The 144,179-nt window shown below is 31.3% G+C and overlaps 6 protein-coding genes, 2 long non-coding RNA genes and 1 pseudogene across 12 annotated transcripts; 5 read left to right on the forward strand and 4 right to left on the reverse strand.

The window, feature by feature from the left end:
• The first annotated feature begins 17,251 nt into the window (after nucleotides 1–17,251).
• LOC118034765 (serine carboxypeptidase-like 48) lies at nucleotides 17,252–18,767 on the forward strand (annotated as a pseudogene).
• Nucleotides 18,768–24,044: 5,277 nt separating this feature from the next.
• LOC118034771 (uncharacterized) lies at nucleotides 24,045–28,742 on the forward strand. Of its 2 annotated transcripts, none has more exons than XM_035040160.2 (9): nucleotides 24,045–24,134; nucleotides 24,282–24,348; nucleotides 24,892–24,957; nucleotides 25,720–25,813; nucleotides 25,971–26,087; nucleotides 26,324–26,424; nucleotides 27,201–27,275; nucleotides 27,369–27,461; nucleotides 27,867–28,742. In XM_035040160.2, exons 1-9 carry the CDS (start codon nucleotides 24,121–24,123, stop codon nucleotides 28,182–28,184), a joined length of 945 nt encoding a protein of 314 aa, XP_034896051.1. In that variant the 5' UTR covers nucleotides 24,045–24,120; the 3' UTR covers nucleotides 28,185–28,742. The 2 variants fall into 2 exon arrangements, with proteins under 2 accessions (XP_034896051.1, XP_034896052.1); XM_035040161.2 differs by having other exon boundaries at nucleotides 24,077–24,134; nucleotides 24,868–24,957.
• Nucleotides 28,743–29,492: 750 nt separating this feature from the next.
• Nucleotides 29,493–32,390, reverse strand: LOC118034769 (alpha-L-fucosidase 1). Its single transcript, XM_035040159.2, has 3 exons — nucleotides 31,773–32,390; nucleotides 31,294–31,530; nucleotides 29,493–30,362 (listed from the first exon to the last, which is right to left on the reverse strand). Exons 1-3 carry the CDS (start codon nucleotides 32,297–32,299, stop codon nucleotides 29,597–29,599), a joined length of 1,530 nt encoding a protein of 509 aa, XP_034896050.1. The 5' UTR covers nucleotides 32,300–32,390; the 3' UTR covers nucleotides 29,493–29,596.
• A 21,709-nt stretch (nucleotides 32,391–54,099) lies between these two features.
• LOC118034768 (uncharacterized) lies at nucleotides 54,100–56,127 on the forward strand. The gene is made up of 3 exons (XM_035040158.2): nucleotides 54,100–54,383; nucleotides 54,476–54,605; nucleotides 55,036–56,127. Exons 1-3 carry the CDS (start codon nucleotides 54,248–54,250, stop codon nucleotides 55,784–55,786), a joined length of 1,017 nt encoding a protein of 338 aa, XP_034896049.1. The 5' UTR covers nucleotides 54,100–54,247; the 3' UTR covers nucleotides 55,787–56,127.
• An 8,096-nt stretch (nucleotides 56,128–64,223) lies between these two features.
• Nucleotides 64,224–69,957, reverse strand: LOC118034767 (lactoylglutathione lyase). Of its 3 annotated transcripts, none has more exons than XM_035040157.2 (9): nucleotides 69,933–69,957; nucleotides 69,566–69,685; nucleotides 69,425–69,486; nucleotides 68,635–68,695; nucleotides 68,378–68,457; nucleotides 68,178–68,245; nucleotides 66,966–67,055; nucleotides 65,534–65,640; nucleotides 64,224–64,458 (listed from the first exon to the last, which is right to left on the reverse strand). In XM_035040157.2, the coding sequence occupies exons 2-8, from the start codon at nucleotides 69,656–69,658 to the stop codon at nucleotides 65,540–65,542; spliced, it is 555 nt and encodes a 184-aa protein (XP_034896048.1). In that variant the 5' UTR covers nucleotides 69,659–69,685; nucleotides 69,933–69,957; the 3' UTR covers nucleotides 64,224–64,458; nucleotides 65,534–65,539. The 3 variants fall into 3 exon arrangements, with proteins under 3 accessions (XP_034896048.1, XP_034896047.1, XP_073267606.1); XM_035040156.2 differs by lacking the exon at nucleotides 69,933–69,957 and adding an exon at nucleotides 69,790–69,926; XM_073411505.1 differs by lacking the exons at nucleotides 64,224–64,458; nucleotides 69,933–69,957 and adding exons at nucleotides 64,483–64,874; nucleotides 69,790–69,926.
• Nucleotides 69,958–81,910: 11,953 nt separating this feature from the next.
• LOC140955941 (uncharacterized) lies at nucleotides 81,911–86,063 on the reverse strand. Its single transcript, XR_012170723.1, has 2 exons — nucleotides 85,058–86,063; nucleotides 81,911–82,867 (listed from the first exon to the last, which is right to left on the reverse strand). It is a non-coding gene; the product is annotated as an uncharacterized lncRNA (long non-coding RNA).
• A 34,936-nt stretch (nucleotides 86,064–120,999) lies between these two features.
• Nucleotides 121,000–122,963, forward strand: LOC118034766 (heavy metal-associated isoprenylated plant protein 3). 2 transcript variants are annotated; one of them, XM_035040154.2, is made up of 5 exons: nucleotides 121,000–121,149; nucleotides 121,264–121,444; nucleotides 121,633–121,862; nucleotides 122,006–122,093; nucleotides 122,213–122,963. In XM_035040154.2, the coding sequence occupies exons 1-5, from the start codon at nucleotides 121,141–121,143 to the stop codon at nucleotides 122,743–122,745; spliced, it is 1,041 nt and encodes a 346-aa protein (XP_034896045.1). In that variant the 5' UTR covers nucleotides 121,000–121,140; the 3' UTR covers nucleotides 122,746–122,963. The 2 variants fall into 2 exon arrangements, with proteins under 2 accessions (XP_034896045.1, XP_073267358.1); XM_073411257.1 differs by having other exon boundaries at nucleotides 121,063–121,175.
• An 8,061-nt stretch (nucleotides 122,964–131,024) lies between these two features.
• LOC140955942 (uncharacterized) lies at nucleotides 131,025–133,962 on the reverse strand. Its single transcript, XR_012170724.1, has 2 exons — nucleotides 133,530–133,962; nucleotides 131,025–131,428 (listed from the first exon to the last, which is right to left on the reverse strand). It is a non-coding gene; the product is annotated as an uncharacterized lncRNA (long non-coding RNA).
• A 1,423-nt stretch (nucleotides 133,963–135,385) lies between these two features.
• On the forward strand, nucleotides 135,386–140,155 carry LOC118034791 (ABC transporter F family member 1). Its single transcript, XM_035040197.2, has 5 exons — nucleotides 135,386–135,708; nucleotides 136,497–136,570; nucleotides 136,675–136,885; nucleotides 137,000–137,234; nucleotides 138,719–140,155. The coding sequence occupies exons 1-5, from the start codon at nucleotides 135,487–135,489 to the stop codon at nucleotides 139,774–139,776; spliced, it is 1,800 nt and encodes a 599-aa protein (XP_034896088.1). The 5' UTR covers nucleotides 135,386–135,486; the 3' UTR covers nucleotides 139,777–140,155.
• The last annotated feature ends 4,024 nt before the right edge of the window (nucleotides 140,156–144,179 follow it).

Here is a 144,179-nt window from a genome sequence, read left to right on the forward strand (position 1 = left end):
TTTCTGCTCAACTGTCTGTCTGTCCTTGATGTTATAATAATTTAATCTTCTTACTACATGCGGCAATTCTTACAAGACTTCAACTTGTTTTTGCTCTCTCTCTATGTTTTTTTTCTCGACATAAAATCCAGCTGATGTTTTGTTGAAATGGTTGAACAACAGCATGTTTGGAACTATCTATAACTGCTATTAAAGTGTGACAATTGATAAAAGAAAACACTATTGACCACCTTTTTTTAGACATTTGACCACGTACTGAAGTTGCAGACAAGAGGAGACATAAATAACCGTGGAGAATTTCTTGGAGCAAGCCCACTAAAAAGTTGCTTAAAGCAGGGGACTTGCTGAATTTTTTGCTTGGTGATCAGCAACAAAGATTTGCTTAGAAACGATCGAAAACGAAGAAAGAAGTACAAATTAACTAGAAACATGCGCGCGGAAAACTGGTCATTTATGATTAAGAAGTATAATCCCTAATGTTTAAAGACACATGATTTGATATGTAGGAACATTTTCATATGATAATATATTAGACGCGAATTTCGGTTCGAACAGCACAATTTGGACTAGTTTGTAATGAGCTCTTTTCATTTTGTTTGATTTGATTCAGTTTGGTTAATTTGGTTTCGTTCAATTCACTACGAGTTTTAAAAGTTTTATTGATAAATTTTTTTATCAGTATTTACACTCACAATTTATCAGTATATATTTTACTGATGGGCTCACAGATAGAAACAATCCATTGGAAAAGGTGTCATTGGTAATTTCTAGCATGCCAGGAATAAATTTACCAATGGATTTATAGATGGACAAAGTGCGTTTTAAAAAAATATCTGTTTTATTCCATTGGTATTTCCCTTGGAAAGTTTACCATATAACCGACAAAATACCATATGTGATTCGATTGATGTTTTTATTTGTCCGTCAGTATATCCATCAATAAATATAATATATCATCATTGGAAGACTATTTGTAATTTCATCGGAGAGTTAACAATAGCAATGACATTTGCAGTAATTCCTTTTTCAACTCTCTGGAATAAAATGATGGATGTGGTCCGTTAGTAACATTATCATTAATATTTTAAAATATTTTTCTAAAAAAATTTATTGAAATAATTAAAACAAAGGTGGCGCTAAAGAAGGAGGAGGCTGGTCGTCATTGAGACCATGGGGCCAATAAGGATGAGCACATAAACCATCCATGTGTGATCTCATCTCCATTACCACTCGCAGAGTTCTTCATAATCTGCAGTGAGTTGTTTATATTTTTCATTGACATGGGTCATCCAATCCTGTACTCGTTGGTCTAGCATCACCTCAAATTTGGGAGTTTAAGCCATCAGAACTGATGGTGAGCATCCAATGGTTAAAACACTACGGATCATCCATAAGTTCTCAGTCGTAGTGTTAGAGAGTCCGTAAATAGGATTTCTATCGGGTCCACCGGACGATCCTGCCTTCAACCATATATTCAGATCGAGATCTAAATGGGTCAAAGGATTGTTCCTGTATCTCTCATTCAGGTAACTGTTATATATATCCTAGAAAGAAAAAAACAAATTCATCAAATTGAAGGAAATTATAACAACATAAAAAAATTAGTTGTAAACCAACATACCATAAAGTGCTAAGCTTAGCTATCCATGAACTACTGCACCCTTTTATAGCGGTCATCACTTTAAACATGCGTTTCAACAAAAAGTTTTATCGAGATTGGCTTGAGTCCAAGAACCGTAGTCTACAAGATAAAAATATTTCGAGTTAAATATATTTACAAAAAATAACAAATAAAAAAATGGATAATACAAAAAATCTGACTATTCGCTTCACTTATGAAATAAATAGAACGTAACATTGAATACATTGGTGTTGATTCTCCATACCAGACTGTAACAGTCAAGTGAAACATGTGAACATCATGTGTTGAATGTAGCCCGCCTATACAGCCTGATGCGGATCAACCCAACACTAAGCGTAATTATGCCAACGATCCATTGAAGGTGCTAATTGGGTCAATCACAAGAGCTAGGGCAAAGAAGCAAAAAGAAGCATTGACTAGCTTGTTCAGAATTTATGAAGCAAGATGGACCTAGAAGGGTTTGGGACATTTAAAAAGCATGAAGGACAACCTTTAATTCATCTAGTTCAGGTCCAAGAAGAGCCTAATTTGTGTGGAACAAGGGGTTGATATGTCTGGTCCAATACCAGCCTTGTTAGGCTTGTTTTTTTTTTTTTCCTAATGCTACAATGATAAAAAGCCAGCAATTTATTCTCCTAATTAAGTAAGGAAGTTGGCCATATCTTATTCCTAAATATGAGAGGACTATTTAATGCTTTTCCTAACATATAAATGAAAGTAATTAAATCAGCAACAAAGGAGAAAATTTGTTTTCTTATTTGTCCAAGTTAAATAGGAAATCTAAGCTAATCAAGGACATTAAAGGAAAGGGGGCAGCAACACAAATTTGATTCTAGCATATTTAGGATGATAATTTTTGGATTTTTATTATTTTATTATTAGTTTTTGGGTTATTATTACTTATTTGGGTCAATTGTAAATGAGCTTTATATAAGTCCACCTAAGGGGGGTCCATTAGGGTTTCTTTAAGTTTGGAGTTAGTATAAATAAAGGCATAACCAAACATGTAAGGTTACGCAATTTTCAGATCAATAAACTTCTTTGCCACACTTGTTGTGTGTTGGTGGGATAATCTCCCTTCCTTGATTCTCTTAAGAACTGAAAATGACTTATCGAAGAACAACTGACTTTATGACATCATCCTTATACTTCTCATTTGCTAATCAATATTCATTGGGTGGGGGTTTACGTTTCCAATAGTGCTGGTGCCTAGGTACAAGTTATCTTTGTGTCACACTTCTATCATACCTGATTTACTTGGCTTTCCAGGAATTGGTGTCTTTGCGTGTGGGTTGCGTGACCACGTGATCACGAGGTTTGCATCATTTGGTATCAGAGCTTGGCTCCATTAATCAGGTTATATCCTTCTGAAATTTTCATTTCTTGTTGTTTCCGCAAAAAAATTCCTTAGTATCCAATTTCTTCTTCTCTTGATTTGGCAACATATCAGAAAAAAAAAAGTTATTTCGTTTGGTTCTTGACCAAAATATATCTGTGGCATAAAAAGAAAAGAAAAGAAAAGAAAAGAAAAGAAAAAAGTCGTTCAAAAAGGCATTTATTTGTTTCTGCCTCAGAAAACTAAACGAAGAAAAATTTGACCAAATCAACTTGGAATGAGCTCAACTTTGATTCTATTATTACTGGGACCCTAATCGCACCACATATTAATTTTGGGGTCAATTGGATATCGTTTGCTTTGGGTTTCAAATTCGGGTCTAATCAGGTCTAATTCATATTGTTTTTGCGTCAGTATATCAAACCTTCTCGGAAATTGTTCAAATTTCATATTTTGTCTATTTGGGTTGGTAAAGCACTATATCTGAAATTTTAGCTCAATTGGACATCAATGACTTTAGGTTCCAGATTCAGACTTAACTCATCGTAAACGAGTCTGTTTTGTGCCAACTTTTGAAATTCGCTTTCTTTCTGTTGTTTTCATTTCTTGCAGTTTATTTTCATCATTTCCAACATATTTAGGTGTTGTTTCATCGTTTTTCATATTTTGTTTCTGTTTTTTTTTATTCGAGTCTTCAGTTTCGTTCATATTTCGGATAAACTCACTTGCTACTCGCGAGACTATCATCACAATTTCATTTTGCTTGTTTTATGGTTTTTATTGCTTCTTGAGTCACACACAGATATATATATATATATATATATATATATATATATATATATATATATATATATATATATATATATATATAACTAGAGTTGAGACTTGGGTGAGGATTGTCCAAGGCTTTACGAAACAGTGCTAGGATGACACAATGGGACAGTGGAGAATTCGACAGCACTGATGAGATCGGCAGTGTTGATGAAATTCAGCAGCGTCGACAAAATCAGCAGCTGGGGCTGACAATAACTTGGATAGCGGACGGTCCAAAGCATGCGAGGCAGATACGCTGGCAGCATGTGTGTTGGCAGTGGGTAGTTGGCTTGTGGGAGAACATGCCGATGCAGTTGCAGCAGTTCTGGGAGCAGTTATCAACAGTTGCGGTAGTTTCTTATATAGGGAAGAAGTGGCCAGAACATGGGATAATGGGTGCTCCAGCTGTGCAGGAAGTTAAAGACAGTTTCAACTTGTAACTTCCATTATCTTGTAAATAGATAGGTTGTAAAATGTGTAGCATGCAGAACGGAAATGAGCATAGCACACAAGAAAGACTTTGTGTAATCCTTCAATTGAGTTAATGATAAGGTTGGGACTTGTTCCTGTAATCTGCTGTGTTGTTTATTCTATTCATATTCATTAGTGTTATTTTGCTTGCTTGGAACATTGAAAGAGTGTGGGGATCACTTGGGTTTGTGGGACAAACTAGTTGTATGCAAAACACGAGTGAATCGGTGAGGAAAAGGCCGAGTCTAGCGAGACTAGACTGCCGCGCGAGGTTTGTTTTCGAGAGCGAAAAAATTGACCCCGTGACAGCTACCGTATTATGTAATCCAAAGGCCTATTGATTCTCAATATGAAGAAAAATGTTATTATTTGAGTATGTATGTTTATGATTTTTTTAAGTTAAAAGCAGAAAAATAATATAAACCAAATTGCAAATAAATATCCATAACAAATGCAGCCTTAAACTATTTTTCGGTTACTTCATTTATTTATCATCTCTGGTTTTACTTTTCTTCAACTATATCATTGTTTATGGTTCCCTAAATGGTCAAAAAAAGAATATTGAGTTACTAATTACATACAATAAAAAAAGCTGCTTTCATTTAGATTTGAATTTAACTAAGATAAGCCACCAAATATACAATTAATATTTAGCCATATCGTTCAATATACAGTACTTTGAATGGGTTTTATTTCTTTAAAAAAATCCTTTCTGTGCTTGATTTCCGGCTGAAGTCATGTGACTTCCTGCCATGGATGGAAGCAATGTTTTTTTTTTAGGTAATCATAGGTGTTCAAAATTAGTTTATGTATATTTTAACTAATTTTTTAAAATTTTAAAATTAATAATTATGTAAATCTATAATAATATGAGATTTGTAAAAATTAAACTATTAATTTCTAAAACATAAATTTAAAATCTAAATAATTGAGCTATACTTTTCAAAATAAAATTAAGATGAAAGCAATGTTTTTCTGGCATTGGTGAGAGTTAGAAGACAAGCAGGGTGTATCATCAATTCAATATTCGAATCAAATTTGTTAGGCTATAACTTTCAAAGCCATATTTTTCATCGCGCTCGCATGAGCCTCTTTCAGAGACCGCCCAATGGAAATTAGACAGAAGGGTCTATTGTTTCGCTCGGCCGCCATTGGCCTACTGATTGAAGAAGGCGTGGGCCTTGTTGGCCGACAGATCGAAGGGTTGATTATGGATTGTACCTCCTTGTATCCTTGCAAGCCAATGAAATTCATGACATCCATCAAGTTCACGATTACCACAAGTTTATTTCATCCTTCCACGTTACCTTTTTTTATTATAGTTTTCTAGATATAGAAACCTCACAATATCAAGAAAGAATTATAGTGCTTAATTAATTATTTAATTAGATAAAATAAAATAAAATAAAATCTTATTGATATAAAATAATTAAATATTAAGATATCAAAATCAAAACTAAAATAATACCATGATTCAAAGACAATAGGTAAAAGCAACTTGACTAGCATGTTCAACATACACGCTAGTTAACGTGAGTTATTCTAGTTATTCATGATTTTATTCACCTATTTTTTTTTTTTGGATTATTCTGGTCTTATGATCTGGATTGTAGATTTGACGGTTAAAACAGATTGACTTGGATCTTAAAAAATAATAATAAAAAAACAAATTAAATAATTCTTTGGTCCCTTCCTTTAATATTTGGTTGGTCTATGAATTGGACTTCATGATATTTTTTTTTTGTTTTGCCTTTTATTTAGCTATCTTGTTCACATCATTCGGGTTGCAAGGCTGGGTGATCTTACCCAGATTTGTTGGTTTTTTATTTTATCTTTCTACATTAAATTTGTTCAGAATTGAATTTCATAATTTTTTTAGGTTATATTGGCCTCCCAACCCATAACTTGGGCTAACTAGGAATTAAGTTTTTTTTTTTTTTTTTGCTTTCTAAAGGGTTGTTATATTTTTATGACCTGAATCATGTGTTTAATGTTTAAAATGCAATTTAATTAGGTCTTTTTTTTGTCCATCTTTTAAGATTTGATATTTTGTTTTTTGAGTTTTGACCTTAAGCATTTTTATTTTAATTTGCTTTTATTTTTTTTTTAATTCTTAGATGAATTAGAAATGTATTGTATATCTTTTCAGGATCATGGTAATGAGATGTGTTATCATAACATTAGCAAGTATTTTTTTTTAGATATTTTTTACATTGATTTTTTTTCTAATTTTGTCTTGAGTTAGTTTGGGAATTATACTACATAATTTTTTTTATTTTGCTTTATATTAGATTATTACATTCACATTTTTTTGGGTCGCGGGGTTTGATGGGCTTACCTCTAGGTTTGTTAACATTTTTTGTGTTCTTTTTGTTCTTTTGTCATTTTCTATTGAATTTATTGAGAATTGAATTTTATATTTTTTTCAATTTTTTTCATGATGTTATCCATATTTTACGAATCGGATTTATAAGTTTGACATATTAATTCAGGTTGACTAAGGTTTTTTTTGTAATTTTATTTAATTTCATCATTTATCATTAGGTTAACTAGGAATTGAGCTTTGTTTTTTTTGTTTTTTTGCAAGTGTTCTTTTTCTGCATGCCATTGTTATTATTTTTTTTTATTTGATCAATTTATCATCATCACCTTTTTTGATATATAATTAAATAAAATCAACTTATTAGATCCGGTCAGTTTTATTACTCAAGATGCGAATAGGTTTTTTTTACTATTTTAAAACACGCCTGCGCACCTGGAATTTTTTATTTATTATTTTAACATTGAATGAATTTTTTTGGCACGAACAATCTAGTAAATCTCTTATGGTGAGTTCAATTTAACATGTAGTATATGGTGACGAGCTCAAGAGCTTCAAATCATAGCTCAGAATTCAAATTTTCTTCTGGATGTGGATAACCTCCACCGTCTGTGCTGTTTGATGCTTATAGCATCGGCTCCATGAAGCACTACTTTAATCTCAATTTGCCTTTAACTATTAAGTGTGACCTTTGATCGTGATGAAGATGAGCAAAGGAACTGAAAAGCAAAAAGAAAAAAAAAAAAACACGAGTGGCTTATCTGCCAACCCTCACACTTGATGATAAGATATGTGATCTTTGAAATTTGAATTATTGATCATGCTTTAAAAATTTAAATTTCTAATCAAAACATTTATAAATTCTATGTCAATCAAGATGTCAGGAGGCAATGACGAGATTAGAGATGCTATCCTCCCCCAAATCATCAATCCAATCATTTATTTTTAATTAATAATTAATTTATGCGTAGGTTGATGGATATAGATAAGAACAGATAAAGAAAATTACGTAGAAATATTTCTTCATCAAAGAAAAAGCAGTATTTCACAATAAAATCTTAAAGTTTTAAAACCTTGTGAAGGCTAACCCGTTTGGTAATGTGGTTGAACTTGTTTTTTGAAATTTTTTTTTTTACTAAAATTGAGTGCGGTTTATATTTTTTGGATCATTTTAATGTGCTGATATTAAAAATGATTTTTAAAAAATAAAAAAAATATTATTGGCATGCTTTTTGGCACGAAAAACTATTTGAAAAGTAATCGCTACCACAATCCCAAACACTCTTAAATTTACACCATTAGATTCTACTGTCGAATCCAAAACATCTTTAGAGGGTTGATTCTTTCCCTACTTTTGTTTTGAATTAACTAATAGATTGGTGCGTTAAGAGCTCAAGAGTAGAGATTAAAAAGAATCCATATAAAACATCAATCGCAGGCCAAGGAAATCACAAGATTTTCCAAGGATTCAATCTCAAATGTCTAATTGATTATTAGCTAAATTAAAAGAACACTAGCTAAGAGGTAGAAAAAAGAAAAAGAAAAAGTGGAATCGGAAGAGGGAGATGGAATTCCTTGGGTATGATAACAAAATTCAAAGAATTATATTTTTTTACATTTAATGTGATAAAAATCTTTTTTTTTTTAAAATTATTATTAATATGGTATCTGAGTTACCTTGCATGTAACTCGACTAACCCCACAGATCATGAAGTTAATAATCATGTAAATTTTTAATAATTATCGTATTTGTAATCACAAAACTCGAATATAAAACTATAAAATAATCAAATCACTTAATGGAATATTTATTAGATAGTTGTACAATAAGAATCTTAAACTTACTCTAGGCAGTTATCGGTTTTATTTCCATGAACGTTTAAACAGGGGAGTGTTGAAAAGCCATGTGTTAGAGGGAGCAATTTGCACAACAATTTCTCATGGTTTGAATTTTCATACCTTCAAATTAATGAAAACTCTAAATTTTTAATCACTTTCTTATCAATTCGACAGGAAAAAATAATATCAATTCCTGTTCCTGGATAGCTTTTTAAATCTTTTTAGTCGTAAAGCAAGAATAATTCTCAGCTTTTTTCTTTTCTTGCTATTCTAATTTCTGACAAAATTAATAATCATGTCTGTTCAAAGTCTTGTGTGTTGAATTAATGATGCTTTGATCACTTTAATTGAAAATTTGAAATTAGTATTTGTGTTTTATTTCTATTTTTTCAAAGAATAATTAAAATATTCACTTACTGCTAATTAAACAAGGAAAAATATTAATTAATAGGGAGTCATTAAATAAATATCATAAAACCTCTCATAACGTATGTAACTATGCTTGTAAGAATTCGTTGCTTCTTAATGATAATTGCTGCCCCGTAGACATTGCTTTCACGTTATCTTTTGTGAAGATTGTATGATCAACGGTCGTATAGTATATATTATATGACATGACTCGAATCTGTATGAACAAATCACCTTATTGAAGATCATTTACATGATATAATAAGATATGGTTGCTTGCTAACTTGGGCATAAATTCATGCCTGAGAGAGAGTTAATTATATATCTTGTCATTACCAATGATCTTGCTCTTTAAATTTAATTACCTTAGGAAAATTAATTAACTCAGCATGTATACTTGTTTGAACTTTGAAGCGGAGGAGAGTACAAAAGAAAAGGGACAGGAAATCGACCGGCAAGTGCCTAGATGTCAAACACAAGAGATTTTCAATAGTTGCAGTTATACGTTACTTTTAAAAAATTTTAAATTTTACTTCAAATTATTATATTTTTTAATATTTTCATATCATTTTAATATATTAATACCAAAATTAATTTTTTAAAATAAAAAAAATATTATTTTAATATATTTTTAAATAAATTTCATTTTAAAAACAATCAAAATCAAAGTTTCCTTCACCTTTTGAATCAAGACTTTATAGATGGCTGCCGACACACTGATGGTGCCCCGCGAGAAGCTATCCGAATATCTAGAAAACTTTGAATTTGGAAGTCCTTTCCTTAATGTCCATTCTTGATTTGTTTAGGCATATGTCGTCATTTATTGCTTAAAATTGTCACTAGTGGTGTCCTTTTTACTACAAAACATGCATACATGTGAAAGGGCAGGTGATTGGTTTGAAATTAAAATTCAAAAAACTTTGAATTTGGATTTAGTTTTGTGGTTCCACATTATTATATATAATTAGGGCATTTCATCATAAAGTAGAGTTCCCGACATTGGATCGTTTACCGAGTTTCCTTTGTTTTTTTTCAGCTTTCATGAATAGTAAAATGACCTCTCATTGCTCAAACAAACTATATAGAACAATTTATAGCCTTTAAATTAAAGAATAAATAACTATATAGACATTAATAATGATGATATTATCATGAAAATAATATATTATTGTGATTGCTTACGTGCACTTTGTAGTTATAAGTATACTTGGTAAGGTGCTGTATCATCACGAGAGCAGAGACTGTAGCTAGCACAATGCCAAGCAGCTAATCAGCTGATGATTCCTTCAAGTCAAATAAGTTTATGTATAAATGTGATGGTAAAAATAATAGCCTAAATTACCAAAGATACGACTGTACATGTGTTATTTATCTACTCTTTTATCAGTAATCACTTTTTTTAAAAAACATATTTGTTTATCTACAATATTACTTTTTTTACGGAAGGTTATCTTTAATTACTATATGTTTTCTTCTAAATATATCTTTTTGATTGTTATATATTATCCTAATTATTTTTAATCTTTTATTTATTTATTTTTATTTTTATTTCTAATTACTTTTTCAAAACATTGACTTCGGCTTTGAGACAAGTGAAAAAAATGACACTGGTTTTATAAATGAAAGAATCATTAAAGATGTTGACATTGATTTTTTTTTTTTAAATTCATCGAAATTAATGTCATTTGTAGAGATGTATGAAAAAGGAGGGATAAATAAAAATATTAGTAATCTTTATTTGATTTTAAAATTTGAACATCAATTTTTTTTTTTTAAAACAAATATATAAACAATAATATTTATCCTAAAAAAAAAAAGGTTTCATCGATGACAATGGTGGAACCAAATGAATAATAAAAATGGGTGTTGAAACCAAATAAATAATAAGAATTGGGCTTGAATCCTATAAGTGGTAAAACTGAGCTTTGGCCTTTTTATCATTATTTATTTATTTTGCAAAGAGATATTGTTTTTTGATTTTTTTTGGCACGTAGGCCTGATAAATCATTTTATTTGAATTAATTTTTTTAATAGACTTTGATAAACTTATTATCTAGCCCCAAAAAAAATTCATGCAAATAATATATATATATATATATATATATTATATATATATTTTTTTTTACAATGCTGAAACACATGCAAAAATAGTTTTTTTATGCTAAACATAATATTTAACAATAGCGAAATTCAACTATGCATAAGATAAATTTTCTTATGGTTTTTTTTTAAAATATTTAACCATATACAAAATTTTACATTTATTTATTTTTATCCTTTTATTTTAATAATTTATTTAAAATATGCTAAAAAAAAATACAAACTCACACACACACACACCTCCTTCGCTAGGTTACAGTTTACACATACACTCTACAAACACATATTTACAATTATCACCATCCAATAACAATCATAATTCGTAACACATAAAAATTTGCAGGAGACCTTCCGAAAGATGCTGGACAAGATTTGGATGGTCAGAGGAGCTGTTGGAAGTGAACGAGAAGTGCAAGATCAATGGCGGCCAGTCGTCGGTGAGAAAAGAAAACTGACGGATCGGGATCAGAGTCAACCCATCTTTCTTCTTTGACTGACAGTGAGATTCAACGCTACCTGCAAAACCCAAAAAATCACACAAACAAAACAGCCGGTTTTATTTCAATTTCAAGAGGAAGATAGGGGCTGTTGGTTTAGGGTGTGGCAGATCACGATGTTGTCCTGGGGCGTGGTGCTCGTGGTTTTTGCTGGTGTGGGAGTAATGTTGTTGTCGATTTGAGTATGGCTAGGCTAGGTTTTTGTTCGGGAGATTGGGGAATAAGAAAAAGGTTAGAATGGTGGTGTAAGGCTGTAAGGGTTGAGCAAGAGGTTCTGTTCTTGATGTTCTTGGCCGTGCAAAATGAGAAGCTCTCTGGTTCTTCTCATGTTGATCTTTTTTTTCTGTCTTGTTTGTGCTAGTGTTTCATTGGAGAGGACCAATCAATTGAAGGCAAGATTTTGGGAATTGTTGCTGGAAATTTTGTGATTTGCAGGACATTGCTGATTTCATGGAACTGGGAGATTGATATCTGGACTTTGTTGTTTGGGATTGTAATCGAAAACTTGAAATTAATTGCGGGATTTTGAGGTTGAATTGCTTGATTAACTTGGACTAAAATGAATCAATTAAAGATAATTGGACTGAAACGGAATTGATTGGGCTGAGTTGATTGGAATGAAACAAACAGGACAGAAACGGAATTAAGCAAAAAGTCCAAATGGTCCTCTAACTACTTAATAATTTTCATTACAGTCCTTTTCTTTTTAATGTTTTACTTTCACTCAATTAAGATGTTTAATTTTGAAGTTTCCTTTAATTTAAACCCTAAATTAAATTAATTTATCTTTCTAATTTCAATTTAGCACTAAGTTTCTGAATCTCATTCTTTTTAATTGTGCTTCTAATTAAATATTGAATTAAATTATTTTTTTTATATTTAATTATTTATTACAAATTCATTCTTGGTTCTCCCAATCTTTGTTTTTTAACCCAAATTAACTTCCAATTTCAAATTATATTTTCAATTAAACCCTCCACTGATTTTTAACTTGACTATTTGTTTCAAAATCATCCTTGAATCTCAAGTTTTTTTTTTTTCTAGCCAAATTAAATCAATTTAAGCTTTTTTTATTTTTATTAATTTTCTCTTCAGTTTAAAACCTTCAATTGGAACCCAAAAATTCTCAAACTTCATTTTTTTTTTCACGTGATGCTTAATTATTGACCAGTTTCAACCCTAACTATTTTTTATTTTTGTGTTTTTAATAATTTTTGTATTTTTTAATGATTTTTCATGATTTTAAAAAATTAAATAAAAAACAATGAAATGATTGGAATTAAACTAGACTTAATGAAAATATTACATTACAACAATATCAATGAGATTTTCAATGGTAAAACATTAATGAAATGAACTAGTAAAATAAATAGGAATACAATGAGAAAATTATATTATTATAATTATGTTTAAAGAGCCAATTATTTGTTACAATAGTTCTAGCTTGGTCTTTTATATTGATATATTGTGATTAGCGTTTCATTAATTAATATGGAATAATTAAGCACAACAAATTATATTTTATTTAATATTTTTTTTTGTTATAAAATATGTAGAGTTAAGGGGGTTATTCATAGGGCGGAGGCATGGGGTGGCTGGCAATGGGCCGGCCCCAGCAAAAACTGTATCTTTCCCCTCCCTCCCTCTTTGGATAATTTTAAATTGTGGTCTTAAAGTTAGTAAATTTTAACTTTTGGCCCCTATTAAATAATTTGATACATTCTTAGTACATACTGAGAAAACAATATGATGGTCAAAATAGGGCAAAAAACAATAAATCTAATTTATAATTTTATAACTTTAATATGGTATGTCTTTCTAATAAGTTTATAATTTCTTGAATAAGTTCAAAAACCAACCAAAACAAACAAGAAATATAAAAAAAGAAAAATTAATAAAATCATAAACAAACCAAGATAAAAAAAAAAAACAATCTCAATATTTGATTTCTTTCGGAAAAAAAAACACCTAAAAAAATATTTTTCTCAACTAAATAGAAAATAATAACAACTAAGAAAAATAATTTTTCCCTAAAACTTCTTCAGGATTAGTCTTTATAGGTTGGAGAGAACTCATTCTCGAGTTTTGGTTATCATATCGCCGCTGTTGTTGACCACTTAAAATAGTGTTAGAGCTCTTGCGCTCCCTTAACTTGTTCTACATTGACTCAGATAAGGTAGGTCAAAAATTAATTTTTTTTAACACATTTAATCTTTACAGAACCATTACTAAGACATCTTCCACATTATACCCTTATTCACATTATTCAGGTTCTTTACCTTCTTTTCCTTCTTCATCATTTTGAATAAAAATAACATATTTTTATTCTTGCTTACAACAATCATCTACTCTTTATTAGACGCCAATATTATATGCTTCACTCTTATACCGAGGATATATGTATGATATTGGCCATCATGTAAGACAAGTCTTATCATATTGACATGAATTGTCCAATAGTATATGACACACATATATAAATACCACATTACATAAAATATATCAAAATATTTCTTATCTATAGAAAACAAAATGAGACAATGACTACTCACAATTTATCTCAGTATGGTTATCATTCTTTTTTATTATTGCATCCTTTTACCTAAAAATTTATTGCTAACAGCCCTAGCAGCCTGTTGTTTCTTAAATGTCAAAGCCATTTGATATGCCTCTGAAACTCTCTACAAAGACCAGAAGCATAACATGTCCTGGATGTATCATTGTAAACTACTCAAATATCTCATCACTAGCTGCTTTTCCATTTCTGTCAAGTCATTTTTGGACATTAATTAATATAACTCATTACTTTAATTATTGATAGATTTATTTTATCCAATACGAATTGATGCAGAGCTATGATATCAATTGAAACATATGAAAGCATAAGAAATAGAATAATAGCAGGAGAAAATATATTAATGATCAAAATAGGATAAAACATAAGAACTATAATTTTAAAAGGATTACATGAATGATTTGGTGAATAACTTAATATTATTGCATTACAATAGTGTCTATATATAATACAAAACTTTTGACTATGTAAGGAATGCTAATGAAGGAATATATAATCATAAACACGGTTGCAGCTATTTAGGAAATATAATAAAATCAGAGATGCTATACATAGAAGCAGATCACTAATAAGCTGAAGTTATGATGATTTCCTTATACAACCCCTCAAAATGAAACTTCCATCAACAACGTGGATTTTATCACGTAATAGAGTGAAACGAGACCGAGCGAGTGGGTTTGTTAGTAAATCCGCAATCTGGTCATCAGTGTGAACATGGCAACACGTAGTTTGCCACGATGAATAAAGTCGCGAACAAAGTGAAGGTTAATAACGATATGCTTCATTCTGGAATGGAGAACGAGATTGAGGCTAGGTGATGTGCCGTGAATGATTCAAAATCGGCAATAATGATTCTAATGAAAATGGATGAAGGATGGGTCTGGTTGTGTTGTCTTTCTTTTGGTATTTAGGCTGGATTGTAGTGATTTAAAAGTAAATAAAATGGAGGATAGACTAGAATGATACTTTGATAAGTCGATCTGGACGCCACAAAGATCAGTCTAGGATTTCGACGCCACACTCTTTGTGATTGAAGAGTGATAAGTCAGGTAGGGTTCTTCACAAAAACGAATTTGGAAGAACAACTCTTAATTCTCTGAATTAAGTTTTTCAATTTTGGCCAAAAGTGTTTATTTCATATTCTGATACATATTTATCTTTGGAACATCCCTCCAAAGTTAGGTGAATTCAACATGACAGAAGTCAAGCCTAAAAACTAGACTTTAATAAAGCAAGTAGACAAATTTAACTAACACACGTTTTTTGTTGACATTTCTAAAAACATATGCAGACGAAAATTTAAAAACAGCCCATAACTTTTGACACAAAAGTCCAATGCACTCATGGTTGGACAATATAGAAAGATCACGTTCTGAACTTGAATTTTACCTACATAAATCTTGTTTTCACATGCATTGGATGACTTCAAATTCGGGTTCAAATCCATCTACTGTTCTGACCATAAACAGCATCAATTCCTTCACTTGCATTATCAATCCAACTACAAGTAGCCCAGCATGAAAAGAACCATTAAGGGCTTTTCCCATCTCCAAGTTTCAATTATAGGCAAATAAGCACCCTTGAACCAATTTCAAACTGATTGCTAATTTTTAACTCCGACGCAGCTTCAATCATTGCAATTTGATTCGTCAAGGCCCGTTGTAGTTGTTTCGCTCTCGCTCTTGTCATTGGACCATCTGAATCCTCTTGCATATTAGATTCAGCTTTACGAGATGGATTATAATTTCCATGATGCACATCACTAAGTTGAGTGGCACCAACATTATCACAAAGAAGAAGATGGGGTTCACGTAGCGTGAGTCCAAGTTCATCAAGAAGAGACTTTATCCATGCAATATCAGAAGCCGCAGTAGCAAGTGCCCTATACTCAACTTTCGTAGAGAAACGAGCCACATCCTTTTGTTTTCTAGTGCACCAACTGATAGGATTATCACCCAGGAAAATGATATAAGCCGTGGTGGACTTGTGAGCATCAAGATCACCACCCCAGTCAGCATCAAAGAACCCCCGAAGTACAAGGTTGGATTGACAACGTAGCAAGAGACCAAAATGAATTGTCTATTTGACATAACGCAAGAGACATTTAACATGTTGCCAATGCGTTACTATTGGTTCATGCATGAACTGAGCAAGACGATTGACTACAAAACCCAAGTTTGAACGAGTGAGCGAGAGATATTAGAGAAAGCCAATGGTGCGTCTGTACTTAATGGCATCACAATTAGCTGAACCATTGTCAAGCATAAGCTTAGCAGACACAGACACAAGTGTGTGAACTTAGCACCAGCCATATATTCAAACCTGGGCAAGGAGATCATGAATATAACAATTCTGCGAAAGAAACAAACCTTGCTAAATTGGAATAACCTCTACCCTGAGAAAATAATGCAAGTCACCAAGTTCTTTCAAGGAAAATATTTCACCTAAAGAGGTGACAACATGCTGCAGAAAAGGATTGTTATTGCCTAAGAGCAATTGGCTAGAGGTGTTGATAGTGATGAGAGGTAGTGGAGAAGCAGAGTTAGAGCTAGCAAACTCTGAGAGAGAAGTAGGGTTGCCACAAGTTGACATGGAGCTAAAGAATGTTTCTAACCTTGTGAGAGAAAGAGGCTCTGATACCATAAAAGGATTACATGAATGATTTGGTGAATAACTTAATATTGTTGCATTACAACAGTGTCTTTATATAATACAAAATCTGTGACTATGTAATGAATGCTAATGAAGGAATATATAATCATAAACACGGCTGCATCTATTTAGGAAATATAATAAAATCAAAATGCTATAAATTGGAAGCAGATCACTGATGAGCTGAAATTATTGGTTGATTTTCCTTATAAATTCATAGTTTTATTACTAAAGAAAAGAATATGTTATAGTATGTCTCTTTTAATAGATTATATAATTCTTTAAATAAGTAAAAAACTAATCTAAACGAAACCGAAAAATTAAAAAACAAAAGTAATAATATAAAAAAAATATTTTCTCTAACTAAAATTAAATAGGAAATAATAATAACTAAGAAAATAATTTTTCTTTAAAAATTCTCCTCTATCAGTATCTCATAAAAATCTAATAATGATCCTTCAAAAGAGAAAAGAAAAAAAAAAATAGAAAAGGAGTTGGCATGCCAACTATACAAGATTCAGTTATAACTCGAGACATTAATTATTTTTCTGATCACTTGCAGCAATATAAATCTCCAAAGGCAAGACCCTAATTCATTCATCTTGCATCAACATATTCTTTCATGTTTTTTTCTTTGTTTGTTTTTGTCTCCAGTACTTCGCAAGTCTCACATGCGCAAGACATCCGAAGACCCAACTTGACTTGTGTGCCGACGTGGCAAGTTTCCAAGCAGAAAGGCTGATAAGATCTTTCAACCTGTCCCCTAAGCAAGCCGTCAACATAGATGCCTTTTAATGATCTTCAAGCTTTGAACAGTTGTGCACCAAAAATAGTTGAGAAACAATTCCAATTCCATGTCTTGGTACTGTTCAAGAGTTTGGTCATTATCGCCTTCCGCATACTACAGGTGCAAGGTAATTAAGTCAGAAATGTATTGAATATGCACATAGATTTTCAGCCAGCTAATTGTAATTAATGCTGTTAAGTGTCCGCTGCTTGTTATTTGCTGGATGTCCTACTTCTTCTTCGAATTGTTGGGTAACAAGAGTAGTGATCCTGTTGTTATATGGTTGACAGGAGGGCCAGGATGGTAGTCCTTTGGCCTTGTTTCATGAAAATGGTCCTTTACAATCTGTCTCTTTCATGGAATCACTACGGTTGGGACACGGTATCTATTATTGCAGTGCTATAACATTTCTGATAATTGTTCTCTATAAATTTCAAATTCCCTCTGCTATATCATAAGCAAGTTTTTTGTACCCTTTGATTTGGGAATGTTATTGTTCTTTGGCAGGCATCGAATATTATATTCGTTGACCAGCTTACTGGAACTGGCTTTAGTTGTACAACAGATCCGAGCGACATTCGCAACGACGAAAATGGTGTCAGCAATGACTTCTTGCAGGTGAGTTTTCTTTCATTTTACATTACGAGTTTGCTCGCATTTTGACAACATAAGAAATTTTCCTTAATTGATATACATACATGCATACATACATACATATATATCTTCATGATCTCTCCCCGTGATTCTATAGGCAGTTTTTCAAAGAGCATCCTAAGTTGGTGAAAAATGAGTTTTGACATAACTGGAGAATCTTATGCTGGGAACTAAATCCCTACCATGGCTTCCCGGGTTCACAAAGGAAACAAAAACAAAGAAGGAATTCATATAAACCTAAGGTATGCACCCGTTGCGCTCAAATATTGCTTCTTTTACAGCTGTTTCACCATTGCTTAATTTGATTTCTAGTTTTTCTAACAACTAGAGCTTTTGTTCAATAGGGTTTTTCCATTGGCAATGGTCTAACTCAGCCTGATATCCAGTTCAAAGCATACACTGATTTTGCTTTGGAAAACAAGTTGATACAAAAATCTGATTATGATTCCATTAACGAGTTGATCCCAGTCTGTGAACAGGCAATTAAAGATTGCGGTACTTGTTCTTACTTTGGTTTCATTTTCACCGAGTACAAAGCATGTACTGAACCAGTACTTGGTTTTACTCTCTCCTTGGTTGATTATATATTAAACTGAAAACTCTCTTGCCAGGGACTGATGGCGTATATACATGCGAAAATGCAATGGTGGCGTTGTTTATGACGCGATGGTAAGGGACTGGATGAGAAACCCTGCATTAGGAATTCCTGCTCTCCTTGAAGAGGTACCAGGTTGCTTATTTATGCTGGAGAGGAGGATCTGATCATATGCAACTGGCTTGGTAAATCTATATGGTATAACAACCTAATTAATCTTGTATTTATCAGTGATTGCATTCTTGATGTGCTTGCTTTTTTCAAGGAAATTCAAGGTGGGTTAATGCATTGGCATGGTCTGGTAAGAAGAAAGCCACCGGAGAAGCTCCCACAGTTCCATTCGTTGTTGAAGGCAAAAAAGCAGGAAAGCTAAAAGGTCTTGGTTTCCTAAAGGTGATTCTCTACCCGTTGTTTTTCTCTATTGCTTTTGTGTGTGCCTTGACGATATTTACTTCTTTCTCGAACAACTCTGATGTTCTATAACTACCAGGTTCACAATGGTTTAAGGCTGTAGTAACTCCTGATACACAACCAATTTACCACCAGCTCCAGACGGCGATGAGCAATGGTTTAGAATATGTATGTCCAGATGTAAATCAGTGCTTTTGATTTCTCTAGTGTGGTGAACGAATTCAGCAGCAAAACAAATGATCACTTTAAACCATATATCCAACCCACAAGACCTCCTTGCTAACGAACACAAGATCTATGGAATGTTTCCTGCAAAATAGATAGCTTTGTCATTCGAAAGATGGATGGATAAAAGAATTAAGAAGCTGCTGGTTTTACCCCCTCCTTCAGTGATTCAATTGCAAGCCTGAAACCAGACCTCAAAGGCGCAGCAGCGACGGCTTGCAAGTGTCATGCATAACCATTTGATGCGGCAAATGTTTTTTTGGAATCAATTCTTTACTATGATTGAATTTGAATATAATATTCGATTTGAATTCAAATTGTTAATATGTTGAATTCACGTACTTGTAAAAGATAAAATTCAATTCATTTTGTTTTCTATATTACTTTCCTTACCTTCATCTTATTTTTTTCAAAAATCTTTTCAAAAAAGTAGATATATATAGATTGATATTATAAGAAAAACTAGTTTTAACATTAAATTTCTCATCTTCAGAATTGTAAATTAAAGAGGTTAACCTCTTATTTATTTTTGTATAATTTTTAGAAAATTGAATTTCATTTCAATCATTGACATTCAAATTGGTTTCAAACATGAGATTTCATTAAGCTCTCTGAAGTGAATTCAATTTAGAGGGTTTCAAACATGTTTGGAGGGTAAGAACCCTATAAACTATAATCAAGATCGAATTCTAACCCGAGAAAGCTAAAGTTAGATTTGATGAAATTGACCCAGTAATTACTTAAACCAAAGAACCAAAGTTATAAAGATTAAACACCATAAAGAATGAATCTTTGATAACTTTTGAAATGTTCAATGAACAACCAATAGCAAGAGAAATCCTCTTCAACATTATTTCTAAAAATCAATGAGTTCTCGTAACTAACAAATCAGATAAAATATTTATAGTTCAACAAAATAAACCCTATTGGAATATTAAGCTGAAATTAAAACCTAAATATATAATAGTTTAAGAGTATTTTAAAATAAAATAACAAAACCCAAGTTTTAATAAAAAAGCCCAGCTTGTATAGTAATTTTGGCCATATATATATATATATGATCATTGTGAAGTTTTAACTTAGGCTCCGTTTGTTTGCAGGAAAGTGAATTCCTTTTGGAAAGTGAATTCCGGGGAAAGTGAATTCCTGGAAAGTGAATTCCGGAAAATTATTTTCCGATGTTTGGTAGTGTTATGGAAAATGAACTGGAAAACACTTTCCAGTGTTTGGTTGTATTATGGAAAATGAACTGGAAAATAATTTATTAATGAATTAATTTTTTTTTTCAAATTTATCTAATATATATATAAAATATTTAATCACTTACAATAAAAAAAATGAAATCTAAAATGTATAATGATGATTTTTTTTATTATATTCTATATTCATACATAGATTATTTTATAAAATATAACTATATATATCATATCATATTATAGAGAAATAAGCTTGTGAAATTTTTTTTACTATTCCATGAAACTATTTATAATTCCATTACGTACGAAATACATCTGACAAAACCTATAGTTTTAATAATATTTTTAGCATGTAATAAAATTGGATAAAATATTAAGGTATAAAATTTACTCTAAACTATTTTTTTTAAATATTAAAAAAATAGCACACTGTAAAAAAAAAAAAATCTCACATGCAAGTGAACAGTGCAAGAAAACTGCATTGTTCACTATTTTTCAATGAATAGTATACGTAATACACTGTTCATGTTAATTGCACTATTCATTGAACAGTGCAATTAACATGAACAGTTGCTTTTCATCTCTGGCCACTGTCGGAAAGTGTTTTCCTTTCTTTAACGAAAGGAAAACACTTTCCTTTCTCAATGTTATTAATTTTAAGTTGACCGGAAACCACTTTCCTTTGACCACTTTCCTTTGTTGCTGCCAAACACAGGAAAAGCAGGAAAGTGAATTCCGGGAATTCACTTTCCTGCAATCAAACAGAGCCTTAATAAGAAACAGGGGCTTTAAAGTTATGAAAATTTTTTAGCTCGATTCAACTATTAAAGTAAAAGGATTGAGATGGACTTATAGAAAAGCCTTTAAAGTCATGAAAAAATTTCATAGAAGTATGATTTTTACATGGAAAGAATTGTGTTTTTAGGTTATGTTGTCAGTGCAAAAAGGATTGAGATGGACAAGGCAGAGATCAAGGTCATTAAAAAATGACCTATACTTAAGATGTAAATGTGGTAAGAAGTTTTAATAGTTTAACTAGTTTTTCCATAAGATTTGTCAAAGATTTTAGTATGCTAGTTGTACCATTGATTGAAATTGTAAAGAAAATAGTAGGATTTAAATTAGATGATGATCAAGAAAAGACTTTTAACTTGTTAAAAGAAAGGTTGATTTTGGCCTCATTGATTGCTTTACTTGACTTTACAAAAACTATTGAAATTAAATGATACCATGGGTATAAGTATTGGAGCAATTTTAATGCAAGAAAAATGACCCATAACCTATTTTTATGAGAAGCTTAAAAAAGCAACTTTTAATTATCCAACATATGATAACAAGTTGTATGTATTAATGAGAACTTTGAAAACTTGATAATATTATCTTTAGCCTAAAAAGTTTGTTATTACATAAGGACCATTAATCTTTAAAACACTTAAGAGTGAAGGTAAGTTGAATAGACGACATGCCAAGTATATTGAATTTGTTAAGACATTCCTATATGTTATTAAGTACAAGCAATGTAAGGAAAATATTGTTGTGGATGCATTATCTTGAATGTATATTCTTTTTAATACCTTGAACAATAAACTTTTAGGATTTGAATATGTGAAAAAAATTATATGTGGATGATGATGATTTTGGTTAAGTTTATGGAAAATATGAGCATTCATTTGATAATTATTTTATGTATGATGAATTTTTATTTAAAGATAAGAGATTGGATGTGCCTAAATGTTCATTATGTGAATTTCTTATGAGGGAAGCTCATAAGGGCAATTTAATGGAATATTTTGGGGTAGCTAAGACTTTGGTATGTTATATGAACATTTTTATTGGCTTAACATGAAAATGGATGTTCAAAGAGTATGTGATAGATGTATAATATGTTAACAAGTCAAGTCGAAAATCATGCCTCACAGTTTGTATACACCTTTAGTAGTATCTAAAAAACCTTGGATTGTTATATTCATGGATTTTATTTTAGGGTTACCTAGATCTAAAAAGAATAGAGATTCAATATTTGTTGTTGTAGATAGGCTTTATAAAATGATGTATTTCATATAATGTTATAAAATTGATGATGCAACAAATATAGCAGATTTTTTCTTAAGGAAATAGTTCAGTTACATGGTGTTTTAAGGAGCATTGTGATTGATAGAGATGTTAAATTTCTAAGCTATTTTTGAAAAGTTTTATGGAGTGAATTAGGAACAAAATTGTTATTTTCTACTATTTATCATCTATAGGCAAGTGACTCAACAAATGTGGAACATAAAAATTTAACTTAATTGTTGAGAACTATTAACCAAAAAAATCTTAAAAATTAAAAAGATTGTTTGTCATTTGTTGAGTTTGCATATAATAGGAGTATATATTCTACAACAAAGTTTTTTTCTTTTAAAATTATATATGGTTATAATCCTTTAACTTCATTGGATTTATTGTTTTTATATGTTGATAAAAGAGTTAGTTTTGATAAGAATAGAAAAATACACATTATGAAAGATTTGCATACCAAGATATAAGTTTTACTAAAAATTATAAGTGGTTTTTTGTAACTTTTTTCTAATTTACAATTTGACTACTAAAGTCTTATTAATTTTTTTTTAAAAAGTCCCAGCAAACAGCTACTTTGCAAAATTGAGACATTGCTTTGGAGAGCAAAAACGACGTCGTTTGGCCAAAGGTATAGTATGGTTTAACAACTTTTGCTTGATTTTCTCTATGATTTCATATGTTTTATCTCTTACATAATGATCAAGGAAAGTGAGAGAGAAAGAAAATAATGACAAGGTCTCGTCTATCAATCCTAAACATGTAAAAATTGTTACATAGATTTATTTTACTACAAGATCAACATTTACAAGTCATGTAAATAAACTATAATGATATAACTTTTGATGATGTATGTATTTCATATGATTTTATCTACTTGTTTTATATTTATTTGTTTAATTTATAGATAATATGGTGGACTACGCCTATCTAATAATTTCACAAAATATATGGATCTAATTTATTTTATTTTTTGTAATTTTTTTTCTTTTCTATGTTTTGTTGTTGGCCAATGTTTCTTTTAAAATCTTGAAATTTTTTAATTTTTCCTTAAGACAATCTTATAAAATTATTCAAGGAATGATTATTTTTTTTATTGAAAATAGTTTTTAAAATTATGCGAGTCATGATACGCCCCTCTTTTAAAATTGACCACTAGTCAATGAAACCAAACCAATATATGATTTACACGTGTCTATTCTAATAACAGTGATAATTTTAAATTAAATATTCTCATCTATTAATTTTAATTTTTGTTGACGAAAAAGGTCAGGCTTGCTTCAAAGGAAGTTGCTTTATTATACAATACATGCAGTTTAGACAGAAAACATTATCTAGCACACACCAAGGATTCAATCGAGGAACGCCTAATAGTTTTATGGTCCAATTAAAAATATTAATAAATTGAGGACCTATCTGTGAATCAGAAATAGATGGAGGCTTAATCTGAGGTTTTCCCTAAACTCAACCGAAAAACCCATCATTATATTTTTGTTGCTCAGCCTCCAGCAGTAATAGATTTCGATTTTCTTCCAAAAAATTCAATGGAGCCTGATAGGTATTTAAAATGGTGTTTTGGGCTTTCAAAATGCTTAAGTTGGCTCTCAGTAGGGTGCCCTTTTGTCTACAATCCGTTCCCTTTAGTTTTTCTATTGAATTTTTATATATTTATATGTATACAAGGTTTTATTTGTTTTTTTGCCAGGTTAAATTATCCAAGCACCTCTGCTATTAAATTTGAAGTTTTGGGCCATCAACTGCAGTTCTCTCAAGTATGTTTTTTTATTGTTCTTTTCCCATATTGCAAAGGTTGTTATTGTTTCTTGTAGTTTGTAGTGGTTGCTATAAATTTGGAAATTTAGTGTGAGTTGTACACTTTTTGGACAATGTTTAACCACTCACAACTGGAAAAGGTGACCTGTCTGCATGTTGTCTTGGTTATGTAATAGCTACTGTGATGTTGGGGAAGGACATCAAATTCTGGATCAAAGTGAAATAGTCTGTTTTTTTATTTTTTAAAAAATAAAAAAAGGATATTTCTTGATATTTTGAATAAAAATATAGTCTTTTCAATGGAAAGTGATGTGCAGCAACAAAGTTTAGGTGGCCTGTATAAATATGAAATAATCATGAAAGAAAATTTTGTTGCGTCTTCGATTAATTGCCTGTTTGTAATTCCTCCATCCTACAAGTTTGGTTGCTGTTAATTTTCGGTATCACAGCATCATTTCCTGTTGCAAATTTTTCACATGTTATGTTGCATTTAGTATCTCGTGATGTTTATCTAACAGGTGAATTTCTGGTCATGGTGATAGGATCCAAATTCGAAGCATTTAGGAACCACTGTTTGGGATGCATCAATGGTGTTGGTTAAATTTCTGGTAAGTTTAAATTTGTATTTCTTCATGTACTTGAAACTGTAGAGCACGCTCTCCCTGGTGGTATTGTTTGATTCTTGGATGCTGGACTCAGGATTCAGGGTCTGTTTCACCATGATGTGCTCAATAGTCAAACAGCTTTTAGCGAACTTTAAAGAGTAGGTTGTTTCTGTAAAGAGTTTGCTTCTAAGAAAATTCATCATTTCATTGCAGTAAAGCAGCTAAAAATCTTATCATGCAGAAAGCATTTTCCTCCCCTGCTTTTCAGTGCTATGCTTCTTATTTAGGCATTTCTTGTTACTGGGATAAATCTTTTTCAAGTTCAGTTGTATTTTGCGTGGATTCTTTCTGAAGATCCCTGATGGGTTGTTTGAGGGATTTGATCATCTTGATTTTTTATCTCATTTTGTTCTGCACAAAGAGAAGAAAACGAGAGATGATGGTTAGTACCAGCAAAACTGTGGAACAAATCTTCCCACTATCTTCCAATTTATTTCTATAAATTTAAAGATGGATCTAATGTCATTGGAAAACTGCAAGATAAGAACAAGATGTGTGTGTGTGCGTGTGAGAGAGAGAGTTCACTAAAGATAGTGGCTGGCTCTTTAACTTATGAATATGTTAATGAACACTTGATTGAAAGCTCACCTCACTAGAACATTATGCTTTTCAGATTTGAAAGGCCACTCATACATTACCTGTAACATAGATTAATAAATATTTTAGATCTAAAGACATGAATCTATCCTTCATTGGTTATTTCAGGAAAGGAATTGCAGAAGGGGAAGGTTTTGTCCATCCAAACTGAAAGGAAAACGGGTTATTGAACTTGGAGCAGGATGTGGAGTAGCTGGATTTGGTGGGTTTCTTTTCTTTCCCACTTTTTTATTTTTAGCTATTGAAATAGTGTTTCGTACATGTCATTTTACTTGGCTCGTCAATTCGAAATAGATCCAGTTTTATCTAACTCTAAAAGGTCTTTTGCCTCATAGTTTGATTTAAGCTGCTCTTTCCAGGGATGGCACTGCTGGGATGTGATGTAATTGCAACTGACCAAATAGAGGTTTTGCCACTGCTAATGAGAAATGCTGAACGCAATACTTCAAGAATAATGCAGAAAGATTCCAGTTCAGGTGTGCTTGGATACATTTTGACTGGTGGTCATACACTTTTATTCTTCTTATTTTTATTAAAAAGATTTTTTTTTACTGAATAGCCAACTGCATTTTAAAATATTTTTCTGCGTGCAAGTGAATTTGATGGGAAAATGCCTAATTAGCATGGTGTTTCTTTAACTATCAGATAGAGGGTGTGCTTGGACCTCCATTACATGTAGTGTGTACCTTACATGTCTTTATGCTCGTTGCAGATTCATTTGGATCTATCCAGGTTGCAGAATTGGACTGGGGGAATGAAGATCATATAAGGGCTGTTGATCCACCATTTGACTACATCATTGGCACTGATGTTGTAAGTTTGTTTGGTGATTACATTTTGCTGAACCCATAATGGGAAACAATATATTGCTCATTATCTTTACTTTCATAGTTTTATCTCTTCCTGGAAACCACACTTAATTTCTCATGATCACCCCATTCGACTTTCTGATTTATGGCTTCAAGAGTCTGACCTCAGGCCAACATTTCAAAGAAATTGGAAAATTCATGAGCAAGCTTGACCCCATGATTTTGGTGCTATGTTAATTTCAGTTTTATTTGTTTCCAAATGCTTCAAGCCATTTACTTGAAATAGTCTTTTAGTTTCATGATGTATAATGGACTCCTAGGAGGGTTGTCACTGTTTCCTCTAACTTTTGATTTGATATGTCAGTGAACATGTTGCAACTAGTTGCAGCATTAACACAGGGATAGCAAAGACCAACCCATGCTCCTACCCAATGCTCCAAAGGCTTAAACACTGTTCATTGAATAATTGAATGAAAGCTTTTTTCAATCTGTGTCACTTTTACCACTTGATAAATTTCCCAAATCCAGTACCATGTAATTACACAATAAATTGTTGAATCAACATCGTGAATACGATAGAATGCATAAAAAAGCCTCAACTAATAAGATAGTTTTTTTTCTGTTGCTATTGGAAAAATAAAATAAAATAGTAAATCCATTTTCTTATCCATCTTATGCTAAGATGTTTAATTTGTGATTCTTATGATGTTATGGATCTGTAGCTCTATACTTGAACCTGCTTCAGTGAAGTGTTTGATTTTCAGCTTCTTTGCATTTAAGGTTTATGCAGAGCATCTTTTGGAACCACTGTTGCAGACACTACTTGCTTTATCAGGACCGAAAACCACTATTTTGGTGTGTTGCTTTAAAGCTTGAAAGTTTTGTTTTTTGTTTTTCCTTTGGAAACTTGACTATGATGCTTTTACTTATTACTATACTTCCATGTAGTTGGGGTATGAGATCCGTTCTACCAATGTCCATGAGCGAATGCTCGACATGTGGAAAAAAAACTTTGAGGTGAAAACTGTTCCAAAAGCAAAGGTATGTTCATTATGGTAATAAATACTTATGGCTTAATGAGATATTCATATGCTGTACATGACATTTCCAAATAAAATTCCTGGACTGAAGTATGAAGGGTTACCAAACTGGAGACAAAATCTGGTAAAAATTAGGACTTTATGTGATCCTTTAACTATTTCTCTCACCTGCTACTTTCCATAAGTGTTCATAAGTGTAAATATTTAAGAAACACCATCTTATAACATATTATTCCGTGCACTGGTTGTTAACAATCTAAGATGCCAGCTTAGTCATTGGACCTGCATCGTAAATACATGCGGCTTTAGCTGGTGGAGTATTAGTCAATGCATTGTCTAGTGATTGGACCTTCATAATTAATGCCTTCACCCTTTGAAGTCGTTGTAACCACTTTGTCCCATGCAGATGGACAGCAATTACCAACATCCCAGTATTCAACTTTACATCATGGGATTGAAGCCTCCAGCTGGGATCATAGGAAACAGGATTTCGGAGCTTGAGCAACAAACTGATGAGGTTGAAATGGTAGATAAGATACTGAAAGATGATGAGAATGGTGGGAGTAGTAATACCAAGAATAGGTTGGAAGATTGCAGCAGTGAGAAGGTTCATGAAGATTGTGAGCTAGCGATGAAAATTCCAAATGGAAAACTTACTGATTGGGAAGCAAGAAGATTAGGCTCAATGACTGCTCGACTTCTTCAAGATGTAAAGATAACATGAAGCATTTAGCTTGGAATTTGCAACCTACCTTTTGTACGCTCAATGCTTGTTTGCAATGGATCTGCCCCATGTCTCACATTATTTGAGTGTCTCATTATTGTCTAATTTCATGGAATGGTTGTGGAATGCTTAGGAAGTAAGGTGCAGCAAATGATATGGCATAGCATTGCCAAAATCAATAGAAATGTTGACCTCTTGAAACTGGTGAATTTGTTGCCGTAATTTGCTTTTTGATCACGACACATGGTGCCATCTGGGGTGGTGGGAAATAAGATTTGGGAAAGTAGAGTTAAGAGTTCCGTGTCAGTATTCTGAAGCTGCAGTCATTGCATTATATGTTGGATGAGTCGGGATGTGCAGTGCTTCATCCTGAGTAGTGATCTTTTCTGAGAATAAAACAAAGTGTATTTCAATTTTTAAAGCTGTTTTGAAGATATTGTAATAGTCTAAGAATATGGAGGGGATTTGAGAAACATATATATTTATTGCCTTGTAGGTCATCATTGTAGTCATTTGGACACAAATCTGTCATCCAAATGATTTAACCTTGCCTCAAAATTGCTTCCAATGAATTTGCGGCTGCTAAAACCTCACACTGTTTTACTTGGTTTCTCGTTGTGGAACTGGATCTGTTGTCCACACTATGATGATCCATTCCCTCGTCTCTGGACTTGCCTGACTTTTTTTTTTTTCCTGTTCCTCATTTGACCACTCATCAAGTCGGGGGTCCAAGGAAACGCAGGGAGGAATATTGAATACCCTAAACTTTTGGCTTATGAATTACAATCAAGATTTGCATTTTAGCCTAATTATTTAAGAATATGCTCGACCTTTACACATTTTTCTTTTCATTAGCAAGAGTAGCAGGATTACATTTAGAATTATAATCACCGAGGGTGGTTGCTTAAGCAAGGCAATTTGCACCCACAAGGAAAGGTGCATCTCATTTTAAATTGGAGGCTTCCACTTCAACCCACATTTCCAAACTCAGAAATATTTCCAAATCAACTTCTTTTGGGGTAGATAAGGCTTTGTAGCCTCCTACTTTCGATCTGTGTGTTGGGCTAAGCAAAGCTCACTACTTTTGGTTGATGAGAGGCAGTTGAGTAACTAGCTAACAAAAACCTAAATTCAGCTGTCCTCAGCTAGAGTCAAGCTGTGCATCAATGAGATATACAGATTACATTGGTAATAAATATATATGCAATGCTGTCCAAAGCTGCCTGGATCTTTAAAGAGAATCAAATCGCATAACATATGCTGAACTTTTCCTTGCCTGGAGATGGACTTGTAACATACACACAAAAGGGAACAAGAATGGGATAGTATCGTATTGGTATAAAAGAAATGTTTTACAATGATTTGGAAAATGAAAATTAAAATGAACCTGCACAATGTAGTAGGAATTCATATTAAATAGAGGCTGTTGTAGAATGGTTGTGTATTGCTTGCCGAAGAACTTGACTGCTGTAGATGTTTGTTGGCGAGCTTCTATGAAATGCAGAATTCACAATGGAAAACTGATCCATGTAGATTCCCAAGTATGAAATGAGTGGGTCTGCCCGACTCTTGTCTATAACAAATTTCATGTGTTGAGATTCTACATTAGGAAAATGCAACAGCCTTTGATATCCAACTGTAGTGCCATTAATCACCATCCTCCAGTCCCCGTCTTCATTCAAGACCTCAAGATGGAATGCCGTGATTCGCTGTCCCATGTGAATTGGTTCTTGTACTTGCAAAACATTGAAAGATACCGACTCTTGAAGGTTTAAGTGTAAAGCCCAATCAGATACATTCTCCTCGGGTGCCCAATAGGTGTAAATGCCTTCTTTGAAGATGTTATAGGGATCAAAGCGAGAATCACCAATGCTGCCTCGTGTGCTGCTTGCATTAAGAATGGCATTCCCAGCTAGATTATCAGAAAATATGGACCTTCGGAGTTCAGAAAATTCTTTAAGTACTTGTATGTCTTCATCTGATATAAGACCTGAAGAGTTCGGGGGCACATTTAGTAACAAGAGACAGTTTCTGCCAACAGATTTGTAGTATATGTCGAGAAGCTTTATTGCAGATTTTGGAACTTCCGAAGCATGCCAAAACCAACCAGGTCGAATGGATACATCACACTCAGCAGGCACCCAGTCATGACCTGATGGGTCTCCTCCCTGTGAGTATCTGTTGAATAGACAATAAAAAGTGAAACAATAATCTGAATATTTGATTCTGTATGCAAGAAAAACTTGAGGGGCAGAAAGTGCAGGGGAAAAAATCAGTGCACTCCCACAAAAACAGAGCCAATTTTTCTGAAGTTCTACGAAGGGGAAAAAACTAGCTTTTAGTTTTATGGAAATAATTCATAAGCATATTGTATTGGACATCATGTTCTTCAAAATTTGTTATTCAATTAAGGCTACAATTAGTCAACGACAAAAATCTAGAACATGAAAATGTCTCCACTGTAATTTGAAAACCAGGGAATTCTTCAGAAGTCAATAGCATCACAAAATAATAAGCACTTCAAGATACAAGGAAATGCATGAAAGTGCATTTCCATAATTGGATCCTTGTAGGATGGAGCCCTGGATCATGTATATGTTGACTATACTCATGGTTTCAATTTATTAAGCAGGCCAGTCATGAACAAGAGTTGTGATTTGGCAAAACTAACATTACCATTTCCTAGCATAATGTACATTTCAAAGATACCTTGCCAAAATTCACAAACAAAATCTAGCCCTCAATTTACATCATGCTTGCGTGCAGGATGAAAAGTTTTGGGTTGCTATGAAGTCCTCTTAACATGATCAGCAGGGGATTGACATTCAGACTAGAGATAGGAGTCTGAATTCTCTTCTCACTTTCCCCAGCATCTTGAAAAATACTCTCTCATTTGTTTGTGTTCAGTTGAATGGGGCTTATATACTTAACAGCTGAGTTGCAGTGCTGTCAAGTTCTAACTAAACAAGTCATCTTTAGGCAGACATGGAATCCATAGCATTGTAAACAAGCATGAACTCTTAAAAAGTGCAGACCATGAATTACCAACCAAAAGTACAAGGTAAGAACAAAAAAAGGCATGGAAGAGAAGGTTAGAAAGTTAACTCACATAGGATCAGTGTTTCCAATCTGGGCAGAACTCCGATTAAAAAGAGACCAGCAAGTAGACCCAGCGACACCAGCCTCATCCCCAATCCACCTTGTATCAGGACCTGCATCCGAAAAGATGACAGCCCCAGGCTGATGTTGATGAATGAGACTAAACCAACTATCGAAAAAATACTCCATGTCCTTCTCTCCCTCTCCTTTTGCACCATCCAACCATACCTCCTTTATCTCTCCATACCTGCAAAAACAAAACACAACACGAATAGTTCTTAATTACCACAAAACATAAATCTAATCAAAGACAGATGTTATTTCCCAGATAACACAACTGTTCAGGTTGAACTAACAAGAATTAGATACAACAAAATGCAATAATTAAACCAACATCTCAAATACCAAATGAAATACAGATTACAGAATAACCTAATAAAAGAAGTCAAGGAAAAACCCCAATTGTTCAATGACAAGAAAGAAAATCACCTTGTCAACAACTCAGTCATTTGGCCTAAATAGAACTCATTATACTCCAAAGTCTTTCCATAACACCCCTCATGCCTATCCCATGGTGAAAGATAAAGACCCAAATCAACACCAGCCTCTTTAGCAGCCAAAGAAAGCTCCTTTACAACATCCCCACTTCCATTTCTCCAAGAAGTTGACTTCACAGAGTACTCTGTGTACTCACTAGGCCATAAACAGAACCCATCATGATGCTTTGCAGTGAGGATCACACGGTTAAAGCCAGAGTCTTTAGCAACCTGGACCCACTGGGTGGTATTGAGACGGGTCGGGTTGAACACAGAAGGGTCAACCTGGCCAGTACCCCACTCTGAGTCTGTAAAGGTATTGGTTCCAAAGTGAAAGAAGAGTGCCATTGATGAGAGTTGCCATTGGAATTGAGAAGCTGTTGGGATGGGTAAAATGGGAAGTGGGGGTGGCTTTTGGAGGGCACAGTGGGAAATGGGAAATATCAAAGAAAATGAGATACATAAGAGGATCAGATTCATTGTTCTGGGTTCTGGAGTTTGGTTGTTCTCCTCATAATGGAAGACAACAGGAAGTATTAACTAGATTTTAAAGTATTAGAGCATCTCCATTCGACTTGCTAAATGGACGTCAAAAATATATATATATATATATAAAAAAGTAATATTTTTAACTTACTTGTTTTTTATATTTTAAAAAAAAAATATCAAATAAAATATTAAAATATCTTTTCTTTTTTATAAATACTATTCTTACATATCTTTTAAAAAAATTTCAAAATTAATAAAATAAGAGTAACAAAAAAATAAACCAATTAAATATAGTCATGTAGAAAAAAATATAACATCAAAATCATTAAAAAAATAAAACAATTATTTATTCCATTCTAATAAAATTAGCTTTTTCAAATAGTTTTTTTTATTAGAATACACATGATGATAAAACAAAATTATATTTTTCCTATTTAAAATGTTATTAATTTACCTCTTTAAAAAGATCAAAAGACTTAGCTTTTAAAGAAAGACATTTGTGGAGTTATGTCTTAGAACACTGATCACGCAAAGTGGAGGTTGTTACTTCCTTATCTTTGATCATGCTTTGGCCTAATATATTAAACGAGATTTTCTTGTTTTTTTTTTTTTTATCAGTTCGTGCTATGTTGTAGAGCAGGTTAATATTTTTCTAACATGAAAAAACATTTAAACAGTGATAATTTGAGTGAAATTTTGATTAACTTGGAGATTATTACTTTCTTATCTTTAATCATGCTGTGGCCAAACGCCTAATATATTATACTAAAATTTTTTTAACCTATTCGTGCTATATTGTGGGGCACGTTATTATTATTATTTTTTACATGAAAAAACATTGAAAAGGTGATAAGTTGAGTAAATTTGAATTAATTTTGATTAATTTGTTGTTCGGGATAACTCTAGAGAAAAAAAAAAAAAGGTTAAAGGCTCAATAGCCTAATGTGGGATGAAATTAAAAACTTTGAAAAGAAAAGATTAAAGTTAAATCCGGTTAATCTTCAAACACCAGTAGCTTTGGTCATGAGACCAAAAAAATCTTGAAACAAAATTCTTAATTATTAAAAAATAAATAAATAGTAATTAAAAATAATGAGAACCAAATCTAATATAAAAAACTAATAAAGAAAATAATGAGAGAGTTAATTAAAAAAAAATAAAAAATAAAAAAGAATAAAAAATGAACAATTAAAAAAAAATCAAAATCAAAATTGAATAAAAAACAAATGAAATAAAATGTTGAGGGACAAAATTGAAAGATAAAACAAATTAAGAAAATAATAATAATAATAATAATAATAATAATAATAATAATAATAATAATAATAATAAAGAGCAATTAAAAAAATAAGAACTAAATCTAGAAAAAAAAATATTGAGGGGGAAAATCGAAAGAAAAAAAAATCAAGAAAAAGATTAAAAAAAAACAAACAAAGGGCAACAATTAAGAAAATGAGTACCATATTTAATATAAAAACAAAATAAAATCAAATGGAAAGAATATGAAACTAGAAAAAAAAAAGAATCCAAAACAAAGAAAGACCAATAAAAAATATAGATCATGATTGAAAAATTTTCTCCATTATTGTTTTTTTCAAAATAATACCATTTTTACTTTTTAGCTGAATTAAAAAATCAAATGATTAGCCTAGGGAAAAATCATGTCAAACACCCGTTGATTTTTTTTTTCCATTATTCTTTTATTAAAATAATATCATTTTTACTTTTTGTATAATAAAAAATCAGATTGACTCTATTAACCCTAGTTATTCAACCCAACCCTTGATCCGGGACATGATGGGGTCGACTCCCGGGTTTTAAAGTATGATAAAAAAATAAGCATCAAATATGATATCAAAATTCAATAAAACTAAATAGTAAGAGATGAAATTATATATATAGAAAAAAAAATTAATCAATAAGAGAACTCAAAATAAAAGGAATTGCAATTATAAGAATGATGATCAAATTCCAAAAAAAAAAAAAAAAGAATTAAGATCAAATGATTAGGGATTAAATCGAAAAATAAAATTCAATAAAAAAATAAAAGCAAAATAATTAGGAATTAAAAGAATGGGATCAAATTTGATTAAAAAAAAACATAAAAAATCAATTGTCAAGGGATAAAATTGAAAAACAAATAAATCAAATTCAATACAATTAAATGATTGATGACCACTTTACAAGGTCAACACACCTTTTAAAGTGGAGTAGAGAGAAAAGATGGAGGAGGAGAAAAATTGTCACTAGAGCTCTTTTGTGCTATGGAGGCCAACATGCGTCAACTCATAGTATAGAGGATGACGTGATGCTTTGGATGTCGCTGTAAAAAGCTACCAACAGTCACTGAGAGGTGTTGCATGCGCCGTGAACGCCTCTCATTTGCTAGCACATGCCATTTTTTATTATTATTATAGAAAGATCAGAACACCCATGACTCCACGAGATAATTCTAAGAAAAACAAGGTTAAAAAACCTAAACTGCCCATTAACCTTAGGTAAAAAAAAAAAAAAGTTGACCCTAAGGGTTATGTTGAACGAACTGAATCTGACTTATCGAAGATTAACTGGCTTCGTGGCGTCATTCTACTCATTCCAATAATGTTGGTGACTTGGGGCAGGTTTCCATTGTGTCACACTCATATCAGACCTATTTCGGCTTTCCGGGATCAGATCTCAATCTTGATTGTGGGTTGCGTGACCACGTGATCACGAGGTTCGCATCATAATTACTATATATATATATATATATATATTGTTAAATTGTTTTTAGATGTGTGCTTTAATGACTAAAGGATCAACGATTGCTTGAAAAACTACTAAAAAGGATTGTTGCTTAAAACACCTGATGCCTATGGAGATCAACGTTGCTAAGAGATGATTGAGGGGAAAACCATATTGGATGTTGCTATCTAATTTTTTTACCTTATTTTTTATTTATTCTTTTGAAAAAAAACTAAAAAAAAAACCAAAAAATATGTTTTAAACATATTTAAGTTAATTTGTAGCACCTTTTTCAAAGAATTTAAAATATATAAAAAAGAAAATAGAGAAACAAAATGTTTATATTTTTAGTGATCTAATTATATTTGTGAAAAGGAAAGTACTGATTTGAAAATTAAAAGACTTTTCACCAAGCATCCCATTTTTTAACCAAATGATCCTAAATTAATTCTTTAATCCAAGGGTCAATTTTTCTTTGTTTTGCCTCTATATTATCAAATGAGTGGTAGAGATTCATTCTTGAATTTCAATGGCTAATCTTAATTTGCTTTGTCTTTAAACCAAAGAAAATTTTACATATAAATAGATGGTTACACACACACAAGGGAGAGAGGAATTTAGGGAGAGGATTTGGGAAGATTTAAGGGGAGAATTAATGAGAGTATTAGTTGAAAAAAAAAAAACCCAAAAACAAACAAAAAAAGTCTCAAACACGTGACCCTCCCTCTCAGCTAGTTCCTTTTTCTTTTTTCAATACCAATCAAGTATTATTAATCTTTACCTTCATCTTTACTGCCAAAGAGAAACCTACCTTAGTCGATAGTCCAATTTCTCCTCCCCACAAGTAGACCCAAAACTGGCATATTGTCTATCCCAACCGCCAAAACAGTAACACATCCCATCATAGCAACCTTAACAAATAACAAACCATAACACCTTACCTCCTCCTCCTCTCACCCATCCACTCAAAACCACCACAAATCGATTTATTAACATTGTGAAATCCTCTATGTCTATCATTACCAGAACTCCTTCACTGATAGTTATTGCAACTATTGATATCAACACCACCAATTGCCCATTCAAAAGCCCAAGAACATCACTATAACTCCACCATGACCCAACCTTATCACCGTGAAAAGCTATTCCCTTATCCAACCTCTTCTTTTTAACTTGCCAAAGCACCACCCATTAATCATCCTTCACTGCCCTCATATAAGCTGAAATCGATATCAACTAAGCACTTAGATCAAAACATCAAACACAATCCTTTTTGTCACCATCCTCTTCCTTTATATTTTTACCTGAGACTCTAAGTACCACCAAACAGCAGTAACCAATAGATCTATAACTACTTAAACTCTCATCATAAAACCAATATATACTTATAATTTGCAACTCATAGCAATTAATCCCCGAAACTCGAGCCCATCTTCAAATCATGACCCACCTCTACTAGCAATGGCAACACCTCTTTTTTCTCGCTTGCTGTCAAACACTAGAACCAATAACTATGATCTGCAACTAATGGAGAGAAGAATTAAAGAGAAATAAAAGTTATAGTAAACGGAGAGAGCTAAAAGAGAGAAGGAGAAAAATAGAGAAAATTGAAGCTTTGGAAAGCCAATTCTCCTTCTTTGAGCAACATTGGACATCACCACCGATCTAGTGTTAAAGAGGAGACAAAAGAGCATCCAATCCACCAGCGTAGGCTCCTCCAACAGTGGCGGATGTGGAGACCATTCATTGTCACTATTCTTATCCTTCCAGCTTTGATTTTAGTATATCCTGGACACATCAAACACATTAGAAAATCGATCCATAACCTTAAATTAGTTTTTGGACAAATAGACCATAAATTATGAATTTTGGGATAAAATCTCATTATTGTGTATAATTTAGGAATGTCTGGACAAATTATTTGTTTTGAATTCATTTGTGTTTTTGGTTCGATAATTTATGTTGAATTGCGATTTTATTTTTAAGGTCGAGTTTATGTTGATTTGAATATAAAATCTTGATTCATGGGTTGCGCTTGGATTGATGTTGATTTATTTGAATTAACATGAAATTTGAATATAAGTTTGTGAAATTAATAAGATTTATATGGATGTTTTGCGTTGTTTGGTTTTTGTTGATGAATGATAATTTTCTTTGAATTAATGTTGTGATTAAAATAGTCTTGATAAAAATAATTTATTTGTGTTTCGCCAAACTTGCAATTAATTTTGAATTCCCCATTTTTTTTTAACCCTCACATATTTAATATTTGGAATTATGACCTATACGTGAGACACCTTTTAGATATTAAACGAATTGTTTTCGCTTTCACAAAAACAACAAAAAAATCTCTCTAAAAAATACAATTTCTACTTTAAGTTGTATACGAACAAGTCTCTTAAAAATATAAAAATAATGTTTTTGCTTTACACACACACACACGTGTGTGTGTTTTAGCACTTTTTACAAAATATATATTTGCATGAATTTTAGATTTAATAACCAATTTACCGAATCTATAGAAATTTAGTCAATATTTTAATAACCTCTAAAATTTTAATCTGTGGCTCATTAGTGAATGATTATCCAGGTACAATCTGCTGAAGTTCAATATTAACTAGGATTTAAGCTAATAGGATTTAGAATTTGTAAGAGTTTTAATATTAACTAAATGAGGAATCCTAGTTAATGTAGGAATTCTTGATGAAGAAGGATTTGTAATAAACTAGTTTACTAGAATTCTTGTTTAATTAAAATGTTAGATTCCTTATTAGATTAGAATTTCCTTTGAGTAATTTAATGTCTTGATTATCTAAGTCTTAAGGCCTAGAAATAGGCTTGTAATTAAAAGCATAAAACACAAGTATAGAGAGATACAGAGAAAAGCTAAAATGATGTATCTTCTGGGAAAACTCTTAATAAAAAACATTATTTCTCTCTTTTTTTTCTTATTTTTTAATCTTGTTTTTGTGTTTGTTCTTATAAATTAGCTATCATGTCCTATTTTTCTTTTACAACATTATCGCAAGGAGGAAGTTTCATTGTGGATATTATGGATGCTAGGTCTTAATGTGTGATGTTGAAAAATAATGTTAGGAATCAGAGTTGGAAGTTATCTGTTATATACGCTTCCTCATTTCCCAATATTCGGATGCAGCTATGAGATTATTTGCCTTCGTTAACTCCTTCAATAAAAGAGCCTTGGCTACTCATTAGAGACTTTAACAAAATACTTCTCCCTTTAGAAACTCTTGGGGATACTTTCTGATGACTAGGGCGGTTAAGTTATAAGAGGTGATGAAGGAATGTGGCTTGCTAACCTGGGTTCTAAAGGTCAGCAACTTACATGGCACAAACACATATGGGGTTTAGCATTAGTGAAACGATTGGATAGGGATCTTGATAATCATGATTGGCAAGTAGAATTTCCTAAAGCCTACATGGAAAATCTATATCGTAATTGTTGCATTAAACTCAATCTAGAAGGTCAAGGAAGGCAACCACCAATCATGACCACCAAGTCACCACCTGCAGTCACCGCCGGTGACTTCTCAAACTGCCAGCCACCAGCTGTATGCCGCCAGCCGCCTTCACACGTGAAGTTTGATTTTTTCTTATTCTCAATTTGTGTATAAATAGGCAGCTAAGTTTATGTTATCATGTGTGGAGAGTTTAGAGAGAAACACTAGAAAGAGAGAGAGAGAGGGTGTGTATTAAGTTTTTGTGTTATTTTGTTATTGTAAGCTTCTTGTTCTTGAAATAAAACTTTGTGTTTTATCCCCTCTGAGTGTTTTCAAAGCCACCACCAGTGGTTTCTCCCACCAACAATTGATATCAAAGCCCTGTTTGTCAGAAAACGGAAGAGTTTTGGGATAAATCTGAATTTTCAAAGTTGTCAAAAAACACATTTTGATCATTCCACAGTGTAGGGTTCATCAATACGAACTCATTTGTGCAAGAATCAGCTTCATTGGAGACTGAGGTAGCATACACGTACCTCTTAAATATTCTGCACTGTTTTCCCACGCGCATCCCACGCGCCTAGAGGTAGACGACAACTGAGCTACACGCGCGCCATATTTGAGCCGGTTAAGTCGAATAAGCCGAGCCATTAAATCCAGCCGAGCTGAGCTCCGTTGCGCCGCTCTCTAGCCGCCAGCCGAGCCGAAAGAATATTCCCCAGAATATTCCCGGTTCAAACCCAGCGAACCGCTCGCTGTACAAAATCGGTTTTTTTACCGGTTCACCCCATTTTATACCCATTTTCACTAAAGTCAGACCGGTTCCCTACTGTTTTGAGCATTCCGGATCGATCTACAGTGTCCGTTTTGCCAAATTCAAACTCCAAAAGGTGATATAGTCATTCAAAGAGCAAAATGACTACAGAAAATGTACAAACACTCATCCCAAAACTGACCAAAGACAACTATAATGGTTGGTGTATCAGATTGAAGGCATTTCTTGGTTCATAAGAGTGTATAGATATTGTACAATATGGTTATGACGAACTAGAGTCCAAAGAAGTAGAAGATGCTCTACACGAGGCAAAAAAGCAAGTCCTCAAAGCCAATAGAAAGAAAGACAACAAAGCAAATACCATCATCTATCAAGGTCTTGATGAAGCCATATTTGAGATTATTGCTTCCGCAGAAACATCAAAAGAGATATGGGAGGCTCTCAAACAAAAATACAAAGGTGTTGACAGAATCAAGAAGATTCGTCTCCAATCTTTATGAGGTGAATTTGAATTATTGCAAATGAAGTCCTCGGAATCTATTTCTGATTATCACACAAGAATTATGGTGATAGTGATGAGAAGAAATGGAGAAGCCCTTACAGATGCTCGAATTACTGAGAAAATTTTGAGATCCCTAGATCCAAAATTTGATTTTGTTATTGTCGTTATTGAAGAGTCCAAAGAAGTGGACAAGTTGACAATGGAGGAGCTTATAAGTTCTTTGCAAACTCATAAGCAAAAGATTGTAAAAAGAAATGGAGATAAGGTAATTGAGCATGTCTTACAAGCAAAGTTGTCTCTCAAAGACATATATGAGCAAGGGGAAACTTCAACAAGTGGATATATCACTCAAGCAAGAAATCAACAAACACGAGGAGGATTTCAGCAATTTCAAGGAAAAGGATCTTGGAATACAGGTTTTAGAGAAAGAGGTGGTAGAAATACCACCAGAGGAGGTCGAGGACAACAAGCATTCACTCCTAGAGGAAGAGGAGGCGGTTACAATAATCATGACAAGAGGAATATCTAGTGTTATAGTTGCAATTAATTTGGGCACTATAGCACTGAATGTCGAAGGAAAGCTCCATTAAAGATACGTGAGCAAGCCAACTATACAGAGAATGATGTCAATAGCAGAGGATTAGCTGCATTATTTGTCCAACAAGGACTTGGCGAGAAATAAGAAAATATTTGGTATCTAGATTCTGGAGCCAGCAATCACATGTGTGGCCAACGAGATTTATTTGGTGATCTAGATGAGACCATACAAGGTCTAGTTACTTTTAGAGATACCTTAAAAGTTCTATTAAAAGGTAAAGGCAACATCCCAATTAAGTTGAAGAATGGCGACCATAGTTACATCGCTGATGTTTACTATGTCCCAGCCATAAAGCAGAACTTGATAAGCATAGGTTAACTTATGGAGAAAGGTTATACACTTTTCACGAAGAATTGTCATCTGACAATTTCAGACTACAATGGGAGACTAATTGCCTATGTGAAAATGTCAAAGAATAGGATGTTTCCTTTAAACATCTAGTATGATGCAGCAAAGTGTTTGAGTGCCATCACTAACAGTGAAGAATGGCTTTGACACCTGAGACTTGGACATCTGAATTTCACAAGTCTGAAGATGCTAGCAAGTAAGAAGATGGTCAAAGGTATGCCTCACATTGATCATCCAGATGAAGTCTGTGAGAGTTATGTCCTCAGCAAACATCACAGATCTAGTTTTGCCAAAGAAGTCAACTGGAAAGTAAAGAGGCCACTGGAGTGTTTTAAAACTTCTTGTTCTTGAAATAAAACTTTGTGTTTATCCCCTTTGAGTGTTTTAAAACCACCATCAGTAATTTCTCCCACCAACAATAATCACTCTGATCATAATCCTATTCTTCTAAGGTGTCATGAAGACTCTATCATGAGGGGTAATTGTAATGTACTAAAGGGGCTAGAAGTTGTGAGAGATGACTCTATCATGTTTAACAGAAACACCTTTGGGAATATATTTCGAAGAAAGAGACGGTTGGAGCAGCTTTTTATGGTATTCAGAAAAGCCTGGAGTGTAGTCCCTCGGATGCATTAGCATCTTTAAAACGAAGCTTACATACAGAGTATAATAGAGTGTTACATCAGGAAGAATTATTATGGTATCAAAATTCTAGGGATAGATGGGTAAAGTATAGGGATAAGAACACAAAATTCTTGCATACATTAATGACAGTAAGCAAAAAGAAAAATTGTGTTCATCGATTTTATCTCCCGAACGGTGAATAGTGCACCGAGGATCATATTTTTAAAGAGAAGCCCTTGCAATTTTACAAGTCTCTTTTCTCTTTTAGTAAAGACTGGGTTCAATAGGACTTGGGAATTAACAATTTCCTAATGTTGTCGACAGAAGGGAGAGCTGCTCTGATTAATGTAGCGATAAAGAAAGAGGTCCATGAAGCTTTTATGATCATGGACTCCTTTAAATCTCCTGGAGTGGTTGCTTTTCAGCCTTTCTTCTTAAAGACCTATATATTGGCATCTTACTGGGGATGATGCTTGGAGGCTGGTTAAGGGAGCCTTTCATAATGGCAGTTTTGATCCTCAGTTAAAGCCTTTGGACTTAAAGTTAATCATGATAAGTCAAGAGTTATGTGCTCAAAGCTTGGTGAGCTGAAGAGAAAACTCTAAGATCTCTCAAATCTCCTCAATCAAGGTGGCATTACCTTGGAGAGTATCAAAGGTTCCCTCTCATCTAATAAGGTCGGGCGAAGAAGGCAAATTTCAGTTTTGTCATGGAAAATATTGGGAGACAGCTAGCAGATTGGAAAAGGAAGTTACTGAATAGAGCAGGGTGAATAACACTTGCTAAGTCACTAGTACCTGCAATTCTCATCTATAAAATCCAATGTTGCTTGCTACCACAAGCAATTTGTGACGGCATTAACAGGACGAACGAAGGCTTTTATCTATAATACTAAGGATTCAGGTAGAGGGCTTCATCTAGCTAGATGGAAAACAATTATTTACCCTCGAAGATGTGGGGGTGTTGGTGTGGAGGAAGCCAGGCTTGCCAATATAGCTCTCTTAGAGAAACTTGAATGGCATATCATAATTAGCATGCATTTTTAGACGGGATCATGCATGCTCACATTCTTGGCATTCTATAAGTAAAGCCTCTGCACACTTGAATGAGGGATTTATTTATAGAATTGGTAAGAAAAAGAGCTTTCATTCTAGTATGATCATTAATTGGAGGGGATTTTTGCATCCCTAATGCCACTGGTGAATACAATGGATACAAATATTAGAGTAAAGGAAGTATGAGATCAAAGCTGCTAGAACTTTGATGGATTATCTGCTATCTTGCCAGAGGATATTTGTTACAAGATTAAGGCTTTTCTTTATAGCTAATACAGCTGATTTGGATGATTATGTTTCATAGAGTAACTCGGCGTCGAGTGTTTATAATTCCAAGCCAGCTTACTCGTGGCTTCTGTCTCAATCCTAGGCTCTAGCCTACGAGGGTAAATGGAAATGGTTGAAGAACTTACAAACAGAAGAGAAGATTAAATTATTGATCTGGTTAGCTTTCCACGATCGGCTTCCCACTAAGTTACTCATGTACCATCGTGGGCTCTCTACCAATGCCATATATAATAGATGTAACTTGTGAGAGAGAGATATTTTTCGTTGTTTGAGAGATTGTAAGCTGGCTTAAAAAATATGTAATGAAGTTGATCCTACTCAAGCGGCAGGGTTTGATTGTGAGACGGTGAAGGATCGATTAGGTCATGATGATAGCTTCCTGGCTTTGCTATGATGGATATGTCCTGGCTTTGCTATGATGGACATGGCTCCAACATATTGTTTATGGCTTTTGACGACATGTGTGAAAACAAATATGGTTGAGGACAATATGTTGGCGTGGTATAGTACTCCTATCACTCGATGTATCTCACTTGGCAAAGACCACAAGTGGATTATGAGTGAAATTGGATATGGACGGAAGCTCTTTGGGCAATCCAGGTAGAGTTGGGTTTGATGGCTTGATCAGGTCTTGTGTTAGGTCTTTTATTATTAGTTTCACTAGCTAGGGTTTGCAGGCGTTGCTTCATATCTTCTCCCTGAATTGTTGGCTTTGAAGAATGATCTTAGACTTGCTTGGGATAGGTATTCTGTAATTCGGACTCTAAGAGAGCTATTAGACTGACATTTGAAGCTCAAGTGGAATTCCATGGATATAAACTAAGCTCTCAATCTGGGAAGTCAGAATAGAACATACATGTGCAGATTTTATGGTCAAGCTAGCTGCTAATGGTTCTTCTGAGTTTATCAATCTGGGAGTCTCCTCCTCTAGCGGATTCGACGGGCCACTCTTTCTCTAGAATTTCTTAGCTCTGGTTCTTTCTATTCTACTGCACCAAAAAAAAAATGGTGTTTTAATAAAATCAATCGATAATTATAAAAATAATTGTTAATGCTAAATGAAAACTGGATTGAAAAGGTGAGAAAAATACATTTGTATTAACAACATATTGCTAATACATTGCCGCATAGAACTCTTTGGAATATATATTTTTTTCAATTATACAATAATACAAATAAACATGCACTTTAAATATATCAAACAATATTTAAGAAAAAAATAATGAAGGGTTATATACAAAAAGATTGATGGTTGATATTATAAAAACAATGTTATAATCTTATACAAAAACAAAGCAATAATTACATGATATTTAATAAAATAATATTTTAAAATATTTAATTTTAATAAAATTGAAGAAAAATTAGAAAATAAAACTTTAATAAAAAGGGGCCAAGCACGTAGGTCTAGATAGACCAAGGAACCTAGCCCAAAAAAAAAGTCATGATTGCATACCTGTTATTTTTTTACTTAATAGACAAATGATGCATGACCTGCTAATTTAAAAATAAATAAATCAAACAACGTGTCTTTTATAGTAACAAACAACACCGTGTTTACTAGTATGATTAGAATAATCTAGAAAGGAAAATTAAGTTGCAACTCTTAGAACTCAAAAAACTTGTTTTTTCTACCGACAAATTGATACAAACACATAAGATAAACACGGTGTTGTAATACATAATAGTATAACATATTTTACAAATTGATATCATCATAATTACCAACAAATTGATATATATTTCTTCGATAATATTTTAACATAAATACATAATAGTATAAAATATTTTAACGATTTTAATTTTATATTGATGAAAAATGGGAGCGAGTGGAACCCGCATGAAACTAATCTTACCAACTACATCCCATGAGATTGAGATGATAGCTTAAGTTTACAAATTGCAGCTTAGAAGAAGAAGAAGAAGAAGAAGATGGGTTTGAAAAAGACTAGTGTGAGTTGATTGATTGATTGCTATGTTCTTCTCTTTTGCACATCATCGCTAACAAATCTTCAATATTCAATGTTTGTTCATCACCTGCAAGCACATGTACACACCAACAAGATTAATATGAATATGTTTCTTGTAAAGGTTGTGTGGTGGCCATGATTGCAACCCTATCCTAACTGTGGTTGCTGCTGTAATTATTATGATAGCTTAAAAAGAAACAAAAAAAAAAAAAATCACATATCAGTTGGATTGACGCACAATAATTCTCATTAACTTAATTTTTTTATTTTATAAATAACTAAAATTATATCATTTAAAAAAAAAAAAATTCTATGAGCTTTAACTAGGTTTTTTCTAAGTTGATCGGGTCATGATTGAACCTAAGTTTTTTTATCGGGTTATACAAGCTAATTTTTCCTTTATTTTTATTGAAATCAACTAGGTTTCAGACAACACGAGTCAATCTATCATATCAAGTTAAGTTTTTAAAACAGTAATTAAAACAATTATTAAAATAGAAACAACTAATAATAATATGAAAAAATAAAATGTAAAATTTTGAAAAGCTAATTTTTAAAAAAAATATATAGCTTCTTAAAAAAAACTCGCTTAAATTTTGAGGGTGCTTGGCAGTGCAGCCAAAATGCTATTTTTCAAAAATTTAAATTTATTTTACTTAAAATTAATTTTTTAATATTTTTTATAGTTTTAATGTGTTGAAATCAAAAATAAATTTTAAAAATTAAAAAATATTATTTTAATACATATCCTACTCTATTTTTATCAAAAGCAATTTCCATTCCCCCACATTCTGTCTCAATTAGAAGGGACCACATGAAAGTTTGGTGACCATTTATTACTACATAAGACACGTAATTCATTAAAATAAATAGAGTATTTTACACATATTAAACAAAGTTAATATATATATATATATAGTATTATAAAAGCTACATTCAATTATTTTCAATATATATTAAAAATATTCTAAATATAATAAATTATTTAAATATATAAGTTGATGAAATTATACTTGTAATGGATAAAAATTCTACCATGTCTCCTTTCATTTCAATAAATGGAGGTGGACGGGCCTCGCAGAGTCAAGAGTACAAATGGTAATTAAGTTGGGTTTTTGGTCAAAAAGTCAAACCACCAAGAGGACGCTTAGGGGACCATCTTGTATGCGAACGTCCATGGCAAGATAGACACGTGTCGAACACACAGATACATGTAAAGTAATAAATACGAGAAATAAAGCACGAATCTTTAGACTGATTGTCTTGGTGTTTTGTCTGATACACGTGGGAGTCTATAAATGGGTGAGAGAGTATACGTGCGCAATCTGTTGCATCATCATGACAGCGAGGCTCCGTCTTTTGTCCATCGAATCCTAGTTGAGACTTGTTTGACTTTTGTTCTTGTTTCTTAAATTTAAAGCCCCTTTGATTTTCTCAAATTGCCTTTTGGCCCTCAACTGTTTTGGTTTTCTTAATGCTTGCCACTACCTTGTCTAAACAAATTGTTTTTATTCGATCACACCTAGTGAAATTGAAGTCGCAGTATTAATGTTACTGTGTTAGTAGATACAAAGTTGTTAAACCACGCCTACCAGTTTATTCGAGAAACTTGAAATCTAAAACCTCATTCTAATTATCATTTAACTTCATCAGATATATTAATATAAATTATATCTTAAAATTTTACATAACAATTTAAATTATTAAATTAAAATAATTCTTTAACATGATATTAAAACTTTAATAATCAAATTACAAATTTAAATCTCACCGTATGAAGAATGAACAAATACAACTGTCCCAATTTACACCTTTTTCAATGGGCTCATCTTGCTTGTTTTTTATTTATTTGATAAAAATTAAGGATAAGATAATATTTGTCGTGCAATTTTAAATTTAAAAAATTTTTCACTTGAGGGATGTGTTAGAAAATAATATAAATTATATCTAGAAATTTTATCTAACAATTTAAGTTATTAAGTTGAGATAGATTTTGATATACTTCTTCTTATTTTTCCTGAGAATTTGGAAAAAAATGTGAAAATAGAAAGAAAAAGATGATTTTAGTACTTTGTTAACAATATTATTCTGAAGTATTTTTAATTGAATAATTCTTTTATAAAAATATCATGTATTGCAGTGCTAAATTATATGAACTGCGTTTTATGTTAGGATAACTAGCCATTTTCTTTTGTTCCATCTTCTTGCAGTCTGTTCAGGTTAATTAAGCACAGTATTTAGGTTAATATAGTAATTACAAGCAAGCACGAAAAAAGAGGTCAAAACAGAAGAGTCAAGTGCAGTCAATAAAGAAATTATTTGTGATTAACGAATCCTTTCCATTTTAACAACCTGGAAATAATAATATAATAATTTGTTTTAATTAATAATTATGAAAAGGGTACAGCCTGCAAAGTTTTTCTACCTTAGCTTGCCAACCGTTGAGAAACACAGGAGAGCAATAGCAATCAAGAATCTTTCTTGCGTTAGAGTCAATGTAGATGACGACACTTCTCTTTTACATTCTTTAATATTTAAAATTAATTAATTGATTGATTGATTGATTGTTCGTTTACTGTAGTTTTAATTATAAATGGCAGAAAAGCATCCATAACTTCATTCATAACCTTGTTTAAATATTAGAGTTAGTCCTTTGTTAGAAATTATTAGATTTGATAATTGATAGTAACATTGAGTTACATCAAAATAAAAATAAAAATAAAAATCTTGTGATGGATGATGTATTTAGAATTTTTTTATATTTTTTTATTTTTTTATTTTTTTTTATTAATATAGGTGTTCGGCCAACTCATGTACACCTTTACTAATCACACGGCCATTAAATTAACGATCATATAAGAATCCAGTGACTTTGAGGTTGTGAAACTTGAACTGATGACTATTTTTTATGAAACTCGAACTGATGATCTCTAGGGAGTAAACCTAGAGTCTGATAAGTTGAGTTACACCACTCAAAATTATTTTATTTTATTTATTTATTATATCATATAAATGCTAACATTTCATTTCATTTGCAGTATATTCTTAGATTTGTTGTGTGGTTTGAGATTCATAATTTATGTAGAACCATTGGATCTCTTTGAAGCTCTAATAATATATTAGATTTGACAGTAAAATAGTTAAGATTAAGTTTCGTAAAAATAAAACTTATGGTACATTTAACATCTTTTTTATATTATTTTATTTAATTAATATGAGATAGATTCACTAATATTGGAAATAAGATTGTTTTCTTTCATTTAAGTATTTTTTTTTTCTTGATGATTTTTCCTAGCTGTATGTTATTTTGTTTACCGGATTCTCCTAACATTTTAAGCACAATAAACAAAAATAAAAAAAATATTAATATACTATTATTGCACTGTTTATTTATATCCTAAAAAAAAAATCAATCAATTGAACTTTTAGTTGTTCTTCTCTAATATAATCCAATTATCTTCTTTGAAATTAATGATCCAACATACACATCATAGTTCAAATATAAATTAATAAAAATATCCATTTACGTTAATAAAAAAATATCCCTCAAAGAAAAATTTAAGTTTTTTTTTTAATATTTAACCATGTTTACTTCTATATATTTGAATCCTTGCAATAACATATATTTGTTTTGTATTCAATAGATTTAAATAAGTATTTTTGTCCTTGTACTATAGACGTAATCATCAATTTTAACAAAATCAATTGATATATAGAGATAGAATAAAAAAAAACTAAAAATTATCGTTGATTAACTCTTTTTTATAAAATAATGTGACTGGAAAATGATGTAACATATAAAAATACATAGTTGGTTTTTCCAAAATATTTCCCCATGCTATTTTTCAGATACGATGGATTAGGGGTGATTAAAAAAAATGATAAAACAATTAAACTGAAAAAATAAAAAATAAAATTAAATGAAAAAAACAAACCGAGAAAAAAACTGATTATAATATTTAGAAAAAAATCCGGTTCGATTTTAATTTTATAAGACAGAAACCAGTTAACCCAAGCCGAACCAAACTAGTTAAAAAAAAAAAGTACTATAAATAGAAAAAATATTTACCCACTGCCCAGTAACCTTATCTACCAACACCCACCCCCTCTCGCCTCTATGACTCCCTGTCTCCCTCTCCCTAGATTTAGAAACATCTAAAACAACTAGCCAATCAATTGAAATTTGAAACCAATCAAGCCTCTCGTAAACAGATTGATGTTTTTCAGAATCTATTCACTATCCAGTTAGCCTTTCCTCTTTATTTATGCAAGATCACATGGTACTCCACTACTCCTCTATAGCGTTTTAGCATATACATCTTATCAACATTCTTTTATTGTCATTTTTTCAGCTCCTTCTATAGCGACTATAATGATTAATGACCTTGCTGAGTTTCTTTTGGCTTTTTTAATAACACTAAACAACTTAATTAGTTTAATAGTGCTATTAAACCTAAACAAGTTAATTATTTTTTAAATTTTCACTTAACTCTTTGTCAAACCTAAGCACTTTAGGTCTAGCAGCTACTTCAAACCAATGTCCTTTTGTTTGAAAACATAGGAATTAACTTATAATTGTTCTAAAAACATATTTATTGTATATTTTAATCTTTGCCTTTTTAACCAAATATATTTTTATCTTTTCTATATTTATTTTTTCTATTTTGGAATATTAACAACATACATCCCTAAAATTCACTTAATTTTTTTTTTTAATCTCTAATGTTATTGAAGAAATCATCTATAAAATTGCACAAATTAAGATGGTCAAAAGGACAATAAGTCTTTTACATGTACAATATTTTCTTTTCCTACAATATAATGTATTAATTCAAAAGTTTAAAAGTTTTCTCTTATAATCAAATATTTCAAAATTTCATATATGCTAATAGTTATAATGTAGAATAAACTCTTTTTATAACAAACTTTGACAATTAGATCATGCAACATCATTTCAAATTTTTTAAAAAGTATGAACCTTTTAAAAAACTGTTAAATGCTTGGATGGAAACATAAAATTAATATTTTCATCCATAATGCATAAAAAAAAAAGTTTATTTTTTGAAAAATTGAAATAAATCACTTAGAACTCAATATTTTTTTTTTCATTATCTCTTTTTCGAATATAACAAATTTATAAAATAAATTGCAAAAACAAAAAAGATTTTTCAGTTAAGTTCTACTACATATGAATGAAAAATTCTTATTTGAATATGACAAGTTTTTCTTTTTATAGTCCAATCATGCTTTTGAAAAATTTTAAATTATTTGATACAAATACATTACTTAATTGTATTTGAAAATTGAAAAACCTTGAATATTCTTGTGAAAAAAAGCTAAAAAAAGCTTTTATCACTCACGAAAAGATAAAAAATTAAAGTTGAAATTATTATTTCAATTCACGATAACAAAAATCTCTTAATTAATCTATAGTAATTTGTCTGTATCATTTAATTTTTGTTATAATAATGATTAAACAATAAACTGAAGTATATTCATGTATAAAATGACATTTAATCTCGATGTGGCTCGTTCTTTTATAAAACACGGGATTGGCCGCTACAGCGTGATTGTCACAACGTAAGAGCATTGTTGAACGATGGTATACAAACTTACAAAGAGATAAAAATATGGATTGCTTTTGACTTGTGGCTTATAAGAAAGAACGAGATGGCTGTGGAACCATAGTTAAAGAAAAACTATCCCTCGTGTGTGAAGATGCCCACTAAAAGAACCTATATGTCAACATGAACTAAATTTAAAAAGCAATTTAGATTGATGGAAACTTTTGATCTATAGTAATTTTCCCGTACGATCAATTTTATTTTATTTTTATTTTTATTATTTTTTTCAAAGCAACAAGCCTCACAAATAATATTTGATATTTAAAATTGATCATCAAGTCTATATTTACTTTTTATTAATTTGAGTATTATAAATATCAGAATTATTAAAAATGTATCTAGTCATTAACTTTAAAGTTTTAAAAAATTAATTAAAATACATGTAAACTGATCTAAACACACACATTATCTAATGCATGTAAACTAACTCAAACACACGTATATATGTGTGTGTTTGAGTCAATTAATTTATATATACATATATGTGTGTGTGAGATTCGTGTAAAATGATCTAAACAAAAACACACACACAATATATATATATATAACTGACACTGAAGACAAATGACTAATTGAGGGGTTGTAGTAGTAAATAGAAGGATTCGATAACCTTTAAAGAAATAGATCCCATCTTGAATTTCAGTCGTTCTAATCAGTTTCTTCCCGACAAGGTTCAACTCCAATTAATACATTATGATTCGATAGCTGCAAATTAATTATATGTGAATGTGTAAGAGTAAAATTTTTATAACAAAGTCAAAGACAACCAGAAATATTAATTATAATTACTTGATGGCCTCAGGAAAATGTTGTTTCACGCTTGCGATGACTCGAATCAGTTAGTTTCATAAACAAAACAAATCGGACCTCATGTATTTTAATTATTAAAAAAAAAAATATTTAGATACACCCCTTTTCGTGTAGCTAGCCAGACATCTCAACATGTATATCTTGCCATTAATTAATTCAATTGGTTCCTTATGAACATCAATTATCAATCATCTTACGATCACTAGCTTAGTTTTTCCTCAATCTTTTACAGGCTTCGCTTTCTTGAAATTCTCAATATTATTGAAGCAAATTGATACATGTTCAATGATGTCAACATCCATGAATTAATTTGGTTCTATGCTGGCTATGCGCGCCGGATTAAGTGTGTGTTTGGATGAGAGATGATTTTAGTTTTTTATGGATAAAAAATATTGTTTTTAGCTTTTAAACCTGTGGTTTATATTTAAAAAGTGTTGTATTTTTGAAAAAAATCATAATACCTTCAAGCTAAAAACACTTCAAATGGTTAAATGAGCCGTGGCCCCTCCAAAATTTTCAAAAATTATTTTAGTCTCTGAAGTTTAGGCTTGTTTTCATATTAGACTCTCTAGAATGATTATTAGATCCTCCAAATTAAAAAAAAAAAAAACTCATAATATTTTTAGACCTTGCTTGTTTCAATTATGTCCAAGATATATTTAAAAATATTTAATAAATTGACACAAATTATGATTTTACATGGATTATGATGAAAACTCACTCTCGAAATCTTAATTAAAAAAATCTATAATTTATATTTTTTAAAAACTTATTTTGTTCTAAGCTGACTATTACATTAATCACACTTAAAACTTTATCTTATTTTGATCTTGAACCTCTCAATAATTCAATTCACCCTCCGGTCACTGATTATTACAGTAAGACAATCGAAGCAAAGATCATCATCCCACTCAGCCAGTGTAGTGGGCTTTGCCACCTTAGTCTGTGTTATAATTATATTTAATTATCTGCGAATCATCTGTGTTCATTCCTCCCTCGTCTCTATATTAAAGAGAACAAAAAAAAAAGAAACTATATTTACAAATCAAAGACGGATGATGCTTCCAATGTGCTTCCATCCCGTCTGGCTCCCTTTAAAGTTGAAAAATTGTCATCAATTATCCAAGTACCATATTAAATATGTGACATCTAAGATAAAAGTCAGATTCAATAAGTCATAAATTTTGTGTTAGAAGAATCATCATGTGACAAACGGTGTTAGTGGCTGCATGTTGCCTTGGAATTTGAAAAAATCCATGTTAAGTTTGAAATCTGTTATTGTGATGACGTGGTTGTGTTTTTTTTTTTTAAGTTAATTTGTTTTTGTTTTAAGTTAATTTTTTATATGTTTTTTTTTATTGTTTTGATGTGTTGTTATTAAAATTAAATTTTAAAAAATAAAAAATATATTATTTTAATAAATTTTTAAATAAAAAATACTTTAAAATTATTAAAGAAGATAAAAGATCATTTTTTTTTCTTGTTGTATAATAATGAAAATCATGAAAATCTTTCTTGTTGTATAATAATGAAAATCAAGTTTCAAATTTTTGACCACAAATCATGATCATTTCTACTTTTACTCTTATTTTAATTTTTAAGACACTTATCTACAATGGTGGAGGCAGAAGGTTGGCAGGGTCCTGACCCCTGTAAAAAATGTTTTTTTCAGCCTCTCCCTTGATAATATTTATAATTTTAATAGTGAAATAACTAAAATTTTAGTCATCTAAAATAATTCTTTTAATTTTACCCTCCTTAATTTTTTTTCCTTGCTCAGCTCCTGCTTGTTTAGATCTAATATGTACATATCAACCATACATAAGGCAGATTTTCATGATGGAAAATAATCTTTAGCATGAAAAAAACAAGATCCTCATCTTTAAGATTTTGGGTTATCTTGGTAAGAGCGGAAAAAAAGAAGAGAGCAGTAATAGTTGTGAAGGAAAAAGAGATATATATGAGAAAGACCTGTTTGGTTTCAAAATTTATAATGAGATTTTTTTTTTTATTCAGAGGAGATTTCTTGCCTTTTAAATTTCATAACTTGAATTAAGAGTTTTAATAAGATAATCTATATTTACTAATTTTCTTTTCTTTAGAGGCTGGAAGATGAAATCTTTGAAAAAAGGAGTGATATTAGTGCCAATTATTCATTATAAACGTGCAACGTTTCTCCTTTTGATAGGTCTTCAAAAAGCTTAGGAACTCTTCCAGTTTGTAGTGAGGACTTTAGAGGGGTTCTTTTTTATTTCTAAATTAGTCCTAGAAATCGAGAAGTGTGTTCCGTCCAAGGCCACTATTTCTCATCAATTATATAACTTTCTTGTAATTAAGATTTCAAAATAGAGTTTTAAATTATATTTATGAAAAACTATGATATGTTGATTAATTAAATATTTGTAAGAATATAATACATGGATAAATAATTAATAATGAATATGAAAAACTAGTTAGGAGTATATATAAAAAGGAATTACTCAAATATATATCTGAAGTTTTACTCTCATCGTGATTAATTTTTATTATAATATTAATGCTTATGAAGGAGGGAGGAGAAGGATATTTCTTTAGCCTGATAATTTCTAAATAATTATACAAAAAAGGAAGAGTGCATGTACGACTTTTTCTTGTCTTGGATTGAAAAAATTATTAACTACCAAAGTTGAGGCCAGTTAGTTATACACAAACACACACCAAGTACTTAGTCCATGGTTTGGAAAATGTCGCAATTTAAAGGCCTGTAGCTATCATCTCATCTGCTGTTGAATTTCTTCTTCAGAAGACTTAGGGATGCCTTTGAAAAATGTAGAGAGGGAGAGGGTGAAGTTTTGATTTAGGGCATCAAAAAAACTTGAAGATGGAAAGTTCTATCTGGCTTTGCTAATATTTATGACGGGGCAGTGTACTAGTTTGAAACTCATTGAACTTGTCTTTCATTTTGACCTGTGTGTGTATATATTTTCCGAAAGAGAATAAGGACTCTTATTAATTTATTATTATTATTATTATTTTCTGTCTACACCCCAGGTCCATTATTAAAAGGCACGAGCAGACCTCCCCCAGTTTCTGTAGGAAGTGAGACCTTTTGGGGTTCCTTACAGTAGAGAGGATATCCAAGACAGGAGATCTTGAGAGAGAGAGAGAGAGAGAGAGAGAGATGGGAAGGGCTCCTTGTTGTGACAAGGCAAATGTGAAGAAGGGACCATGGTCACCAGAAGAAGACTCGAAGCTTAAAGAGTACATAGAGAAATATGGGACTGGTGGCAACTGGATTGCTCTACCTCAGAAAGCTGGTAAGATAAACTCGAACAATTAGGAACAAACCATTTCATCTCTCTCTCTAATGGTGTTGCTTTGACATGGTTTTGGTGATTTTGATGATCAGGGCTGAAGAGATGTGGCAAGAGTTGTAGATTGAGATGGCTAAACTATCTGAGGCCCAACATTAAACATGGTGAATTCTCTGACGAGGAGGACAGGGTGATCTGCAGCCTGTTTGCAAACATTGGAAGCAGGTGCATTAGTTTCCATTTTAAAACAACTTCTTGACATTTCTTTTTGTTTGTTTGTCTTTTGTTTTGATCCATAATTTCTACTCTAATTACACAAATTATTTGTTTTTATCTCTTCGTATGTGAGTGCTTTTTCTTTCTCTTTCTCTTTTCCATCAGTATCATCTGTCATGTGATGAAATGATATTGAGGCCATTTTTCTAAAAATAGCCAGGGAAGGAAAAGGAAACAAAGAGAAAATTATAGGTTGTTTTTCCTTTTAAATTAATAAAACCATCTTGCAAAAATCAAGAATAATTTTCTTGTTTTGGATAATTTCTGTGCATGCATGCCTAGTTTGGATCCAAAATCAATACCTCCTTACAGCTGTGAAGTGCATACTTAAGACTTCAATTCTTATGCAACCTCTTCTTCTTTAACATGCAATTTGCAGATGGTCAATAATAGCTGCTCAGCTACCAGGAAGGACCGACAATGATATCAAGAATTACTGGAACACCAAGCTCAAGAAGAAACTCATGGCCATGGCTCCTCAATCTCAAAGAAAAACCCCACCATTCCCATCTTCAGATCAAACCGATCCACCATTACCATCTCATTCACTGTTATCAATCTATAAAGACTCTGGTGACTCTTTCTCTTATTACTCCCAGAACAAATCTTTCACTGGCTTTGATCCCATTTCACAAATTCCATCCAGTTTCTTAAGCAACAACAGTGTTTCTTTTGCCACAAACTCTTTACTTTTCCAACCCACCAGCCAAGAGGGACTGTTCAGTCCCATGCAATACTATCATCCAGCTGTGAAAGACAATTTCTTGGTGTTTGGTAGTGAAGCAAGTTGCAGTTCTAATTCTGATGGGAGTTGCGGCCAGATAAGCTATGGCAGATATGAGATCAAGCAAGAAGATATGGGATTTCACAGCTTGATGTCAAATAATGGGTATGAAAATTATCAGAACCAAAAGTTCATGCTAAGTTATGGCAACCACGGAGTTGAAAATCTGAATCAATGGGTAGAGAAGCCAAATGGAAATACTGGAGAAACCCCATCGGACTATGACATCGTTGAGGACGTCAAGCAACTGATTAGCAGCAGCAGTAATAATAATATTAATCCGTGTAATGACAGCCTGCTCATTGATGAAAACAAGACGCAAGAGAAGGTCATGTACTACTACTAAATGAAATGATATGTATGGACTGACTGGAAGTAGAATCAAGAAAGATTTGACGGGGTAAGGTGGAGAGATTTCAGACAAGACTTTGAGTTCCTGGAGGATCGTGTTGTTTCCTCTGATGATTATATGTAACATTTCTTCTTTTGACAGTACATTGTTTTGTAAAGTTTTCCTTTTCTTTCTATTTTTTCCTTGTGCTTTTTATGGTAGGGTGATAGATCTAGCTTTCTAGTGGACGATGATGATCATAGTTATGTGTTAATTTGTACGGTCTCTCAGTCACATTTAAGAGTTATAAAACTAGCAAAAAAAAAAAAAAGTATATTAAAGTAATAAGTTTTTTAGATGTTTTTAATTATTTATATCAGTAACTCACTCGAAACCATTGAAAAATATTAATTTAATATTTTTTCATGCTAGCAAAATGCAACCTTTTCAGCAAACAACCATGCATTGCACTTCTCCCTTGGTAAAACTTAATCTCGTTTTGATATCTAACTTCAAAGAATATGGGCAGTGGGTTTTGAGCACCCTCTACTTTTGATTTCCATATGCGTCAGTGGTAATGCTATAAATAATGAATATGTAATTATATTATTAGAGATTTGATGACCAAACGATTACAAGTTTAAATCTCATTATTCCTATTTATTTGATAAAAATTAAATATAAAATAATAAAATATATACAAGTTTCAAGTTTAAAGGGCTTTTATTAGAAGATATCTGTTACAGAATAATATAAATTATATCTTGAAACTTTATCTTAAACTTCTGCATTGAGATGATTGTTTAATAAATTTTATCTTTAAAAATATGATTTTTATTTATGATGTCTGAAGGGGTAATTGCGGTGATCACTATAGATTGTGCACTTCTTTTTGCCAGGGATTTTGATCGAAGAGCCCAAATATCTTATAGTATTAAAGAGCGAGCTAAGGTCTGACTATAAATTTTTAAAACAAGGAAAGATGGTGGTGGAGATTTTGGAATTTTGTGGAGGCAGAAGCTTTAAAAATGGTGTAATAAATTATCATGATCTCAGTCTTTCCTTACACAACCCCCGTTTATTTATCTTTGCATGGTCCCGTCTTTTTTATTTCTATACGCACTTATTGTAATGAGACATATATAGCTACCATTTCTTTTCAATATAATCTCAAGTACGTACGTGTATATAGCAACTCTACATACAAGTGTATCTATCATCTTGTTTTTTAAATCCAAGCTTACGATCGTTGCTGACAACTACTTGATTCTCACCACTAATTAATTTATAAATTATTATTTTAACCTAATATATAGAGATGGGCTTGATATGATAGTTAAAACTATAAGCATCTCTGTGTCAATTTAATGTTTTCTCCAGGCCCCAAAGTGGACGAAAATTGAAGCATGCACACCCGCAAAGTTCATATGTACGTCTTGTTTTTTTTATTACAACAAAAGAGGTCTGGATTCAATTATTTTATTTTATTTTATTTGGGGGGGGGGGTAAATACTAAATTAATATCGACCACCTAGAGATGTATTTAATATTCTAATTAACGCATATAGGTAGAGATCACTGTATATGTTGAGGAATGGTTTGTTGAGAGTTTCTTGTAGAATATGCTCTAGCTGCTGTTTCCATATGATCATATATATAAATTAATTGATTCAAATAACTATATATCACATAACATCAACAAGAATTTCTCAATAATATAAAGAATAAAATTAAAATCAAAGCATGGTAGATAGAATTACTATACTTACGAATAATAGTATCCCTACAAAACCAATGTTTCAAAATTCCAAATAATTATGATTATAATGTAAAGATTTGGGTTTTACTCATGACTTTGGTCAGATTTAACTGATTTTTTATAGCTGAATTACATGAATATAATCATTTTTCTTTCGTCACCAGTGACTGACCTAATTTGGGTTTGTAAATTTTATGCAAGCAAACACAGAGTGACAGGGAATCCCCATCGGGAATTACTCCGAACAGGTCCAAATTACCATGAGCCGAAGATCTCAGTCAGGCAGTGCCATTTTTCTATATATGTGCCTCTCTGGCCTTGTTTCGTATACTTCTTCTGCCTGTACACATGGATCAGATTGGCAATATTAAAAATATAATATTAAATAAAAATGAAAAGCATCTCATATAATTTTGTTAAGAAAATATGTATCTCAAATGAATTATAAACTAGGCTGCCAGCTATATGATTTTCTTTAATAAAAAAACAAGTTTTCCAATTTTGATTGTTGGAAAGAAGATGGCCATGCTCCGGATATCTATTTCTAGGAATGTCTTTTCTAGTGAACTGTAAAGGTCAAAAGGCGTGGCACCTCCTCACAATTCTCTCTCGCATTTAAACAAAAATTAATCTTTTTGAACAATCACTTCGTTTTAATTCTTATTTTAAGAATGTGATTTGCTGTCCACACAAAAGGATATATATATATATATATTGTATGTTTATTGCCAAGAATAATATTAAAGAATGTTTATATAGTGTGTTTGATAATGTAGTATAAATATTTTTATAAGAAAAATTTAAATGTTTTATAACGTTTTCAATTTTTATCATATTTGAAAACATTAAAAATAATTTAATTTATTATTTTTTCAATTCAAATGTATTTTGATAAATACTTTGAAATCTATTTTAGAATCATTATTAAATAAAGCTCTAGTGTATGTCTAGTATTACGGTAGATTTTGTGATTATTATTTTTTAAAAAATAGATTTTAAAAAAAAAAGTTATATATAGCTAGATTTTTACTACCATATGAGATAAACAATATTAAAAGTTACGGTGATGACATGAAGTCATGGTAGTTAAACCAACACTTGGAACCATTCCTTTTAAGGACATTGATAAATGTTGGCAGTTTGAGAAAAAAACTGTAGCAGGAAATTTAATATATTTTGAGAAGGGCAAGGAATTAAGTAAATGGCCCTTTTCATGACTTGAAACAGACACTTGAGTATGACATCGCTATGAACCTCTAAAGTCTTGTTTGGGACTTTGGTTGACTATTGTTTATGACCTGAAGAAACCACTTTAATCATACATAGGACAACACAAACAAATTTTCTACCACCCAGAATTTTCTACTAATGATTAATGCCATTCACATGAAGAGTTCTTGTTTTGGCAATAAAAAAATGTATAAATCACAGCCTCATGAGGTGCGGATTGAGAGGTTATGAGGTAGGTTGGACTTAGGGTTGCTAATTTGACTGCTTTTTGCTCACGGGTCTTTGTATTTTTTTTTACTCCCTTCTTTTACTCTAGTAAGCTGTGCCCAAGGCGCTTCAAAGATGTATGCAAAGTCTTGAAGAGAAGATCATATGTCTATGATTGTGTTTTCGTCCTTTGAAAACCCAATAAAGGGCTATGTCTTTGAATTTGTAGACTGACCCTCCTTGGGATAGCCTCCCGAATCTCAACCATTTCATGAAATATTAACTAAGTCCATTCTTCCTCTACCAAACTTCGAAGCCTAAGCTTTGAGAATGGTCACACACATAGTGATGGGTATTAATAACACTATCCTTTCCATACCAAACTTTCATCCTCACTCGACCATGGACCATGGACCATGGACCATGGAAGGGGTATCCAGCAAATATCAAACTTGAACAGTTGGCACAAGGATTTATTTAGGCTACCAACTTTATATCCGGTAAAACTAATATCAGCTTTCTAGTAGTGACCATAGTTGTAAAATCTTGTCTAGGTTTAAGATCTAAATCATAGGTACGATTAAAAAAAATAAATTTAAACAAGTAATCATCTCATCTTGATCTTGACTAGGTTTCTAGTAATGACTAGGGGTGTTTGACCTTTTTGTTTTTGTTAGATGTTATATCTAGCCCTTTTCTTTATCTTTTTCAATTAAAATATATTTTTTCAACATAATAATCCATATCATAACCTAATTTTAGGTTCCCCAAAATCATCGTTTCTCTTTTATATATATATATATATATATATATATATATAAAATCTACAAGGACAAGCAACTTGGTTGATAAGAATAGGCTGAAGAGGGATCTAAATGCATAAATGAGATATGGAAATACCAAGCTAGATCTTTGCAATATTGGAAACTCAATTGTACCCTTGAAGAAACTAAATATGAAAGACAATGCAAATTCAAGGTTAACTTAAATGAACATTAGATGAATTTGCATAAAAATTAAGTTTGAAAGCTTAATTATATTTTTAATACACTAGCTTGATTTAATCATGGGCCTAATTAAATATTTAATTAAGTTTAAAGATTAATTTAGGCAAAAAATTTTAAAAAAGTAATTAAGTGCAAGAACTTATTTAGACTTTTAATGGGTCAAATTAATTTTATTAAAGACTTAATTGGTGAAAAATTAAGTTTGAAAACTTAATTCGGGTCTAATTGAGATTGAAATTTTAAAAGATCAAATTTAATTTTTAGAAGTTTCATCAGATGGAATCATGGATGAAATTGCGAGAAAATCAAAGTTTGGATGTCAATGAAGAGCCAAATTGAATAATTTTAAAACCAAGAACCAAAGTGCAATTGGCATGCAACTTCGAGGACTAAAATCAATCAAAATCATGAGTCAACTTGAAAGAAATTAAAAGTTTGATTGTTGATAGAGTTCAAATTGCATAATCTGGAGCCCAAAGATCAATTTGAGAAAGACACTCAAATCAAAGGAGTCAAATCAAGATTTTCAAAGGTATGGTTGTAAAAATTTAAAATTTTATGGGTCAATTAAGGATGCATATGCTAAAATTAAAATAACAACTATCAAATTAAAGTATGTAAAATCTCAATTAGAAAACTCTAATTTATAAGGTCTAAGCAGAACGACATATCACTTAATTTTAATGAAGAGAAAGAGTGGCATGTTGTTCGGTCCCTATTTACCATTTTCTTCTAGAAGGCTAATCAAGTTGCTACTTTCAGACAAATAAACATGGCATCTCCGACCACTTCAGAGACTCCGACCACCACCACTTGACTCTAAATCAAGAATGGTTTGATCCCTTATATCCTATCTAAAAGAGTAAAATCCTAAAATGGATAATTTATGTCCCAATCTCCAAATAACCTTGACAAAGTACTCGACCTAATCATCCATGACTGAAGGAAAATTCACCATGACATAAAGAACTCTAAGGTTGTTTTTTCATGTGTGATTTATGTTCATAAAAGGATAAAAGAGTACCAGACACCCTCTATTTTTAGAGATGAAGGTTTTGCAAGAGAGAATACAAATCTTCCTTAACAAACTCTTGGCAAAAACCGTGGTTTTTTTTTTTTTTCATTTCTAGTTTGAGTTTGCTTATATAAGCTATATGCTCAACAGAAGGGGAAAAAACTACAAAGAGAAAAGAAAATAGAAAGCTTGGAGAAAATTAAACCATTAAAGTCTCTTGATAGAAAGGCCATAAAATGGAAAGAAAGAGATGGAAGGCAGAACTTATGAATCATAGATTAGAAGCAGAAATACCATGGATCTAAAGCTTGAAGAAGGAGCAAGAAATTTCAAAAAAAGTCTCTATTTTTTCTTTCAAATTATTGCTTAAAATGTTTGTTAGGCATCCTTTAAAGTCTTTTGCTAGTTTAACATCCATGAATATTTGTTTTGAGATGTTTAAATATGCTTTGAAAATAACTTGTGTATCTTCAAATTTTATTTGATTACCTTGATTGATGTGTTAGAATGTGGTAATAGAATGATCAATGTTAGTATAACATGTTGTTTTACATGCTTTAATGTTTAGTTAATCAATAGTGAAGTTATGGTAGAATATGTTGAAGTATGATGTTGTTGTTAGTTAAGCTTGTTTTGAGTAGTTTGCTAGTTTTGTTTGAAGTTGCAAGTATAAAGTTCAAGTTTAGAAACAATAAAAATAATCAATGCAATTTTTTCTTATTGACAATAATTGTCTTTGCTTGCTATTTTGCTCTTGATTTTTTTTTTCTTATTGTTTTGATTGTTCAAATAAGTTGTGTTAAGCATGCTTAAGTTATGGTTGCTAGGTTTACATTACTTTTCTAGGTTTTTTAAGGCTTTTTGTGGGTTTTCATGCATTTCTAGGTTTATGTTCATTAGTTGAAGATTGCCTTAGGTCTTTGTTTTCTATGTCTTTTTGATCATTTGTTGGTTCTTACATATATGTACAAGCTTTTTTAATCACTAATTTAGGGTTCTAATGGCTTAAAAACATTGAAATCTTGGCTTTTGATCCTAGATTTTTTTTTTTGGTACTTTTCACATAAAAAAATCAAATGATTGTGATGTTTGTTTGATTGTTGTAATGATCCAACCCTAAATTGTTGCTTGAATTATAATTTTACATGTATTTTAGCCATTTATTTGATGTAATTTAGTTTGGCTTTGAATCCATACTCATGGGTTCTTCTTCGCACTCTTCATGTTCTTCATTAATTTCAAACAAAAAACCTCACTTGATTTTCATTTCTTCATTTCTATTTTTGAATTGTGTTTTTGGCCTTAGGCTTTAGGCTAAGAAACCCAACCCACATAGTTGGGTTGAGCCCTATCCAAACTTAAAGGTGTGTTTCGCATGTCCAGTTTTTATCAAAGAAAAAAATGCATTTTCTTATCTTTAGCACGTGTTTGTGAAATATGGTCATAAAACAATTTCTAAGCCTCTAATTTTTAGTTAAGGACATGTTTAGAAAAAATACCCTGCTAGTTTTCCAATAGTGTTTCTTTTCTCTCTTTTTTTTTTTTTTTTATGTTTTTGCCAAACAAACCCTAAATTATTTCCAAAACTTTAGAAATAAATTCAGGGACCATTTTAAAATTATTTATGGGTCTTGCATGTTTTCTAATCTTTTCATTTAATATTTAAGATGTAAACTTACACAATAAGATATTGACTCGATATTAAATTCATCTGCTTTTCTTCAAAATTTTAGGAAAAAATCAAAATAAATTCCTTATTTAAAAAATACAAAAATATGTTTTTATTTGTGTGCAAACAACCAAATTCTAAAAAAAAAACAATTCATGCATATTTTATATAAAAAAAAAATATTGCATTTTTTCATACTTTAAAAAATACAAAAATTAGTTAATGGGTATCATGACAAGTTTATGATTATCCATTAGAATTTGACTAAAATTTCAAAAATACCATTAATTTTTTTGCCTTAGAATAGTTAGGTTTTAGTCTGATAATGTAAATACCTTTTCACTGAGAATAGTCTTTTCTCGAACCTTAGACAGACCAATGAATATAAATATGATTTAGAAAAAAAAAAATCAATCAATACTACAAATTACTATAACTATGGTGCATTAAAGACGATGTGTCTTTTCATGCACAACTAGTCTTTTTATCTACTTGTAGGTTTTCTAATAACTATAATATTAAATAACAACTCTTTTAAATCATGATTTTATAATCAATCCCAATGCATTCAAAACTCTCATCGATCAAGGAGGCAAATCCACCATTCAACGTCGTGCATGCCATGACAATCCATATACCCTTCAAATTTGACATGATTTTTAAATAATTATGTACCTAATATGTAAAAAATTAATAATAATAATAATAATAATAATAAATTACTCATGAATATTTGCTTATAATCAAATTTTTATTTTTAATATTTTTAAATTAATCTTTTACATGATTTTATCACATTTATTTCCTTAACATTCAATCACATACTACATATTATGTTGATATATGTTTTAGTAACTTGCATTTGCATTGACAATCATGAATTTTCTAACTTGCAACATGCATCTTTATCTTAATTGAAATCAATATATTTATTATCATTTACTAACACATAATTATTATTTTATTTTATTAAATGCACAAAATAGTTTTTCAGTTTGCAGTTAAAATTTCCTAAAAGTTAAAAAAAAATAAAAATAAAATAACAATAACAATAACCCATTAACATCAGTAACTTGTCTTCTTCTTTTTTGCTTTGATAAAACAAATGCTACATCGGGGAAAGATGGGTGACCTGCAGCATTCTCGTTTTTAGTCAAGAATTGGAAGAATTGGGTTGAGCATTCTTCGATGAAAATATAAGTATAATCTAGTTGTATATATTCTAATAGTTGTATACTTGATAGCCTTAATCCAAAATATTTACATCGAACAATTGCCCATGAGAATCCAAGCCATCAATCGTATGAATGAATTCCACCATAAAGGACAGCCTGCATCCAACATCTAGAGCTCCCTTGAAACAATGGCGTGACACCTAAATTTCCTGCTCAACAAATTTCGTCGAGAATGCCACTCCACACTGATCCAATCTCGTCTCATCTAATCTATACACACAGAATGCTATTTTACAATAGCAATAGCTCATTTTTTCCAAGGAAAACAGGGGGGGTTTTTCCTTAAATGCATCTATTTCTCCCCTGTCGATCTCGTTTGCTGGAAAAATATTTAACACCAACACAAACGTTGTCATTCATTTATCATTCGCAGTACCTTACGGGAAAGAGTAAGCAATAAAAAAAGTATTTGTTAAATAGAACTATAGATCATCTCCATTAACAAACACAAGAAATGCATGCATTGAAAACAACTTTCCCATCATAATTTTGTCACCGTTGCAAGTCTACTTTGGAGAATCCTTCAGAGGAAAGAAGCCTTCAAAACTGCAACACGCCTCTTTTCCTGCATTAAGACATTTGAGTTTCAAATTATTATGACCAGAAAAGAAACCATTGACCTCACAAAAATGACAAAAAGATCAATGCCGAGAACAAGCATGGATTACAAAATGAACTGCAGTCAGGCCACCCTTACACCACATCCCTTATGCTTTGCTGCCTTGTGCACACGGTAGAGATTCCAGCTAAACATAGCTAAGATCTCGCTTGGGGGGCTGGGGCATGGGGCAGACATAAAGGAGGCAGTTCGGAATGCACTGCTTTACACACTACTTAGATACAAGGCTTGATACCAGAGTTGAGTGTTAATTTTTGGAGATCACACACGTGACTGGGCAATTCATCATACACTCATGGGGCTCCCTCCCGATAATATATGGAACAAGACAGTTATCGCATGCACCAGAATTGCAAAGTTTCCTAGCAAAATATATGGAGCATGATAAAGGAACACCCAATAATGTGCAAGCAACTCATGTTAACATATCTCAGAGAATAATGAGGTATGGAGAGGCCAAAAGGCATGCATGCATGGTAAAGGATGGTCAATGTGGTCATTCAAGCAACATAGTTTTTACCCGTGTTAGACAACCTTTTTGTTAGGCATGTTAATCCTTAATTCCCCAATGAAGTTAAATGTTGGCCTAGCAGGGTAAAGTTATATGGAGGTTAAAATGAATAAAGCAACCACCACCAGCACCATCACAATAACATTTCATAAAGTTATAACTTGTAATGCAACCAAACACCCTAGAAACTTGCACCCTTAAAAGCTCCTACACCCGCAACATTCATATCCTCGACAATTAGTTAAGAGAACATTTCACCAGCAACTAGTGACACACTCAAGTCTTCATGATGTAATCTTGAACTGAACCTTATTTACTAACAATAACATGTATTCCCCAGTTAAGAAAAAAAATACATCTACAATAAAAATGGATGTCAGTACCATGTGAAAACAATTTTGCATCATGAACAGTAACAATATAAAGTTGATTCTGTTGCCAATCCATGAAAGATGGAAGAGATAAAAATAAAGCAATAGCAACAATAAAAAAAGCTGTATAGTGTCTCACATGATATCAAGCAGCAGATTCAGTTATTTTTCCAATAGTTTTGAGATCGAAGATTTCTATCCAATAGCCATCAGGATCCTTAATGAATGCTATCCCTTTCATTTTTCCTGCAGCCAGACTCACAGATTTGAGCCAAGTAATTATAAAATATAAAATAAATGATGCACCAATGGCAATAAATTCCTTTGTTGCACCATAAACCCAAATAAAACAGCTATTTTCCTTAAGTCATTGGTGCAGTTAATTTTTTAGGCCTGCGATAAGAAAGGAAATTAGAAGACAAGTACACAGTGCAATGGTTGAATGTCAATAAATGTGTCTTCAGTAATTCCATTGGAAGTCCTTTTCAGGTTGAAAAGAAAAGACACTAAATTAATGCTTTTTAGGTGCTTTTCAATGGTTTTGAGATAAAGTATGTCAAGAGCTTCGAAAAGAACCAAGCAACAAGCACTATGGAAAAGCACTTCCAGCCACATTACCAAAACACATTCTATGTTTACTAATATAAAGGTAAGCTTTTGAGAGATGGTACTACTCCAACCAAGAAATCATATAACTTAATGGTTAAATTTAAATTAAAGAGAACCAATTTATATCAATTCCCATCCATGGACTATGGATTAGTCAAGAGATTCATATAAAGACAACTGTAGAGGATGAGGGCAGAGTCATCAATGATCAAGTCCATTGAGATAGTCAATAGGTTGACCACAAACATTGCAGCTAATTACCACACTTTGTACCATTCATTTTATGAGACAATGTAAACTTATGGTCCATGAATCAGTAGCACAGAATTTGATGATGGCATCGTGAACTTAGCTAATATGATAATATGATTTCTCAGTTCATGCAGAAAGTTTCATTCTCACAATATCATATCACCTAGCATATTAATGTTTAAGAAGCCATGGCACAACTTCTATTCTCCTTTATTCCCTAAACATATACCACCTCAATTTACTAAATTAGAAGTTTCTTGCCAGAGCATGATTATTGAGAACAGTCTCAAGTCCTAAATCTAAACCTAATTCTTAATCCATACAATATCCTCACCACTCATGGACCAGTGATGAATCAACATTCCCAAACCATCCTGCTCCAGGATTTATATGTGGCTGTTTTCTTTCCCTCTTCCTCTTGACATGCACACGTGTGCACAAAAGAAGCAGATGGGTACATCATACAGAAATTTACCTCTTATTTCAAACTAAAAAAAAATGTGTAGAACAACTTGCAGGTCAAACCATTGATTGATGCCATGTATAGGACAGAACCCATGCCCAAAATTAACATCAGTTTTATCTAGCCAAATAGCAAACCATTTAACCTGATCACTACATTACATATAAACTACCAGCTACAAAGTGCAAATCAGATGCTCATGTTAATTAACGATAAACTATTTTATCATCTAAAAGAGGTGTCTTACCATCCTCGGGTTTTTTGACAAACTCCACCCCTAGGCGTTCAAATCTCTCACATGCCTTGTATGTGTCATCAACAGTAACACCAATATGTCCTGAAATGCAAATAAAAACCGTCAACATTACTTCTTGCTTGGGATAATCATCTTTTACAAATAAAGTACCATAAATGTAAAGAAAAAGAAGGGATTGATCTTGTATGTTAGTTAACAGGAGATGTAGATTAAAATTTCAATGACAGAGCAGCGCATTATGACTTAGCCCCCCTTGTTTGATGTCAGGTAGAAACTAAACTGTAAAAAAGCGACTTTTGATTTGAGCCATGCCAACTGTTAATGCAATCAAAAACTCTTATGGCAAGTTCTGTAAAAATGCAACTGTTAAGTGAAGCAATCAAAAACTCTTATGACAGACAGGATTAAGAAAGTAACCCTTCCTTTCCAAGGGTTCATTGAGGTGCTATAGGGTGCAAGACTGCATTCACCATCTCTTCGTTTAAGTTTTTCCATTTAAGTTTGAACATTTCTTTAAGCTGAAGTGATTATTGATTTTGACTCAAAATTGACAGAATCATTTATCAAAAGAGACATAAGGAAAGGGGAATTTTAAAGCATATATTATAGTATCATTGCCAAACACATATTCATTCAACTTGACGCATTTTGCTAGAATAACTTATTGATTTTGATTCAAAGCAACTTTTCATTGTGATTCAAAGACACCATATACACCACCGAAAAACTCTGAAGATCTTGTTCACAGCTTCTGTTCCATTCCTATTAATAAACCACCAACAACACAAAAAACCAGCCCCACAGACCCCAAACTACATTGATACCTTCCTCAAGAAAAACTCATACCTCATATACCCTAGTCTATTTGGTCTTGCATCATGAAAATAATTAATTATACAGAGACACAGTTAATGGATTGCACAATAATAGCATGTCATATTTAATTATATGCATGCCTCTATTTTAAAATAATATGACTAAAGTGGCCATCATAAAAGTGTTTTCTAGAAAGTTTTGACAGCCAAATTGCATTCAAGTGGTACACAGTGCCAAAGATCAACATATCAAAATCATCAGTCTTGACTATATGATATCGCTTCATATATGCCACAATTACACGGAAGTCACATTTATTACAATTATCATACTGCTACAAAGGGTGAATCTAGACAAAATCCTCCTGAATCATAAAATCTTACATACCGAAGCCACGCGGTTCTGAATTTCCATTGTGATATTTGAACTCAGGATCACTTTCAGTGCCCCAATTACTGTTGGAAGCATTTAGTTGTCAGAAAATATATCAAAAACAGGGCACTAATAAGGAAAAACAGAAAGGAGAAACAAAAACATTGTGTTTTGAGATAAGAAAAAAGAGAAAGAAGTGCATCAATCATTCTAACTGTGTTAGTTCAATTGTAGCCTTCCGACCAAAAGTCCAAACTGTTCTTTCAACTGAGTCGCCTGGAGCTGATGCATGATCCTACATCAAACAGATATGTCCACTGTAAAAGCTGCAGAGCATAATGATTTTTTTTTTTAGCTAAATATATGGCACCAAAAGAAGGAAAGGAATGTGGTGAAATTCACAAAATATTAACACTCAAACACACCCCATAAATAACACTAGCTCTTTTAGATGCATTGCTATCTAAATTACCTCATAGCCCAAAAAGTACAGGCTGAACTTCATCTCTGGAAAATCCAGTCTCTTTAGCAACCTGAGATTTCCAGAAATGTGAACGTATCATTATTACCAAGGACAACCTATCCATATTGAAAATTTAAAAAGGAGTTGTTATATACAAGTACGACTTAATTTTATAGACTTTTACTCATGTATATCCAAAATGATATGGTAGCACAGAAGCAAAGCATGCTTACACAAACACCATCAATTCACCATCTTGAAACCCAGCGTCATAAGGTTGTCATCGTTTAGTATCTTACCAAAGAGCCAGTCTTCAACCAAAGAAGAAGGAAAAGGATAAAAAAAAAACCACCTTTTGGGTTTCGTTGCAAAAGTAAAAATTTTATCTTCAAAAAAATAAAAACACCCTCAAGCAACAACATCTCTAACATCATATACTTTGTCAAACACCCTCAAGCAACATCTCTAAAACCATATAACCTGTCAAACACCCTCAAGCAACAACATCATTAGCAGCATATACTTTGCCAAACACCCTCAAAAAACAACATCTCTAACACCATTTACTTTGTCATTATTTCATGCTTTAAATAACAGTGGCAAACAATTCCAATATCTTTAACCTCTTTTTTTCCTCGAAAAAAAAAATCAGCACGAAACCCAAATAAATTACACTAGACAAAATTAAGGGGGGAAAATCCTAAATCATAAAATAAGGAAAAAGAACCAAATCACCATAATTAGTTTTAACGAGAATAAACTATTTTACATTAAGAAAAAAAAGAAAAAAAAAACTTACGACATGCCCAAAACACGAGAATAGAAGTCAAGACTGACTTTAGGATCCTTAATTCGAAACATCTGCATAAAATATCAAAATAAAATTACTAAACCCCGTCAATTCTAAATCGAAAAGAAAAAGAAAAAAGAAAGGGCTTACAGTTTGTTGCATGATATATCCTTTAGTAGCTTCATCAGGAGTGGTGTGAAGACCTGGATTGTTAGAAGCTGATTCCTTCGCTTCCGATGCCATTGAAATGAGTCTTGGTCGATTTGGATTCTGCACAAACAATTTAAAGAACTGAAATTAAGACAAAATCCACTAAAAAATAAAGAACGGAAATGATTTTTGTTTCTTTTAGTTGGCAGTGGTCATAACTAAACCTTAGTAGTTTTAGAATAGAGAAAAAATGGGTTTGGTTTTATTGAAGAAGATTTATTAGAGGTGAATCGAAAGAAAGAAAGGCGAGATAAGAATAAGGTAGCGGCGGTAGCCATGCGAGGGTGAGTAATTATCATTCATTTACCTCTGTGGATTCAATTCATTCCGATTTTGATTTGGGAGTATGTTTTTTATGTTGTTTTTTATTTTAAAATATATTAAAATAATAATTTTTTATTTTTAAAATTTTAATTTTTATATTAATATAATCAAAAAATTTAAAAATATAATTTTTTTAAAAAATTTGTTTAATCCTCTAATTCATAACACAATACCAAACTTATAAGATATTAATTCAGTGAAACCTTTGATCCAATCAAATTTTTTAATAATTTAATTGACACAAACAAATTTGGTTAAGTCTTGTAAAAATTAATAAAATATTATTATTTTAATAAAATTAATTAATTTAAGTTAATTTAAATTATTTCAATATTTGTTGATTGATCCAAATACCTACCAACCTAGTTGTTTTCTTAATTAGTCTTTAACTTGGCTTTATAACTAGAGTAATAATTATTTATTATGTGGTATTAAATTGTAAGACTTTTACTAATGTAAATACCTCATAAATATTTTATAAATATATATTAAAAAATTACTTTAATGTATTTAAAGTTTTACATATAAATGAGTATCACTATTTATATTATGTCTAAGTCTGATTTTATTTTTCTAGAAAATAAATTAGCAACACATTGTCTAGTTTAGTTTTTTTTTTTTTTTTTAATAGACAACACTCCTGCCTAGAGCATTATTCAATCAACTTTGATATCATAAAATCAAGATCCAAGTTTTGGATTCAAAATAATATTTTCAACTTTTTTTTATCTAAAAACATCTCAAAATCATCATAAAAACCTCAATAAAATCATTTTCAACTCCAAAACACTCTAATTAATTAGTTCAAAATCAAATTGAATCAAAACAAAATTCACAAATTTCAATCTACCTTTTCCAGCATGTTTGAAGGTGAAACCGTCTTCATCAAACTCTTCTCTCTAAGAACAATTCATTGACACAAAGTTTAATTTTTTTATCGTCAACCAAATATTTTCTCTCTCCTCTTCCTTTTCCATCAAGCTTCTCTCTCATCCCTCAATATTCAAGGATTGGAGAAAACAAAACACCTTACAATCATTATAGAAACATCAATAAAGTCATTTCCAACCCTAAAACACTCTCTAATTAGTTTAAAATCCAAAATCAAATCAAATCAAATCAAAATAAAATTCACAAATCTTGATCTACCTTTTCCAGCATTCTTAAAGGTAAAATCACCTCCATTGAACTCTTTTCTCTAAGGCCAACTTATTGACACTTGATTTTTTTGTCGTCGACTAAACATTTTCTCTTTCCTCTCACTTTTCCATCAAGCTTCTCTCTCATCCCTTGATGTTCAAGGACTGAAACATAAAAACCTTAAAAAATAAGAACCAAATATGTATAGTTTGAAACTCGAGAGATGGAATTGAAGTTTCTCGCACTTTTTGAAAAAAGAACTCTATTTTTTTTCCTTTAATTTTCATCCTTGTATTTTTATATTTTTTATTGAACAATAACCTAAAATTGTATTTCATAAAATCAATTTCTAATTTAATATCAAAATATTCTATGATACATCAAGTATGTAAGAATATGCAAATAAAAACACATCCTGACATATAAAATCATGTGAACATAACTTTCAAGGATGGAATTGAGAATAAATAAAGTTAAGTTAAGAACCTGAAAGGATAAAAATGTCTTTGAATAGTAGGGTGAATAGTTAAATATGAGAGGTTTAACAATATATCTAAATGCTACCATCTTTTAATTTAATTATAAAATGTTCACACACACAAGTATAATGAATCTACTAAAATTCATAATAATAAAAACTACCATTTTATTCTCTCTCCCTATTTTTTTTATCTCAATTTGCAATGGAAAAATCTAGTATGATCATAATGGCATATACAGTTCACTAAAACTAATCATTGTACTACATAAGGATATCAAACTCTTATTGGTCTTATTTTTCTTTTTAAAATTAGAATCTCCAATTCTTATCCTCTTTTAACAATATATCCAAACAGAAACTCAAACATGAGTTGGATGTTTCATGCATCCGAACCCTGACTAATAGTTATAGCACAAATCGCTAATCCCTCACCTAACATAGAAATTTGTATATGCTTCAAAGAATTAAAGTAAGTGATGCATGAGGTATTAGTTCATATCCAATATACAAGTACATGTGTCATACGTACAAAAGAATCCATGTTGATAATAAAAATGATACACAAAAGGGTAGTAAAATTTAAAGCATAAAAATAAAAAATGTACAAACTAACAGAAAAATAAAACACAACAACTAGACAAACAAACAAAGCTTGGTCCATGGAAAGTCCCTGGTGGAATCGCCATTCTTTCGCTCGTGTATGGCATCGCGGAGATCATTCTTCTGGATTTGGGTTATCAAGATAATTGTGGGTGGAAATGATAAAGAATTCTTGTCTTTATCAATAAAAAAAAATAGGAAAAGAAAGTCGTCACCTAGTATTACGGTCACTAGAAAGTCTAATGGTGTGTGAGAGTTTGGAAAGGAGATTGGTTATGCAAGAGAAAGACGTATCACCTCCAGTGCACCCTACCTATGGTAAGTTGTTTTGTTCTTTTGCTCGAAGTCTTGTTTATATTTGTTAGTCCATCTAAGGTTTGAGAAAGGTCCTTCTTGGAAAGGAAATCTTTATCTCATCATATTAACACCTAGTCATTCTAAAGCCCATAAAAATCTATCTAGGATTTAAAAAAAGTCCTCCTTTGTAAGGAGATTATTATTTTATTAGGTTAAAACCTAATTATCCTAAAGGCCAAGAAATAATAAAAAAAAGGTTTTTACTTGAAATTTTTGTCAAATCCTAATGGATAATTGCAAACTTGTTATGATACTCATTAACCAATTTTTTTTTTTTTTTGTATTTTTCAAAGTATGATGAAAATGTAATTTTTTTTTTTATAAAATATGCATAAAAGTTCTAGAAGCTGGTTGTATGTACATCAAATAAAACATATTTTTTGTATTGTTGAAATGAGCAAATTGTTTAGAAATTTATGAAAATTTCAACGAGAAGTGAGCATTTTTAATTTCGTGTCAGTATCTTATAATATATGTCTATAGCCCCCGATATTAAATGAAATCCTTGAAAAGAAACATATTTTTATGTTTTTTAAATATAGGATTTTTTTAGTTTTGAAACTTTTTTGAGATTCTTAGAGAAAAATCAAGTATTTTGTATACTGAGTTTATATCTTACAGTGTAAGTTTATGGAATATTTGATAAAAATGCTAGAAAAACACGTGAGGGACCTAAAACTAATTTCAAAATGGTTCCTGGATTTTTTATATATTTTTTAAGGGTCTGTTTGGCTAGACACACAAGTATAAACAAATTAAAACAAAAGAAAAAAGCTTTAGGCATGTTTGCCAAATGTGCCTTTAGCTTGGAATTAGAAGCATACAAAATTTCTTAAGATCATGTATGAAAAATACCCCTTAAGAAGCCAAACAAGGCCTTATTTCTTAAGGAAAAACAAGGCGAGCCAAACACGCCTCTTAAGTCTGGGTTTAGGCTTGGCCCAACCATATGGTCTGGGCCTATTAGACTCAAGCGCATGTACGGGGTTGGACTCAGGCCCAACCCAACTCATTTTGTTAGGCCGACAATCGACCCAACGAACTTTTTTTTTCTTTTTTTTAGAAGTGAGTTAGACTTGACCCAGCTCTACAGGCTGGATTTAGGTCCAACCCATGTCATATGGTCATTTGCCTAGCTCATTGACCATATTTACTTTTAATTTGTTGTAGAACATGAATTATTCACGTTCTGCATGCAAAAGAAAAAAAAACTCATAAAGAATGAAAAGGAAGAAAGATTACTTGGCCTAGGGTGTTGATCACTGGTGGTGGTGTTCGTCGGTTGTAGCAGCTCAAGGTGGTGAGGCGGTGGTTGACAATGGTCGAATCAAGAGAAAAGAAGGAAAACCTATAAGGTTACATGAGAAGACTAATGGTGGGGATGGTGGTGGTTTATGATTTTTTTTAGGTTTTTTTTTTTTTTGTTGGGATGAACCGTAGGTTACTGTAGGGTATAGTGGAGGTTGTTTGGTTTCGGTTTTGATTTTTCTATTGGTTTGAGGTGAAAGAGGGGCTATTGGAAAATGGTGGTTTTTTTTCTTTAGGCTGATGCATGGGTCTTTTTTTTGCTATTCCCCCCCCTTTTCTTTTACATGAAATCCAATCCTATTTATAGGGGTGAAAGAAAAGCATGGGTGGTCTCGCAAGCATGGTGTATGGTTGTTGACTCGTCTAGGAAAGATCTCATTCGTTGGCCACAAATCAACAACTCGATCCTACAAAACTAGGTTGTAAGGCTAACCAAGTTAGGGGATTCAGGCCACTTCTTCATCGAATTTTTAGGTGATAAATTGGCGGTTTTCGAGTTGAAGGTGTAGTAAATTGTTAGGTCATGATAGTGGCGTGTTTTGTTTCTTATATGGTAAAGGTATGAAAGAGAGAGAGAGTGGAGAGGCTAGAAAAATAGCATCAGAGTTTTCATTTTCAGGTTCATTGGGGAAAATGATGAACAATAGCTAGATGACACGACACATTGTCTAACATATATTTTCATTTTGAATTGGCATTAACCAAAATGACGTCATTTTGAATCATAACACGTTATTTTAGTTAAAACATAGCCAAGAAACACTGTTTCATTTAAATGAAACAACATCGTTTTGGTGTTTAAGGTAAAATTAGGTTTTAAACTTCCTCTTTTAATTCCAACCCTAAAACTTTCAATTATTCAAGTAAGTCATTAATTGAATTTTGATTCTACGAATCATTTCAATTTCACCCTTGCCAAGTTTCAAAAGCACCATCTAATTCCAACACGTTTTACATCTTAGTCCTTGAATTTGGATATCTTCAATTTCGTTCTCAATTGACCTTCTAACTTTTAATCTCTTCAATTTCACTTGTGTTTTCAATCGAATTTGGTCCTTGAATTCACGCGCCTTTTCTGTAAAGATTCTTGATTTTGAATTTCTTTAATTTGGCTGTTAATTGACCTTTGAACTTTTAATTTTTCAATTTCATCTATATTTTTAATCGAATTTGGTCCCTAAATTCACGTGCTTTTTGTGAAAAGATCATTGGTCTTGAATTTTTTTTATTTTGGCCCATAATTGACCCCTAAACTTTGATTTTTTATTCCTAATTTCACCTAATTGAGCTTTTTTAAAAAATTAAATCTGGTCCTTTAAAATTTCAATCTTTTCAATGAAGCTTCGATTAAGCTTTCAAATTTAAGTATTCACTTAATAAAATTAGTTTGACCTATTAAAAGTCTGATTAAGTCCTTTCACTTAATTGAATCTTTTAATTTGACCTAAATTAACTATTAAACTTAATTAAATCTTTAATTGGACCCATGATTAAATTAAATTAGCCTATTAAAAGTCTAATCAAGTCCTCAAACTTAACTTAAAAATCTAGTCAAATTTAGTTTGACCTTGAATCTACATTGTCTTTCAATCTTGGTTACAACGAGGTACAATCAAGCTTCCACTTCTGTCTAAAATCTCAGTTTAGTTCCACCATGTATTTGCAACCCTTCTCAGAATATTCTTGCCAAGTTGCTAATATTTTTCTATTTTTTTGTTTTGAATTTTAAAGGAAAATGATAATTTTGAGGAAAAACCGAAAAATAGGTTATAATAGTAATCATCTTAAAAATATATTTCTTAAAATAAGATAATTTATTGCTAAAAAGATAATATAATTGAATTATGATTTACTCAATTATTAAATTATTTCTCCAAATATATTTAATAATAAAATAACTAATTAAAAAAACATATCAAATAAAATATTGGCATTATTAGTACAAAGTTCAAATCTAACAGAATTGAAAATGCAAGATAATAATTTCATTATAGATACATGTTTTTTGTTATCATTCAACATTACTTCATCATTAAATTTAATTTCATTGAGAAAATGATCAATTTACATCTCTCCATATTATATATCATATTAACTTTTTAATAATGATATTCATTTTCTTTCATAATTTTAAAAAACTTAGTTATTGGGTAAAACATTTCTTATATTCTCTATAATAAAAATCACTCTTTGATTAATTAATTTACTCTAATTCTTTCATTTTTTTTAATTACTATAAATTATTAAATTGTATAAAATAATTTATTAATTATTTTGAGCAATTGAGTTTTTCATATTAATTTGATGAAATGAAAATGAAACATTTAATACAATTACACTCTTAAAAGTGTGTGTGTGTGAGAGTGAGAGAGAGAGGGAGGAGAATTTGTTTAAACTTAGTTATGTCCAACTCATTTTTATCTTCATCTTCGTTTCTACAACTAAATGTATTTTGTCTTAATTGTCTTCTCCTCCTCTATTTTAATTTATGTTTTAATACAATAACTAAATAATACCTAAATATATCAATGCAACAAATAACTTTAAAAACTAAATTGTATACTCTTAAAGGCTACTCTTGTAATAATTATTTCAGTAATAATTCACCTCCTTATTCTAACCTAATAGCAAACACCACCTTAACATAAAAACTCCCTTTTAAATTAATGCTTCAAAATTCAAAGAATTTAACTAAGATTTATAAAATCTAATATAAAGAAATTTAACTAAGATATATAATAAAATTATACATCAATCCACAAGTTTTAACAACCTCTCTAAATTTAAGATACAAGTTTAATAATTAAAGAAAATACCAAATTTTGGCACATTAAAGGAATGAAATTTTTACATAAAATCAAATCATTTAACCTCGTGATTGGAAGCTTCCAACCATTAACTATGTTAAACCATTATTTATAAGAATTTAATATGCTCAAATCATAGATAATGAACAAAGCGAGTCAATTTTTTTTAGGCATCTTCAAGATATCATCTTATAAAGGGAAAAAAGCTGAGAAATTCCCCTTAACTATTATTGGTTGAGGTATCATTAGTTTATGAAATGTCATTAATCCATAAACAAGTTATTTTATTTGATTTAATCCATTATCAAATCAAATTTGGGAGAATCATATCGCTGATGGAACATGTCACATGCTAGTTATAAGTGAGACTAAAAAATCATTGTTAAATCAAATAAGAAAACCTCTTGAAATATTGGTTAAAATGCCTTTAGTTTCTAAAATAAAAATCTCATGACTAGCATGTTAATATTCTGTCAGTAATCATATAAAATTTTAATTTGATTTGGTGATGAACTAGGTTAAACCAGACAATTTGTTTAGGAACTAGTAATTTATCAAAGAACCATCTCAACCCAATAGCTTAAGCTGTTAGGTGAGGTCTTAGAATATGATTTATATTATTCTCTAACACACCCCCTCAAGTGAAAGCTCTTTGAGCTTGAAACTTGTACATACTTATTTTACCTTGTGCTTAATTTTTATTAAATAAATGAGGATGATGAGATTCAAACTCATGACCACTTGGTCATTAAGACTCTAATACCATATTAAAAAATCATCTTAACCTAATAATTTAAGTTATTAGATGAGGTCATAGGATATAATTTATATTATTCTATAATATAATTAATATGAAATTTTAAATTCAAGAACTAATTAATGATATTAATCTGACCAACAGCTTACAGGAGTTTCTTACCTTCCAGCGGTATAAAAACATACATCTTGAAAAATACATTAGTGATTTATCATTAACAAGGATATCACATTCATAAGAAGTTGGTTTCAATAAAAGCATTCTTCAGCCTTATTATCAAACTAGCAAGGCAAGTTTTTCCATAAACTGTTACGGGCTATAGTTTTTAATTAGAATAATAATATAATTTATATTATTCTATAATATAATTAATATGAAATTTTAAATTCAAGAACTAATTAATGATATTAATCTGACCAACAGCTTACAGGAGTTTCTTACCTTCCAGCGGTATAAAAAAATACATCTTGAAAAATACATTAGTGATTTACCATTAACAAGGATATCACATTCACAAGAAGTTGGTTTCAATAAAAGCATTCTTCAGCCTTATTATCAAACTAGCAAGGCAAGTCTTCCATAAACTGTTACGGGCTATAGTTTTTAATTAGCCATATATATATATATAGAGGTACAATTCCCCTAATTAAACCCACATCACCAACAATGTCTCCAACAAAAAAATCATGAGATGTCAACTTTATACCATTTAAACCTTTTAATTTTTAAATTTCCAAAGCTAGACTAAGAAATTAGTTGTATTTTTAAATATCAACTACATTTATAATTTTTTTCCTTGTTAATTATGATCAAGAACACCAATGTTGCATCAAAATAAAGTTATATGAAAATCTTATTTGATATTGAATTTATAATATGATATAAAATGTTTCATTAACATCTAATTAAATCGATGTTAAAAAAAAAAAAAAAAAAAAAAAAAAAAAACCTAACAAGAATTTGGCATGCACCAACCAACACAATTAAATTGATCTAATCCATCCATCTTAAAATATATATATATATTTTTAATCGAATTTGGTCCCTAAATTCACGTGCTTTTTGTGAAAAGATCATTGGTCTTGAATTTTTTTATTTTGGCCCATAATTGACCCCTAAACTTTGATTTTTTTATTCCTAATTTCACCTAATTGAGCTTTTTAAAAAAAATTAAATCTGGTCCTTTAAAATTTCAATCTTTTCAATGAAGCTTCGATTAAGCTTTCAAATTTAATTATTCACTTAATAAAATTAGTTTGACCTATTAAAAGTCTGATTAAGTCCTTTCACTTAATTAAATCTTTTAATTTGACCTAAATTAACTATTAAACTTAATTAAATCTTTAATTGGACCCATGATTAAATTAAATTAGCCTATTAAAAGTCTAATCAAGTCCTCAAACTTAACTTAAAAATCTAGTCAAATTTAGTTTGACCTTGAATCTACATTGTCTTTCAATCTTGGGTACAACGAGGTACAATCAAGCTTCCACTTCTGTTTAAAATCTCAGTTTAGTTCCACCATGTATTTGCAACCCTTCTCAGAATATTCTTGCCAAGTTGCTAATATTTTTCTATTTTTTTTGTTTTGAATTTTAAAGGAAAATGATAATTTTGAGGAAAAACTGAAAAATAGGTTATAATAGTAATCATCTTAAAAATATATTTCTTAAAATAAGATAATTTATTGCTAAAAAGATAATATAATTGAATTATGATTTACTCAATTATTAAATTATTTCTCAAAATATATTTAATAATAAAATAACTAATTAAAAAAACATATCAAATAAAATATTGGCATTATTAGTACAAAGTTCAAATCTAACAGAATTGAAAATGCAAGATAATAATTTCATTATAGATACATGTTTTTTGTTATCATTCAACATTACTTCATCATTAAATTTAATTTCATTGAGAAAATGATCAATTTACATCTCTCCATATTATATATCATATTAACTTTTTAATAATGATATTCATTTTCTTTCATAATTTTAAAAAACTTAGTTATTGGGTAAAACATTTTTTATAATACTCTATAATAAAAATCACTCTTTGATTAATTAATTTACTCTAATTCTTTCATTTTTTTTAATTACTATAAATTATTAAATTGTATAAAATAATTTATTAATTATTTTGAGCAATTGAGTTTTTCATATTAATTTGATGAAATGAAAATTAAACCTTTAATACAATTACACTCTTAAAAGTGTGTGTGTGTGAGAGTGAGAGAGAGAGGGAGGAGAATTTGTTTAAACTTAGTTATGTCCAACTTATTTTTATCTTCGTTTCTACAACTAAATGTATTTTGTCTTAATTGTCTTCTCCTCCTCTATTTTAATTTATGTTTTAATACAATAACTAAATAATACCTAAATATATCAATGCAACAAATAACTTTAAAAACTAAATTGTATACTCTTAAAGGCTACTCTTGTAATAATTATTTCAGTAATAATTCACCTCCTTATTCTAACCTCATAGCAAACACCACCTTAACATAAAAACTCCCTTTTAAATTAATGCTTCAAAATTCAAAGAATTTAACTAAGATTTATAAAATCTAATATAAAGAATTTAACTAAGATATTTAATAAAATTATACATCAATCCACAAATTTTAACAACCTCTCTAAATTAAAGATACAAGTTTAATAATTAAAGAAAATACCAAATTTTGGCACATTAAAGGAATGAAATTTCTACATAAAATCAAATCATTTAACCTCGTGATTGGAAGCTTCCAACCATTAACTATGTTAAACCATTATTTATAAGAATTTAATATGCTCAAATCATAGATAATGAACAAAGGGAGTCAATTTGTTTTAGGCATCTTCAAGATATCATCTTATAAAGGAAAAAAAGCTGAGAAATTCCCCTTAACTATTATTGGTTGAGGTATCATTAGTTTATGAAATGTCATTAATCCATAAACAAGTTATTTTATTTGATTTAATCCATTATCAAATCAAATTTGGGAGAATCATATCGCTGATGGAACATGTCACGTGCTAGTTATAAGTGAGACTAAAAAATCATTGTTAAATCAAATAAGAAAACCTCTTGAAATATTGGTTAAAATGCCTTTAGTTTCTAAAATAAAAAATCTCATGACTAGCATGTTAATATTCTGTCAGTAATCATATAAAATTTTAATTTGATTTGGTGATGAACTAGGTTAAACCAGACAATTTGTTTAGGAACTAGTAATTTATCAAAGAACCATCTCAACCCAATAGCTTAAGCTGTTAGGTGAGGTCTTAGAATATGATTTATATTATTCTCTAACACACCCCCTCAAGTGAAAGCTCTTTGAGCTTGAAACTTGTACATACTTATTTTACCTTGTGCTTAATTTTTATTAAATAAATGAGGATGATGAGATTCAAACTCATGACCACTTGGTCATTAAGGCTCTGATACCATATTAAAAAATCATCTTAACCTAATAATTTAAGTTATTAGATGAGGTCATAGGATATGATTTATATTATTCTATAATATAATTAATATGAAATTTTAAATTCAAGAACTAATTAATGATATTAATCTGACCAACAGCTTACAGGAGTTTCTTACCTTCCAGCGGTATAAAAAAATACATCTTGAAAAATACATTAGTGATTTATCATTAACAAGGATATCACATTCATAAGAAGTTGGTTTCAATAAAAGCATTCTTCAGCCTTATTATCAAACTAGCAAGGCAAGTTTTCCATAAACTGTTACGGGCTATAGTTTTTTAATTAGAATAATAATATAATTTATATTATTCTATAATATTATTAATATGAAATTTTAAATTCAAGAACTAATTAATGATATTAATCTGACCAACAGCTTACAGGAGTTTCTTACCTTCCAGCGGTATAAAAAAATACATCTTGAAAAATACATTAGTGATTTACCATTAACAAGGATATCACATTCACAAGAAGTTGGTTTCAATAAAAGCATTTTTCAGCCTTATTATCAAACTAGCAAGGCAAGTTTTTCATAAACTGTTACGGGCTATAGTTTTTAATTAGCCATATATATATATATATAGAGGTACAATTCCCCTAATTAAACCCACATCACCAACAATGTCTCCAACAAAAAAATCATGAGATGTCAACTTTATACCATTTAAACCTTTTATTTTTAAATTTCCAAAGCTAGACTAAGAAATTAGTTGTATTTTTAAACATCAACTACATTTATAATTTTTTTCCTTGTTAATTATGATCAAGAACACCAATGTTGCATCAAAATAAAGTTATATGAAAATCTTATTTGATATTGAATTTATAATATGATATAAGATGTTTCATTAACATCTAATTTAAATCGATGTTAAAAAAAAAAAAAAAAAACCTAACAAGAATTTTGCATGCACCAACCAACACAATTAAATTGATCTAATCCATCCATCTTAAAATATATATATATATATATATATATATATATATATATATATATATATATATTCATTAAATAGAATATAGAGCACTCGTACCTTTTAAATCAATAAAAATAAGTCTAAACTTTCAAATAACAACCGAGGATATTGATTCCTCCCAATCTCAAAATAATTGTTTAAATCAACTACATACTATTACCCACTACTTCAAATAATAAAGATTATACAATTAAGTATTTTGTTGGATTAAGCTATGCTTACATCAAAAGCAAGGAGAAAATTCATTAATAATCAACACAATACAAGTTTGAAAATCTCTCAAACCTAGTATCAAATATATCCTACTCTCATAATGATTCATTCTGAACCTGTTTTGATTTTGTGGTTGTGTTCTTAGTGAGATAAATACGTCTCTATTGATGAGCGAATGATCTTATACATATACATTCAAATGAGAGGGAATTTTCAATTATTTAATGAAGTAACATGACTTTTATATATATAGTCAAATATCAGAACATAGAATTAAGGATCATAATAATTAATTAATGATGCATATTTTCTAAACACCGTCGTCTCCTTTATTCTGAACGCTTTTATATTTTGCATGGCATACATAGATCGAGATTTTCCGAGTTTCCTAATATGAGTTCATGGTTTCTGTCGTCTATGTTGTCTTGATGACAATATTAGCTAGATATTATATCATCTCAAATATGTTGTGGTCTTAATTTAATTCCTTCATTACATGAAACTAGCCTAATTTAATTTATTTTTTCTAAGATTATCGAATATGGGATTGGGATTTGAGGTTTCACTTCTCTTACTTTGCAAAAATACCATTAATTATGTACATGCCATGTTGACAACATGTCTCTAGTATTTGTTTTAGAACTAATCAAATTATAGACAGGTTGATTTGCTATATATATATAGCACTATCTTTTGCCACCTCCCTACGTACCTCCTTGTATTGATTCTGGAGACAGCCAAGGATTATTTCATATATTATGTTAGATATTACCGAAAATTTATTTTGATCCTTTGACTACACCTGTAATTTTGATAAAAAAAAAAAAAATGTTACCCAATATCAATTTGATTATGTTCTTTCAACAGAAACACAAGTGAAGGCATTATAAGTCTGAATGGATAAGTGAAATCATGAGTTTGAACAGGTAGTCAGTATTAGTTGATCTGTTCTTGTTATTAATTTGTCAATGAAGATTAAGTCTATGAAATTAGCTTATATATTTAAAATTAAGGACCCCAATAATAAATTAAACACAGGTCACAGCATTGTATTTGGAATTTTCTTTTTATAGCAAACAAATATGAAGCATATAGCACCCTCATCTTACTTTCCAATAGTATTTGTTTTATATAGATTGCTATATGAGATACATCGAGAGACTAACTTAATTATATGAGCAATCTAAGAGATAGAAAGCTGTCTTCTGTGTAATAAAGGATATTTTAACTCTATATCAGAAGGTTGAATGCCATGCGGAGACAAAGAAATTATTGCTCATAATTGTTTTTAAAAAGTATTTTTTATTTAAAAATATATAAAATAATATTTATTTTTATTTTTAAAAAATTATTTTTAATATCAAAACATCACATTGATACGAAAACATAACAAATTAATTTAAATCAAAGAAAAAATTAAAAAAATTAATTTCTTAAAAATATTTTTGAAACGTAAAAATAAATAGACTAAATTAATGAAACTATTTTTTTTTTGATATTATCTAAAAATAAGTAAATTAATTTTATTTCTTTAATTTAGTTAAATAAGATAAAGATAAATTTGATTGAAATAATGCTTCCTTCAAGTCATGAAATAAAAAAGGCTCGGCTCCTTCAGGTCAAATATTAAAGGAAGAAAAGAGGACGGCAAGAGCAATTGGGTGTGCAAGAAGGTTATTCCGTATATATGAGTTGTATGTGATGATAAATGCCAGAGAAAATTCAAAAGTTCTATAGTATCTTTGAAAATCTGGGCGTAATTCACCTAATTAAGTGCCATAATTTATGTCTAATACTTTTTTTTTTTTTTTTACAAACAATATTCAAATCATTAACGCTCACCATTGTTGACTACTATGGGCACCTTGCCCTCCTTTTAAGGTGTTTAATTTCATCAAGTCTTCGACTCACTTTTTTAGAGAACATAATTGTATCCGTAATTTTTGGAATTATGCAATCACTTGATAGCTTTCCTTACCTCTTTTTTTTTTTTTTAGCATTTTCCTTACATTATTCTTTGGAATCCAATTATAGATCCCCTAGGTGGAGATCATGTAGTATTTTTCATGCCATTTATTAATTAGAATTTCTATATATGCTAACTAATGCAACTTCATTAGTATTTAATTAAGCAGTGCATGTATGATCATATATCAATAATGAAGTTTATTTCTCTTTACTCTTGTTTAATTAATTAGCATCCCAAGGGTAGATAGGAGAGATGCATTATATTTGAGATGAAATTATAAGCTAATGTTTTAGCCCTTAATTCGATGGAGCTTTTCTAAAGTCGATTCTACCTAGCACTACGTTATTCAATCCTTAATTACCAAGTTTTGTAGATATTCGAACAAGATTTTCAACAAAGCATACAAAAACATATAGAATTATCATAAACTATATATATTTTTTTAATCTTCAACGAGTTATGATTTAACTAGTTATTATCCTCTTCTCGAGGGATCTGGAATTCGAATCTGTCTTCTATAATAGTAAAAAAAAAAAAAAAAAAAAATCTTCTTTTGTTTATATAAAAACAAAAAAAACTACATATTTTTTCTGATTGTTGAGATGTTCTCTCGACTTTTCTTCCAATCGGAGATTTAAAATTCTGAACAACCATTGTTAACATCAATTAGGACTTAATTTAAAGCAGCCTTATGGAGTATAACTAGATCTCGGTCACCTTGCCTCTCTGGTGTAATAGTCGCAGATTGGCCTAGGGTTTTCGATTCTTGATCATACAAGCAAAGCACCATAAAAGAATTATCGTCTCAATGTCTAATGTTAGTGCATTATTACATTATCAAAGAACTTGTAACCATTATTCTCTTCTTCTTAGATGGCCAAAATAGTTTAAATCTCCCTCAAGTCATGACAGCTTTAAGAGTATGTTCCTCCTATTTGGCAATGGTGCTTGTGTGCGCGCGCGCGCGTGTGAGAGAGGGAGGGATGCAGAAAGGGAAAGTTGAATGTAATTTCTATATATTACCTTGAAAACCCTAGCACCCAAGTGGAAGATCGCGATCTATATATCTAGGACAGGCACCAGCTTGCATATTCATGGATCTGTCCTCCACGTACACCAAAGATTTCTCAAAAAACCCTTAAAAAACACTCTTCCGCATCCATGGATTTGTGGCTGCCCGACGTCTTCATCATCATCACCTCTCTATAAACACCAGCCACCTACAAAAAGAAGTTAACGGTCACACTCGGTCGCTGTTGAAAAACCCATTTGTTCTCTTAGATTATAGCACAAGAGTTGTCTAACCCTTCCCTTGAATATATAAAAAAGCCCATACATTTGTGACAGCTTGAAGCTGCGAGTCACCACACAGGGACCAAATTAAGGAAACTAAAGAGGCAGTACGACAAGTGTCAAAACACCAACATGGCATTCACCTGCACCTGCACCTGCACCTCAAGCTTGTTTTAATGTTTCAAACTAACTTTTGGTTTTGGATTCAAAAACAAAAGAAAGAAACAAGTAAGGTGCAGGTGCAAATGCAGATAAAGGCAACATGTTGGCATGCTGGTCTGTTTATAACATTGCTCAACGCCAAACAACTAGTCGATCGATGCTTGGCCTCTCTGATCTTTCATCCTCCGGGCTCTGACAAATTTCCCAAGTGCCAGGAAAGATTTATAGAGCGAGAGATCAGAGCGAGAGGAGAGTGGGGGCATGGGGAAGGAGGGTTTGCAAGTAAAAACCAAAAAGCCATTATGTGCGGATTGTGAATGGATAAGGATTTGACAAGCATCCATTATATAAAATCCAACAGTTTATAATAAAAGTGATGAGGGAACCTTAGCTGATTTATGTCTGTCCAATAAGCATAAAACATTAAAATCTTGATGGCCACAAGCCCACGTGATGGAAAGCACCCCAAGCACGTGCGATTTGATGTGCAGGCTAATCACTGACTGCCATGTGGTGATATTCATCTGACAGTCCACTTCATTTGACTGGGTTGCCTCGTGGGTGATAGCCGAGAATGAGAGGGGGAGTATAGGGTCGGTCTGCCATTTGAATCAGAAAGAAAGAAAGCAGACTCTTAATGAACACCGCGGCCTGCCTCTTCCGTTGTGGATTGTAATTGTTAATCTTCTTCCAAAGATCATTTTCTCTTTAATCTCTCTTGTGTATTCAATAATGTGATGCAGATGTTTTTTGAAAAAGGTGTTTAGAGAATTTCAACGTTTTTTATCTTAATATAATCACAATTATATATAAAAAAAAAAATGCATGTTTAAATGCATTCTGAGAAACAATTTAAAAAACAGTGTAAATGTATCATAATATATATTAATATATATACACACACGCGAGAAATCTCAGTTCCAAAAACAAAATGAGCAGAAGCTTGTTAAGCTAGCCAGCTACACTACTGTCACTGGTCCCCTTCCCTCTGCATGCCTCCGATAAGGACTGTCTTTCTCCTGAATATGTGAGCTGTGAGCAGACTGGCTAGCTAGAGCTACGTGGGTTTTGGTGGTGGTTGAGAGAGTATGTTTGTTTTTTTAGGTAAGTTTTATAGTTGTTGTGAAAAAGAAGTAAGTATTCAAAAAAAATAGAGTTAGTTTAGATTAATTGAATTTATATGTGTTTGATAAAAAATATGATTGAAATTTATGTTTATGTATAAAATGTTTGGTAAATTGTGTGGTTGCGGTTTCTTTTCAAAATAATTTTTACTTGAAAATGTATATAAAATAATGTATTTTTATTTTTAAAAAATTATTTTTGATATCAGCATATCAAAATGATTTAAAAACACACAAAAAATTTTAATTTGGAAGCAAAAAAATTAAAAGATTATCAATTTTTTTTAAAAGCGCTTTTAAATGCAAAAAAAAATAGTGTTTTACGAAATTCAATTAAAAAAAAAATATAAAAACAGCTTTCATAAAAATTGTATTTCAAACTCAATTTTTTAATGGGTCTCGCAGTATAAAAAATATTTTTTACCGTTATCAAATATCGTACTATATTATTTGCACCGCAAACACTAAAACAAGTGCAAAACAAAGTTTATAGCCCGTACGCGGGCTATGATAAGTTTTTTAAAAATATATATAAAGAAAAATGTTAAAAGTATAATTCTGTTATTAATATAATTTAATGTGTGAAATTTTAAATTTCATAATTGAAATGTTTTTAAATTAAAATTATTATATGTAAGTTGATTCGAATTAAATTGATTGATTTTACAGATAAAAATCAATTTTGATAACTAATAAAAATAAAGTTTAGTTTTCAACAAAACTTCAAAGTAATAATTTTTTTTTTATAAAAACTACTGGGATGGTGACAATTAAAAATTAGAATTGAGTTTAATAATTTTATATTATAAAATATATATATTTTTAATTATATGGTAAAAATATATGGTTACAAAATTGACAACGAACTTAAAAATAAAAACTTATTTGAGATAATGATAACCCTAAAAAAAACAATAAATTATATAGTTTATTTTTCAATCAATACAATATTGAAGGATAAAATCAAGAAAAAATATTTAAAACAATTAATAGACCAAAAACCAAAAAAAAAAAATATTCAGCCAGTAGGTGAAACTCATCAAACCTATTAATACGATAACCTGGACTAGCACACCAAATCTATGGACTAGATTATAGACTCTAGTGAGATTATAATTTTTTTTATTTAACTACATGATAAAAACAAATATACAATCATAAAATAAAATACCAACTTAATATTGAGATGATGTAAAAAATTAAGCCGACAAATAAAGGTAAAAATATTTAACATTGGAGCCACAAGTAATTTACCTTATTTATATATTAATGAATTTCTCTATAAAAATAAATTTGTAATAAAAAAAACATAAAACTTGTAATAGAAATCAAAACACATATAAAATTTATTAAATAAATAAAAAAGTATTGTTGAACATATAAAAAATTTTATTATTTTTTAAAAAAATTAATCTATATAAAATTTTAAAAAAATCATAGTTACCTAACTCTTTTAAACACCTAAAACACCAAATAATATTTAAACTGGTGTTGATAGAAGATACGAAAATATTAAAGGACAACAAAGCATTTGGTTGTGGAAAGGAAAATAGAAATGGATGTTTTTTTTCTATCTTAGTTAAATTTCATGTATTAAAAAAAGAAGTTAAAGGTGAGAGATACAGATAAAACAAAATTATATTTTTTTTTTTCATAAAATGTCATTTAGACATTTTATAATTTTAATATTTATCTTCGCATTGAGATCTAAATCATTTAATTAATTTAATTTCGCACTATTAAATTTAAAACAAAGGTTATAAAAAAACTTGAGAATTTAAATTAGAGGTAGAAAAGGTTTGAAATCTGATCAAATTATTAAACATCGAATTACCATGAAATCAAAAAACTCTAGATCTAAAAAATATTAAATCAAATATGTATGCTAACTAGTTGTTTAAAATAATTTTTTAATGTTAAATTTTATGTTTATAATATTGAGTGAATATTTTTAATGTGTATTTTTTAAAAAATAAATTAGTGTGTGTTTAGTAATACTGTGAATCTATATTAAATAATTAAATATTTTATTTTATTTTAAACAATAACACATTAAAACAATAAAAAAAACTTAAAATATTAATTTAATATTTTTTAAATAAGAAATAATTTAAACACGCTTTTAAACAGTTAAAACAACCGATCATTCGACAATTCGACAATAAGATAACGAAGAAGATAATTATGCACGACGCGTTATTCATTTAAATAACACGTGTCTGTTAATCTTGTCCAGCCCAATCCAGGTGTCTAGCAGTATTCCAGTCAGCTCACGGTTTTTTGTATCGGAAGTACTGTCATCTTACTCCAGGCCAGCTACTGGGGCTGAAGGCAAGTACGGCACCGTTGATAAGTAGTTTTTATTTAATATTTAATTACCAATAGTTGTATTTTTCTTTTTTTATTGATAATTTATTCACTACACCCTGTTCTCTCCTTGTCCGGTAGCCAAGACAAAGCATTACGAAAGAGGACGGAAAAAAAAAGATTATATTTTTCTTTTTAAAAAGAAGAAATCTTAGAATTACTAAATCACTGATGAAATAAAGCAATGGAGTATTTTATTTTTTTTATTCCTTTAGAAAAATGGTTTTTTTTTTGAAAATATTAATGTAATGTCTGGGTTAATTTACGCGTACCTTCAATTAATCATACGAGCCTTGAAGTTAATAATTATGTAGTTTTCAAGTAGTCCTGAGATTTGTAGACTCAAACTGATAATATTTGAAGAACAAATTTAAAATCTAACCAGTTAAGTTATACTTCTCAAGATTATTTTTTATTTTTTTTCCTATAAAAGGAAATTCTCTTGCATAATTCTAATTAAATATTAACACGTGAGGTTTGCCCTTGGCTTTGGAGTTCACAAAACATCTAGAATAGTGATTTTTTTATTTTCTAAATCCTAATCAACTTATTCTGGAGTTTATTGGATGGTTCATTGTATTATTATAATCCAAGAAAATTGCAATTTTTGGATTCAAATCACTAGCTTACATATATATAATTACTAGATTTTTTTTTTGTATTCATATTTTTTTTTATTTAATAAAAAATAAATATTTATAAATTATTTATCAGATTTTGAGTATTATCTGTTATTAAATTACTATATATTTTCAGTATATATAATATATATATATATATATTAAATAATGTATTATAATGTTATACATGTGTATGTGTATTATGTCAATATTTAAAAATATATTATGTGTATATATTTATATGATATAAATAAAACTAGTTTATTAAATTCAATTAAGTCTATAATTAAAATTGTAATTTTTTTTTAAAAAAAAAACAAGTTAATAATTAAATAGTTTTTTATATTAAAACAAAATAATCTAACTTGTAGCATAGTGCTAAGCTAAAAATACTAAAATATACCAGGGTGATTTGTCAGGTCGAGGATAACACAAAACTCATTTCTCTATTTTAATTTAGCAGCACATCTTATATGCATTTAAATTATATGATTTTAGTGCCTTTTGTAAAAAAAATAAAATTATATTACTTCGATTTCGAGAAAAATAATTTTGTAATCAAAATGCTTTCAACGTTATTATCCAAGGTTTGAATTCTATAATAGATCAGAAGAATATTATTTTCTTATGAATATATAATATATAAATATAAATGGTATGCTTTAAGATCTTATTAAATAGAGGCTTAATCTTGTTATAAAAAACCTAACTTTAAAATATCCTTAATATTAAAATATAAAAATCATAACAGACCACAAACCATTAGGTGTAAGGCTAATTGATTTTATTCTGAAAATCGGTAAATAGACTTAATTTGTCCTATCAGCTATAGAATAAGCAAATAAACGAAGGACACCAAGATAAAATATAGTATTCCACACTTGATGATTGTAACATTCATATGATTAAAAAAATGTAATTTTTTTTTTTATCATCTCTCAACTACATGAAAAAAATAAAATTTCAATAATTTAAGATAAGAAGAAAAATATATATATATTTCTTCAATATAAACTTTATTTTCTTATTAATGCATCTCATGATTGTTTTAATGAAAGTATGTTTTAGTTTTAAATTTTGTTTTTTAAATAAAAAAAATTATCATGATCTTTAAAAAAAGTTCAAAAAAATCTCAATATTTTGCATGTGATTGAAGGTATGCAAATTTAATAAATATTATAAAATCAAGTCAAAAATATATTTAAAAAATTAAAAACCAACAATTATATTTTTATTGAATATTCCTAAGCTTTTTTTTATTTCATATTTGGTGCATAATAATTGAAAACAATTGTTTACATTCCCATAAAACATATAATATTAGTCAAGAATCATGATAAAATTAAATAATAATTGAAATATCATGTTCAACATTTTTTGTTATATGCATTTAACTTAAAATGTAGAAAGAAGACTCGACACACGTTGACCTACAAGGCCTTGCCTAAGGCCTCACCTATCAAACATACATAATAAATAATAATAAAATATTTTTTAAATATTTTAAAAGATCTCATTTTGCCTAAGGCCTCCATTTGCCTTAAGCTAACTATGATTTGTTTGTTCAAAGGGTGGATAACGTGTTATATGCCCTTTTAGTTTTTGAAAATAAAATGTAGACGACATGTCATCTCGTGACAAATGATGCGTAGTTTGCTTGCCCATATTCTGACCACTATACAGATGTCCAGAAAATCATACAGAGATAAGAAACACCCTAAAATTTTCAATAAATCATTTTTCAACTCAAACTACCCCTAAATAGATTAAAAATGCAAAATTAAACCAAAAAGAGTTCCTTCTTAACCTTGATCTATTTTTTTGGCAAAATTAAAAAAGTTTCACTGCCAAATTAAGTGGTTTGCAGCGAATTAGTTCTGTTGTTGAATGGTGTTGCCTACAACAAATCAGTTTTGTTGCCAAATCGTGTTGCCTGTAGCAAATCGTGTTGTTTGCAGCAAATCAGCATTCGATGCTGAAATTGCATTGTCTTGTAGTGAATATGTGATTCGTTGTCGAAATTAAGTTGTTTGCAGCGAATTAACATTCGTTGTTGATTTTTATAATCTGCAACAAATTTGGGATTCACTGCTGAAAGTGAGTTGTTTGCAGAGAATTAACATTCGCTGCTGAATTGTGTGTTTTGCAGTGAATTTGGGATTCACTGTTGAAGTTGAATTGTCTGCAGTGAATTTAAAATTCGCTACCGAAATTGAGTTGTTTGCAACGAATTAACATTCATTGTCGAATTGTATGTTCTATAGTGAATTTGGGATTTGCTGTCGAAGTTGTATGGTTTGTAGTGAATTTCAAATTCATTGTCGAAGTTGAGTTGTTTGCATTGAATTAACATTTGCTGCTGAGTTGTGTGTTCTGTAGCAAATTTGGGATTAGTTATCGAAGTTGAATTGTCTGCAATGAATTTGAAATTTGCTGCTAAAGTTGAGCTGTATGCAGTGAATTAATATTCGATGTTGAATTGTGTGTTCTGCAGCGAATTTGGGATTCGCTGGTGAAGTTGTATGGTTTGCAGCGAATTTGAAATTCGCTATCAAAATTAAGTTGTTTGTAGTGAATTCACATTCGCTGCCAAATTGTGTATTCTGCAACAAATTTAGGATTCATTGTCGAAATTGAGTCATTTGCAGCAAATTAACATTCGCTGTCGAATTGTATGTTCTGCAGTGAATTTGAGATTCGCTATCGAAGTTGTATGGTCTCCAGCGAATCAAATTCGTTGCCGAAGTTTAGTTGTTTGCATCGCACTGCCGAATTGTGTGTTCTGCTGCAAATATGGGATTCTCTGTCAAAGTTGAAATGTTTGCAGCGAATTTGAAATTTGCTATCGAAGTTGAGTTATTTGCAGTGAATTAATATTCGCTGCCGAATTGTGTGTTTTGCAGCGAATTTAGCATTCGTTACCGAAGTTGAATTGTCTACAACAAATTTGAAATTCGCTATCGAAGTTGAGTTGTTTGCAACGAATTAACATTCGTTTCCCAATTGTGTGTCCTGTAGTGAATTTGGGGTTTGCTGCTAAAGTTGTATTTTATGCACCGAATTTGAAATTCGTTGCTGAAATTGAGTTGTTTGCAGCGAATTAACATTCGGTGCAGAATTGTGTGTTCTACAACAAAATTGTGATTCACTGTTGATTTTGTATTGTTATCTGCGAATTTGTGACTCATGGTCGAAATTGAGTTGTCTATAGTGAATTAGCATTCGCTGCTGAAATTATGGCACCGGTAGTGAAATAGTTTTTGCTGCCAAATTGGGTAGCCTCTAGTGAACCAGTTTTTATTGTCAAATTGTGCAGCTTGCAACGAACCAGTTTTCACTACCGAACTGTCCGGCTTGTGGCGAGTCAGCTTTCACTGTGGATTTCTATAATAGGCCTCTCGGGCATAAATGGCTCAAATGCTTATAACAATTTCATTGTATGATGGTGTAATATGTGGAACACTTGAATGTGAACATATGGATTCTTGAAATAAGTATAGCGATGAATGTGATTTAAGAATGCAAATATATTGAATTATGGCATTGATGTCTTGGGTAATGCAGCCAGGATCGAACCATCGTCAGGACAAGGACAAACCACAGGTGCAACAGGTAGGTGTGTTCCATCTTCTTCTCGTATGATGTTTATGTTTTGAAATGATTTACATATGATGATATATTATTGAATTCATGATGAATGATGAAATAACAATGAAATGTCTAATTGAATTCTTGATGATTGTCGAAACAACTATGAAATGTTGATCGAGTTCTTGATGAATGTTGAGACAATGATGAAAATGTTAATATTATGAAATGACTTGTTTGAGGTGGATATATTATTACGTTACGATGAATATTAAACTAACTATGAGATGTTGATTGGGCTATTATGAATTTAGGTTGCTGACGAATAGTTGTATGAGTATTACAAATGATCTATTATTGTATTTTATTGATTTGAATTGTGGTGAATGATTGTATGAGTATTATGATGGATCTACCGTCGTATTATATTGAATTTAATTGTAATGAATGGTTGTATGAGTATTACAATGGATTTACCGTCATATTATATTGAATGTAATTATGACGAATGGTTGTATGAGTATTATGAAGGATTGACCGTTGTATTATACTAAATGTTAATTATCATGAATGATTGTATAAGTATTATAAGTGATCTATTGTTGTATTATATTGATCATTAACTATCATGAATGGTTGGATGAGTAATACAAAGGGTGTACTGTTGTGTTATTCTGAATGCTACATTGTTATGAAAGGTTTATTTGTGTATTACAAAGGTTCTGTTATCATGTTTACTGAATGTTAAACTATCAAGGGTCATTTGTACAAGTATCATGAAGGGTCTACTATTATGTTCCAGTTAATGTCAAATTGTTATGAATCGTTTAAATGAGCAATTCAAATGATATTACCATGTTATAGTGATTTCATAAACTGCCTCTGGAACATTGAATTGGTTAATGATTAACTTCGGCTAATGGCATTCGAATGGATGATCGGGATAAATGTTTGATTAGCTTCGGCTAATGGCATCCTAAGTGTATGACCATGATAAATGATGATTAGCTTCGACTAATGGCATTCGAATGGATGATTGGGACAAATGTTTGATTAGCTTCGGCAAGTGACATCCGAATGGATGACCAGGATAATTGATTGATTAGCTTTGGCTTATGGCATTCTAAGTGGATGATCGGGATAAATGATGATTAGCTTCGACTAATGGAATCCGAGATGGATGGCCAAGTTATAATTATTGATCAGTTTCGGCTAATGACATCCTAAGTGGATGACTGGGATAAATGTTGACCAGCTTCAGCTAATGGCATCTAAGATGGATAACCAGGACAATTAATTGATTAACTTTGGCTAATGGCATCCTAAGTGGATGACTGAGATAAATGCTGATTAGCTTCGGCTAATGGCATCCGAGATGGATGAGATGACTGGAATAAATACTGATTAGCTTCGGCTAATGGCATCTGAATGGATGACCGAGAAAAATGTTTGATTAGCTTCGGTTAATGGCATTCAAATGGATAACTGAGACTGATTATCTTTGACTAACAGCATCCTGATTAGTTTCGCTAAGGACATCTTAAGTGGATGGACGGGATAAATGATGATTAGTTCGCTAATGGCATCCGAGATTGACGGTTGTGATTGTTGATCAGTTTCAGCTAATAGAGTTTGAGATAGATGACCAGGATAAATGTTTGATCAGCTTTGGCTAATGGCATCCGAGATGGATGACCCTGGTTGTGATTAATGATTAGCTTCGGCTAATGGCATCCATGATGGATGACTGGGTCGCGTTTGATGATTTGCTTTGGTTAATGGCATCCGTGGTAGATGGTTGAATTGATTATATATATAAAGCTTTGGTTAATGGTATCTAGAGGAATGACGGGGTTGATTTTGTGATTAGTTTTTGTTAACAGCATCCGAGATGGATGGCTGAATGTAAATGTTGCAATTAGCTACGGCTATAAGTATCCAGGGAGGATGACTGGGTTAAGGTGAAGTATTTAACCTCGATTGATGTTAAACTTTAGCCCCACAACCCCGTGGAGAGGTTGGGGTGTGTGAGTGAGAAAAGTACAGTTAACAAAATAGTAAGGGATGTACAATGTATATAAGAAGTATAAAAAAGAATCTTCCCATTCTAAGTTAATAATGAAAAGCAACGACAATGTACTTCTAAATGTTTATTATTATGTTATATTGTTTACAATTCTTGTACCTATGTTGTTTTGTAACAGGGACATCACACAATCAAGGTGCATAGGAAAACCTGTTCCATAGGTTCACATATTTTGAAAGGTGCTGTGTAATAGTATGACTTAGCTGTTATATTGAATATTTTTCATTCGATACTGTTATAAAGACTTGTAATGGAAATTGTAATGGAGCACGGATGGGGATGTGCGAACATGTAGTCACAATGCTATGAATACATTTATGTGGTAATTCCTTTTATGGGGATGTTATGTTATGAAATCACATGAGGATCATTTGAAAGAAAATACTAGTTGTGTAAGATTGTCGATTATAAACTTGTGTTGATAACGAGATTGGAATATGAATGCAAACATATGGGTATGCCAATATAACATAATGTAAATGTATGAATACAAAAATATAATATTATGGACATGTGTATTGGGCATCTATTGTATGAGAATGTTGTTTTACGAGAACTATATCCCTTTGAAGCCATGATAAGGAAGGTACATAATTATTAATTCATAAAATGTCATTGTAAGAAGTATATAAAAAAAATCCATCAATTTTGGCCTTGAAAAAGTCGGGTTGTTACAATACAAGCTTTTTATAGAAGGAAAAGTTTTGAATTTTTTACTTGGGTGGTTCAACGGGTATTTATACTCCTTGAACCTTATTATTTTGATAAAGTTAAGAGGGCTTGAAGAGTCATTTCCACTTAGTGACATTGAGGGTAAAAAATCTCTTACACATCATTAATGAGAGCTAAATATCCTTACACATTATTAATGAGATGGAAAATGTGGTAGGTCCTTTGAGAGACCTTTTATTCATATATAGATGTAGGGAGATGATTATCTCTAACACGAGTAGATCATGTCATTAATCTAAAAATAAAGCTCCATAGTCTAAGATTTCTAAGACTAATTGGATATGGCATATAGCTAAACTTAGATGAGATAAGCCTGATAGCTACTTAAACCTATAGTACCTTAGGCTCAGCTCATGACTAAAATTAATTGCACTTGATCTAGTGCTTCGTTAGACCCACATTGCATTGGATTCACCTCTAGAGAACACATAATTATATTAAATCTGGTACCTTACCAAACCCATGTTACCTTGCGTTCACCTTTAAAGTGGACCCAATTATATTTGGTCTGACACTTGTGAGGCTCACATTGCCTTGGGTTCACCTTTAGTTTGGAACAAAGTATATTGAATATGATAGGGTTCACCTCTAGTGTGGAACAAAGTATATTGGATATGACATCTTGCCACACCTACATCACCTTGGGTTAACCTCTAGAGTGGAACGAAGTATATTGGATTTGACATTTTTCTAGACCTATATTTCCTTAGGTTCACCTCAAAAGTGAACCCAATTATATTGAGTCTGGCACGTTGTTAGACCCACATTGTCTTGGTTCCATATTAAGGATGAATCTAAATATATTGGGTCTGGCACTTTGGTCCCATACATAAGGAGAAAAAGGGTTTTTCCTGTGGATGTCTTTTGAGTTGTTCTATAGGCCCATAAGATTTCATTTAACAGCTTTGCCTATTCTGACTTGGCTTTTTTATCTACCTATTGTGTTATGGCTTTCTATCTCTTACCTTCAAAGTTCCTTTTTTTTTTTTACTTGTAGACTAGATGAGTAATTGGATCCACCTTCAACTTATGAGTGGTAACTTTAGGGTTGATTCCTGGTATGCCTAAGGTGTTTGTTGCAAAATTGGACTTTTAAATGTACAAGAGCTTTGTCAGTGATTGCTATTGTGTTGGTGTCAGGGTAGAGCCTACTTTTATGATGGCATGTTCATCTTCTCCTAGAGAAACATCCCTTAACTTTTTAATGGATTCAATTTTAATCTTCATTCTTTTCTTTAAAGACCCTTGATAGTCCGATACCAATACTTTCTTGCCCTTCAAGCAAGCACATTGTCTTGAAGTTACTTGATTTCTCTACATTATGGCCACTCCCTTTTAAGTTGGGAACTTTAATGTCAAGTACCTAATATTGATAACAACATTGATTTGATGTAAAAAAAGGTTCGCCCAAGATGGCATTGTAGGCTAATGTCATATCAATTACTATGAAGCTTTGTTTGAGGGATACAAATTTTAGGGGAGTTTTAATCATATAAGAGAGTTTCGAGGTGCCCTTCACCAGCATGCATGAGCCTTCTATTTCGTGAGGGGAGTCTTTACTAATGCCAATCTTGAAGAAGGGATCCTTATCTAGGTCATGACTTATATGAAGAGGATATTGACTACACCGGGTCTCTTTCTCTGATAGCCTTCTTTATGGCTATCGTGAATCCAAACCTTTTGTCTATTTTCTCTCAATTTAACTTCCAAGAGAAGTCTCAAACTATTATCTATCGACACCCAGTTTTGGTCTTCGGTGTGCCTTCTGCACATCAAGCTCATTTTGTCTTGTCTCCCCAGGTCTAGAGTACCCAACCCTTAAAACCCACGCTGATGGGTCTTTTGCTGAGGATGCATGTGCTGGATCTAGGGTTAAATGTGTTTTCCTAAATCTTAAGACATCTCGATCTCCTGAAACCCTAGCTGGAGGACCCTATACTAGGGATGCAATTGTGGGTTCTAGTGTTGTAAATGTGATACCCCCCATGACGAGGGCTCTTGTGGAAAATATGTTCCCTTTTATGAGATTGAACACTACTTGCATCAACGATGCCAATCATTTGTTTGGTGCTCGCGGTAGATTCTCTTGGTCATCACCGATGGGGTCTTTCTCTCGTCGGTTGCTTCAGCTGCTGATGCCAATAGGTGTATTCATTTCTTAGGTAACTCTGAACATGTTGTAAGGCTATGACGAGATTTGTTCTTTGAACCTAGAAGTGGTAGGGTATCCCCTATTGCTTCTTCTCTGTAACACTTTTGTTGTTTTGTCAAAGGATTTATGCCCTCTAAATCCATATAAGGTGGTCTACCTCATGATCTTAGTGTGTTGGTTCCTGCGTCTAGATGTTCTTGAAGGCTCCGTTCTTAGGCTTGTTATTTTTTTTCTATTACTGTTTGTGGTGTTGGTTTACTAGAGTTGGGTCTCATTCTCTAGTATCTGAATCAGTTTGATGTTTTTCCCATATGCATGCTATATTGTCTTTGTTGTTGCTGCAAGTTCAACTTGCTTGTTGGTCTATTATTGTAGTCTGCTTGTTTTGTTTGCCATTTATTGTTGGTTTGTGCTTGGTCTTGTTCCCTCAGGTCAAGATCTTGAGGCGTTTTGCTTGGTGGATGTTGTCCTCTATTGCTGCTTCATACAGTCTAGTTTGCTTCGCTCCTTGAAGCTGGATATCAGTTTTGGTGCTTTGTTTGTTGTTGGTCTTGTTGACCTATTTCTGGATTTTCATTACCTATAGCTGTTGTTATCCCTGGCTGCTGCTAATCACAGTGTTGGGTGTTACTACTTTATATAGCTTGATTTGCAGTGCGTCATCCTTTGTGAAGGTGATTGAACATTTACAATGTTGTTTGCCAACCTTGGCTGTACTAGCTAGTCCTTATCATGCCAATGTCTGCTGGAGTGTACTAGTGGCAACCAATTCTTATGCACGGTGTTTTGTTGGCTTGCTTCTGCTGTGTTGCTATATTTGCAATAAAGGAGCTTGATGGAGCATGTTCTGGTGGCACATTTGTCACCTCTATTGAGTAAGTATGGTTTGCTAGATTGGACGTGGCCTATAGATGATACTGGTTTCTGGTTTGGTAAGTATGTATGTTGTTGGGTGGAAGCAGTGCTATGCTGACTAGCTTGTTGGGACTTATTCTAGTGCTGCCACCCCCTTACTCTGGTCGTCTTCTATAAGGCTCTCCTGCTATTGCATGGGCTGTGGTTTGGTTGCTAGAGCTATTATGCTTCCCAGTTATGTTTGCTGCAAGTTTGTCCATTTCTGCAATTATACTGCAGGTTGTGGTTTGCCACTGTAGGCTCCTTTGGGGCTGGCCTTGTTTGCTGGTTTTGCTAAAGTTAGCCTTACTCAGGCTTTGTGTTACTGCTGATTGCAGCGTTGCTCTAGAGTTAACAAGTGTGCTTCTTGAAGCTGCAGGTGGTTTGGAGCTGCAAACTGGTTATTCCTTCTTTTGCTTGTTCTTTCATAGCTTTGGTTGCTGGAGGGTTGGTTTAAATGGATGTTGTCTTATATAGGAGACATAATGACAGCGTGGCCTTTTGCTTGAGAGCTCGTTTTCACTTATGTGTGTGTTTGATGCTGCCTTTGTTACAGGTGAAAATGTTGGGTTGCTGCTGTCACCTTGCAGTGAAGCTGATTTTATGGTGCATAGAGGGGCTTTATGCTGCTATGCCCACATGTGGGATAGGTTGTATTTTGGCATATGTGTGCTAGTTTTGTGCTGCTCTAAAGGTTATGTGCGTCTTCTAGGCTTGAACAAACTTGTTGCATCTAGTTGGTCTCTTAGCTATGCGTTCTGCTATCGGCTGCGTGTAATGCTGGTTATGTTGGTTTTCTGCAGTTTTTGTTAAGCTTGTTGGTTTTACTACCTTGTTATGGGAGCATGTTCCCTTTTTATAACTATATTTGTTTGTCCAAGGGAGTTTATTCCCGTTGTTTCCTTGTATGCACATGCCTGTATATTTTGACTTGTTGGTTTCTAGCTTTTTTTCACCTTTTGATTTATACAATTTCTTATATTGATTAAAAAAAAAAAAAGGATGTTGACTACACTGTTATCATTCATCAATACCCGATGTATTTGAGGGTTGGAAAGAATAGTAATGATGAGAAGGGTGTTCTCATATGGAAAGGTTGCTCCCTTTCTATCTTCAAGATTGAAGACAATTAGTATAGTAGTCGAGAAGTTGTTAGAACTTGTTTCCTATACTTTGTATTTCCATTGCTAAAGTCACTTCTTATATAGGTACCTGTCAAGATCACACTGATCTCAAACAGAGCCAATATAGCTTGACTGAACTCTTCTCTATTATGCCTAGGATGGAAATCCTTTTTTAGAAACTGGTGAAAATAACCTTTAGTTATTAATCTTTTAGTTTTCTTTTTCAAGACATAATAGTCTTCTGTATCATGTCATTTGTCTTTATGGAAACTGTATCTTTTAGATGAGCAAGTGCTGGGAGGAGACTTCATGAGTGAAAGATAGTGATCAAACTCCTTGCCTTGGATTATCGCAAAGACTTTAGTGAGGGTGGTGTTTGGTAAAGGAGTATGCATTTCAAGGTAGCCTAGGCTTTCCCTAATCGGTTTATTTTAACCCTTCCTAAGGTTATTATCCCTCTTATGAGGGTGATCTTACCTTGATGACCTCTCGAACTATTTATCTCTAAAGAAGTAGGGAAGACCATGATGCAACACACTTGCCTCATATACTTGAATATGATTCTTTATGACTTGCTTCACTTTTAACAGCCTTATGTCTGATATGGCTTACAACTCCTTCTATAGAGTTTTTTCCTTTACTCTATTGATAAGGGCTTTATAGACTACATGCTTTATCAATTTTTTAACATTAATCATCTCTTCATTAAACCATTTCAGGTATGCTCGTGTAGACTCATCATATGCTTGAGTAATTCCAAAAAGTTTAGTGGAACTTATTCTGGTTGGGATACTTATACTGAAACGTGTCACTAGCTTGGCACAAAGGTCATTGAAACTCGTGATTGAACCTGACTCTAGGTTATTATACCATACTCGTACTGAACCCTTGAAGGTTATTAAAATGATTTTGCATATAGCATGGTTGTCCTAAATGACCAATTCTAGACTACTTTATATATTTTATACATTCTCCCTAAGGTTTGTAAGCTAGTTATAATTATCTAGAGTCATCTTCATAGCAATATAGTCTTTGGGTATGTGAGTGTTTAACACCCATCTAAATAGAGGATAGTCTTTAATCTGATTGGAGGTGTCGACATCTTCATGCATATATATTTTTTTCTTGTTGATTTCCACTCCTATTCTTATAGGGTTCTAAGAAGCTTGAGGTTTCTAGTGTGGAATGATGTGATTCATAAATGGCCTCTTTCCCATATTGGTTAGATAGATGTCTAGAGTATCTACCACATGCTTTATCATCATGAGAACACATATGCTTTTTGGAATGGTTGGATGACCTCTAAGGCTGAAAACCCCCCCATAAACTCTTTTTGACCCTCTTCTTCTAGGTAATGCAATCATCTACAGACACTAGGTACAACTTGCTATTGTGGAGGTGGTAAGGAGGATGCAACGACTTGTTGAGATGGCACTAGGATTTGTTGAGGTGTATTTTCTCTTGCTTGTTGATTTGCCAACACTACTTTAGTAAGGAGTCACACTTGATTAATAAGTTATGGAAAGGTTGGTTATACATGAGTATTTGTTACGGCAAGGAGATCGGTAACTCCTCCTATTCCAGGACTGTCCTGATTATCTGCCATTAATGATGATGAGTGGGGAAACCAATAAACCACTAGAGTTATCAATGACTTTTTGGAAGTTTCTCATAAACAACGCCACCGACGTGTTCCAAGATCCATTATGTTCAATAAACATGTTATTTGATGTTTAGATAGTGATTAATCAACATGTTCATATACTTCTCTTCTTCTTAAGCTTAGGAGGTACTAAATTATTGGGGAAAGCCTTAGTACCTGCTGTCGCACGTGTGCGACATTGCATTGATCATCCTCCTAGATCAAGATAGTTGGGAATGATGTGGGAGGGAAGGATAAGGAATCTTGTCCTTTATGAGTAAAAAAAGGAAATGTAAGTTGCAATCTAATATTTTGGTCACTATGAATCATAATTGGTCTCAAAGTCTAGGAAATGAGACTGGTTGAATAAAGAAAATGTATTAGCACCCCTAATACACCTTACTTGAAGTAAACTGCATTGTTTATTTATCTTATATAAACAAAGAAAAAGTTTTATTTTCTAATTGTTTGTCAATTTAAGGTTGAAGAAAAGTTTTCCTTAATAAAAAGGTCATTATTTTATCAGGCTAAAAATTTAATTGTTCTAATGCCAATATAAAAATAAATTGTTTTTTTTATTTAATATCAAGAATATGTCTTACGTATAAATTCATAATTTTATATATTAAAAATAATAATTTGTTTTGGTATTTTTAAAATGTACGCCAAAATTCTTTGGAATTTTACAAACTCATAGTAAAATCTATGCAAAAGTATTTTAGATTTTTAAAATAAATGCTCAAATTATTTTTTAGGATTGTTGGTCATATGTAATTCCAACATTTTGTTAATTAATTTGTTTATCCCTTTCTGTTTTTTTTATCATTTATATAACACAAAAATAAAAAATAATAAAAAGAAAACACAACACACCTTTTTTTTTTTTATCATTCATATAACACAAAATAAAAGGTAATAAAAAGAAAACACAACACACGCACACACACTTTTTTTTAACTATATTTTACTCACACACTCCACAATTACATGTTTACAAATAATAAAAATCCAAGATTAAAAAAAATTCAAACACACTAAAAATTTAAAATTTGCAAAATGGTCCTTTCAAAGGCTGGAAATAGGTTGGAGAGACTGCTGGGAACTCAAGAAGCACATTGAAAGACTTTGGGGCTAGGGGAATAGTGGCAGAACAGTGGTGCGTATTTGCTTTATGCGCCACTGCCATTAATGGCGTGTGAACCCATGAGCTATTATCGATGAAGCAAAAAATAGGTGGATTGAACAGATCACCTCTTCCACTTTACATCTGTATTGGCAATGTCATACACCATCACCTACAAAGTAAAGAAAAACACACAAACAATTGGTTTTCTTTTTTTCTTTTTAATAGATATGTTTCACAGGTTAGTTTTCTTAATTTTTCTTCCCCTTTCTGGTTGCTTTAACTATAAACAGTAGGAGAGAGGTATGATAGGGGTCGGCGTTGTGGGTAGGGATTGGTCGTTGGTCCTTAGTTGGGCTGGATAGGAAAAGATTGTTGTTATAAAGGTGGTGTTGTTGTTAGTGTAGGTCTGTCATTACTAATGATAGATATGAGGAGAAAGATGAAGTTTAGCTAGGGAGATTGAGTCTTAAGTAGCGAGAAGTTGAATATGGTGGGAAAAAAGATGGATGAAAAGCCTTATACAACTGTGTTTATAGGAGACAATGATGGGTGTTTGGTCTATCAGTGTTTGGCTCTTCTTAGTGGAGGTTGCCATTGAAGTTCTTCATTAGTGTTGATGAAGGGATATTAGCTACTTATGGAGAAAGACTTGATCGATATAAGCCATTAGTGTTTTGAATGGCCTTTCAAGTATGCTTCTTCTCTTATAGTAAAGGTAAGGGAAATCAGAGGTTAATGTTTGGTGATTGGTGGTTAACGGTTAGGGTTTTAAGTATATTAGGTGTCATAACCCAATTTTTTGAATAAATAATAAAAAATCAATGAAAAAAAATAGTTGACAATGGGGTAAAGACAGGGATAAAAATATCAGATTTGAGAACAAATTGGTCAGAAATTAAAGAATTAATAAGTTTGGAAATTTATTTAAAATCTGGATTAGTTTAATTAATGAAATTAGAAGAATTATTAAGTTTGTGGACTTAATTAAACTTTGATTTAATTAATTAAATAAATTCAGGGACTTAATTAAAATTTATCCAAAAAGGGCAAAATTGAAAGAATTAATTAAGGACCAAATTGACTAATCCAGGAATTAAGGACTGTTTTGTAAACATTGCACCAATTGAGGGATTTAATTGAAATTTATCCAGAAAAGGGCAAAATTAAAAGGAATTTTTATTTAATTGAGATCCAACTGTTACAATTCCAAAGTTCAGGGGTCAAAATGAAAATGCCACTGTTGCCGAAACGGTGTCGTTGATACTGGGAATCCAGTGTTGCCGAAACGTCGTTGGTGCTTGTGGAACAGCCATGTTTATCTTCTCCATCCCAAGTCAACAAGCTAAAAATCTGCAACGGATTTGATCCAATCGTGGATCACGGCTCTCACCCACGATCCCGTTCATGAAAGATAACAGTCCTGCAAAGGCATGACTCGCCTGGGTCTCTATAAAAGGAGAAGAAAACCCATTCAACCCAGAATACAGGGAAGAACAACAACATATTCCGTCCCTGCAAAGAAACCAGTTTTCATCCGAAAAATATATCGCCATAAAAGGAGAGAAAAGGCAGAGGATGATTAACTTTGTTTTCATCTCTGCAGGATCCCAATCGATCACCGAACCATTGGCATTTTGCGTTGCGACCTTCCTCAACATCATTTGAAACTAACAATGCAGCCTGCCTCAGGCAGGACGTTTAAGGGGTGATAATATCTTCCCTTTTACGTAACCAGTCCCGAACCATAGAATCTTTGTTGACCAATTAGGGTTCCTAGTGACCATAATACTAGGTGGCGACTCCTTAAACAAGAATATCCACATTAAAGAACAGGATGCCAGAAATCCGTTCTTTCCAAAGATTTAAAAATAATTTTAAGGCCACCGCGATGTCGGATGTGACATTAGGTATAAGGTTTTTTTGTGTATATATTTTGGGAGAGTGTGTGAGCTGAAGAGGTTTTTTTGTTTTGTTTTGTTTTTCTTTGTAATGGCCTCCTCCCCCTTTTTGTTTTTATTAGATAAACACTTTTTTATAGGTGAAAAATGTTGTCTTCTTTTCTAATTGCTTAGTCTAACAAGCAACCTAAATTCACTTTAGTCCTTTGGTTTCTTCCTTTTCATTTTGGTATCTTTGTCCAAATATGTTTAATTTTTATTTTTTTGTATTTTTTTTTTTAAAAAAGGCAACATCAACACCGACTCAATGTAAAAAATCAACTATTTTAAAAATAACGCGTTAAAAGCTGAACGCACTGAAAAGAAATTTGAATCCTTTTGAGGCAACGCTGTAATTAACGCAAATACATCAAGAACATATTTTTGATTTTTTTTGTTGAAAATATATAGAAAAATAGAGGGTCAAAAATTGAGTTACAATATCTGCAAAAACCAAGGTTGTCAATTCCGTTTCGGTAAGTGTTTCGTTTTTTCAATTGGAAATGGAATGTTTCAGTTTCGGAGTGTTTCGGCGTGCCGTTTCAGGGTTGTACTGTTCATATATATATATATATATATATATATATATATATATATATATATATTCAACAAACATAATTCAAATTCAAGATAAATTAATTATAATTTATACAATACAAACACAATGCCAAATAAATATAATTTCAAATTTTAAAATATTCTAAATAGTCAAGATTATATAGATATTTAACTTAAAGTAATTCAACTTAAACAAAATATCAAAATATTATGAAAGTAAAATATTTTAACAAAAATATTTTAAATATAAAGTTAGGTCAATGTTATTAAGTGGCTAATGGAAATCTGAAGCATTCCTTGTTTTTGCTCAAATTCTTACAAAGTATAAACATGAAAAAAAAAAAATATGAATATAAACCATATATATTAGTGATAAATATAATTTTAAAAAATTAATATTATTGTTAATGAAAATAGTAATAATAATTTTCAACATTATTATTAATGTCATTGCTATTGAAAATAGTAATGAAAAAAAGCTTTTTATAATCGGGTGGTTTAATTAATGAAATTGAGTAAAGTTCAATTTGATTCAATGGCTTTTCAAGAGCGGAACAGAACATGTGGAATGAAACCGGAACGTTTCGGGCGGAATTTAGCTGAAAAATTTCCAGAACGGACAAGATTTAAAATGAAATGAAATTTGTTCTGTTTTGTTCTGTTTTTTAAATTGGTATGGAATGTTTCGGCCATTCCGAGCGGAACGAAATGGAATTGACAACCTTGGCAAAAACAATCTCTATTAGTGAGATTTAAAGACTTTTCGATGATAAAGTCAATAACTTTAAAATGAAAAGGCAATAAATAAAAGAAAAAGTCTTAAATTCCAAAAACAAGAGTATTTATTTTTATGTTTTGGCGTGATCAATGCTCTTTAAATATACAAGCTTTTTATAGAAAGAAAAGTTTTGAACCCTTTTATGATGGCCAGCTGGATGTGTGTGAGGTTTCATAGCCTACGAAATCAATATCATTATTTTTGCTGAATATATATAATTTCGGTCCATCCAAGGCGTAGGCTTCCCTGTGCTTTTTGGATTCACCTCAGGAAGCTCAAGCCTTTATTATTTGGTCTACGGTGGTCATTCGGTTACAAAAAAAAAAAAAAAAAAATAGTGAGATGAGGACGATGGAGACATATATTATAAAAGTGTTTAGTATTGCGGTAGTTGTTGTGATTGTAATTTTAAAAAAATTATTTATAAAAAGTATTTTTAGTTGAGGTTAGTTTGAAAAAATAGGTGTTTGGATAAAACTATAATTAAAATTGAGATTGAACAAAGAGTAATTTAATGTGTTTGGTTAAGGATGCTTTTGAAATTGCTATTATAAAATAATTATATATATATATATATATATTAATATTGATGATTTTTAATTTAGATATTATAAATTTAACTACTGCTATTATATCATGAAATAAATAATATTGTATATAAAATATTTTTTATTGTTCCATTAAATTATTTACAATTCCTTTTATGTATGAAATACATTCGACAAATACTACAGTAATTAACTAATATTAAACACTAATTTTTTAAATAAAACATAATTAAAAATAAAAAATAAAATATTTTATTTTATTTTACTAGGTCGGATAGGTTGATAGTTATGTTTTAAAATAATATTTTTTTATTTTATAAATTTTATTTTTGATATTAATATATAACAATTTAATTTAATTTTTATTTTTAAAAATAGCAAAATAGTTATAATTTAACCATGATCCAAACATCATTTATAAGAAGAAAGCTAGTGATGGCTTGGCATTGGCATAAATTTATTTTTTATCCGGTCTGGCACCCCATGCATTTTCTGTTAGTTTTAATTTCTTACCATGTAGAGCCCACAGAGAATGAAAAACTTTAATTATTTAGGAAACAAGCGGTTTGACGCATGTGAAAGTAATCTTTGGCTGATTTTCTTTTAATTCTGTGTTGCAAACACAAAAAATAATTTAAAATTTATAAATTTTATAATTAATGATTTTTCTTTAAATTTTCCACATTTTTGAATCCTGTGTTTTCCAGCTTTAAATCGAAAATACTTTCAGGAATTCACTTTCTGGAATTCCGCAAAGCCTAAATAGCTGCATTTTGTCAAGTTGGCAACCTTTTTCTTTTCGTTCTCCGTTTCATCTCAACAACAGTTATGTCTTCACATCAATCTTGTTTGTATATATTTTGTCGATGGTTACATGCATGGGTCTAATTAAGGTGTTCCCTATCCTTTTCATTGTGATGGTGATTTGTGCGTGTAATGTGTCACAATATACATTAATGAGTGGCAGTTGATATCATTTTGAGGATAAACAATTTTGCTCAATATATATTAATTATGGGATAGAACAAATAAATATAAAAACACTAATCTAATTAAGAAAACTAAATCACTATTTTGATGTGAATCAATTGATAAAATTAAATCATTTATGTTAAGAAATTAAATCATTTTATATTATTTTATTTAGTTATTATTTATTCCTTAAATAGAATAATTTGTTAAAAATAACCAATTTCTTTATTTTTCTTAAATAATTATTTTATTTATTAAAATATTAAAATTAATATTTACTTTATTTTAAATAATATTTTATTTAGTAATACATTTCTTTAATTTAATAAATAAAATTATATTAAATTTATAAGTTTAATATTGTATTTAAAAAAAATTATTTGAGTAAAATTATTTTTATTAAATGTAATATATTTTTTTATAATAAGATATATGAAAAATGCCCAAGGTCTAAAAGAGTGAGTTCTGGCTTTGAATTTAGGAAAATAGGAGAATGGATAGTGTGGAAAAGACACTTGGATAAGTTTGATCTCAAAGAGTGATGGGATAAAGATTTAGACGTTAAAAATAAGACAAAATCATATCTTATCTTATCTTATTTGTGTGTGACAGAGACCTTAAATTCTAATATATGGTCTTATTGTACACCTCTATGCTCCATCAATGACAATATTAAGAGTTGACTACGGTTATGTTTCTATGATTTTGCAAATTGATCTAAGTTATTTTTTAACTTTTGATTCAAAGGAAAATTATAAGCATATTTTATTAGAAATATTTTTTACTTAAATAAAAAATTTATTATATAACTGAGTTAAAATTTTGATTTAATAAAAAATAAAACTTTTATTTTTACCTTATGCTACAACTTTAAAAAAATATTTAAAGTCATATATATTGAATATACTTTCAACTTAAACTCATTTTAAGATATATATTTTAATTTATAATTTAAAATCAAAAGTCATATACCAAACGATGTTTGTGCATGATTATAAAGAATGTATCATAAAACACTCAAAGATGAAATTTAAGCAATTATCGGTAGAGAGAATAAACCAAAGCTAACCCTGAGATGAAACCCTGTCTCTAGATAGCATTTTCGTTATCCCTTCACTGTCTAAAAATTATATCCTTTGTTCTCTTTTAAATGGAATGAATTTCTTTTTTATAAAAACCTTGACTAGGATCACACTTCATACTAGGGGCAATAAAATATATTTCATTAGGAAAGATGGAGACAATAGTAGAATTAATGGGAAAAGGGCATGTTAAGGAAGAAAGTCCAATAATTGAGAAAGAGTTAAGATGAATGAGGAGAAAAAATTTGAGCAAAATGCCAAGATGCACACATTGATATATGAAAGTCAAAACCCAATACAAGGGGGCATAAAAGAAAAAGAAGAATAGAAAGGGAGAGAGATTATGATGTTGTAAGACTAAGATACAAATCCTTGAGCAAGTTTATTCTTTAAAAAGAATATAGTCTATGAGACAACTCCATAAAAAAAAAAAAAAAAAAAAAAAAGAGGCAAGAGAGAAGTGATCCTATGTCTTCAAACCCTCAAACACGTTTTGAGCTTTGAAAGCATCCATTTCTTTCATAGCCCACATCCATACCTTGCATTGTGTGCCTTTAGAAGTCATTACTAATCAAACACGCAAAACCTGGATTGATATCTGTTGGTCTTACTATTCTTATAACAATAAAAAGTAATGACCCACTTTTTTCTATGCAAGAAAAATGTTAAATCCTAACATAAGGCAATACATTTTTCTTCACACCATTTCTTTCAAGTCAATACTTGAAACCTTTTGAAAAACTAAAACAAAAGGCCATCTCTGATGCAATCCTAACCTAAAAAAACTAAAACAAACCACATTCTAAAAAAAAAACAAAACCCCAAGAGGAATTGCTTAAAAGAGTTTTTGATGCTTATATTGAAAGTTTCAATTTTCACAAAAAGATTTACGTGTTGAAACAAAACCAAAAAGCCCTTAATTTAAAAAAGACAGGTTAAAGCATTGGCAAGAGCATGATAAAAAGCAATGACAAATCATATATTTTTTAGAAAAAGGCCACCTGTAAAAAGTTGGAGACTTCTCCTCGAACAAGCTCATGTCAAGAGAGAGTTTTACGAAATTGAAGAAAATGATGGGACCTATGTTTCCATACCAGGTAAGATCTAACCTCAAATCATTGCATGAATGTTTTTGAATTGTTATAGGAAAAATACTCAATGAAATCCAGCAAGATTGTGCACAAAGAAAGAATAATTAAGTTGATAATAACAAAGAATCACAGTTTTGACCCTAGAATGAGAATAAGATGAGATGAACTCTACCATTAGAAAAATCTTAAAGAAATGAGAAGATCAACCGTGTCAGTAGAAAGAGTCTTTAGATCATCCCTGTAATCAAGAAGTACCGGGTCTTCAAACCCCGAGATCAGGAAGTATCAGGTCAACTCTATAATTAGGAAACATTGAGTTTTCAAACCCCACAATTGAGAATTATCAAGTTAACCCTGTAATCAGGAAGCACCAAGTTTTTCAAACCTATCATTAGAAAAATCTAGGAAGGACACATGTCAATCTTGAAAAAAAAATCATCACCATCAAACCTTATCATCAAGAAGAAAAGTGAGAAGAACCCTACAATTAGGAAATTCTAAAAAAGAAAGAAGCAAGTTTGAACCTTGTAATTAGGAAGAACACATTATTTAGTTCTAATTAAAGGAGATCGCTAGATGAGATCTCAGGTTAACCTAACTGCAAACACAAATTTTTTTTCTCTGGTTCTGGTTAAAAGAGATCACCAGATGGGATCTTAGGTTAACGTAACTAACATAAATTTTAACTTTGGTTCTGGTTAAAAGAGGTCGCTAGAAGAGATCTCAAGTAAACCTAACCACACAGAATTTTGATTCTGGTTAAAGGGGATCGTAAAATAGGATCTCAGGTTAAATCAACTGCAATTAAGATTTTAGCTTTGGTTAAAGAAAATCGCTAAATAGAATTTCAGGTTGAGTGAGCTACATATAGGTTTTGATTCTGGTTAAAAGAGATCTCAGATGGGATCTCAAGTTAACCTAACCACATATATAAATTTTGTTTTTGGTTAAAGGGAGTCAGCAGATGGGATTTCAGGTTGATCAAGCTACACAGACTTTGATTCTGGTTAAAAAAGATCGTCAAATGAGATCTCAGATTGACCGGGCCACCAACATTATCTTAGCATTGGAAGAAAATGTGAGAAGAACCCTACTATTAGAAAATTCTTAAAAGAAAGAAGAAATTCCAAACCCTGCCATCAAGAAGAATATTTTTTAGGTTCTGGTTAAAGAGAATCACCAGATGGGATTTCAAGTTAACCCAACCAAAGACAAAATTTAGAGGATCGTAAGATCAGGATCTCAAAATAATCAAGATGTACACAGTTTTGATCATAGTTCTAGTTAAAGGAGATTGCTGCAAAGTTTAGAGTTTCAGATCAACCGAATTAAAGTTTTAACAAGATCAGTATCGGAAAAACATTTTGTATATCTTTACAAAACTTATCATGTAAAGCACTTAATTAGTATTTGCTTCGTTAGTCTTTACTCCGTCAACATTATAAAAAGGGGACATCTATTATTACTTATTTTTGTGTCCCCACACAAAAAAATTAAGAAAATACAAAAAAAAATCAAAAAATATATTTGAAAATAATAATAGTAGTAGTAGTAGTAGTGAGAAGAGGATATTAGAGCGCTTAGAAAATAGCCAAAAGTTGGTTGAGAAGTTCAAAAATACAAAGATTGAAATTTGACGATATAATTTTTTTTTTTTACTAATGAAGGCCTCATTGCCAAATAAAACTCAACTTGAGGAAGAAAAGTTCAAAATCAGATATTCAAGGACTCGTAATTTTATTAAAGGTTTAATTGATTTTATGGAGAGTTTGATTGCAAGAAAAATTGTTTTGTAAGTCAATAGGGCTTTAATTGGAAGAAGTTAAAGTTCAGGGGTAAAATTATAATTTATTAACAATTGATTTGGTCAAATCAGGGGTTTAATTGCATAAATATTAAAGTTTGATAGCTAATTAGGAACTTGATTAAAGAAATCCAAAACCAAGGACCAAATTGGAAAAGGCGCATAAAAGAGGAACTTAAATTGACTGAATCAAGGGCTAAATTGAAGAAATTGAAAGTTTATTGATCCATTGACGATCAAATTACATAAATTCAAAACCAATGACCAAAGAGAAAAAGCGTTGAAATCTGGGGCTTGAATTGAAGTTCGTTAAGGGTAAAATTGAACAAAATTGAAAGTTTGAAGCCAAACAAGGATGTAATTAGGAATAAATCACACATTAAAGGACTAAAATGCGATTGGTCAAAACAACGTTGTTTTGAAGATGATTGTTCATCTTCTTTTTTAGAGAGGTTGTTTAAGTGGCCTCCTTCCCAAGCCATTTGATGTCTTGTTTCTCCCCCAAATTTGACAAAACATTCACCAAAATAATCACTTGACACTTTACTATATGCCAGTGTTAACCATTCAGGTTTATCAATGCTTAAAAGACAGTGGCACCACCCCAAAGTAGCCAACCTGACTAAACATTTTCCTGCATAAAATTGATAATTCATCATTGCTACTTTCAACTAATGGTTGGGATGCTTTCAGGTAGAACCAAGGGCTGATATTTGACACCATAAAAGACAAAATGTCCATCTTCCACCCCTTATAAATAGATTTGATTTTCATGGCTAGAGGGGGAGAGAAAATTAGGTCCAAAATCGACAAAAAAAAAAACATCTTTTTAGGTCCAAAATCAACAAAAAAAACATCTTTTTCCCTCAGCTTTTTCTTCTCTACCACCTTTTCTTCTTTCTTTCTCTCTCCACTGTGGCCTTCGTTTGCCACCAGCTTGACCACCACTAACCCAACTCCTTGCCAAAGATAGAGTAGCCATTGTGAACTCCCTCTTTCTCGTCGTAAAAGTGATAAGTATTTAAAGTATCATTAAGTACTAATAACGCCCCCCTCCCTCGAATAAACTGGTTTGGGGGTGTGATTAGTATTTAAAATTGCATTCTCATTAAGGTTTTATATCATCATATTGCACTTAAAATATCATTAAATTCCCTAACTTAAAGTATGTTTTATAATAAAAAGTCTGATAATATAAGATAGCTTTAATTTATGGTAAATGCTTATTTTAAATGCAGGCATATCTCACAATTCAAAGGATTGATTTATGTGATTAACTATTGAAAATGAAAAGACAAAGAAATGACTAAGCTTATATAAGATATGCTAGTTCAAATCAAACTAGAACACCATTCAGTCAATGGGTCATATTTAGAGCTGTAGATCTTGGATTTCTGTCTGATTTATATGGCTAGAAAGTTAAGACATAGGCCTAAAACATTCATGAAGAGTCCAAGACTTAATTCTGTAATTTTCAAGTACAAATCTTATCATCAAAAGAGAAGCCCGAATCTGTCCTGCAGCCCAAACATTATTCAGTGTCCAATTCATATCTCGGGTTCTAAAAGTCTAAATAAGCACTTTTTTTTATTTTTATGGAAAGCTAAGATAGATTCCTATAACTTTTATGAAGACCACTTTGCCAAATTCTGATTGGAACAACACCATTTCATCCATAAAACAAATCCACACCTAAACCACAAAGTCCACTAAGCCAATAGTTGGCCACTAATTCAATAGTTAATTACAAAATGAATAGTTCTTTTTAGCCTATAAAAGGAGGCATTTGCCATACATTTAGGCATCTTAGTTTTTAAATCAGAATCATTTTCTTGTTTTTTCTCTTTGTAATGTTCAAGTTTTATTTCATGTTTTATTTTTATTAATCTCTTATTTATGCTTTTCATTTCCTTTACTACTCTTAGTTAACTTATATCATAGTTATGTTTGTATCTTTTTTTATTTATATTTCTCTTCTTCATAATGTTTAGCTAAGTTAATTATGTCAAAGTGAAAAGGTTTCACTAATGGTGTTAGAATATGTATAATATAAACTCAACATGGACTTCAATATTTATATCCAAGAAAGTTTGTTATTAATATATCTTATCTTTTTATCTTACTAATTCTTAATACCTTGCTTGTTAAATGATTAATCTAGATTTGTATTGTATAACACTTGATACAATAAAATGCTTGATCCTTTATAATCTTCAGCTGACATCGTTGTTATGAGAGGAACTTGATTTATTATTAACATAAGTTAGCATCATGAATAGACAATATTTAAAAATATGATGTTACTAAAATAATATAATTAATATAATCATGTTAAAAATTTATAATAAACTATTAAAGATAAATCATCCGATTGGAACCTTATTTGTGTGTGGTTTCCAGTTGAGTAATAAAAGAAGTTTATACTATACTTATTTTTAATATCATTAGTGAATCCTCTAATATTGACAATTATTTTTATCATTGTTTAATCCTCTTATTAATCTCACATTTCAAAGATCTCTTTAACTCTTTGTTAATTATATATATTATTTATAATTTATATAGTTGACCTTCATGTGAATCAACCCCGGTTTTACCGGGTTATTTATTACTTTGACACTTCTGCACTTGGGAGAAGACATCAACTCTTTGATCGTGTCACTTACCGAGGAGGACTTATCTTAAAACTTAGACATGCCCAATAATTAGGAAACATAACAATAATTTCACCTTTATCAAGCAATTAAACAATATAGTTTACTTCAAATAATATGTATTTGGGTGCTAATACTTTTTATTTACGCAACTAATCTTCGTAACCGATCTCTGAAATCAATTAGGGTTTCTAATGATCAAAATACTAGGTGGCGACTCTAATTCTCTTTCCACTAATAAAAGACAAGAAACCCTTGTCTCACCCATTTTCCATATACAATCCTAGAGTGGACGCATCACCACGACGCTGTACACGTGCAACAATTATCTTAATTTGACACTAACATATTGGGTCTTGAGTTTTGTAATTTGTTATAATTTTTTTTTTATTTTTTTTTTACTTTATCCCCATCTCATATCTTTAGTCTCAAGTTATAAAAGTTAAGATTGGTTGAGTTGGACTTTTTGTTTTTTGTAACCTGACATTTTCTCACACTTCTTATAAGAATTTTTTTGCTTTGTTAGAGTGAAATGGGTGACCTCGTATTTTTTTTCTTTGCCTTTGCTAGATCCACCTCATCCAAGATGGTTTTTTTATATATATAAATTAGACTTATTTAATTTTTTTATCCTTCAAAATTAAATTGGTTTGATATTGCCTTATTTAGTTTTTTAGATCTTGTTCTTCCTAAAAATATTTTTTTATTAAAAAATAATAATTAACTTGCCTCACTTTTCAATATTAAATTTGTATTACATCGAGCATCTTTGTTAGGCCAAGGTTTGAAACTAAATGATTTGCAGCTTTAAAAAATTAACGTTGGTTAAGAAGGCTCACCCTGATTTTTCCATTTTTATGTTAATTTTTTTCTTCATCACCAAAAGTTTTATTACATTTTTTTTAACTTCGTATGAGATTTTGCATTTTTAAAAATAAAATAAAACATGTCACCTAGAGTTTTGTTTTTTTGACATATGTCCAATTTATTTTTAAAAAATGTTTTTTTTTTTAATAAAATATAACCACCAAATTTGATTTTCTTTGTCCCAATCACTCCTAAAACTCGAGCCAGCCCAAGACCTACCCCATTAACTTGAAAACAGACCTAACCCCTTTAACATGAAAACAAAAGGCTTGCGACCAGGCATTTGGCCTCACTTACCAAGCATAACAGCACTTGATTTCATTTATTCCATACTTCGAAATTAAATTAACATAGTATTGCCTCTCTTTTTTTGGTATTTTTTTTGTTAGATCTTGTTCTTTTTAAAATTATTTTTTTAAAAACACTTAAATAAAATTATCTCACCCTTGAACATTAAACTTGTACAAATCAAGTGTCTTAGTTGGGCCCAGGTTAAGAACTAAGAGAGATTAGCCATAATTAAAAAGGTTTATCCATATTTTTTTTCCGTTTCTGTTCTTTGTTTTCGCCCCTCAAATGTTTTATTGATTTTTTTTTAACTTTGTATCAAATTTTGCATTTTTTAAATTAAAAAAAACATGTAACCTATTTTTATTTTTTTACAAGATATGCTGATTTTTTATGTTTTTTTTTTATATATATATTATTTTGAATCAAATATAACCATTAAATGTTTTTTGTACTTTACCCTAATTACTTTTGAAACCTATGCCAGCCCAAGACCTGCCCCATTAACTTGAAAAAAAAGGGCCCGCGAACAGGCATTCGGCTTAACTCACCGGGCATAGCAGCACTTACTCTCATTTGTTTTCTCTTTTTTCTCTTTTTTATGTTTTTTTTAATAAATGTCTTTTTTATATATCTTTTTAAAAAGTTTTCTACACTTTATGGCTTTGATTAACACCCCTGTGTTATTTTTTTGTGGCATATCTAGTACTTTTTAAATTGAAACTAATTTTTTTAATTATATTGGTCTATTTAGTTTTTTGAGGAGGTTAATATGATTTATTTGTATTTTTTAAAAATATTATAGTTTTTTTTAGAATAAAAAAAATATTGTATTTTTTATAATATTTTTAAGATGTGAAACCTTGCATGATATTATATTTTTTTATTTTATTTCATTTTTAAACTTTTATGTGTGTGTTTTTAGTTGATGTTACTAATTTATTTTAATAAATAAATTGCCTAAACAAAACCAAGTAAAAGATCTTTGTTGTTATATGATACACCTTGATCAATATTTGTCTCTAGATTTTTTTAATTATGTTTTTTTTTTTTACAATAAACTTCTTTTTTAAATAGGATTTTTTTTTTTTTTTTAATCATGTGGCGGTTATGCATGCAGCCACCAATCTAATTTAATACATGAATTGATTTTCCCTTCTAACTTAATTATCTAATAAGATTGTATGCAATTTCAAACATTTTTTTGTTGCATCTGTCGGCATCCTTAACAAACTTTACTTGATCTTTTACGGACAACGTAAATATATTAAAAATAATGTTTTTTAAAATGTTTTTTATATTAAAATATATTAAATTAATATTTTTTTTTATATTTTAAAAATTATTTTTGAGATAAATAATTCAAAACATCAAAAAAAATTTAACAAATTTTTTTTTTTTTTTTTTAAGAACGTAGTGCTCATACGGTGCCAAAGCAGCAGTTTTTATCCAATTTAATTGTTTGATAAAAGGGCGACCACGTTCTCATGTTGTGAAAGATTTTTTTACTGGAAATTCATTCTCTAACCTCTGACAAAACAGACATACATGATAGGAAAAAAGAACAAATCATCTCTTTTTATTAGCTCTAAAAAAAAAACAGATGACTGAGCCTTAGATAATTATTCTTTTTTTCCCCAACAAATAACGGTACAAAAGCCAGGGAATTAAATATTCCTTCTCAAAAAAGAAATGACCAAGGTGATATCCTAATCAACGCTATTAGTTCTCCAACAACAACCCCTAATAAAACTTCTTCACCCTAGACAGCAACACAACAAAATAAAAATAAAAATAAAAAATAATATGTATATATAGTCCAAATAAAAACTGAGTAATTTTTAAAAAATATAGTTCAATTAATTCTTGAGTTTGTTCCCAAAAAATTACTAGTTTGAATGTCATAAATCTCATGATCATTAAAAATTTATTTGATTTTTAACTTTAGAATTTTAAAGAATTAGTCCAATTATACTGGTCAAATTACTATAGTTAAAACAGAAAAAGAAGAAGAAAGCCAGGTAATCAGCCACCTTGCTCGCTCAAATAGAGATAGCAAAAACATAAACTTTGAGCAAAAACGTAAACTTAGTGATGTTTACTACAAAAGGTGAACAAATTAAAAAAAAAAAAAAAAAGCACGAACAAACAAAGCCACATTGGTTTGAAAAAACTCTCTCGGAAATGAAACTCTTATAATGACATAGCATCAAAGAAACGGTTACATAAGAAAAAAAATAAAAAGTTATGCTAACCAGGTAAATGGAAGCATAAAAGAGCCTTAATAGAGGCATGCGTAAATAGAATAACAGTGGCCATGATGCCCTCCCAAAAACGTAACCTTAAGCAGTGAAAATAGTTTTAAAAAAAGAAAAAAAAAAAAAAAAAAAAAAACCTAAAACTCGTGCATCATTCTACAGATACAAAACAGAGGTGCTCAAACATGCAACAGCAGGTATAAATACCAAAGGCCAAGAAAAATGCAGAACTGCAAAGCCAACTTGTGTTGACTCTGCATAAACATAGAAGGCATCATTAACACCGCTTAATTGAACCAGATAAAAACTTGAAAAAAAAACGAAGAGAAAAATCTGAAACTCAATGAAACAGAGGGCAGCGTGTAAAAACAGAAGAAAAATTCTGACCCTATTGTTACACACCCTATCCCCATCGTTATACTTGTATGTGTTTATGATAACAAATTCAAATAACATGGTTGCTAACAAAGATAAGAAAAAAATAGCGAAGAACAAAATAACAGCAAGGTGGATGATCCCAAAACGACATAGATATTCCAATTACATAAGACAAAGAATAATGTGCAATCCAACAATGAAGGGTATAACTTAACTGGTTATGTTCTAGATTTGTTATTTAAGAGATCACCAGTTTGAGTCTCACAAATTTTTCAGGATCATTAGAAACTTACATGATCGTTAACTTCGGAGCCTGTAGGGCCAGTCGAAGTGTGCGCAAGCTGGTCTGAATATCCTTAATAATAATAATAATAATAATAAAAGAATAATATGTAATCCTGGACCTTTGCAGTCATAAAAAGAAAATTAAAAATCCAAAAAAATAAAGCACACATATTTGACGAAAAAAACTAATCCGGATGTATCCGAAAAAAACTAAACAGCTGTTTAAAAAAAAACTGCTTCAAGCCACAATTGATTAAAAAACAGTTATCATCTCGTTCTAACATACTAATGGGGAAGCATAAATGTTTTTTTGATTCAATCCTTCTACTTTTTAATTTCTTATTTTATTTATTTATTTTGTTAAAAAATTTATGACTTCTAATTTTATCATTCAGAGGGTTTATATGGTGTTTTTAAGCTTTAAAGCATGGGGCATCAAAGAGCAAGGACTATGCTTCACAATCTACCAATGAAAAAGAAAAAAAAAAAAGAACATTTATGCCGGCAATGGCATGAAGGAGGTTACCAAGGCATTTCAAAAGACTTGCATCTGATTCAATAGCAGGCAATAAAAGCAGATTCGTGCAAAAGAGGTACGATTATGAGCCCAGAAGCGAGGTTTCTTGGCCAAATAGGAGCTGCGGCAGGGGTCGGGGTTTCCACCCTTATTTGGTCATTTTGCGGCAGGGGAAAGGCTTTCAAAATGAGGTGAGGCAGATTCAAAGAAAGCTGAGCTCTTTTGCCGTGCAATAAATGAAAGCAAAAAGGAAAGAGTGAAAGAGGAGGTTAAAGCGATAAAGAAACAAACAAGTTTGTCCCGGAAAGCATGTCAAGGAGCCAGAGAATGTAGATATAAATTAACCCAACCGACTCTTAAATAACCTGGGTTTTATGGATTAATCTGGATTAGTTCATAAAATTCGGGATATGATCTTTTAACCGGTTCAATTTTTAGGTCGGATTTAACCACTATAACAAAAAATACTAGTTTCCATTTTAGTTGTCTAGGTTATTTCACAAATATTCATAAAAATTACTTGAACAATATATGTCATATGTGTGTACAGTACTTAACGAGATGACTAGTTGATATAAATCAATAAGAAAGTAATTTGAAGTTATATATATATATAGTGTCCTCATTTGCTTGCGAACTTCTTCAGTCAGGGGCAAGTGACGATAACTAGAATGATGTTCGTGATTCGCCGTGAGTCTGGTCAATTTCTTCGCAGCTGAAAAAAAATAATATCAGAGTATTGTTATTATATTTTAAGAAGGAGAAACAATTAATAAATCAATATAATAAAAAAAATAAAAAAAATAATCATCATCAAACTTCACAAATCATGATGAAAATATCATGTCAAACCTTAAATATCAAAAAATATTAAATTGAATCAATATTGATCTATTTTAATATTTTTTTATTAATTTAATATTTTAATTTTATTATTTAATATTGAGTATCCAATAGCAAAAATTAGAAATTTCATAGGTAAACAATTATTTTTGTTCCTCAAGGAGAAATTCCTCGCTACTCTGCAATTGCACAAAAGTTTTTATTTATTTGATGCACTAAATACCTGCCTATTGATTTCAAATAAGTTTATAAATTAATCATGCATAATCGTTTGATTTAGAATTTGAGCATAATACATGCATTATTTGTAAGAATCATCTATGAGAATTTATATAATTTTTCTAATACATATACATATAGAGGTGCATCTTCAAGATCGTGATCTAAAAAAAGATAATTAAATTTTCATATCTAGTTTCTTAACAAGGATAAATTTCTCGTTTGTTTTTAAATTGGTAAAAAAAAAAATATTTATTTTATACACTAATTGCTATGAGGTTTTTTCATTTGAATTTATAAATCAACAATTCATTTGGCATGAAACGAAAGAATTACTTGGTTTAGATGCATTCAATTCACTTTTCTATACATATTTCAGTTACCGGAACATTTAAGATCAACTTCCACATTACTCGCATGTTTCTGGATTAAACTCATATCCAAGACCCGACCAAAAGAGGGGAAGAACTTGTCGCCTTGCAACTCATAGATGCTTCCCCTATCAACTTCCACATTACGCTATATTCATCAAAGGAAGCTTCAATCATCACTTTGGAAGTCTTACACAATGAGGAACAATGCACATGGTATCAGCAGCAAAATCAATGCACATGGATGTAGCTACAGTCGATTGATTTACACGCTTAGCACCATGGGAAGAAGCTTGAACAAGGTGTCAATTACTTGAGAGTGAGTGTGTCACATCCACCAAATTTAAAGCCATTCCATTAACACAGGCATACAGACAGAGAGACAAGCAGACGCAACCCAATAAATCCAATGAAGGCTTTACACTGGGCTTTCCTGCCAGGAAATACACAGACGTCTCTCCTTCCCCACCGAGAAACATGCCCAAAACCTTAGAAAGCACATAAATCCAACAAAGTCCACTTTACATTGCTATGATTTATTTATGCTATGGTATGGTGTGATTACATGACATACATACATGTGATTTACCATCATCATCATCATCATCATCATCATGTACTCATGACTGCCCACCTCCATTCACTCCCCTATAAATAGGACTCCAACATTCTCTACGACTCATAGCTCTCTCTTTCCCCCCTGGTTCCACCATTCTCTAGAAGCAGAAACAGCGCTGAAACTCACAATGGCTAAGGTGAGTTAACCCACTCAAAACTAGAGGTTACCTCTTTCTCTGAGTTAACTCATAGTTTATATTTGGATCCTTTCTAATTAGCTATAATGGGTTTTTTTCCTTTCTGTTTTGCAGAAGAAAAACAACAGCAGCAACAACAACAACGAAGTAGAGAAGAAAGAGGAAGAGAAAAGCAAAGGCAGTGACGGGGGAGGAAAGAAGGAAGAGAAAGGCCCAGTCCCTGTGCTTTTGAAAGTGGAAATGCATTGTGAAGGATGTGTTTCTAAAATTGTCAAATCTGCTCGTGCTTTTGAAGGTACCCATTTTCTTTTAACCTTATAGGTTTTTTTTTTTTTTTGCATAAGCAGATTCTAAAGATTATCTCTTTTTACTCTGTTTTTCTCCTTCTCAGTATAAGATTTCTATTCCCTTTTTTGCTACGCAGATCCTGTAACTGGGTTTTTGCTGTTTCTTTAATGGGTTTTGTTTTTGGGGTTTTTGTAGGCGTAGAGACAGTGAAAGCAGAGCCATCTTCAAACAAGCTTGCTGTTACAGGAAAGATTGATCCTTTGAAAGTCAGAGACTATCTCCACCTTAAAACCAAGAAGCAGGTCGACCTCATCTCTCCACAACCCCAAAAACAAGACACCAACAAAAATAACAACGGCAGCGGCAACAAAGAGGACAAGAAATCCAATGACAAAAAACCAGACTCTGCTGCTAAACCAAAAGAGGTATTGCTTAAAAAATTTAGAGCCTAAGCCTTTGTTTTAACGTTTTTTTTTTTTTGGTTAATGTCGGGATTCTTTTGTTATTAATTGTAATGATTTATGATTAATTAATTAATGACTTGCCGTTATTATTTAAATGTTAACAGGCTCCGGTGAGCACGGCGGTACTAAAGCTGGGACTTCACTGCCAGGGTTGTATTAAGAAGATTCAAAAGATAGTCCTCAGGACCAAAGGTATATACGTTTTCAAAACCTTCCCTTCCGTTCAAGTCACGGCGTTAAATTTTTTAATGCTGCTGATTAATTAGTAATTATTAAGTACTAATCAACTTTAATATTTTAATTTTTTGTAGGTGTGCAAGAGATAGGAATTGACACAAAGACGGAATTGGTGACGGTCAAAGGGACGATGGACGTGAAGGCTTTGGCTGAGACTCTGAAGGAGAGGCTTAAGAGGCCAGTGGACATTGTGCCACCGAAGAAGGAGAAGGAAGGTGGTAAGGAAGCTGAGAATGCTGCTGAAGGTGGCGGTGGAAAGAAGAAAGGTGGCGGTGGGAATGGTGGTGGGCAAGATGCTGCTGCTGCTGCAAAATTGGAAGAGATCAACAGGATGGAGTTCACGGTGCAACCTGGATTCGGATACATGGGTCAACCAATATATGGAAATGGTTATGTGGGTCAACCTGTTTATGCTTCACATGGACCGGATTACGGGTATGGGTATGAATTCGGGCATGCACCGCATCAGGGGTATGGATTCGGGCATGCACCGCACCAGGGGTATGGATTCGGGCATGCACCGCACCAGGGCTATCGACCTGTTCAGGCTTACCCAGATCATTTGCAGTTTAATGATGAGAACCCTAATGCATGCTCTATCATGTGAGGTCAAGGTGTTTAAGCAGTGCTAGTAATTATATAAAATGAGCTAAAATGTAAATAATAATGAATAGAGTGAGTGGGGGGAGGGGGTTTTCGGTTATGGGTGGTGGTGATAGACGCCAATTACAATGATTATCTATTTGGTCTGGTTGGAGGATCTTGATTTTGGAATATTTTGAAGGTTTTGGATTAATGGAGTATATATAGTTTATTTGGATTTAATGTAATTTTGTGACTGCGCTCTGCGCAGGTCTTTGTTTCTATTTAAATGCCAGTAACTCTAGGTGGTCATGAACCAGGGGCTCTCCTTTTGGTGAGACGATGCTATCACACAACTCTAGGAGGATTGGCTCTTGTGGTTAATTTTGGTGGTGTATATCCACGCCAGGATCTGGTCTTGTAAATGGTGTTTTGCCCGTGGAGTTAAAGAAATTGTGACGATGCCCTCGCAGAGATTCTTGGCCAAAAAGAACCCTGCCGCACCTACCAATATCCACCTAATTCCAATCCCTATCATCAACGCCAAGCTAATGTGGGTGGTTTATTTGGTTTTTTTATATTAAAAAGAAACTTTAAAATAATATTCTTAGATGAGTCATCCCTTTCAGCTCGAAGTCTACAAGCCAACAGAAAATTGTCTAGTGTCCTTCCTTACACAAGGGAGAGAACTAGAACCATAGGAAGGGCCCTGCGCCATTGAAGTGAGAGTATATATATATATATATGTATATAATAACAAGCCATTTTTAATGCAAAAAGAGTGGTATCGGAGGGCTGGGGCCTACCAATAATTTGAAAAAACTGGACCGTGAACCTGCAAAACACGCCTAGTTAACTTTTTGTCCGGTGTCCTTATTTGTTGTCCTGGGGGAGGCTGAGCCCGAGGGGCTGGTTCGCACTGCAGAGCGCAAACATATATTCCAGGCCATAGGTTCAGAAACAGACATGTAGAAAGAGAGAGGAGTGTAGCCCCAAATTGCAGCTGTCTTTCATTCTTGTAGTGTTATTTGTCCTCTTGCTCGATGCATTGAGCAAAAGCATTTTCCCGATGAGAAACCCTAGCTCTACCTCTCTGTCTCTGCCTTCCTTGTCTTCCAGTTTATACATGTCGAAACATGCACGTCCATGGCGATCTTCACATCACCGTCACCATACTAGGCTAGCCAGTAATGTAGGTGGAGCTATGCTATACGAATAGTAATTATAGGTGCCATGATGCCAGTGCTCGCCTGATGTTGTGCGTGGACTTGACTCTGCGCTGGAGTCTTCGGCAATTTCCTCCGCTTTAGTATGTCGATCGAAAGCGAAAGCGGGGTGGGGAATTTCTTTGGCCTCTTCCTTCACTAGGGTAATTAATTAATTAATTAATTATCACTAAGCCCACCTTAATTTGATTCTAAATTATAATAATAAATCGCTCTTGTTTCACCCTTTTTTTTTAATGTAACAAAGTTATTTTTAGTAAAAATTAAATTCCCTTTTAGAATTTATCGGTCAAATAACAGTAAAATTTAAAATAATTATCTAGATTAATCTATTTATTCATCTATATTTGACTGAATTAATATCTAAACTCGTCTAAATTGAATTATTAATTTAAGCTAGATTTTAAGTTAATATATCGTGAAAGATATTATCATATGAAATTTAATATGTTCTAAATTCGAACTTAATCAATGTTTTCATTAAATTGATCCCTAGAAGAATCAAACTAATCGTTATGCATTAAAAACGGCATGGTTGAATATGCATGAGAAGCATCGGAGAAGGTAAAATTGAGAGGAACAAAGAAAAAAAGGAATAAAAAAGAAAATCCGGTTTGCTAAAAAAGGGGTGCCCCGCTACCCTGCACTTAGTCTATGTTTACACGTGCGTACATGGCGACTTGGACGTGCAGCAATCATCAAGGGGAGTGGACTGGCAAATGGGAATACATGATTCATATCATGTATGTGATGTGATGCACATCATGATACATTGTGCAATGTGCATGATTTTTAATTTAATTTAATTTAATTTATTTATTTTGATAATTGCATGCTCTCATTTTTTGTCTGCGTTTGTGAAGGATACAAGAAACTTCCATAAAGGATGGGAAAAGCGTTTTACACTTTTAAGAATCAACTTGATTTTTAGGTATTGCTTTAGCAAACCTTTTTTAGGTGATTCCAATAATTCTTTTAGCTTTCCATCTCTCTCACTTTATTTAATGTTTGTTTGATAATATTGTACATGATATTTTTGTAAAAAATATATTAAAATAATTTATTTTTTATTTTTTATTTTTTATATTATTATATTAAAAGTAGTTGGAAAAACATTTTAAAAACATTATTTTTCAAAAGAAAAATATTTTTTTCAAAAAATTGAGCCACATTACTAAATAGAATATTTAGTGGGAAGAATATGATGTATGTTTATGAGTTGAAGGGAAATTAAGCAAAATAGATGTTGGAAGTTTGTTTTAATTAAAAAAATTATGGGGGAATAAGAAATTAATCACAAAGAATCTTTGATTTTTTTTAGATTTAATTATTGGTTTATTGGTTTATGATGGTTAATTAAAGATTGGTAATAGTGAGAATTAATCCTTATTGATTCTTCAACCTTTTATTTTTTAAAATTCACTATGAAATAGAGGGTGAATGAAGAGTTAACTTAGGAATTTTTTAGATTTTTACATATTCTTCCCCACCTCATGTTTTAGTGTTTTATTCTCATTTTATGTTTTGATTTTCCTTTCAAATTTAAAGTTTAGGTTTATATTGTTGAGAGATATTTAAGTTTCATATTTTTGGTTCAAAAATCTTGATTTAGAAATGCATTTAAACTAAGATAATATTGTTGGAATCTTGGGAGGCATATTGCATACTTTCTAGTTGCACAAGTTAAGAGCAATAAAATTTTAAAGATAAAGAATTCATTATTGACAACAACAAAAGATTTATTATTTTAAAGTACTTCGACAAGAAAGTATCTTTTTTATTTTAATTTAAGTACGTATAATTAATTTAAACATATATAAATTTTAGTATTTTCTTGAACATAGTTTTGTTTAGCATGCTTTTTTGATGATAAACTACTAATTTATATTAATTATTTTTTAACTACAATCTTCATGTTATGACAAATTAAATATATTAACACACTAATCTAGTATATTTATAAGCTTTGATCTACAAAGGGAATGTTCTATCTGCCTATAAAAATCACCTAACAAAATGTCAACTTCATGCAATAAATAAAAAATTAACAATACATTGACTCTCAATCTTAATCGTCAAGGATTTCAATTTTTTAAAGAAAAAAAAAAACAAACACACCCCAAACAGTTTTTGGGTTTTGAGAGCGACTCACTGCACCTGTATAAATTTTAAATAATTATTAATATAATAAAAAAATAGTTACGGTCTACTTATAATATTCAATTTACTTGCATTAATTTTATCAATGTACATGGGACAATACCAATGCCAGCAAAGAGGAGATTTACACACTATGAATCTGGTATGCTTTGGAATATATATATATATATATATATATATATATATATATATTGAAAAAAGAAATTAAATAGTATTGATTAGATTCCAATACCCATGTGATCTAGGAGTTATTTTAAGTCCTTTTCCCCTTTAACAGTGATGATTGCATGAGTTCCATTCCATGTGAGCACATATATAAGCTATGTAAAATAAGTGGATTAAAAAGAAAGAAAAAAAAGAGGAAAAGGTTTACTTTGATGGAGAAGCCATTTTCATTCTTCATCCATGCCTATTTTACCAATATAGTACTTTAAAACTTTATGGTAAAGGTTTAATCTATATCTCACAGAGTATATTGCTTGATAATTTTTAGGAAGAGAGCTAATTTATTTATTTATAATCTATAGAGTATAAAACTCTTTGGGTAAATAATTATCGTGATGTTCTAATTGCACTGGTTTGTGTACCCGAGGCACAATATCATCATGCTATGCATATGTATTTAGAATGATTGTTTCCCGTCGGAAAGCAAGGCACAGGCTTAGACCACTGGTTTTGTGTTTTTTTTTTTTTTTTTTTTCAAAATATTTTTAGCCATAAGATCTTCGGCTGCATGGAGATGAAAGGATTTGGAGTCTTGAGAGCCATAATAATTTTATAATCTATGCGGGCCGCCGAGCTTCAGTTCTCTTCATAATTACTTTAGTTTGAACTTACAGGTGAAGTCGACTGAAAAGAAAGCAGGAAAAGATTCATTAGTTTGGGTGGTTGTCGGATCTTATCTTTATCCCATGTGCCTCTAAGCTTTAAAGCATGAACGACGTTCCTACTGCCTCAAATATCCCTTCAAATATCCCCTACCATGATTGAAAAGAAAATCTGCTCTCTAGATCTTTTATAGGTAGAAAATTAGTTTTGTATTGAAGAGGTGCAAGTTAGAAATTATTTTTCATTAAGTTTTTTAGTAATGAATTTAAATTATTTGAAAATATTCAAGAGAAAAAATTATATAAAATAATATAAATCATATCTTGAAACCTCACTTAATAGTTTAAATTATTGGATTGAGATGATTATTTAATATGTATCAGAGTCTTGATAACTAAGTGGTTGTGAGTTTGAATTTTACTATTTTTTTTTTTGATAAAAATCAAATACAATGTAATATTAGCTTGTGCAAGTTTTTAGCCCGAAGAGTTTTCACTTAAAGAAATGTGTTAGTGAATAATATAAATCATACTTTGAAATCTCACCTAAAAATTTAAGCTATTGAATTAAAATGATTCTTTACCAAAAACCAAGTTGAATAAAGAAACTTATCTTTATAAAGTATCGATTATCATTCATGATATTTATTTTTTTAGATAGTCTTGTTATGTTTAGTTTGTGAATGATTATAAATTGCTGTGCAAGGTGGGAGTAATATCTAAGGATAGGAAAGGCAAACAATGAGATTGGCGGCCTTTATTAGAGGGCAGTTTTTCAAAGTTGAGAGCCTCCTCACAACGCTTTGTAGAAAAGTCCCAAGGGGATATTTAGTTGATTGGGACATCGGGTAAGGATTTCACCTTCAATATGGATAGGAAGCAACATACGGGTGTCTTCAGGAGTCTGGTTTGATTGGGTGTGATAGTATATATATATATATATATATATATATATATATATATATATATATATAAAATTCATTTAATATATAAGATGTCACTATTAAAAACAAGTTTTAGATGTTTTTTCTTATTTTTTTATGTGGATTTCACGGGAAAAAAAACCACACTATATTTTCAAATGGATTCATAATCATAAATGGCAAATCCCTGTACAAGTTTGGTGGTTGATAATAATTGATAGGTGTGCATCATAAATGATGAATCGATTGAGATACTTATTTGACAAGTTTGGTGAATGATAATAATATAAATAATATATTAAAACATCATCTATAAATTTAAGTTTTTAAGTTAAGATAATTATTTGACAAGTTTTATTGTTAGTATTTTCTCTTATTGTGTGTATGTTATAAGTATATATTAAAAAAAAAAAAAATACCCTAATGCCTGGTGTTTATTTAAAACCCACAAATTAAACTTTGTGAGTTATTTTACACATTTAATCTTACATTCTTTACATGAGGGATATTTGGTCCAAGTATCCTTAATTTTTAATAGAAATCCAATAGGTAGATATGACGATGCTCGTTGAGGGGAGAAATATTACTCATGTGACAATTTTAATAAAGATGATAGGTTCTAATTTTAAGAAAATAAAATAAACAAATCCAATTGGGAGAGTCACGTAATTGTTTTATAAAACTCGAATTATTTCCATTTAAAAAAATTTGTTTGAGAAGAAAAACTTGGGACTGAACAACTTCACCAAAATTGTTTATTATATGGTTAATACTTTCCTACCTCAACAAGCTTTAACACAGTAAATGAATTTATGTTAGCAATTGAGATTAATGGGATAGAGTTGTCTAAAGATAACCACTATAAGGTCAAATTCGCAAAATTATTTATACAAGATTTAATTTGTCAATTTAATACAAACACAGGTCTCAAAATGAGTTTTTTTAAAAAAGAAAAGAAAAGAAAAAGACAAAAAAGAAGAAGATGAATGGTGGTCTTTGCCGACATCTACTTCGAGAGTGGGATGTTCAATGAGTTCAATAACTTGGTCCCTCTATGAAGCAATTTTCTAGTACTAATAAAGGCACACTAAGTCAAAGTTGGGCATTATGAGTAGTGATTGGAAGGCTTGATCTATAACATACATTGAAAATTGTTGAATGTTGAGAGCTTTTACAACGTGGGTATTATGCGAGAAGAGATTGAAAATTTGAAGTTTTCGACACTAGTCCAGCGGTTGAAGGGATTTTTTTTTTTTCTGCATCCTGGGTTCAAACTTTACCGTGCATGCCTGTCATCCCCGCGGTGCCTTACATGCTCACTGGGTTTACAGGATGTTCAGTGAGCCGTGGGATTAGTCGTGGTGCGCGCAAGCTGACCCGAACACCCACGTAAATAAAAAAAAAATGCTTTATGCGATAACTTCTTTAAAACTCAGTACGATCAATTAATTTGGGATCTAACTAATCAGGAACTAGAACAAAACCAAATTTCAAAAAATTAAAATCTTAAATTGACCGGTTAAAAATTTAATTATAATTTATTATTTATTTATTTAATCAAAATAATATCATTTAATTTATATAAAAAATTAAAATTGATCCAGATTATCTAATGATCTGAAAAACCAGAAATGATACAAGTCATATCTGGTCTCTCTACCACCCTAATAGAACTCAGTCTGTATATAAACCAATTAGTTAATTTTTAGCAGTAACTGCTAAGGAGGTGCGTTGTGTTTAGGCACCAACAAACCTTTGATATTTTTTATACTATGTTTAGATATTGTCTTTAAAGAGATAAAAATAGTTTAGATAGAGAACATGTTTTATATATATTTTTAAAATGATATGAATTTTATTTTAAAAAAGAAGATCTCACCTTAAAACCAGTGCTCAAAACATGCAATCCCCACCCACCAGCACAAAAAATGGACCCTTCTGACATTATTCTATCCTCGTACTTTTTTAGTGCTGCCAAATAAATACAACCGATCAAGGGTGTGTTTGGGCATTTTCTCTCAAATTTTAATTTTTTTTTTTTAATTTAAAATCTTTATTTTTTATATTTTTAGATTATTTTGGCTAAGGTCAAAAATAATTTTTTAAAAATTACAATTTTTTTAATATATTTTTTTAAAAAACATAAATTATCATCATTATCAAAATCTCAAATACAACACACCTGTTTCTTTTTAATGACCCCGGTTTCTTAATTTGCCTTTTTTTCATGGCTAAAGTTATATGGGCCTAAATTCTATTTCTTTTCTTTCTTTCTTTCTTTCTTTTTTTAAGAAAATCTAGATCCTATTTCAAATCAATAGAATGACTTTGCAGTTGAAATGCGGGTATCTTACAGCTCCACTGTTGGAAGCCGACAAGAGACAGAAGAAAACTTGAGGTGAAAACCATAGTTTTTCAAACCTAGCATAGTTTGATGGGTTGATTTACTGACCCGCTAATATAAGATTTAAATTAAAATAAATTATTTTCAAAATTATTTATATAGTTGACCAGAGCAAAACCTCGAAAAAATCAAATTATTTTAAAAGGAAAAACCTAAAAACAAACCAAATTATTTTAAAAAGAAAATAATGTTGTTTTTAATTTTTAATTTAAAACAACACTATTTAAAAACAATATACTCAAGTTAACTCACTGGCATATGAATTGACTCGTCTAACTTGTGTTCTAGGCTTAGACCGGGCAGGTCATGAAAACATTGAAGAAAATCCTTGAAATATTTGTTGTTGTACAAGATCCCTCCATTCTTCCAAGTTAAGCCTCATTTCCAGAGCATTGATGTTTGCAATCGGAATACGTGGCTAAAGATCAAAGTTTTTAAATTGAAGTAATAAGCATCATGTCATGTGCTAATCAAGACCCATCCCTATTCTTTCCCTTGTAAAATGCATGTATACTGTTTGAAAACACGGTGAAATCGTGTTTTTAAAAAATATAAATTTTTTTTATTAAAATTTAATATAATTTATATATTTTGAATTGTTTTGATATATTAATATTAAAAATAATTTTTATTTTTTTAAAAAAAATTATTAACATGCATTTCAGTATGAAATTTTTTTAAAAAAACAACTGCTGTCAATCTGCCAAACATACTTTTTAAACATGCTTTCTACATGCAATATAAAGCAAAAACACAGGAAAAGATTCAAGGGAAATTCTGTCGAGATGTGTTATAATTATCCTCATCAAGAATTATCTTAACTCCATTGTTTTTAAGGGTATTAACAAGAGCCCAAATCCTGGTGCGGTTCTTAAAGCCTTTTTTTCTCAAACTCTTTGTACATATCGACATGAATCTTTCTTCCTTGTCCCTACTCTAGACCCTCCTCCACCTTGTTTCTCATAGCCAGCACCTCTCCCACAACTGTTGCTGCTTTTGCATTGCAAGATCGAGCACACTCAAGGGTGTTCTTGATGGAATGTTCAGCTCTTGCTGCTGTTGCCACAATTCTCCCATTGTTTCTGTCCACAACATCTGCTGTTATGTACTTCAATGATATAAACAAAATAAGGACGTGTCTCTTCAAGATCGCCCTTCTCTATCTATCCTGACATTTCGATTAACAGCAAAAAAATATAATCAGTTTTGGAACATTAATATCACCTGAGATAGAGTCGATGAAACAAACAATCCATACACCAAAGAAGCTAAGCATAGCCTAGACAAGCTACACCCACCACCAGCATTCTTATTTCGGCTCCTAAAAACACAATCATAACATCTCTTAAATCTCAAACTTAGCTTGGAACAAGAATGGCGAACAAAGTTTTTAACTTGTGCAATTCAATGCCTCCTCTATATAGGTATTGCTTCTGCACTTTGTGTATTTCTTCAACCCCAACAATTTGCAGAAATTTAAAAGATACCAACAAATAGCAGTTAACCATGGAAAAATCTATTTCTGGCCTCCTAGTGAAAAGGTAACAAACATTTCTAAGAAATCCAAACACGCTAAAAAACAGAGAAATCCACAAACAAACACACGCTTAAGAACTAGAAAAACTTGACAGGTTTGAAGCTTGAAACTCAAGATTTTTCAGATAATTTGACAGGTTGTCCAACCTCGCATGTCCAGACTTTTGTTGTGCTAATATAGTGTAGTGAACTCAGAATTCCTTATCAGATACAACAATGAGAAATCATCATGCAGGGACAGGAGCAACAAACAGCATCGCTAGAAAAATAGCAGGACACAAGAATCAGCTGAAGTGTATTTCCCAATTGTTTCTATTTCTCCAGGTTATCAAAATGAGGGAACAAAGTGATAAGCAAGTTGCCAGAATTCTTAATGGCCATAGATAGATATAGATCTTTGAGAGCCTGGGACTATCATGGATCCTGATACATTAGATATCAGATTAGTTTCTCAAGGGATATGGGAAACTGTGAGGAGCATTGTGAAGCATCGGAGGGCTTGTTTTAGGAGAAAAACAAAGGAAAACCTCAGCGAGACTGGTAAAAACAGAGATTCAGAGGTTGGATACATAAAGGGAAAACTTAAGGTCATCCTTCAACAACCTTTCCAAGGAAGGTTTCCATTCTTGTTTATGAATTTAGGGTTTAATTATTGACGAACATGATTAAAAGAGAAAAAGATGAATGGAAAAAACATTCTTAAGAAATTATTTGGCATGTCCATTTTCATTTGGTGGAGTGCCTATTTTCTAGTACTTTCAATTTTGAAAACAAACAAGAATTTAATTTGTTGCTATATTTTAGAGAGTGACAAACTCAAAAAGCATTCAAGTGAACTCATGTCAGAATAAACATAGATCATTTCACCAGTTATTAATGCCCTTTGAGAAATATAAACTGAAGCTACAGTTGCAAGAGAGTTCAAGATCAGGTTTCTTATGCTATATTTCTAGTTTGAAGCAAGAAAGTTTCCATCTCCTTCAGCGATACGGTGGTCATCACCATTCAACATTATGAGTTCCAGTGGATGTCCACTACTTGAAATTGTAACAACGGACATGCACTCTCACTCAATAAGAGCATCAGCTTGGAGAAGAGAATAACATCTGGTACATGCAAACAAGTTAGAATCCAACATGGAGCAGCAAAACGAGTTTCCTTCCATCGAACAAAATAGGTGCATCATCATTGGAGTGCTTGTTTTTGGCCCAAGGTGTTACGCAACAGAGCAGCAACTTTTAGATTTAAGAAACCAAAGGACAACATAAATCAAAATGCAACCATCTCTGTTTCAAGGAAAATAACAATTTTTGAAGGATTAAGAGTAATTTTATTTGACTCATCAATGCCCACAAAGATAACAAAACAATGCAGAGCCGCGATTAATCAATCAATATTTGGTAATTATAACCAACAAGCATGACTTAGTGTTTACATAAAAACAAACAAACAAACATTCACGTGAAGTAAGAATAATAGTTGTTTATTATCAAACAGAAAAGGAAAGGCTAAAATCAATCGTTGATTTTATTTGATGGGGGCTGCCAATGTTTCTGATAATGGAATAGTTGCAATACTCATTTCACCCATTACTAAACAGTATCCAATAGCAATCGAATTAAAGTTTGAATGTACCATCAACATAGCATAATACAAAGCATGTATTCATGGGCTAGAGGTTTTGGCGAGGAAAGTGGAAAACCAAAACAAAAAAGATGAAGCTAAAGCCTTACCAAGAACACCTCATTAAGCTGGCAGCTCAATTTGAAGAGACTGGATTTGCTCATTTGAGTAGAAACAAAAATCAGTTTGCAGATGCACTGGGTACACTAGCTTTGATGACTCAAATTGGGGGTGAGGTGAAGAATCTGAAGATCCAACCTGTGAATATTGAGATAAAGATTTCCCCTGCATATTGTTGTTGCTTGAATGAAATGGAAGAGGATATGAAGCCCTGGTATCATAATATCCAACAGTTTATCAGAAGCCGAGAATACACGGCAAGAGCTGATAAAACAAACCGAAAATATTTTCGATTAATGACCATGCACTCCTACTTAGAAGGGGAAATCTTCTACAAAAGAGTATCTGATGGGACTCTACGAATTTAGAAGATCTTCTAATTCACAGGTTAGGAATTTAGTGATTAATCTTGGTTTAGGTTTAGAAGTTGACTTCATTTTTCATTATATTAAATTAAAATTGCTGTTTTTGTTTTTTAAAAAATAAATATTATTAAATTAACCATGCTTATTAAACTCCACCCACTCAATGTAGTTTCTATTCTATTTTACTTCTTTAGAAACTTTACGGACACTTTAATGATTTTCTTTTTTGTGTTCAAAAAAATTTGATATGCCAGTGCTTACCGCTAATATAGGTTTATTAGAGTCACTTTTATTATGTTCTTTTTTTAAATTAAATTTTTTTTATATTTTTAACTTTTAATATTTAATTCATTAGAATTATATTTCATAATTTGTTTCGATATGAATTTTATGAGGTTATTACCCATCTTATGCCCTAAATTATAGATTTTAGAGGTTAACTATGGTTGACTTGAATCGATCCAATAAATCATCGTTTTAATATATATATATTTTTTAAATGTCATCATTTAAGGATTTTAAAAATGTTTCATTTAGTATGCATCAAATTTTTTACTTCTTGGCATTTTTATATTAATTTATCTTGATTTCATTATACAAGTTTCGGGTTTAACTAATTAACACAAGTTGACATGAGTTGCTTTTTTAGTCTATTTTTTCTAATTGATTTTCTTTTTTGTTTTTTTATTTTTAACATTAAATTGGTTAGAGATTAAGCTTTATATTTTTTTTATTTGTTTTCTATGAAGTTATTAGATTTCATGATCTAAATTGCAAGTTTGACAAGTTGACTCTATTTATTTTTTTAGTTCATTTTTTTATTGAATATGCTTTAAATTGGGTTTGTATTTTTTTTTTTATTTTTTTTCTATAAAATTATTCTGATCTCATGACCTGAGTCATAGTTTTTGATAAGTTAACTAAGGTAACATATAATTTTTTTAATTTCATTATTTAATATTGAATCAATTAGAAATTAGTCTTCATAATTTATTTTGATTAACTTTTTAATTTAAATCAGTCAAATATATTATCATTTCAATATTTAAAAAAAATATTATTCTATATCTTGCTGTGTTAATATTTTAAAAAAATATACTCTATTATATCACATTTAAATATTTTTATTAAAAAATATATTAATAATATTTAAATATTTTTTATATTAAAAAAATTAATCTGAACCACACACCAACAATGTAAGTATTTTTCGAGAAGGATTGAGCTATCACCATAACGTTTCGATAACAAAACCAAATATAAATTGATCGTCCAATTGTTTTATGACGAAAAAAGCTAAAACAAATTCAAATTTAACTCGTTCACATACCAAACAGTCACGAGTTGAATTTAGGCACGGAACTGAAGAAAACCTGAACATGACACCAAGCGCTAACTTCGTCTAATCTGCCTTTAAAAGAATGGTAAACAACCGTACACGTGTCTACCAATGGTCTATAAATATTTAGATCATCGACTCTCCACAAACCCTCTCTCACCCATAACCCTCATAAACGGGTTTTCTATCTCACCACCGAAACCGAACCCTAGATCCCTCTCTCTCTAATAACTTGATATAACCATGGTTTCCGACGCCAGCAAGAAGAAGGCTGCTCAAAAGAAGGCGGCGGCCGCTGCCAAGAGAGGTGGAAAAGCAGCTGCAACCTCCTCAAAAGCAGCGGCGGCTGCCGATTCGCAGAATGGAGGTGTTGATAAGTTGTCGAATGGAGTTGGAGCTCTTCAGATTTCCGATCGGACTTGTACTGGCGTCCTATGCTCGCATCCTCTTTCCAGAGATATCCGCGTATGTTTGTTGATTTTTCTTTTTTAAATACTACAGTTTAATCTATCTATATATATATATATTGATTGGTTGGTTGATTTATTTTTATGTTTTATTGACCTTTTTTTTTCTAAGTCTTGTTAGATGTTGATTATAACGCAGGTTTTTACTTAATTTTTTGATTGGGCTCCTTAATTAATTTGGTCGCACCAATTTTTTTTTCTCAAGGTTTTTTTAGATGGTTCTCTAATTCTAAGCTGCAAGAGCTTATTGTAAGGATTAATTGGTTAACTGTAAGAGTGTCTCCAATTGCCATATCTTGCTTTCAATATCTAAAGATAATTATTTTGATTTTTTTTTTTTTTTGTATTTCTGAGTATGATTCTGATTATATAGATATTAAATCAAATGCCCTGGGATATTATTATAGATATATTAGCGTGCAGTTTCTTCAATTGATATATTCCAAGGATATATTATGTTATATGATTGCTAGTCTTGCACACATCACACCAGAATTATAAATTAATCTCACCACTAGCTTATTGTTGCTAGCTTGGTGTACCTAGACAAGTGCCTATGCGAGCAGCTGTGTCTGTCATCAGTGCATTCTGGCAACCGTGAACATGCAATGTTTAGACTAAAAATTTTCTTTTCTGAATGAATATAAGCAATAGTTCACTCTTCTGGGATTCCTTGGAGGAGGTAATATCAAGTGATAAGGGTTTTTTTATTGCTTATTTGTATAGTGTTTAAATCTTGGTTCAAAAGGTAATGTTATTTGCAAATAACTTAGATCTTCATTGCAGATTGAATCATTGTCAGTTACTTTTCATGGACATGATCTCATTGTTGATTCTGAGCTGGAGCTAAACTATGGAAGGTTTGGATATTCTTACCCAATTGGCGCATGTGTCATAGAACTTCATATTGAAAAAGAAATTCATTCTATTTTTTTCCCCATCCGTACATCATTTTGTACTTCAGACGATATGGATTACTTGGTTTAAATGGATGTGGGAAATCAACACTCCTAGCTGCAATAGGGTGTCGAGAACTTCCAATTCCAGAGCACATGGACATATATCACCTCACCAGGGAGATTGAAGCTTCTGACATGTCTTCACTTGAGGCTGTGATAAGCTGTGATGAGGAGAGGTTGGAGTTGGAGAAAGAAGCAGAGGCCTTGGCGGCACAGGTATTTCCTTGTGACTAAAAATAATTTTGGTGTATTTCAGAACTTGTGAATGATGTATGTTATTGTGACTTCCGTGTGTGATTGATCATTTATTTTGGCTTGGCTTGGATATAGGATGATGGAGGTGGAGAAGCTCTTGATCGTATTTATGAGCGTTTGGAGGCCATGGATGTGGCAACTGCAGAGAAACGTGCTGCTGAAATTTTGTTTGGTCTTGGATTTAACAAGCAAATGCAAACAAAGAAAACTCGAGATTTTTCAGGTGGCTGGAGAATGAGGATTGCATTAGCTCGGGCTTTGTTCATGAACCCAACTGTTCTCTTACTTGATGAGCCAACCAATCATCTTGGTAAGCTCCCCTAGCACTGATGTTTGCTCATTGCATTTTCCAAAACTCTCGTGGTATTTTGGCTACTTTTCCTTTTTTGGAGAAAAGAAAAACTCTCTAGGGATTTGTGAGTTTGTAAGTACATGCCAATATTTTTCTTCTGCGTATTAAACTGGACTAGGATTTTTGGATTAAAAATCTGTTCTTGCCTTGAATTTTTGCAAGTACATTTAGGAGACCACAACACCCTGCTTGATGGAAAAGAAAGCAAAACTCAAGATAAGAAAACAATGCCATGTCCTGTCCTATTGAGCATGAGATGTGAATCCTTTATCCATGACACTATATCATGAGAAGTCAAAAAACTATCAAATAAAAAAAGCTCCATGATGCAAGTTGTTCAGGGAAGATTCTTAAGTTTTCTGTCTGAACTCTCCTAAGAAGTGTGAATTTTGCATGCACATCCTTATAAGCTCTTTGATTTTCCTCATTCAAAAATCTACAAAAAAATCAGTGACAGGTCCACATATAACTTGAAATCACAACCTGTTACAGCCTGTTTAGAATATTGGTTACGGTAATGATTTCAATTCAATTCTATTGGATTTATTAGTTGAGTTGGGATCTATACAAGAACTTAAGGCATATAATGACTGACATATTCTCAATCATAGATTGTTTGCCTTTTTTTTACCAGTTTCCAACTCTTCTCTGTACATCCTAACTTACAATTCCATATGAAATCAAATTTTTATGTTTTGAAGTGTGAATTTTCTAAGAAATTCAGTTCTACACGTTGATTTCCACCCAATTGAAATTCAACCTTGAAGGGTTTGATTTCATGTGGATTACTGTTGGATGGTCACACACCATGCAGCAGAAATATATTCATAAAAAGGGGTTCTGTTTTGCAAGTATTTTTAATCCCATTTGTGGTCAACAGTAAAGGGGAAAAAAGAAATTTGAACACCAAACTATTGGACAACTATTTACTTCTATCAATATCTGCACTTCTAACTCATTTCTACAGCAGATTTGAATTCAACTCTTCACATGAATTTTTCAAAACAGACAATTAGTTCCAAGCCTGTGACATTTGTTTCAGTGAAAACATGGAGGACTTGGGCCAAACTCACGTGATTTATTTGCCATGACTAAAAGCAAGGAAATTCATTTATTTTCAGATAATGCAAAACTTTTTGGAATTCTCCTGTTGATGTTGTTAGCATGGGACTTTGTTTTTCAGCTTGTTTGGCAGACAGTATACTGAACTGAGTTCTTATTGTGTTGGGTGAAATGTTGAAAGTTATGACCATCTAACAATTTTATGTTGTTAATTTCTTTTCATGCCTTTTTCGTTGTTTGTTGGCGCATAAGTGTGTTTGACTCTTTAAAGTTCAGATCTCATATATTGGGAAACCACAACTAGAATGGAGGAGTTTTAAAGGGTTTGTGAAATCTGCAAAAGTTTTTTGTTAATGATCAATTCTTTTATGTTGTGACAGACCTCGAAGCCTGTGTCTGGTTGGAGGAAACTTTAAAGAACTTTGAACGCATTCTAGTTGTGGTTTCTCACTCCCAGGATTTCTTGAATGGTGTGTGCACAAACATTATCCACATGCAAAGCAAGAAATTGAAAATCTACACTGGTAACTATGATCAGTATGTTCAGACTCGTTCTGAACTGGAAGAAAACCAGATGAAACAGTACAAATGGGAGCAGGATCAGATTTCTGCCATGAAGGAGTATATTGCCCGATTTGGGCATGGGTCAGCAAAGTTAGCTCGTCAGGCGCAGAGCAAGGAGAAAACTCTTGCTAAGATGGAACGTGGTGGACTTACAGAAAGGGTTGTGAGAGACCAGGTTCTGGTCTTTCGCTTTGTTGATGTGGGGAAGCTCCCGCCGCCCGTGCTTCAGTTTGTTGAAGTAACCTTTGGCTACACACCTGATAACCTCATTTATAAGAATCTTGACTTTGGTGTGGATCTGGACTCGAGGGTTGCACTGGTTGGCCCCAACGGAGCTGGAAAGAGTACCTTGCTGAAGCTTATGACGGGTGACTTGGTTCCTTTAGATGGCATGGTTCGCCGGCACAATCACTTGAGGATTGCGCAATTTCATCAACACTTGACTGAGAAACTAGACTTAGAATTGTCTGCTCTCCTTTTTATGATTAGAGAGTATCCAGGGAACGAGGAAGAAAAAATGAGGGCAGCGATTGGCAAGTTTGGGTTAACAGGCAAGGCCCAGGTGATGCCCATGAGTAATTTGTCAGATGGGCAGAGGAGCAGGGTGATATTTGCTTGGCTGGCATTTAGGCAACCCCAAATGCTCCTTCTGGATGAGCCAACCAACCATTTGGATATTGAGACCATCGACTCCCTGGCGGAGGCATTGAAAGAGTGGGATGGGGGTCTGGTTCTCGTTAGCCATGATTTCAGGCTCATAAACCAGGTAGCGCAGGAGATATGGGTATGTGAGAATCAAGCTGTTACCCGCTGGGAGGGCGACATTATGGAATTCAAGGCGCACCTCAAGAAGAAGGCAGGGTTGTCTGATTGAGTTGAGTTGGATCACAGGGACGGATTCGGATAATGGCTGAGTATCACAATGCCGAGTGGGTGATTTTGGTTTCCCCAGGGTGAAGAAATCAGCTTGTAGAGAGGAGGGGATGGGTGACAAGGAGGCTTGTTGATTGTTTCGAGCCAAATGTTCATCGTATCCTTTGCTCGGTTACTATGGAGTATTATTTTTGTTTTCCTTAATTACGATTGGCGTTCTACTACAAGACTTGGTCCTTTACCAAGGTGGTGGTATGTGACAATATTTATTTAGTTCAGAGGCCATGCTGATGTGATCCTCCTCTTGTTACATGTGTGTACCTCTGAAAACATGTTATGCTACTTTCTTTCCTATGCTACTTTTATATTCCTCTTTTAAAGTCTTGGTGTCTCCCACTGGATTTGCATCTGCATGATGGTAATAAAATGTTCTACTTGATTTTATAAGCTGGGATTCATGCGCTATAAAGGAGGGAGGGGGCTGGATGATAGTTACTTCATTTGATGTCAAATGGAGTCGCCCTTAATTCACCTCACGAGTCTCAAGGAGGAGCGCATGTTGGGTTTTCTAAGTGGAGGCTTCGGTTTCTTCTTTTCTCTCTCTTCGAAGTAAACTTGTCTTCCATGGTGTAGTGGCCTGGGCTTTGGTCAGGTTTTAACGGTTTTCATTTTCAACATCGGGGAGTGTATGCTTTTGGGTCGGTTATGTCCTAATTCGGATTTTACTCCCCGGTTCAGTATTTTTTTCAATAAAAAAATCATTAACCATGAATGAAAATTGATTGTTAATGATATAGTTTATTAAAATTAATTTTTTATTTAATTAAATTATAATAAAAATATATTTTCTCTAAAAAATCTTGTAATTTGAATCAATTATAATAAAAATCTCCCATATAAAACATAAAAAAACAATTATAGCTGAATCAATTCTTGTAAGTTGCACCTATTGAAAATACTAATTAAAAATAAATATATTTTCTCTAAATAAATCTCACTTATATAAAATATAAAAAAACAATTATAGCTTAATCATTTTTTAAAAAAAATTAAATATATATAAAATAATAAAAATAACTATTTAAAAAAGGTTAAATACAAAAATAACAAATATGATAGTGTATTAATTTAAATATAATTAAAAAAAATCATTTTAAAAATCTCTAAAAAAAGGCACATGCATGCAGGAATGCTCTTTTTTTTAAAAAAATAAAATTTGCTCGGATGACATTTTTTTAGCTACATTATTTTGTTTTAAAAAAATAAAATTTTAGATGACGCGTCGTGTGGTCTTCCCTAGATTATGGAACTATGATGGTTGAAAAATAAGGTTTATATTTTTTTATTTAAAAATTCATTTTCAACCTATTTTTTATCTATAACACTTAGAAATGAGTAAGCATCTTGAAAAAACCATAAATGACAAAAAAAAAAAAAAAAAAACACACACACACACGCACGCACGCACACACAAAAACCTAATATCAACCCAAAACTAAAAATCTTCTCGAGCTTAGATATGATTTTAGGCAATTTCAAGGTGAAAAACAACAAAGTAGAACTTTTTACAAATGAAACCTGTTGATATAAAGGTCGAACATTTTTATTGTCAAAATTGATGTCAATATTGATTTTCTCTCTACTAATGAAATCTGACAATCTCTTTCTCTCTTCTCTCTCAAACTAGGAACTAAAAAATAAAATTTTATACCAAAATTTATTTTTTGAAACTTAAAGGGATCTAAATTGTATTATTTTTAAAGATGAAGGATCTTAGTGTATTCTTCACCAAAAATCTAGAACACCACTTATTTTTAGCATCCTTTTCATTTTGATTCTTTTCTTTCGATTCCATATGTACTTAAGAAATCAAAAGCAATTGGCTTTCAATTAGTATCAAATTTTCCTAAATAAAACTTTGAGAATCAAAATAAATTAATAAAAAATGAACAATGAGCCCACAGTAACATGCGAGTGTGTGAATATTGTTTCTTTATGATGAAAATGGCATACCTTTTAGAGTTTTCAATAACTAGATTGGTGGTTTATGGTATGTCTCAAGCTGGACCAAAATTTTCCCAACACATAAAAAGGATGCTTAAATGATGAAAATATTTTTAAAGGAGAAAGAAAAACTTAGACCCAAGTCATTGATTCAAATGTGTTCAATAAACTCATTTAATTTAATAACATGGTTATATATATATAAAGCAAAACGAAAAAGACTAATAAAAAAAATTAAATACTTGCCAATATTATAAAAAAATACCCTCAAAATATTCTTAAGAGGTCTCAAAGATGTCATTTAATAACAAAGTAAAAAATAAATGATAATGAGATAACCTTATTAGAGAGAAAAAAAAATCAGAAGCTTAATCACTTGCAAATCAAATGGTAAAGGATGATTTGAGAAAAAATTAATTTAAAAAAAAAAATAAAAAGACTTGACTCAAGTCAACATATCAAATTTACGACCTACTTGTAAGGTCAAGATAATCCCGCACAAAAAAATTTGAATAAAACAATGAAGGTCAACTCTTAAGCGAACTAAAATAATGTAAGGCTTAGAGAAAAATCAATTAAAAAACACAAAAAAAAAAAAATACTCAAGTCAACCATGGTTAACTTGACTAATACATAATCCAAGATACAAGAACGAGATAATTTCATTTAATGATGAAATTGAAAAACATCAATTTAAAAAAGACCCATAAAAGACTAAAGTTAAATTGGACTAATCTTCAAATTCATAACTCTATTCATGAGACTGAATTATCTCATAGAAAGCAAATCCAAAAAAATCTTGAAGCAAAATTCTTAGTCATCCAAAATTAAAAAACAAAACCAAAAGAAATCAAAACAATATGACCATCATATTTAGAATAAAAATTAAATGAAATAAAATAATTAGGGATGAAATTGAAAAATAACGAGGGACAAAATTAAAAAATAAAATAAATCAATACAAGGTTAAAACCCAAAAAATAGTAATAAAAAGAATTGGGACCAAATATGATAGATGAAAAAAAAAATTAAAGAATGATAAAATTAAAAAAATCTAATTTTATAAATTATTTTAAATAAAACAAATTGCAATCGAAAGAACATGAACCAAATATGAAGAAAAAACAAATTGAAGGATTACATCAAAAAATTGTATTGGCAGGCGATAAAATTGAGGTGGAGAATGAAAAGAAAAAAAAAGGTTACCAAAACCAAACTGAAAGTTTTTTTGCCACACACGCTGCTCTGGGATAAGGATGAAAAAATGACGCACTAGAAGATACCATTGGGTTGTTGTAGGATGCATCACGCACTGTCTAAATGGTGCAGATATCTCCCATTACACCTGCCCCAGTTTCTATTTAAAAGAATAATTTCTATTTATTAAAATACTAAATTAGCTATATTTTCTAAATTTGAACAAAAAAACCCATACTATCCTCATATATAATATATCAAAAAACACCCATAAACAAACTAAAATTTATCTCCTTTCCATCTCAATTCCTCTCTCTTTTGGCAATGATTCGAACTTATTATCTATTATTGGTGAATGCAACATTTCAAAATATAACTATATTTTTGGCCTTGCACCATAATGTAGATTGAATTTTTTTTTTCTAGACATAAAAAATTATAAAGACATTACTAGCATGTTTTCTAGTAAAAAAATAATTTAATTATGAACTCAGAAAATAATGTATATTGGATGACACTTTTTTATATATAAATATTGAGATAGTGATATATTAGCAACATTTTTTTTTTTAGTATTAAGATGACATATTGGATTGATTAAGACGACCTTGGTTAACCTGTAAATTTCATGATTTGGGTCATAAGTATAATATAATAAAAAGTAAATCGAGATAAATTACAAAACTCAATTCCGAATCAACCCAGTATTGAAAGATAAAAAAAAATCAATTAAAAAAAAGATAAAAAGTGAGTCAAGTCAACCCGGGTAAATCAGTAAACCTATGACCCGATTCATGACAACGAGATAACCTCATAGAAAGTAAAATGATAAAAATTAAAAAGCTCAATTCCAAATCAAAATAATATTGGAGGATTAAACTATAAAAAAACTCATTTAAAAAAAATGATAAAAATATCCAAATCAACTTGAGTTAACCTATTAAATTTGCGATTCGGGTCATGAAACCGATATAATTTCATTGAAATTAAATTGAAAAAAGCTAAAAAGTACAATCCACAACCAACCAAATATTGAGGGATGGAATAAAAAAAATCAATTTAAAAAAAGACAAAAACCCCAAGTCAACTCAAGTTAACCTTTCAAACATGAAATCAAGATTACCCTGTAGAAGGAAAATAAAAAAGAGTTATGAAGCTTAATTTCCATCCAATCTAATATTAAAGGATGTAATTGAAAATAAA

This window comes from Populus alba, chromosome 9 (assembly GCF_005239225.2).
Source record: "Populus alba chromosome 9, ASM523922v2, whole genome shotgun sequence".
In the NCBI taxonomy this organism is placed as follows: Eukaryota; Viridiplantae; Streptophyta; class Magnoliopsida; order Malpighiales; family Salicaceae; genus Populus; species Populus alba.

Excerpts from the sequence above, each read along its gene's own strand:
- LOC118034766 (XM_035040154.2), top strand. Across the intron at positions 121,863-122,005 it reads CTGCTGCTAAACCAAAAGAG|GCTCCGGTGAGCACGGCGGT; the intron begins GTATTGCTTAAA and ends AAATGTTAACAG. Across the intron at positions 122,094-122,212 it reads GATAGTCCTCAGGACCAAAG|GTGTGCAAGAGATAGGAATT; the intron begins GTATATACGTTT and ends AATTTTTTGTAG.
- LOC118034769 (XM_035040159.2), bottom strand. The coding sequence starts at position 32,299 with ATGAATCTGATCCTCTTATGTATCTCATTTTCTTTGATATTTCCCATT. Across the intron at positions 31,531-31,772 it reads ATGACTGAGTTGTTGACAAG|GTATGGAGAGATAAAGGAGG; the intron begins GTGATTTTCTTT and ends TTGTTTTTGCAG. Across the intron at positions 30,363-31,293 it reads ATTGGAAACACTGATCCTAT|ATACTCACAGGGAGGAGACC; the intron begins GTGAGTTAACTT and ends TCTATTCAACAG.
- LOC118034791 (XM_035040197.2), top strand. The coding sequence starts at position 135,487 with ATGGTTTCCGACGCCAGCAAGAAGAAGGCTGCTCAAAAGAAGGCGGCG. Across the intron at positions 136,886-136,999 it reads CAGAGGCCTTGGCGGCACAG|GATGATGGAGGTGGAGAAGC; the intron begins GTATTTCCTTGT and ends GCTTGGATATAG. Across the intron at positions 137,235-138,718 it reads TGAGCCAACCAATCATCTTG|ACCTCGAAGCCTGTGTCTGG; the intron begins GTAAGCTCCCCT and ends ATGTTGTGACAG.
- LOC118034767 (XM_035040156.2), bottom strand. The coding sequence starts at position 69,924 with ATGATAATTACTCACCCTCGCATGGCTACCGCCGCTACCTTATTCTTA. Across the intron at positions 69,487-69,565 it reads GATATATCATGCAACAAACT|ATGTTTCGAATTAAGGATCC; the intron begins GTAAGCCCTTTC and ends TATTTTATGCAG. Across the intron at positions 68,246-68,377 it reads GCTACAATTGAACTAACACA|TAATTGGGGCACTGAAAGTG; the intron begins GTTAGAATGATT and ends TGCTTCCAACAG.
- LOC118034768 (XM_035040158.2), top strand. The coding sequence starts at position 54,248 with ATGGGAAGGGCTCCTTGTTGTGACAAGGCAAATGTGAAGAAGGGACCA. Across the intron at positions 54,384-54,475 it reads TGCTCTACCTCAGAAAGCTG|GGCTGAAGAGATGTGGCAAG; the intron begins GTAAGATAAACT and ends TTTGATGATCAG. Across the intron at positions 54,606-55,035 it reads TTTGCAAACATTGGAAGCAG|ATGGTCAATAATAGCTGCTC; the intron begins GTGCATTAGTTT and ends TGCAATTTGCAG.
- LOC118034771 (XM_035040160.2), top strand. Across the intron at positions 24,349-24,891 it reads ATCAACTGCAGTTCTCTCAA|GATCCAAATTCGAAGCATTT; the intron begins GTATGTTTTTTT and ends TCATGGTGATAG. Across the intron at positions 27,276-27,368 it reads GACCGAAAACCACTATTTTG|TTGGGGTATGAGATCCGTTC; the intron begins GTGTGTTGCTTT and ends ACTTCCATGTAG.